Raw genomic sequence first — 141,277 nt, 5'->3', positions numbered from 1 at the left:
ACTGCACTGAGAGAGAGGGGTTCATACAGACACACTGACTGACTGGACACTCCAGTACATTAACACTGCACTGAGAGAGAGGGGTTCATACAGACACACTGACTGACTGGACACTCCAGTACATTGACACTGCACTGAGAGATAGGGGTTCATACAGACACACTGACTGACTGGACACTCCAGTACATTAACACTGCACTGAGAGAGAGGGGTTCATACAGACACACTGACTGACTGGACACTCCAGTCCATTAACACTGCACTGAGAGAGAGGGGTTCATACAGACACACTGACTGGACACTCCAGTACATTAACTGTCCCCCCGCCTGTTGATCTCGGTGTGGTGTATAAGTTGGTACGGATGTTATTGTGTTTTGTGTGCGAGTTTGCATTGTTAGTATTAGTTACAGTTACAGGTGTGTTTTAGCATCTTGTCAGTATGTATTTTGTGTCATTGTGCGTTAGTGTGTATCAGTATGTGGTGTTGTGTGTCAGTGTATGTGTTGTGTTTCAGTGTGTGTTGTTGTGCGTCTGTGTGTGTGTTGTGTTTCAGTGTGTGTGTGTGTGCCCTGAGGCCGCTCTGGCTCTGTCTGGGGCCTCACCAGACTCCTGCGCTCGGCACAGTTCTCTGCCATGCCTCACTGTTGCGAAGCCTGAGTCAGCTCCCGAGCGAGAGAGTGACTCCAGCTGCGGTCAGCCTGCGTGTCTGCTCACACAGGAACAGGGCTCCTGCCGTTCGCCCGCCTCACGTCAGTCAGACTGGGCAGAGTGTGTGTCAGTGTGTCAGAGTGACAGTGTGTCAGTCAGAGAGTCAGCGTGTCAGACAGTGTCAGTCGGACAATGTGTCAGTCACAGTGACAGTGTGTCAGTCAATGTGTCAGGAGGATAGAGCGTCAGTGTGTCATTCAGACACTGTGTCAGTCAGGCAGTGTGTCAGGAGGTCAGTGTGTCATTCAGACACTGTGTCAGTCAGGTAGTGTGTCAGGAGGTCAGTGTGTCAGACACTGCATCAGAAGGTCAGTGTGTCAGTGTGTCATTCAGACACTGTGTCAGTCAGGTAGTGTGTCAGGAGGTCAGTGTGTCAGTGTGTCATTCAGACACTGTGTCAGTCAGGCGGTGTGTCAGGAGGTCAGTGTGGCAGACACTGCATCAGAAGGTCAGTGTGTCAGTGTGTCATTCAGACACTGTGTCAGTCAGGTAGTGTGTCAGGAGGTCAGTGTGTCATTCAGACACTGTGTCAGTCAGGTAGTGTGTCAGGAGGTCAGTGTGTCAGTGTGTCATTCAGACACTGTGTCAGTCAGGCGGTGTGTCAGGAGGTCAGTGTGGCAGACAGTGTGTCAGACAGTGTGTCAGTATAAACTGCACTATCAGCACTAGTTCCTACAACTGTGCTGAGCCAGGCTGGCTAGACCACAATCCCACAACAGGGGGGCTTCCTCTGTTAACAAGCTGGGGGCAATTACTCCTTCTTCACGAGCAGCAGCAGGAAGAGTCCTGCAGAGAACGAGTCATGCTGGAGGAGAGACCGCACTGCAAACACAGGAGAGAGAGGAGGGAGAGGGGAGAGAGGAGGACAGAGAGAGGAGGGAGAGGAGGGAGAGGGGAGAGAGAGAGGAGGGAGAGGGGAGAGGAGGAAGAGAGAGAGGAGGGAGAGGGGAGAGGAGGAAGAGAGAGAGAATAGGGGAGAGGAGGAGAGAGAGGAGGAGAGAGAGAGGAGGGAGAGAGGAGGAGAGAGAGGAGGGAGAGGAGGGGGGAGAGAGAGAGGAGGGAGAGGGGAGAGGAGGAAGAGAGAGAGGAGGGAGAGGGGAGAGGAGGAAGAGAGAGAGAATAGGGGAGAGGAGGAGAGAGAGGAGGGAGAGGAGGAGAGAGAGAGGAGGGAGAGAGGAGGAGAGAGAGGAGGGAGAGGAGGAGAGAGAGAGGAGGGAGAGAGGAGAGAGAGAAGAGAGGGGAGAGAGGAGAGAGAGAGGTTTATGTTTGATGTGAGGTGTGACCATGTCCAATAACATGTTTGTACAGTACATGTCTGTAAATGTTGTTAATTGTGTCAGCTTTGGCAGAACTGAAATCCATCACTCATGCCAATACAGCTCATGGGTTTGAATCTGAGACAGAGGAGGGAGAGAGAGGAGAGAGGGGAGAGGAGAGAGAGAGTGGAGGGGAGAGAGAGAGGATAGAGGAGAGAGAAGAGAGAGAGGAGGGGAGAGGAGAGAGAGGGGAGAGAGGAGAGAGAGGGGAGAGGGGAGAGAGGGGAGAGAGGAGAGAGAGGGGAGAGGGGAGAGAGGAGAGAGAGAGGGGAGAGGGGAGAGAGGGGGGGGAGGAGAGAGAGGAGAGAGAGAGTGGAGGGGAGAGAGAGAGGATAGAGGAGAGAGAAGAGAGAGAGGAGGGGAGAGGAGAGAGAGGGGAGAGAGGAGAGAGAGGGGAGAGGGGAGAGAGGGGAGAGAGGAGAGAGAGGGGAGAGGGGAGAGAGGGGAGAGAGGAGAGAGAGAGGGGAGAGGGGAGAGAGGGGGGGGAGGAGAGAGAGGGGAGAGGAGAGAGAGGAGAGAGAGAGGGGAGAGGGGAGAGAGGGGAGAGGGGAGAGGAGAGAGAGAGAGAGAGGGGAGAGAGGAGAGAGAGAGGGGAGAGGGGAGAGAGGGGAGAGGGGAGAGGGAGGAAACTGCTGATGATGTTTTCAGAAAGCAGAGTCAGCTGACTGAGAGGGTGAGGCGGGAATTGAGCTGAGTGACTTGTTTTCAATACAGATGGAGACAACACTGTGCACAGATACACAACACCATGCACAGATACACAACACCGTGCACAGATACACAACACCGTGCACAGATACACAACACCATGCACAGATACACAACACTGACACAGTATCGACACTCCAGGACACACACAACACCGTGCACAGATACACAACACTGACACAGTATCGACACTCCAGGACACACAACACCATGCACAGATACACAACACTGACACAGTATCGACACTCCAGGACACACAACACCATGCACAGATACACAACACTGACACAGTATCGACACTCCAGGACACACACAACACCGTGCACAGATACACAACACTGACACAGTATCGACACTCCAGGACACACACAACACCATGCACAGATACACAACACTGACACAGTATCGACACTCCAGGACACACACAACACCGTGCACAGATACACAACACTGACACAGTATCGACACTCCAGGACACACAACACCATGCACAGATACACAACACTGACACAGTATCGACACTCCAGGACACACACAACACCTTCATATTCTCTGTAGACACTAAACTTTACAAACAACATGACACACTATAGACACTACACACAACACTGAAAGACTCACTGTAAATACACAGCTACACAACAACACTGACAAACACTGTACACACAACACTGTAGATAGACAGCTACACACAACACAGACGGATTCATGTAGAGACACAAGTACACTCACAGCACTGACACTGTAGAAACAATTACAATACAAGCACAACACACACACGAGGCTGACAATCTCACAGCAGATACACACACACACGCACAGTCTCTGACCCCATGCTGTGATACTGGACGTGCAGATGTTGCAATAATTCCAGATGTTGTTGACAGAGTTCTGCCGAGTGTGCAGACTTCCAGAGGTGACGTCACCCCTCCTCTCCCTGTCTCGTGATGTTCTCCGCGAGCCCAGCCTGAGCTGTGCACCCTTTCCCTGCCGGAAACCAGCAGGGAACCAGGCAGGACCGTAGACCAGGACACGTCTTCGCCTGCAGCTCCACAAAGGACACGGGTTCAGAATTCGGAATGGGGAGTGGAGGGGTCAGTTCCCATCCAATCAGGGCTCAATCTGTCAGTGAGAGACACCCTGCTCCTCCAATCAGGGCTCACTCTGTCAGTGAGACACACTGCTCCTCCAATCAGGGCTCACTCTGTCAGTGAGACACACTGCTCCTCCAATCAGGGCTCACTCTGTCAGTGAGACACACTGCTCCTCCAATCAGGGCTCACTCTGTCAATGAGACACCCTGCTCCTCCAATCAGGGCTCACTCTGTCAGTGAGAGACACCCTGCTCCTCCAATCAGGGCTCACTCTGTCAGTGAGACACACTGCTCCTCCAATCAGGGCTCACTCTGTCAATGAGACACCCTGCTCCTCCAATCAGGGCTCACTCTGTCAGTGAGACACACTGCTCCTCCAATCAGGGCTCATTCACACCAGGAGACAGAGAGAGGAGATCACAGGACAGGAGACACGGTGTGAGAGAGAGAAATAAAACGCCCGACTGTGAGGTCTGTTGCTATTTAAATAAGTGTCAATGGCTACTGCAGTGTCTGCAGCCCAGCTCCTGGAGGGGGCGCTGTGTCTACAGCTCGTCATTCCAGCCGGGGTCAGACCCCCGTCCGCTCACTGACTGAACACTGCCAGATCTGACCCAGGGGCTGGTGGCTCAGAGACCTAGACCACTCTGCAGGTACAGCGCCCCCTGCAGGCTGTACAGCACCCCTGCACCCTGCTGATCGGGTACAGACCCTGCACCCTGCTGGTCGGGTACTGTCTCTGCACCCTGCTGATCGGGTACAGGCCCTGTACCCTGCTGGTCAGGTACAGACGCTGCACCCTGCTGGTCGGGTACAGGCTCTGCAGCTGGATGGTCAGGTACAGGCTCTGCACCCTGCTGGTCAGGTACAGGCTCTGCAGCTGGATGGTCAGGTACTGGCTCTGCACCCTGCTGGTCAGGTACAGGCCCTGTACCCTGCTGGTCAGGTACAGACGCTGCACCCTGCTGGTTGGGTACTGGCTCTGCAGCTGGATGGTCAGGTACAGACGCTGCAGCTGGATGGTCAGGTACTGGCTCTGCACCCTGCTGGTCAGGTACTGTCTCTGCACCCTGCTGATCGGGTACAGGCCCTGTACCCTGCTGGTCGGGTAGCTCTGCACCCTGCTGGTTGGGTACTGGCTCTGCAGCTGGATGGTCAGGTACTGGCTCTGCACCCTGCTGGTCGGGTACAGGCTCTGCACCCTGCTGGTTGGGTACTGGCTCTGCAGCTGGATGGTCAGGTACTGGCTCTGCACCCTGCTGGTCAGGTACTGGCTCTGCACGCTGGTGCTGCTCCCGGATGAGATCGTGACACTCTCAAGAGGAATAAACACACACACAGGCCCGTACTCGCAATCTCGTTCTGAATGATTTTATTATCATCGTTATTATCAATAATATCATTTCCATTGGATTCATTCGCCGACGCAGACAAAACAAGATCATAGCAAGAACAGCAAACCAGCGGATGTTTTTTTTAAAAAAAACATTTATTCGTTTTTAATATATTTGTGAAATTTTTAATATATCTGGAAAATTAAAAAAACAACAAAACAAGCAATACTACATACAGCCCCCTCCCCCCCAAATCCCACCCCCAAGAAAAGATCCCCCCCCCCAAGTAAAAAAACTGGAATGTTGGACAACTAAAAACCAGCGAAGAGTTTGGACTTCGTGTCACACTCTCTACCTGACCAGCAGGTCACGCCGTGACAACTTCACACAAGACAACACGCCAGGAGTAACGACAACAATTAGAATACCATCAAGAACCGGGATCTGAGGAGAGGAGGAGGAGCTCAAATTGAGACACGGAGGACGAAGCTGATGGGCGGCGCGGGTCTGTCCCGCGCGCACCGTGGGGGGGGTGGAGATGGGGATTTCAGGGTGAGGTGGGGTGCGCTGATGGTGGCGCCGGAGCTGCCTGCTGGGCTGTCGTCCAGTACTGGACAGTGCGGACGGGGGGTGCAGTGTCTGCGTTGTACCAGAGAGGGCGCTCTGGTGTTGACCAGCACCCTGCTGCGTGTTGCCGTGACCTCTGACCTGCGCTGTGTGGAGCAGCAGTAGTAGTAGGGCCCTGCACAAGTGCCGCAGAGTGCAGTGGCCTGTAGTCTGCCCCCGGTGATACTGTCACCCCACCTTCTCTGCCTCAGTACAGGACAACACACGTGCGCTGAAGTACTCTGGACCTCTCTACTCTACTGCACTGAATTACTCTGGGCTTCTCTACTCTACTGCGCTGTTACTCTGGATGTGCACACTGTACTGGGCCTCTCTACTCTACTGTGCTGAATTACTCTGGACCTCTCTGCTCTACTGTGCTGAATTACTCTGGATTTCCACACTGTACTGGACCTCTCTACTCTACTTCGCTGTATGACTATATCTGAACACACTGCACTATAGTACTGTATTACTAAATCTGACCACACTGCACTATAGTACTGTATTGCTGTATCTGACCACTGTATAACTGCACGATGTGTTGTAATGCACTGTAAATCAATGTATCTGTATTGTAGTGTACTACACTGCAGTACTACAGCAGACAATACTGCAGCTCTGCAGTACTGAAATACACCACTCCATGTCTGTACTGCACTGTACGTTACTGCACTGAAGCTCTGCAACACTCCACTGTATCTGTACACTACTGTAGCGCACTGCACTGTATGTGTACCCTACTGTTTGCACTGCACTGTACCTGTGTGACACTGCAGTGCACTGTGCCCATACATTTCTACAGTAGCACTGCACTGCATTTCTACTGTATCTGCACACTATTGTAGTGCACTACATTCGATCTGTATTGTACTGTACATGTATTGCACTATACCGGAACACTGATGAACTACGTGTGCCTGTGCACTACTGTAGTGCACTGGTTTGTACAGTGTTACAGTACTGTATTGTCCTGTACCTGTGCACTACTGTAGTGCACTGCTTTGTACAGTGTTACAGTACTTTACTGTCCTGTACCTGTGCACTACTGTAGTGCACTGCTTTGTACAGTGTTACAGTACTTTACTGTCCTGTACCTGTGCACTACTGTAGTGCACCGCACTGTATCTGTCCAGGACTGTGTGGCGATGCGATCGACTCTTCTGTGTCTGTACTGAGCCCCGGGACAGGGCTACGGAATTCCCTTCGGAAGCAAAGGTAAGGCTGGCGACTTCTTTGAAGCCTGAATCTTGGAATTGAATTTGGAATGAATCAAAATTCAAAAAATAACTAGAGAAATAACACACAGACCAAGGACACTGTATGATACAAGGAGAGACCGATAAACAAACAGCAATCCAGCTGGGCGTCGTGTCCGCAGGGGCGGCGGCAGGGGGAGAGAGGAGGGCGTGAGGGAGGGAGACGGGGGTCGGCGTGCCGCGAGGGGGTGCGTCTCCGCGCGAGAGTGATTGAGACGTGAGCCCCGCCCACCCACCACTGCCCCGCCCACCAGAATACACCCCGCCCACCGAGCACAAGCCCCACCCACAAAGCATAAGCCCCGCCCCTCCATCACATCCCACACCCACCCACCGTGTGCCCCGCCCCTCCAGCTCATGCCCCGCCCACCCAGTACACGCCCACGCCCACCCGGCAGCGCCCCGCCCACCGGCCGCCAGCACACTCCCATCCTGCTCTGCCGCCGCCCCCACCTCCCCCCTCCCCAGGCGTACAGTCGGCACCACACCCCCCGCCGGCCCCCCCCCCCCCTCTACACCTTGTCCAGCAGCGACCTCTGGCAGTACAGCAGCCGGCGCGGTGTGCCGTAGCGCCGGAAGAACAGCACGGCCCCCAGCGCCGCGATGACGCACAGCAGCAGCACCACCGGCACCACCACGGCCGCCGCGCTCAGCCCGCCCCCCGCGCCGCCCTCGTCCACTTCGATGATGACGACCTCGGTGTCGTCCGTCCCCCGGCGCGGAGGCTCCTCGGGCTCCCCCACGCCCTCGCAGCCCATCCAGTCCTGCAGCACCGACTTGGGGTACCCGGGCTCCACCTTCAGCTGCTGGTTGTTAAACTTCCAGTAACGGTTCCCCTTGTAGAAATAGGTGAAGGCTGACAGAGAGCGAGAGAGAGAGAGAGAGAGAGAGAGAGAGAGAGAGAGAGAGAGAGAGAGAGGGGTTCATACAGACACACTGACTGGACACTCCAGTACATTAACACTGCACTGAGAGAGAGGGGTTCATACAGACACACTGACTGACTGGACACTCCAGTACATTAACACTGCACTGAGAGAGAGGGGTTCATACAGACACACTGACTGACTGGACACTCCAGTACATTAACACTGCACTGAGAGAGAGGGGTTCATACAGACACACTGACTGACTGGACACTCCAGTACATTAACACTGCACTGAGAGAGAGGGGTTCATACAGACACACTGACTGGACACTCCAGTCCATTAACACTGCACTGAGAGAGAGGGGTTCATACAGACACACTGACTGACTGGACACTCCAGTACATTAACACTGCACTGAGAGAGAGGGGTTCATACAGACACACTGACTGACTGGACACTCCAGTACATTAACACTGCACTGAGAGAGAGGGGTTCATACAGACACACTGACTGGACACTCCAGTACATTAACACAGCACTTAGAGGAAGACAGGTAGTGTGACAGACAGGCAGAGTGTGAATCAGAGATGAAGACAGGTAGTGTGACAGACAGGTAGCGTGTGAATCTGAGAGGAAGACAGGCAGTGAGACAGACAGGTAGCGTGTGAATCTGAGAGGAAGACAGGTAGTGAGACAGACAGGTAACGTGTGAATCTGAGAGGAAGACAGGTAGTGTGACAGACAGGCAGAGTGTGAATCAGAGATGAAGACAGGTAGTGTGACAGACAGGTAGGCTGTCGGGCTCCACTGTACCTCCATCTTTGCCCATGAAGGCGGCGCGAGGAGCGTCGGGGACCCCCTCCCACACGCTGATGGGTTTGGGGTAGTCGGCATCGACCGTCCTCATCTCCTCATTGAAGCGGTAATATCTGGCAGACAAGGACAGGGCGCACACTGTTACTGCCTGTCTGAGTGTGGCTGCCTGCGCAGGGCGTGTCTCATCTGCACTGCGCTGTCTCGGAGACCAGAAGAGACTCACTGACTGAGACAGAGCAGGGGAGACTCACTGACTGAGACACAGCAGGAGAGACACACTGACTGAGACTCACTGACTGAGACACACTGACTGAGACACACTGACTGAGACACACTGACTGAGACACACTGACTGAGACACAGCAGGAGAGACACACTGAGAGACTCACTGAGAGACTCACTGACTGAGACACAGCAGGAGAGACTCACTGAGAGACTCACTGACAGACACAGCAGGAGAGACTCACTGAGAGACTCACTGACTGAGACACAGCAGGAGAGACACACTGAGAGACTCACTGACTGAGACACAGCAGGAGAGACTCACTGAGAGACTCACTGACTGCTGTGCCTGTTTGCTGGGATATGGTTCAGTACTGTAGTGTGTCTGTGTCGCTCCTCTCTCACCCCAGCCTCTACTGCAGACTGTCCCTGCCCCTTTCTCTGTCCCTGAGTCTTTGGGGGACTCGAGACTCGTCTAAACAGCCCCAGGTAATGATTATACTCTGTTATTGTCTCTCTCCCTGTCTCCCTCTCTCGCAGACAGAGAGGCGTCAGTGCCACTATAATTACAGCTCTTGCAGGTCGAAGGAAAGGAGAGAGGAGGAGGAGAGCCTGACAGAGACTCTGGGGCTGTGGGCAATCACACAGAGAGACAGACAGACCCAGGCTCTGGGCTGGACAATCACACAGAGAGACAGACAGACCCAGGCTCTGGGCTGGGCAATCACACAGAGAGACAGACAGACCCAGGCTCTGGGCTGGACAATCACACAGAGAGACAGACAGACAGACAGACCCAGGCTCTGGGCTGGACAATCACACAGAGAGACAGACAGACCCAGGCTCTGGGCTGGACAATCACACAGACAGATAACACTTACTTGCTGCCCCTGAAGAAGTACGTCTTTCCATTGGGCATCCAGTACAGAGCAGCATCGATGCGGTCCTTGGGCAAGCCTGAGCCCAGCTCCTTCAGAGGCTTGGGATACCCAGGCTGAAGACTTGCCTCCCCAAACACCCAGTGCCTGTCTCCTGCACAAAAGGACAGAGGGGTTCATACAGACACACTGACTGACTGGACACTCCAGTACATTAACACTGCACTGAGAGAGAGGGGTTCATACAGACACACTGACTGACTGGACACTCCAGTACATTAACACTGCACCGAGAGAGAGGGGTTAATGCTGAAAAAGATATACATTGAAGTGTGGAATTATAGAGTCTAAAAGAATACTATGTATACTATGTAATACTAATGGAGAGATAGAAAGAATAGGGAGGGACTCACCCTTGAAGAAGACAAATTTCCCATCTTTTCTTTCATAGGCAGAGTTAATGGAACTAGGGAGCCCCCTCCAGAAGTGTCCAATTGGCAAGGGGTATCCCTCCATCACCCGGTTATCACGGACACGCCAGAACCACTTCTCCTGCAGAGAGAGAGGGGTTCACACAGACACACAGTACATTAACACTGCACTGAGAGAGAGGGGTTCATACAGACACACTGACTGACTGGACACTCCAGTACATTAACACTGCACTGAGAGAGAGGGGTTCATACAGACACACTGACTGACTGGACACTCCAGTACATTAACACTGCACTGAGAGAGAGGGGTTCATACAGACACACTGACTGACTGGACACTCCAGTACATTAACACTGCACTGAGAGAGAGGGGTTCATACAGACTCACTGACTGACTGGACACTCCAGTACATTAACACTGCACTGAGAGAGAGGGGTTCATACAGAGACACTGACTGACTGGACACTCCAGTACATTAACACTGCACTGAGAGAGAGGGGTTCATACAGACACACTGACTGACTGGACACTCCAGTACATTAACACTGCACTGAGAGAGAGGGGTTCATACAGACACACTGACTGACTGGACACTCCAGTACATTAACACTGCACTGAGAGAGAGGGGTTCATACAGACACTGTGCCTTGTCCTTGGGGCAGGGTGACTTTTACCATGATCTCACTGTGCTTTCGTCCACATTATCGTAATTTTACTTTTGCCACGAATTAATTGAGCTTTACGGTCTTGTGACTTGAAAGAAATCTTGTAAGGGATTGTGTGCGAGCCGTGCTCAGGACAGTGCTGATCCTATTCGGACTGCAGTGTGAGCGTCGCTGGTGCTGGGTCAGGCTGTACCTTGAAGACGAACATCTCCCCTCGCAGGATGGCAATGGTGTCGAAGTGACCTTCACAGATGTTGGGGCCGTACGGCGGACCTGCTGGGGGCTTTCCAGGACTTCCTGGGGTCTTAGGGGGGCGTGGCGTGACCCTGGGGGGTGGGGGTGTCACTGGAATTCTGGGTGGACCATGGGAACTGCCTGAACCAGAGAGAGAGGGGTTAATACAGACACACTGACTGGACACTCCAGTACATTAACACTGCACTGAGAGAGAGGGGTTCATACAGACACACTGACTGACTGGACACTCCAGTACATTAACACTGCACTGAGAGAGAGGGGTTCATACAGACACACTGACTGACTGGACACTCCAGTACATTAACACTGCACTGAGAGAGAGGGGTTCATACAGACACACTGACTGGACACTCCAGTCCATTAACACTGCACTGAGAGAGAGGGATTCATACAGACACACTGACTGACTGGACACTCCAGTACATTAACACTGCACTGAGAGAGAGGGGTTCATACAGACACACTGACTGACTGGACACTCCAGTACATTAACACTGCACTGAGAGAGAGGGGTTCATACAGACACACTGACTGACTGGACACTCCAGTACATTAACACTGCACTGAGAGAGAGGGGTTCATACAGACACACTGACTGACTGGACACTCCAGTACATTAACACTGCACTGAGAGAGAGGGGTTCATACAGACACACTGACTGACTGGACACTCCAGTACATTAACACTGCACTGAGAGAGAGGGGTTCATACAGACACACTGACTGACTGGACACTCCAGTACATTAACACTGCACTGAGAGAGAGGGGTTCATACAGACACACTGACTGACTGGACACTCCAGTACATTAACACTGCACTGAGAGAGAGGGGTTCATACAGACACACTGACTGACTGGACACTCCAGTACAGAGAGAGGGGTTCATACTATCTTACCGTACAGTTGCTGGATTCCTTCACGGTCGTCGTCTGGCAGGACGAAGTTCTCAGTGTCCATCCACTGGTAGAATGGTGCCATGATGGCGGACGGGTCACTGGAGTGTTCCAGACCCAGGGCGTGACCCAGCTCGTGCACGGCCACCAGGAACACGTCATTACCTGGAGACAGTCAGGTCCGCACAGACAGGTCAGTAAAAACAGACAGGTGAGCACAGACAGACCGACAGGTCAGTACAGACAGACAGGTCAGTACAGACAGACCGACAGGTGAGTACAGACAGACCGACAGGTCAGTACAGACAGACAGGTCAGCACAGACAGACAGACAGGGGAGCAGAGACAGACAGGGGAGCACAGATAGACAGGGGAGTACTGACAGACAGGGGAGTAGATACAGAAAGACAGGTCAGCAGAGACAGACAGGGGAGTACCAACAGACAGGGGAGCACAGACAGACAGGTGAGTAATACAGAAAGACAGGTGAGCAGATACAGACCGACAAGTGAGTACAGACAGACAGGTCAGCACAGACAGACTGACAGGGGAGTACCAACAGACAGGTGAGTACAGACAGACAGGTGAGCAGATACAGACCGACAGGTGAGTACAGACAGACAGGTCAGCCTGTACTCACAGACAGAAAGGGGAGTACCAACAGACAGGTGAGTACAGACAGACAGACAGACAGACAGGTGCAGGGTCTGACCATGCAGGTCTCTGTTCCCGATGGTCCAGGGCTCAGCGGCGTCGAAGTGGGTGTCGCCCCCTATGCCCGGCCCGGGGAAGTACGCGTGGGCCAGGAAGCCGCCCTCGCCGTCGAAGGGCGTGCTGTCGCCGTGGAAGCCGTCGGCGAAGAAGAGCATGATGTCGGCGAACTTCTCCACCTTGTCGCGGACCAGGTGGTAGGGGATCTCCCGGAAGCGCAGGGGCGTCACGCTCTCCCACACCCTGAAGGCCTGGCGGATGGCCTCCTGCGTCTCGTACTCGCCCACCTTCGGGGTGTAGTTCTGGATACTGGGGGACAGCGGCTTCACTCAGGGGCCGCCGGCCGGCAGAGACTCTCTGGCTCATCTGCAGACTCCAGATGGGTACTACCACTGCTGCTGCACCGTTACTCCTCTGCTACTCCACCGCAACTACCGCTCTGCTGCTGGACTGTTACTCCTCTGCTACTCCACCGCAACTACTGCTCTGCTACTGGACTGTTACTCCTCTGCTACTCCACCGCAACTACTGCTCTGCTGCTGCACCGTTACTCCTCTGCTACTCCACCGCAACTACCGCTCTGCTGCTGCACCGTTACTCCTCTGCTACTCCACTGCAACTACCGCTCTGCTGCTGCACTGTTACTCCTCTGCTACTCCACTGCAACTACCGCTCTGCTACTGGACTGTTACTCCTCTGCTACTCCACTGCAACTACCGCTCTGCTCCTGCACCGTTACTCCTCTGCTACTCCACTGCAACTACCGCTCTGCTACTGCACCGTTACTCCTCTATTACTCCACTGCAACTACCGCTCTGCTTCTGCACCGTTACTCCTCTGCTACTCCACTGCAACTACCGCTCTGCTACTGCACCGTTACTCCTCTCCTACTCCACTGCAACTACCGCTCTACAACTGCACAGTTACTCCTCTACTACTCCACAGCAGCTACTCCTCTACTACTGCACAGTTACTCCTGAACTACTCAGCAGTAACTACTCTTCTACTACTCTCTAGATACTCCGTAAATACTTCACAGTAACTATTGTACAACTCCATTGTTACTCCTCGGTTACTCCTCTGCTACTCCCGGGATACTCACCAGTAGGTGATCTCGTTCTTCTCCCACTTCAGCCCCTGAATGGCGAAACGTTTCCTCCTCAGGTTGCTTTTCAGCTCGGAGCCGAATTTGTCAGGAACGCCACAGCGGGGTCGCTCCATCGCCCTGGCGACCACAGACACCCCCTTAATGACGCGGACACTGACGCTGATGCGCTGACACACACGCCGACACTTACACACACTGACAAGCTGACACACAGTGACACACTCCGACAGACACACGGCCACACCCCTCCGGTCCAGACAGACACACAGATGATCACCCAGGGGCTCGGGCCAGGGCGACTGAGGATTCCTGGGGTGCTGACCTCAGTGTCGCCTCGTCCAGGACCCCGGTGACGGGCAGCCCGTAGAACCTCTGCATGGCGGAGATGGCGGCGGACATGGACTTGGGGGAGCGAACCATGTGCGTGCGCAGATCACCAGGGGGCAGATACCCGTACTGCTGAAGCCAGGCCTGGCACAGAGAGAGAGACAGGTCCTCACCAACTGACTGAGAGAAACACACTGTAATACATGCACACTGCACTGAGAGAGAGGGGTTCATACAGACCCACTGACTGACTGGACACTCCAGTACATTAACACTGCACTGAGAGAGAGGGGTTCATACAGACACACTGACTGACTGGACACTCCAGTACATTAACACTGCACTGAGAGAGAGGGGTTCATACAGACACACTGACTGGACACTCCAGTACATTAACACTGCCCTGAGAGAGAGGGGTTCATACAGACACACTGACTGACTGGACACTCCAGTACATTAACACTGCACTGAGAGAGAGGGGTTCATACAGACACACTGACTGACTGGACACTCCAGTACATTAACACTGCACTGAGAGAGAGGGGTTCATACAGACACACTGACTGACTGGACACTCCAGTACATTAACACTGCACTGAGAGAGAGGGGTTCATACAGACACACTGACTGACTGGACACTCCAGTACATTAACACTGCACTGAGAGAGAGGGGTTCATACAGACACACTGACTGACTGGGCACTCCAGTACATTAACACTGCACTGAGAGAGAGGGGTTCATACAGACACACTGACTGACTGGACACTCCAGTACATTAACACTGCACTGAGAGAGAGGGGTTCATACAGACACACTGACTGACTGGACACTCCAGTACATTAACACTGCACTGAGAGAGAGGGGTTCATACAGACACACTGACTGACTGGACACTCCAGTACATTAACACTGCACTGAGAGAGAGGGGTTCATACAGACACACTGACTGACTGGACACTCCAGTACATTAACACTGCACTGAGAGAGAGGGGTTCATACAGACACCCTGACTGACTGGACACTCCAGTACATTAACACTGCACTGAGAGAGAGGGGTTCATACAGACACACTGACTGACTGGACACTCCAGTACATTAACACTGCACTGAGAGAGAGGGGTTCATACAGACACACTGACTGACTGGACACTCCAGTACATCAACACTGCACTGAGAGAGAGGGGTTCATACAGACACACTGACTGACTGGACACTCCAGTACATTAACACTGCACTGAGAGAGAGGGGTTCATACAGACACACTGACTGACTGGACACTCCAGTACATTAACACTGCACTGAGAGAGAGGGGTTCATACAGACACACTGACTGACTGGACACTCCAGTACATTAACACTGCACTGAGAGAGAGGGGTTCATACAGACACACTGACTGACTGGACACTCCAGTACATGAACACTGCACTGAGAGAGAGGGGTTCATACAGACACACTGACTGACTGGACACTCCAGTACATTAACACTGCACTGAGAGAGAGGGGTTAACACAAACAGTATGAGCAGACATGCGCAACATGTCACACTTGACTGGAGAGGTTTCCCAGAGAAACAGGGCTCTACCCATTCAGTGAGTGAAACATTAACAGCCATGCAAGCAGTGTGTGTGGGCGTCTGTTTACACAGACTGGGAAAGTGACTTTGGACCAAAACCAGCATTTACTATTCAGAAGAGTTTCATTCCTAGAATAACAACAGTGCCTCTACCTATCGAAACAGTGCAACATATTCATATTTACAATAAAAGAACAGATACAGGACTAATGTGTCACTTGTGTAACTCTTACTGGACACACTGTATACACACACACCCCTGTACAGACTCTTACTGGACACACTGCATATATACACACACACACCCCTGTACAGACTCTTACTAAAGACACTACAGACCTCCTGACTGGAGGATCTCGCCCAGCTGTGTCTGGAGAGCAGTCAGGGTGTCGGCTTCAACAACATGGCTGGACGAATGTTCCCCACCCCCACCACCCTCTGTGTAAAGCCTCCTGTCCTCAGCGCATTTCCCCCAATAGCTCCAGTTCTGCCCTCTGGGTCCTGTACCCAAGATGTCCTCCTCTGCCCCTGCGCTTATCGCGCCCGGCGAATAGGTCAAGCTGGTCGCCAGAGGTCAACAGAGGGTCAAGCAGCGTCTGCAGGGTGTTGAATCGGTGATCAGCGTGATCTGCAGCGGCAGCAGCGTTCAGTTCACCACGCGCGCCACCCCGGCGAAACAGAGACGGAGCGGGGCGTGAGAGAGCCCCCTCTACATGCGTTCAGGAAATGAAAAAGATAAACCTCTGGACACTCGTCTGGGTGGGACTGACACCCCATCCTGACTACTGACCTGCTGGAGAGGCCAGTGGAATGGGCGACCTTTGACCTGTCCCCTTTGACCTGTACAGACACTGTGTGTTTGGGGGTCTCCAGGTGTACAGACACTGTGTGTTTGGGGGTCTCCAGGTGTACAGACAGTGTGTGTTTGGGGGTCTCCAGGTGTACAGACACTGTGTGTTTGGGGGTCTCCAGGTGTACAGACACTGTGTGTTTGGGGGTCTCCAGGTGTACAGACAGTGTGTGTTTGGGGGTCTCCAGGTGTACAGACAGTGGGTGTTTGGGGGTCTCCAGGTGTACAGACAGTGTGTTTGGGGGTCTCCAGGTGTACAGACAGTGTGTTTGGGGGTCTCCAGGTGTACAGACAGTGGGTGTTTGGGGGTCTCCAGGTGTACAGACAGTGTGTTTGGGGGTCTCCAGGTGTACAGACAGTGTGTTTGGGGGTCTCCAGGTGTACAGACACTGTGTGTTTGGGGGTCTCCAGGTGTACAGACAGTGTGTTTGGGGGTCTCCAGGTGTACAGACAGTGGGTGTTTGGGGGTCTCCAGGTGTCCAGACAGTGTGTTTGTGGGTCTCCAGGTGTACAGACACTGTGTGTTTGGGGGTCTCCAGGTGTACAGACAGTGTGTGTTTGGGGGTCTCCAGGTGTACAGACAGTGTGTGTTTGGGGGTCTCCAGGTGAACAGACACTGTGTGTTTGGGGGTCTCCAGGTGAACAGACACTGTGTGTTTGGGGGTCTCCAGGTGTACAGACAGTGTGTTTGTGGGTCTCCAGGTGTACAGACAGTGTGTTTGGGGGTCTCCAGGTGTACAGACACTGTGTGTTTGGGGGTCTCCAGGTGAACAGACACTGTGTGTTTGGGGGTCTCCAGGTGAACAGACACTGTGTGTTTGGGGGTCTCCAGGTGTACAGACAGTGTGTGTTTGGGGGTCTCCAGGTGTACAGACAGTGTGTTTGGGGGTCTCCAGGTGTACAGACAGTGTGTTTTGGGGGTCTCCAGGTGTACAGACAGTGTGTGTTTGGGGGTCTCCAGGTGTACAGACAGTGTGTTTGGGGGTCTCCAGGTGTACAGACAGTGTGTTTGGGGGTCTCCAGGTGTACAGACAGTGGGTGTTTGGGGGTCTCCAGGTGTACAGACACTGTGTTTGGGGGTCTCCAGGTGTACAGACAGTGTGTGTTTGGGGGTCTCCAGGTGAACAGACAGTGGGTGTGTGTGGGATGAGACTCTTCAAGAGGCAGACAAACTGCGTCGCCACTTTAACCACAGAGACTTGCTGTGAAATTACAGGGAATGTCTTTACAATTCAGTCCAAACCTCAAACTCGCATACTGTCTCCTCTCACTGCTCACTGCTCACAATCCCATCCTGCTACAGGCTCTCAATCCTTCTGTCTGTCCTCTCTCTCAGTGTAGTGTTAATGTACTGGAGTGTCCAGTCAGTGTGTCTGTATGAACCCCTCTCTCTCAGTGCAGTGTTAATGTACTGGAGTGTCCAGTCAGTCAGTGTGTCTGTATGAACCCCTCTCTCTCAGTGCAGTGTTAATGTACTGGAGTGTCCAGTCAGTGTGTCTGTATGAACCCCTCTCTCTCAGTGCAGTGTTAATGTACTGGAGTGTCCAGTCAGTGTGTCTGTATGAACCCCTCTCTCTCAGTGCAGTGTTAATGTACTGGAGTGTCCAGTCAGTCAGTGTGTCTGTATGAACCCCTCTCTCTCAGTGCAGTGTTAATGTACTGGAGTGTCCAGTCAGTGTGTCTGTATGAACCCCTCTCTCTCAGTGCAGTGTTAATGTACTGGAGTGTCCAGTCAGTCAGTGTGTCTGTATGAACCCCTCTCTCTCAGTGCAGTGTTAATGTACTGGAGTGTCCAGTCAGTGTGTCTGTATGAACCCCTCTCTCTCAGTGCAGTGTTAATGTACTGGAGTGTCCAGTCAGTGTGTCTGTATGAACCCCTCTCTCTCAGTGCAGTGTTAATGTACTGGAGTGTCCAGTCAGTCAGTGTGTCTGTATGAACCCCTCTCTCTCAGTGCAGTGTTAATGTACTGGAGTGTCCAGTCAGTGTGTCTGTATGAACCCCTCTCTCTCAGTGCAGTGTTAATGTACTGGAGTGTCCAGTCAGTCAGTGTGTCTGTATGAACCCCTCTCAGTCAGAGGGTCTATTAATTTCTCTTTCCTTCTCTAAATTTAATTTACCTGTGATTCACAGTGTTTGTATGTCGGTGTTTGTCTTAATTATAGTGCATTTTGTGTGTGTTCAAAGATGAGGTAGTGTCTGTGTTTCTTTCCGGGCTCACAGTGATGATGTCAGTTTGTCAGTAAGTTTGCTTTAAGTTAATCCATTAAAAACTTTCAAATCGGTTTTATGAAAAAATTACAGAGAAGCCCTCAGCAATAAACACACAACAGGACAGGAGAAAGGAGATCACAGAGAATCCCTCAGTAATAAACACACACAACAGGACAGGAGACACAGTGAGAGAGAGAGGAGATCACAGAGATGCACTCAGTAATACACACACAACAGGACAGGAGACACAGTGAGAGAGAGGAGATCACACAGAAGCCCTCAGTAATACACACACACAACAGGACAGGAGACACAGTGAGAAAGAGGAGATCACAGAGAAGCCCTCAGTAATACACACACACAACAGGACAGGAGACACAGTGAGAGAGAGAGGAGATCACAGAGAAGCCCTCAGTAATACACAAACACAACAGGACAGGAGACACAGTGAGAGAGAGGAGAGATAATGGGATCATAGCAGATGATTACATAACTATTATCTTCTTTCATTTGGTAATGTCTATTTCTGTTTTTCTGCTTTAATTTCTAATTTGAAACATAAACTTCCCATTTTGTTTCCAGTGCGTCATGCACACTGAGTCTATTCTGGGTTAAAATTATACAGAATATAATAAAGAAGAACTTAATACAAAGAGAGAGAGGGGTTAATACAGACACACTGACTGGACACTCCAGTCCATTAACACTGCACTGAGAGAGAGGGGTTCATACAGACACACTGACTGGACACTCCAGTCCATTAACACTGCACTGAGAGAGAGGGGTTCATACAGACACCCTGATTGACTGGACACTCCAGTACATTAACACTGCACTGAGAGAGAGGGGTTCATACAGACACACTGACTGACTGGACACTCCAGTACATTAACACTGCACTGAGAGAGAGGGGTTCATCAGACACACTGACTGACTGGACACTCCAGTACATTAACACTGCACTGAGAGAGAGGGGTTCATACACACACTGACTGACTGGACACTCCAGTACATTAACACTGCACTGAGAGAGAGGGGTTCATCAGACACACTGACTGACTGGACACTCCAGTACATTAACACTGCACTGAGAGAGGGGTTCATACAGACACACTGACTGACTGGACACTCCAGTACATTAACACTGCACTGAGAGAGAGGGGTTCATACAGACACACTGACTGGACACTCCAGTACATTAACACTGCACTGAGAGAGAGGGGTTCATACAGACACACTGACTGACTGGACACTCCAGTACATTAACACTGCACTGAGAGAGAGGGGTTCATACAGACACACTGACTGACTGGACACTCCAGTACATTAACACTGCACTGAGAGAGAGGGGTTCATACAGACACACTGACTGGACACTCCAGTACATTAACACTGCACTGAGAGAGAGGGGTTCATACAGACACACTGACTGACTGGACACTCCAGTACATTAACACTGCACTGAGAGAGAGGGGTTCATACAGACACACTGACTGACTGGACACTCCAGTACAATAACACTGCACTGAGAGAGAGGGGTTCATACAGACACACTGACTGACTGGACACTCCAGTACATTAACACTGCACTGAGAGAGAGGGGTTCATACAGACACACTGACTGACTGGACACTCCAGTACAATAACACTGCACTGAGAGAGAGGGGTTAATAACCCCAGGACATTGTACTGGTCTGGACTGGACTGGTATCACAATCCAGGTACAACACTGTGCTGCTCTACTTACTGACTGTGAGTTCTGTGATTTTACCACAATCTCACATGGCTTTACTGCACTGTACTGTGATTTCACCCTGATCTCCTTGGTAAAGCCCAAAGTGACCAGGGTAAAATCACAGTACTGCAGCAGTTCCTGGATTAGAAATGGGATCAGATCAGTTGTCTCTGAGTCTCTGTGTTTCTTTGTCATAAACCCCTCCCTCTCTCTCACATTCCTTCTGTGAGACCACAACAAGTCAGGAAGAGAGAGAGAGAGAAATAAATATACAGGAAGAGAGAGGGGGAGAGAGAGGGATTGAAAATACGGAAGAGAGGGATTGAAGATCAGGGAGGGGGAGAGAGAGAAGGATTGAAGATCAGAGAAAGAGGGAGAGAGAGAGGGATTGAAGATCAGGGAGGGGGAGAGAGAGAAGGATTGAAGATCAGAGAAAGAGGAGAGAGAGAGGGATTGAAGATCAGGAAGAGAGGGATTGAAGATCAGGAAGAGAGGGAGAGAGAGAGGGATTGAAGATCAGGGAGGGAGAGAGAGGGGGGATGGAGAAAGAAAGAGAGAGAGGGATTGAAGATCAGGGAGGGAGAGCGAGGGGGGGTGGAGAGAGAGAGAGGGATTGAAGATCAGGGAGAGGGGGATGGAGAGAGAGGGAGAGAGAGAGAGACTGAGTAAGTTCTTCCTCTCGCTGTGCCAACGGAAAAAACACCCCATCATGGTCAACAAGCGCCGGGCTCCAGCCTGTGTACCGCGGCCCGTCATGTGTCCCGGGCCAGAGCCGACCCGTGTCCCGCCACCACCGGACCCCCCACCCGGACCTCTCTGGCATTCCTGGATCCGTGTCTGAACAAGCTCTTGGAATCACTGCCTCTGGGAACACAGTCTCCCCCTCGAGCACACAGAGCTCACTGTGTCTCCTGTCCTGTTGTGTGTGTGTATTACGGAGGGCTTCTCTGTGATCTTCTCTCTCTCACTGTGTCTCCTGTCCTGTTGTGTGTGTATTACTGAGGGCTTCTCTGTGATCTCCTCTCTCTCACTGTGTCTCCTGTCCTGTTGTGTGTGTGTATTACTGAGGGCTTCTCTGTCATCTCCTCTCTCTCACTGTGTCTCCTGGCCTGTTGTGTGTGTGTATTACTGAGGGCTTCTCTGTGATCTCCTCTCTCTCACTGTGTCTCCTGTCCTGTTGTGTGTGTGTATTACTGAGGGCTTCTCTGTGATCTCCTCTCTCTCACTGTGTCTCCTGGCCTGTTGTGTGTGTGTATTACTGAGGGCTTCTCTGTGATCTCCTCTCTCTCACTGTGTCTCCTGTCCTGTTGTGTGTGTGTATTACTGTGATCTCCTCTCTCTCACTGTGTCTCCTGTCCTGTTGTGTGTGTGTATTACTGAGGGCTTCTCTGTGATCTCCTCTCTCTCACTGTGTCTCCTGTCCTGTTGTGTGTGTGTATTACTGTGATCTCCTCTCTCTCACTGTGTCTCCTGTCCTGTTGTGTGTGTGTATTACTGAGGGCTTCTCTGTGATCTCCTCTCTCTCTCACTGTGTCTCCTGGCCTGTTGTGTGTGTGTATTACTGAGGGCTTCTCTGTCATCTCCTGTCTCTCACTGTGTCTCCTGTCCTGTTGTGTGTGTGTATTACTGAGGGATTCCCTGTGATCTCCTCTCTCTCTCACTGTGTCTCCTGTCCTGTTGTGTGTGTTTATTACTGAGGGATTCCCTGTGATCTCCTCTCTCTCTCACTGTGTCTCCTGTCCTGTTGTGTGTGTTTATTACTGAGGGCTTCTCTGTGATCTCCTCTCTCTCACTGTGTCTCCTGTCATGTTGTGTGTGTGTATTACTGAGGGCTTCTCTGTGATCTCCTCTCTCTCACTGTGTCTCCTGTCATGTTGTGTGTGTTTATTACTGAGGGCTTCTCTGTGATCTCCTCTCTCTCACTGTGTCTCCTGTCATGTTGTGTGTGTTTATTACTGAGGGCTTCTCTGTGATCTCCTCTCTCTCACTGTGTCTCCTGTCCTGTTGTGTGTGTTTATTACTGAGGGCTTCTCTGTGATCTCCACTCTCTCACTGTGTCTCCTGTCCTGTTGTGTTTGTGTATTACTGAGGGCTTCTCTGTGATCTCCTCTCTCTCTCACTGTGTCTCCTGTCCTGTTGTGTGTGTGTATTACTGAGGGCTTCTCTGTGATCTCCTCTCTCTCACTGTGTCTCCTGTCCTGTTGTGTGTGTGTATTACTGAGGGCTTCTCTGTGATCTCCTCTCTCTCACTGTGTCTCCTGTCCTGTTGTGTGTGTTTATAACTGAGGGCTTTTCTGTGATCTCCTCTCTCTCACTGTGTCTCCTGTCCTGTTGTGTGTTTATTACTGAGGGCTTCTCTGTGATCTCCTCTCTCTCACTGTGTCTCCTGTCCTGTTGTGTGTGTGTATTACTGAGGGCTTCTCTGTGATCTTCTCTCTCTCACTGTGTCTCCTGTCCTGTTGTGTGTGTGTATTACTGAGGGCTTCTCTGTGATCTCCTCTCTCTCTCACTGTGTCTCCTGTCCTGTTGTGTGTGTGTATTACTGAGGGCTTCTCTGTGATCTCCTCTCTCTCTCACTGTGTCTCCTGTCCTGTTGTGTGTGTGTATTACTGAGGGCTTCTCTGTGATCTCCTCTCTCTCACTGTGTCTCCTGTCCTGTTGTGTGTGTTTATAACTGAGGGCTTTTCTGTGATCTCCTCTCTCTCTCATTGTGTCTCCTGTCCTGTTGTGTGTTTATTACTGAGGGCTTCACTGTGATCTCCTGTCTCTCACTGTGTCTCCTGTCCTGTTGTGCGTGTTTATTACTGAGGGCTTCTCTGTGATCTCCTCTCTCTCTCACTGTGTCTCCTGTCCACTTGTGTGTGTTTATTACTGAGGGATTCTCTTTGATCTCCTCTCTCTCTCACTTTGTCTCCTGTCCTGTCGTGTGTTTATTACTGAGGTCTTCTCTGTGATCTCTCCTCTCTCTCACTGTGTGTACGGAGAGGACTGGACTCTCACACTGCGTGTCTACGGAGAGGACTGGACTCTCACACTGCGTGTCTACGGAGAGGACTGGACTCTCACACTGCATGTGTACGGAGAGGACTGGACTCTCACACTGCATGTGTATGGAGAGGACTGGACTCTCACACTGCATGTGTATGGAGAGGACTGGACTCTCACACTGCATGTGTACGGAGAGGACTGGACTCTCACACTGCATGTGTATGGAGAGGACTGGACTCTCACACTGCATGTGTATGGAGAGGACTGGACTCTCACACTGCATGTGTACGGAGAGGACTGGACTCTCACACTGGGTGTGTACGGAGACGACTGGACTCTCACACTGGGTGTCTACGGAGATGACTGGACTCTCAGACAGCTTGTGTACGGAGAGGACTGGACTCTCACACTGCATGTGTACGGAGAGGACTGGACTCTCACACTGCATGTGTACGGAGAGGACTGGACTCTCACACTGGGTGTGTACGGAGAGGACTGGACTCTCACACTGGGTGTGTACGGAGAGGACTGGACTCTCACACTGGGTGTGTACGGAGAGGACTGGACTCTCACACTGGGTGTGTACGGAGAGGACTGGACTCTCAGAAAGCGTGTGTACGGAGAGGACGGGATTCTCAGACAGCGTGTTTAAGGAGAGGACGGGACTCTCACACTGCATGTGTACGGAGAGGACTGGACTCTCACACTGGGTGTGTACGGAGAGGACTGGACTCTCAGACCACGTATGTATGGAGAGGACTGGACTCTCAGACAGCGTGTGAATGGAAAGGACTGGACTCTCACACTGGGTGTGAACGGAGAGGACTGGACTCTCACACTGGGTGTGTACAGAGAGGACTGGACTCTCACACTGGGTGTCTAAGGAGACGACTGGACTCTCAGACAGCTTGTGTACGGAGAGGACTGGACTCTCACACTGGGTGTGAACGGAGAGGACTGGACTCTCAGACCGCGTGTGAACAGAGAGGACGGGACTCTCACACTGCGTGAGTATGGAGAGGACTGGACTCTCAGACTGCGTGTCTGCGGAGAGGACTGGACTCTCACACTGCGTGTCTGCGGAGAGGAATGGACTCTCACACTGCGTGTCTGTGGAGAGGACTGGACTCTCAGACTGTGTGTCTGTGGAGAGGACTGGACGCTCAGACTGCATGTCTGCGGAGAGGACTGGACTCTCAGACTGCGTGTCTGCGGAGAGGACTGGATTCTCAGACTGTGTGTCTGTAGAGAGGACTGGACGCTCAGACTGTGTGTCTGTGGAGAGGACTGGACTCTCAGACTGCATGTCTGCGGAGAGGACTGGACTCTCAGACTGCGTGTCTGCGGAGAGGACTGGACTCTCAGACTGTGTGTCTGTGGAGAGGACTGGACTCTCAGACTGTGTGTCTGTGGAGAGGACTGGACGCTCAGACTGTGTGTCTGTGGAGAGAACTGGACTCTCAGACTGTGTGTCTGTGGAGAGGACTGGACACTCAGACTGTGTGTCTGTGGAGAGCACTGGACTCTCACACTGCGTGTCTGCGGAGACGACTGGACTCTCACACTGCGTGTCTGCGGAGACGACTGGACTCTCACACTGCGTGTCTGCGGAGACGACTGGACTCTCACACTGCGTGTGTACAGAGAGGACTGGACTCTCACACTGTGTGTCTGCGGAGAGGACTGGACTCTCAGACTGCGTGTCTGCGGAGAGGACTGGACTCTCAGACTGCGTGTCTGCGGAGAGGACTGGACTCTCAGACTGCGTGTCTGCGGAGAGGACTGGACTCTCAGACTGTGTCTGTGGAGAGAACTGGACTCTCAGACTGCGTGTCTGCGGAGAGGAATGGACTCTCACACTGGGTGTGAATGGAGAGGACTGGACTCTCAGACTGCGTGTCTGCAGAGAGGACTGGACTCTCAGACAGCGTGTGTACGGAGAGGACTGGACCAAGATTTGTTGTGAAAAAGCACCTCAGCACATTTCTCACCCCCCACACAAGTGTTTCCAGGTCCACTTTAACTCCATTGAGCATCTCCTGGCTTTGTGATGACCTGCTTTCCGTCTCTCTCTCCTTCTCTTCCTGCTTCCCTCTCTATCCCTCCCTCTCCCTCCTTCTCTCTCTCTTCTTCCTCACTCTGTGTCTCCTGCTGGAGAGACACTAACAGAACCAGTGCAGAGATCCCTCTCTCTCTCTGTGTGTCTCCTGCTGGAGAGACACTAACAGAACCAGTGTGCAGAGATCCCTCTCTCTCTCTGTGTGTCTCCTGCTGGAGAGACACTAACAGTACCAGTGCAGAGATCCCCCTCTGTGTGTGTGTGTCTGTGTGTGTGTGTCTCCTGCTGGAGAGACACTAACAGAACCAGTGCAGAGATCCCCCTCTGTGTGTGTGTGTGTGTCTCCTGCTGGAGAGACACTAACAGTACCAGTGCAGAGATCCCCCTCTGTGTGTGTGTGTCTGTGTGTGTGTGTCTCCTGCTGGAGAGACACTAACAGAACCAGTGCAGAGATCCCCCTCTGTGTGTGTGTGTGTGTCTCCTGCTGGAGAGACACTAACAGAACCAGTGCAGAGATCTCCCTCTCTGTGTGTCTCCTGCTGGAGAGACACTAACAGAACCAGTGCAGAGATCCCCCTCTCTGTGTGTGTGTGTGTGTGTGTGTGTGTGTGTGTGTGTGTGTGTGTGTGTGTGTGTGTCTCCTGCTGGAGAGACACTAACAGAACCAGTGCAGAGATCCCTCTCTCTGTGTGTCTCCTGCTGGAGAGACACTAACAGAACCAGTGCAGAGATCCCTCTCTCTCTGTGTGTGTCTCCTGCTGGAGAGACACTAACAGAACCAGTGCAGAGATACCTCTCTCTGTGTGTGTGTGTGTGTGTGTCTCCTGCTGGAGAGACACTAACAGAACCAGTGCAGAGATACCTCTCTCTCTCTGTGTGTGTGTGTGTCTCCTGCTGGAGAGACACTAACAGAACCAGTGCAGAGATCCCCCTCTGTGTGTGTGTGTGTGTGTGTGTGTGTCTCCTGCTGGAGAGACACTAACAGAACCAGTGCAGAGATCCCTCTCTCTGTGTGTCTCCTGCTGGAGAGACACTAACAGAACCAGTGCAGAGATCCCTCTCTCTCTGTGTGTGTCTCCTGCTGGAGAGACACTAACAGAACCAGTGCAGAGATACCTCTCTCTGTGTGTGTGTGTGTGTGTGTGTCTCCTGCTGGAGAGACACTAACAGAACCAGTGCAGAGATCCCCCTCTGTGTGTGTGTGTCTCCTGCTGGAGAGACACTAACAGAACCAGTGCAGAGATCCCCCTCTGTGTGTGTGTGTGTGTCTCCTGCTGGAGAGACACTAACAGAACCAGTGCAGAGATCCCCCTCTCTGTGTGTGTGTGTGTCTCCTGCTGGAGAGACACTAACAGAACCAGTGCAGAGATCCCCCTCTGTGTGTGTGTGTGTGTGTGTCTCCTGCTGGAGAGACACTAACAGAACCAGTGCAGAGATCCCCCTCTGTGTGTGTGTGTGTCTCCTGCTGGAGAGACACTAACAGAACCAGTGCAGAGATCCCCCTCTCTGTGTGTGTGTGTGTCTCCTGCTGGAGAGACACTAACAGAACCAGTGCAGAGATCCCCCTCTCTGTGTGTGTGTGTGTGTCTCCTGCTGGAGAGACACTAACAGAACCAGTGCAGAGATCCCCCTCTCTGTGTGTGTGTGTGTCTCCTGCTGGAGAGACACTAACAGAACCAGTGCAGAGATCCCTCTCTCTCTCTGTGTGTCTCCTGCTGGAGAGACACTAACAGAACCAGTGCAGAGATCCCTCTCTCTCTCTGTGTGTCTCCTGCTGGAGAGACACTAACAGAACCAGTGCAGAGATCCCCCTCTCTCAGCCCCTCTACCCCTCCCTCTCCTGACCACAACAACACAGTCCTCACATTCCTGTCTCTTCCCCTTCTCCTCTCTCCACAACTTCAACCAGTCCTCCTCCTGCCTCTGCTCACAGCAACACAGCCTCCAGCTAAAACCCTCTCACTGTATCTGTCTACCTCTGTCCCTCTCACTGTCTGTCCCTCTGTCTCTCTCTGTCCCTCTGTCAGTCTGTCTCTCTCTGTTTCTCTATCAGTCTGTCCCCCCCCCCTCTCTCTCTCTGTCCCTCTGTCTCTGTCCCTCTCTATCTGTCTCTGTCAGTCTGTCCCTCTCTGTCTCTGTCCCTCTCTATGTCTTTGTCAGTTTGTTCCTCTGTCTCTGTCCCTCTCTATCTGTCTCTTGTCAGTGTGGCCCTCTGTCTCTGTCCCTCTCTATCTGTCTCTGTCAGTGTGGCCCTCTGTCTCTGTCCCTCTCTATCTGTCTCTTGTCAGTGTGGCCCTCTGTCTCTGTCCCTCTCTATCTGTCTCTGTCAGTGTGGCCCTCTGTCTCTGTCCCTCTCTATCTGTCTCTGTCAGTGTGGCCCTCTGTCTCTGTCCCTCTCTATCTGTCTCTTGTCAGTGTGGCCCTCTGTCTCTGTCCCTCTCTATCTGTCTCTTGTCAGTGTGGCCCTCTGTCTCTGTCCCTCTCTATCTGTCTCTGTCAGTGTGGCCCTCTGTCCCTGTCCCCGTCAGTCTGTCTCTCTCTGTCTGTCCCTCTCTGTCTCTGTCTCTCTCTATCTGTCTCTGTCAGCCTGGCCCTCTCTCTCTGTCTCTGTCAGCCTGGCCCTCTGTCTCTGTCAGTCTGTCCCTCTCTATCTGTCCCTGTCAGTCTGTCCTTCTCTATCTGTCTCTGTCAGCCTGTCAGTCTGGCCCTCTGGCCCTCTATCTGTCTCATGACATCGCTTTCCCAGTCCGCCCGCCCGCTGTGAGACCCCGGTCTCCCGTGTCTGACCGCCCCCGGCGAGAGACAGGAAGCAGCGCGACTGACCTCCGCTTTGAGCCCGTGCCCGCCGGCCGCTCCCTGCGCCCCCGGGAGCGCGCACAGCCCGCCGGCCACCGCGAGCCACAGCAGCCGGGTCAGCGCCGCCTCGAGCCGTGGCATCCTCCTCGCTCGCGCCGGATCCCCGCCTCGCGTGTCCTCGTCCGCCGCGAGTCCCGACTCTCTCTCCTCCTTCCTCTGCCCTCGGTGACGAGGCTGGATCTCGATCGGGCTCTGTTTCTGTCTCCTAAAAGTGGCGACCTAGCAGGGTTTCTCGAACCCGGCTGCGTCAGCTGTCCTCGACTGCCACGGTCACGCAAGCCGGAGACACGCGTGGGCTCGCCTGCAGACCCGAGAGAGAGAGAGAGCGCGCTCTGCGGGCGAGTTCAGGCAAAAGTTGTCAACTTTTCTGTAGCTCCTGAAAGAGAGGGTTTTTTTCCCTTTTGTTTCTGTGTTTTTGAAAAGAAGTTGTTCTACAAGTTTTTTGCGAGTGTTTTCTTTTCTCCGGGAAGACAGTCCGTTAGCTCCGCCGCTGGAATGAGGCCCCGACTGTCTTTCCTCGTCTCTTTCCTTTGTTTGCTCGCTCCTCGCTGGCGTCCTGGGGTTCTGTCTCCCTCTCCCTCCCTCCCTCTCTCTCTCTCTCCTGCAGACGTGGTGTTTCTGTCCCCACTAAGTCTTGATGCCTCTAGGAAAAGTAAAAAAAAAAAACTTCCGTTTGGTTTCGCCCAGCCCCCAGTCCAGATGTGCCTCCCTCCTTCTCCCTCTCTCCCTCCCTCTCCCTCTCCCTCTCCCTCTCTCCCCCCCCGTGCTCCAGCTCCACTCCTGCCAGCGAACATCAGCAGCCTGTCGCTTGGAGACACGCGGAGAGATTGGCGCACCGCGGCGCCACCTGGTGGTCAGCGCTCCGCTCTGCCTTCGCAGGCAGGAGTTTATGAGTTCAAAACCTGTATGAACCCCTCTCTCTCAGTGCAGTGTTGATGTACTGGAGTGTCCAGTCAGTCAGTGTGTCTGTATGAACCCCTCTCTCTCAGTGCAGTGTTAATGTACTGGAGTGTCCAGTCAGTCAGTGTGTCTGTATGAACCCCTCTCTCTCAGTGCAGTGTTAATGTACTGGAGTGTCCAGTCAGTGTGTCTGTATGAACCCCTCTCTCTCAGTGCAGTGTTAATGTACTGGAGTGTCCAGTCAGTCAGTGTGTCTGTATGAACCCCTCTCTCTCAGTGCAGTGTTAATGTACTGGAGTGTCCAGTCAGTCAGTGTGTCTGTATGAACCCCTCTCTCTCAGTGCAGTGTTAATGTACTGGAGTGTCCAGTCAGTCAGTGTGTCTGTATGAACCCCTCTCTCTCAGTGCAGTGTTAATGTACTGGAGTGTCCAGTCAGTGTGTCTGTATGAACCCCTCTCTCTCAGTGCAGTGTTAATGTACTGGAGTGTCCAGTCAGTCAGTGTGTCTGTATGAACCCCTCTCTCTCAGTGCAGTGTTAATGTACTGGAGTGTCCAGTCAGTCAGTGTGTCTGTATGAACCCCTCTCTCTCAGTGCAGTGTTAATGTACTGGAGTGTCCAGTCAGTCAGTGTGTCTGTATGAACCCCTCTCTCTCAGTGCAGTGTTAATGTACTGGAGTGTCCAGTCAGTCAGTGTGTCTGTATGAACCCCTCTCTCTCAGGACAGTGTTAATGTCCTGGAGTGTCCAGTCAGTCAGTGTGTCTGTATTAACCCCTCTCTCTCAGTGCAGTGTTAATGTACTGGAGTGTCCAATCAGTCAGTGTGTCTGTATTAACCCCTCTCTCTCAGTGCATTACTGACAGACAGGCTCACTGTCTGTTCCTCAGGTTGTGACAGGAGATCACACACTGTATTATTATTATTGAGAGACGGGCTCACTGTCTGTTCCTCAGGCTGTGACAGGAGATCACACACTGTATTATTATTATTGAGAGACAGGCTCACTGTCTGTTCCTCAGGCTGGGACAGGAGATCACACACTGTGCTGCCAGTTCAACTGAGTTCCCTCCTCCCGCTCCCAGTAGGATTGGGACCCGTTGTGATTCTGGCAGGTGTGGGAATTCTGGGATTAGATTTGTAAATTTAGGGAGGAATGTTTCTCTGATCCCTAATTTCTCTCTCCACTACTGTGCATTAACCACACTCTACTACACTGTGCTATACTCTGCTATGCTCTGGACTGTGCTGTCCTGCACTCCCCTCTGCAGGAATCTTTCCTGGCTCCTTCCCCGTGAAAGCCCAGTGTCCTGACGGCGGAGTGCAGTCATTACGACTTCACTGGAGTCTCCGAGACGCGGGTGCCGAGCGGGGCCCTCTGGAATAGAGCGCGGGCGCCCCCTGCTGTTACGGCTGGGTATCACACGGAGGTTCAGTCTGGTGGCGCCCGTCTCCGCGGGGAACGTCCCCCAACAGTAGTTATTTGGGGGGTGCGCACGCCTCCTCCCCCCCAGACGTGAAGCCGTGTGTAAGTAGAGCAGGGCTTCACGGCCTCGGTCCGGGACTCTGAGTCTCCGGGTAGTTGAAGCTGTTTCATCTACTGGGGGTAACGTGTCTTACACACAGTCCCATACAACAGCACAACGTCACCCACCGAGCGGACCGTACACCAGGTCTTTCTGTTTTCTATTTTGGCGGCGCTTTTTGTGAACTTTTGCTCCGGCTGTCGAAAAGGTGGGGTCGCCGGCTGAGAGCTGTCCGGTCTCGAGCCAGGGAGCGGGCTCTGAATTAGCAGACAGGAAGACGCAATTCAATTTTCAATTCAGTTCGAGGTGCTTTATTAGCATGACCGATGGATACAATCAGTGTTGCCAAAGCAAATAAAATTAATAAAATTCACATGAAACAAAACAAAAAATAAAATAAAATCTACAGACATATTACAGACATTTACAACAAAGACATATCATAAAATATTTAAGTATACTGTAAACATATTGAGCATTATTGGGAGACAGACTCACTGTTCCTCAGGCTGTGACAGGAGATCACATACTGGGCTGCCAGTTCAACTGAGTTCCCTCCTCCCTCTCCCAGTAGGATTGGGACCCGTTGTGATTCTGGCAGGTGTGGGAACTCTGGGAATGTTTCTCTAATCCCAGAGTATCTGTCACAGTGCAGTAGGAAGTGCACCTCTGTCTCTATTTCTCCCCGCTGGCAGTGGGAGCACAGCCTGTCCTCTCTGGACAGCCAGGTCTGTCTGTGTCCAGTTTCTATGGCCAGGCTGTGGTCACTGAGCCTGTCCTCTCTTGACAGCCAGGTCTGTCTGTGTCCAGTTTCTATGGCCAGGCTGTGGTCACTGAGCCTGTACTTCGTCAGGGTCTGTTTCTGTTTGTTGTTTCTTATCTTGGTCAAATATTCAGCGAGTGTGTATTGTCTGTTTAGGGTTCTGTAGAATCCCTCTGTGTGTGAGATAACGTACTTCACCTGGGACTGCTTCACCTGCACTCAAAGACTGAGGGCAGAAAGGAGTCTGGACAATGACCACAGCCTGGACACAGGCAGACCTGGCTTGCCAGAGAGGACAGGCTCAGTGACCACAGCCTGGACACAGACACTGGACACAGGCAGACCTGGCTTACCAGAGAGGACAGGCTCAGTGACCATTGCCTGGACACAGGAAGACCTGGCTGTCCAGAGTGGACAGGCTCAGTGACCACAGCCTGGACACAGACAGACCTGACTGTCCAGAGAGGACAGGCTCAGTGACCACAGCCGGGACACAGTTAGACCTGTCCAGGGACAGTTACGCACCGAGAGGGAGGGAGTGCCGGAGAAGTGGGGCAGGTCTCTCTCTCTCTCCCTCCTCCGTCACTCCTGCGCTCACAGCTGAACACGGAAGTCCTAACTCCCAGCCCTGCGTCAACACGGCCGCCCAGCGGGACGAGGCGAGGAGACAGAGCCGGGGACGCGGCCGGGTGGACAAGCGCCTCGGGGTCGCTGGAGGTCGGTTGGAAGCGGGGCTCACGCCTGCGGGGGTCTCTGGGCCGTGTCGGGGCGCGTCGTGCGCGTTTCTAGCCCGGGGACGAGAGAAGTGTCGAAAACGAAAGTTGAGAGAGAGAGGGAGGGGGAGGGAGGCTGGTTACATCTATTTTCTGACGAGGGGTGGAAAAACACGCAACAGGAGCGAAGAAGAGAGTTGGGAGGCAAATCCTCTTGGAAAAGTCTGGGCTTGTTTCACACAGCGGCGCGGTTTGTGTACGCCGTGCGATTCAGACGTCTCTGCGCCCAGAATCGTACTGGGGGAAAAAAATAAGAATGGACTTTTATTTCTGTTGAGGACGACCCCCGGGGTGGGGAAGTGGTGTCCCGGGGGGTGTGGAGCTCGCAGCCGCGCTCCCCGACTGGCTCTGCGCTGTTGCTGTTGTTGTCGTCTCCAAGTTTTGTTTCCGAGAAAAGTTTCGAGAGGCGGCTGTGACGTCAGAGCTCGGCGCAGAGGCAGGAAGCGGTGTCGGAATGAGTCTGGAGGAGCTCCGTGGGCAGACTGGCTACAACGATAACAACAGAATCATCATCCTCACCATAGAAGCACCGAGAAATAGACCAGCTAGAATCATAACAATCATAATAATAATAGTAGAAGAACCGAGAAATGGCCCAGTGGAGTAGTGTGAAGGGGTTGTGTAACAGTGGAGTAACAGTGTGGAGTAGTGTGAAGGGGTTGTGTAACAGTGTGGAGTAGTGAGATGGGGTTGTGTAACAGTGGAGTAGCAGTGTGAGCAGTGAGAAGGGGTTGTGTAACAGTGGAGTAGCGGTGTGGATTAGTGTGAAGGGGTTGTGTAGCAGTGTGGAGTAGTGAGAAGGGGTTGTATAACAGTGTGGAGTAGTGAGATGGGGTTGTGTAACAGTGGAGTAGCAGTGTGAGCAGTGAGATGGGGTTGTGTAACAGTGGAGTAGCGGTGTGGAGTAGTGTGAAGGGGTTGTGTAACAGTGGAGTAACAGTGTGGAGTAGTGTGAAGGGGTTGTGTAACAGTGTGGAGAACTGAGAAGGGGTTGTGTAACAGTGGAGTAGCAGTGTGGAGTAGTGAGAAGGGGTTGTGTAACAGTGGAGTAGTGAGAAGGGGTTGTGTAACAGTGGAGTAGTATTATTATTATTAATATCCGCACTGCTGTTCTGTTGTTTCAGGTCTGTGGAGAGGAGACAATGAAGACACCAGCATCAGGCCTCCGATATTCATTGTTTATTTTTGCGTTTTTTATTTTTAAATGAGTTTTTAAACTGTTTTTTCTTCTCAAATCGGCTTTTTTTTTTTGCTGGTTTTTACCCTTCGCCTTCCGCCCTCCCCCCCCATGAAGGCCGCGTGTTGGGCGATTGTGCTGCTGAGCGCCCTCTGCTGGGGGGGTAAGTCCAGACGGCTGATTATAGAGTAGAGCTTCTGTGTGCTGAGCTCAGGACAGACTGACACACACAGGACTGTCCTGGGTCACACGTGTCTGTACTGATAGAAGAGCTGGGAGGGCCCAGCAGTGTGTCTGTCCTGCAGGACAGTCCCAGCGCTGTGTCCCTGTGTGTGCTGAGCTCAGGACAGACTGACACACACAGGACTGTCCTGGGTCACACGTGTCTGTACTGACAGAAGAGCTGGGAGAGCCCAGCAGTGTGTCTGTCCTGCAGGACAGTCCCAGCGCTGTGTCCCTGTGTGTGCTGAGCTCAGGACAGACTGACACACACAGGACTGTCCTGGGTCACACGTGTCTGTACTGATAGAAGAGCTGGGAGAGCTCAGCAGTGTGTCTGTCCTGCCGGACAGTCCCAGCGCTGTGTCCCTGTGTGTGCTGAGCTCAGGACAGACTGACACACACAGGACTGTCCTGGGTCACACGTGTCTGTACTGACAGAAGAGCTGGGAGAGCCCAGCAGTGTGTCTGTCCTGCAGGACAGTCCCAGCGCTGTGTCCCTGTGTGTGCTGAGCTCAGGACAGACCGAAACCAGTCAAAGCCAGTTTGTATGGGTCAATATTATTGCATATATATTAATAGATAGATATTATTATAGTAGGCAGTACTGTACACAAATGAATTATTGCAATGTCATGCAATGTTATCTCAAAACGTTTCCCGTTGAAACGCAAACAGAAGGTTTTCTCTGTGTGGTGCTAATCAGCTTCTGTAGTCCTGCCCGTGTTGAGGAAGTCCCCAGCAGGGCAGCAGGAAGGAGGAAGGGGACTGTAGAGAAAGGGCAGCTGACTCCAGCCTCACTCCCTCTGCCTCTCTCTCTTGCAGCTCACAGCTGGGGGGGCTCAGAGCTGACCTCGGACCTGGGTAAGAGGAGGAGCAGAGCAGAGCAGAGTGTGCTTGTCTTATCATGCTGCGTGCTGCCTGTCTCTCTGTCTGTCTGCGTCCTGCCTGTCTCTCTCTCTGTCTGCGTGCTGCCTGTCTCTCTGTCTCTCTGTGTGCTGCCTGTCTCTCTGTCTCTCTGTGTGCTGCCTCTCTCTCTGTCTCTCTGCGTGCTGCCTGTCTCTCTGTATCTCTGCGTGCTGCCTGTCTCTCTGTCTCTCTGCGTGCTGCCTGTCTCTCTGTCTCTCTGCGTGCTGCCTGTCTCTCTCTCTCTGTCTGTGTGCTGCCTGTCTCTCTGTCTGCGTGCTGCCTGTCTCTCTGCATGTTGCCTGTTTCTCTGTCTCTCTGCGTGCCACCTGTCTCTCTCTGTCAGCGTGCTACCTGTCTCTCTGTCAGCATGCTACCTGTCTCTCTGTCAGCATGCTACCTGTCTCCCTGTCTCCCTGTCTCCCTGTCTCTGTCTCTGTCTCTGTCTCTGTCTCTGTCTGTGCTCTCTCTGTCTGTGTGCTGCCTGTTTCTCTGTCTGCATGCTACCTGTCTCTCTGTCTCTGTCTCTGTCTCTGTCTCTGTCTCTGTCTCTGTCTCTGTCTCTGTCTCTGTCTCTGTCTCTGTCTCTGTCTCTGTCTCTGTCTCTGTGCATGCTGCCTGTCTCTCTCTGTCAGGCTAGGTGTTAGGAGTGGGACTCCAGGTGTGTTGATGTCTGGGTGCGCCCGTCTGTCCGCAGGGCTGTGCGCCAGGTACTCCAGCGTGCTCTCGGACAGGCAGGGACACATCTCCAGTCCCCTCTGGCTGCCCTGGGAGCTCAACTGCAGCTGGGTCATCCCTGCGTCTGTCGGAGAGCCTGTCACTATCAGGTGAGTGACCGTCCCCATGGACTGGCCACAGTCACTCAGTACTGCAGTGTTCATGTACTGGAGTGTCCAGTCAGTCAGTGTGTCTGTATGAACCCCTCTCTCTCAGTGCAGTGTTAATGTACTGGAGTGTTCAGTCAGTCAGTGTGTCTGTATGAACCCCTCTCTCTCAGTGCAGTGTTAATGTACTGGAGTGTCCAGTCAGTGTGTCTGTATGAACCCCTCTCTCTCAGTGCAGTGTTAATGTACTGGAGTGTCCAGTCAGTCAGTGTGTCTGTATGAACCCCTCTCTCTCAGTGCAGTGTTAATGTACTGGAGTGTCCAGTCAGTATTCATGTTCATGTATTGACCTCTGTCTCTCAGTTTCTCTCAGTTCTCGGTGCAGTGTGAGAAGGAGTGGGTGTCTGTGAGCTCGGAGACAGAGTCTTCCCCCCTTCTATGTGGAAACAAATTGCCACGGCCTCTTCACCTGCGTGGGGGAAATATTAACGTGACGTACCACTTTGTCCCCCATCGGAACCCACCCTCCGGATTTCGCCTCTCCTACATCAAAGGTACCACATACATTTCTAACTCAGTAGTTTGTGTTTAAATGGAATGGGTAACAATGAAATATTCATAAAACTTAATCATGAAGTTCTTGGGGCTCCTTGCAGTGTCTCGGAGCTTCTGTGTTTAATTTCTTGCGTTTAGCCGAACATCTGCGATTCTGCTACACACACTTTTCTGAATCCTGTTGTTCGTACAGCCACCTGAATCCGAGGAACGTTAATTCCTGCTTATGAATGCAGTGTCCCATGAGCCTCTCAGTCTCTGTGTCCCCACTGTGTTGTTCTCCGCCTGTGTCTCCGCACAGCTCCTGTCCACCGGGGGTGGTATCCAGCAGGTTTTGTAGGTCTCTCTCAATCCTGAGCTTTTCATGAACAAGGAATGGCTTCCTGCTGTCCAGTTAAGCAATGAATGAGTTCTATTAGGTAATTAAGGGCTCAAATGGAGTCAGGTCAATTCAGCTTCGCTCATCTCCGCTCCCCTCAACTGGTCTCCAGTCAGCTCCCGTCCCATCAGCTCCCGTCAGCTCAGTTCAGCTCTCCTTAGCTCCGCTTGCATGTTATCTCTGTGGTCTATTGTGCGATCTGTGTAGGCTTGCGAGAGATCTGTAGTCTCTCGTGCGGTCTGTGGTCTCTCGTGCGATCTGTGGTCTCTCGTGCGATCTGTGGTCTCTCGTGCGAGCTGTGGTCTCTCGTGCGAGCTGTGGTCTCTCGTGCGATCTGTGGTCTCTCGTGCGATCTGTGGTCTCTCGTGCGGTCTGTGGTCTCTCATGTGGTTTGTGGTCTCTTGTGCGATCTGTGGTCTCTCGTGCGGTCTGTGTCGGCTTGCGAGAGATCTGTGGTCTCTCGTGCGCTCTGTGGTCTCTCGTGCGCTCTGTGGTCTCTCGTGCGATCTGTGGTCTCTCGTACGATCTGTGGTCTCTCGTAGGGTCTGTGGTCTCTCGTGCGATCTGTGTCGGCTTGCGAGAGATCTGTGGTCTCTCGTGCGGTCTGTGGTCTCTCGTGCGCTCTGTGTCGGCTTGCGAGAGATCTGTGGTCTCTCGTGCGGTCTGTGGTCTCTCGTGTGATCTGTGTCGGCTTGCGAGAGATCTGTGGTCTCTCGTGCGATCTGTGTCGGCTTGCGAGAGATCTGTGGTCTCTCGTGCAATCTGTGGTCTCTTGTGCGATCTGCGGTCTCTCGTGCGGTCTGTGGTCTCTCCTGCGGTCTGTGGTCTCTCGTGCGGTCTGCGGTCTCTCGTGCGGTCTGCGTCTCTCGTGCGATCTGTGGTCTCTCGTGCGGTCTGCGTCTCTCGTGCGATCTGTGGTCTCTCGTGCGGTCTGCGTCTCTCGTGCGGTCTGTGGTCTCTCGTGCGGTCTGTGGTCTCTCGTGCGATCTGTGGTCTCTCGTGCGGTCTGCGGTCTCTCGTGCGATCTGTGGTCTCTCGTGCGGTCTGTGTCGGCTTGCGAGAGATCTGCGGTCTCTCGTGCGGTCTGTGGTCTCTCGTGCGATCTGTGGTCTCTCGTGCGGTCTGTGGTCTCTCCTGCGGTCTGTGGTCTCTCGTGCGGTCTGTGGTCTCTCGTGCGGTCTGTGGTCTCTCCTGCGGTCTGTGGTCTCTCGTGCGGTCTGTGGTCTCTCGTGCGGTCTGTGGTCTCTCGTGCGGTCTGTGGTCTCTCGTGCGGTCTGTGGTCTCTCCTGCGGTCTGCGGTCTCTCGTGCGGTCTGCGGTCTCTCGTGCGGTCTGTGGTCTCTGGTGCGATCTGTGGTCTCTCCTGCGGTCTGTGGTCTCTCGTGCGATCTGTGGTCTCTTGTGCGATCTGTGGTCTCTCCTGCGGTCTGTGGTCTCTCGTGCGGTCTGCGGTCTCTCGTGCGGTCTGCGGTCTCTCCTGCGGTCTGTGGTCTCTCGTGCGGTCTGCGGTCTCTCGTGCGGTCTGCGGTCTCTCGTGCGATCTGTGGTCTCTCGTGCGATCTGTGGTCTCTCCTGCGGTCTGTGGTCTCTCCTGCGGTCTGCGGTCTCTCCTGCGGTCTGTGGTCTCTCGTGCGGTCTGCGGTCTCTCGTGCGATCTGCTTCGGCTGCGTCTGCGTCGGCTCGCGGGAGATCGGCGAGTGAGCTGTCCCCTCTCTCTGTCTCAGGTCCGCCCCCCTGCGCCCCGGGGGAGTTTGAGTGCCCCGGCGGGAGCTGCCTGCCCTCCGCCTGGCACTGCAACGGCCAGGGCGAGTGTCCGGGACAGGGGGACGCCTCGGACGAGGCAGGCTGCCTCGACAGCGGGGGCGAGCCGGAGCCGGAGCCGGAGGGGGCAGGAGGAGGAGGAGGCCACGCGGACCAGGAGACCCTCGCCAGCTGGACGGACAGAGCGCGGCAGTCGGGCCGTGGGGACAACAGGGCGCCGGCCCGGGACAGGGGGTCCGGGCTGCGCTGGGGTGCCTGCGGGGGCGTCCTGCAGGGCTTCTACGGCTGGTTCTCCTCCCCGCAGCGCGCCCCCTCCTCCGGCGTCTGTGTCTGGACGGTGGACCCCGGGGACCCCCGGCCCGTCCTGGTGGAGCTGAGACTGCTGGAGCTGGGCCCCGGAGACACCATCGTGATCACGGACCAGGCGGGTGGACACGGCAGCCTGCTGAGGACGGTAAGTCAGGGCAGGTTATTGATCGGGTGTCTGATTGAGAAGAAGCTTGTGGTCTTCATCACTGACCGTAAGATCATGTTCATCACTGACCCTGAGATCATGATTATGGTCTTCATCACTGACCCTGAGATCATATTCTTCACTGACCCTGAGATCATGATCATCACTGACCCTGAGGTCATGTTCATGATGTTCATCACTGACCCTGAGATCATATTCTTCACTGACCCTGAGATCATGATCATCACTGACCCTGAGGTCATGTTCATGATGTTCATCACTGACCCTGAGATCATATTCTTCACTGACCCTGAGATCATGATCATCACTGACCCTGAGATCATGATCATCACTGACCCTGAGGTCATGTTCATGATGTTCATCACTGACCCTGAGATCATGTTCATCACTGACCCTGAGATCATGTTCATCACTGACCCTGAGATCATGTTCATCACTGACCCTGAGATCATGTTCATCACTGACCCTGAGATCATGTTCATCACTGACCCTGAGATCATGTTCTTCACTGACCCTGAGATCATATTCTTCACTGACCCTGAGATCATGTTCATCACTGACCCTGAGATCATGTTCTTCACTGACCCTGAGATCATGTTCATCACTGACCCTGAGATCATGTTCATCACTGACCCTGAGATCATGTTCATCACTGACCCTGAGATCATGTTCATCACTGACCCTGAGATCATGATCATGGTCTTCATCACTGACCCTGAGATCATGTACATCACTGACCCTGAGATCATGTTCATCACTGACCCTGAGATCATGTTCATCACTGACCCTGAGATCATGTTCATCACTGACCCTGAGATCATGTTCTTCACTGACCCTGAGATCATATTCTTCACTGACCCTGAGATCATGTTCATCACTGACCCTGAGATCATGTTCTTCACTGACCCTGAGATCATGTTCATCACTGACCCTGAGATCATGTTCATCACTGACCCTGAGATCATGTTCATCACTGACCCTGAGATCATGTTCATCACTGACCCTGAGATCATGATCATCACTGACCCTGAGATCATGATCATCACTGACCCTGAGGTCATGTTCATGATGTTCTTCACTGACCCTGAGATCATGTTCTTCACTGACCCTGAGATCATGTTCATCACTGACCCTGAGATCATGTTCATCACTGACCCTGAGATCATGTTCATCACTGACCCTGAGATCATGTTCATCACTGACCCTGAGATCATGATCATGGTCTTCATCACTGACCCTGAGATCATGTTCTTCACTGACCCTGAGATCATGTTCTTCACTGACCCTGAGATCATGATCATCACTGACCCTGAGATCATGTTCTTCACTGACCCTGAGATCATGTTCTTCACTGACCCTGAGATCATGTTCATGATGTTCATCACTGACCCTGAGATCATGTCCATCACTGACCCTGAGATCATGATCATCACTGACCCTGAGATCATGTTCTTCACTGACCCTGAGGTCATGTCCATCACTGACCCTGAGATCATGTTCATCACTGACCCTGAGATCATGATCATCACTGACCCTGAGGTCATGTTCATGATGTTCATCACTGACCCTGAGATCATGTTCATCACTGACCCTGAGATCATGATCATCACTGACCCTGAGATCATGTTCTTCACTGACCCTGAGGTCATGTCCATCACTGACCCTGAGGTCATGTCCATCACTGACCCTGAGATCATGTTCATCACTGACCCTGAGATCATGTTCATCACTGACCCTGAGATCATGTTCATCACTGACCCTGAGATCATGATCATCACTGACCCTGAGATCATGTTCTTCACTGACCCTGAGATCATATTCTTCACTGACCCTGAGATCATGTTCTTCACTGACCCTGAGATCATGTCCATCACTGACCCTGAGGTCATGTCCATCACTGACCCTGAGATCATGTTCTTCACTGACCCTGAGATCATGTTCTTCACTGACCCTGAGATCATGTTCATCACTGACCCTGAGGTCATGTCCATCACTGACCCTGAGGTCATGTCCATGATGTTCATCTCCCCTCTCTCCCCTCTCCTCCTCTCTCTGTGACAGGTCAGCTCAGAGGCCAATCACAAGCTGGTTTCCGTGGAGTCCCGGACTGGCCTCCTCTCGCTGACCTATCAGGTGGCCCGGGACTCGGAGGGGGCGGGCTTTAACGCCACCTACCGCATCTCCGGCTACTGCCTGCCGTGGGAGGGGGTGTGCGGGGGCGCGAGGGGCGGCTGCTTCACCCCCGAGCAGCGCTGCGACGGGCGGTGGGACTGCCCCGACACCGGCCGCGACGAGGAGGGCTGCTGGGGCTGCCCCCCGGGGCAGTTCGCCTGCGGGACGGGGGGAGGAGGGGGCGGCCCAGTGTCCCGGACGCTGCACAGGGTGTGTTTCTCGGCGGCGGAGAGGTGCAACTACCAGCTGTACTGCCCCGACGGCGCGGACGAGAGGGACTGCGCGGCGTGCCAGCCGGGCACCTTCCACTGCGACTCCGACAGGTGACCCCCTGGAGACAGCGCACCCCCACCAGTCTCAATACGCTGACCCCCTGGAGACAGCGCACCCCCACCAGTCTCAATACGCTGACCCCCTGGAGACAGCGCACCCCCACCAGTCTCAATACGCTGACCCCCTGGAGACAGCGCACCCCCACCAGTCTCAATACGCTGACCCCCTGGAGACAGCGCACCCCCGCCAGTCTCAATACGCTGACCCCCTGGAGACAGCGCACCCCCACCAGTCTCAATACGCTGACCCCCTGTAGACAGCGCACCCCCGCCAGTCTCAATACGCTGACCCCCTGGAGACAGCGCACCCCCACCTGTCTCAATACGCTGACCCCCTGTAGACAGCGCACCCACACCAGTCTCAATACGCTGACCCCCTGGAGACAGCGCACCCCCACCAGTCTCAATACGCTGACCCCCTGGGGACAGCGCACCCCCACCAGTCTCAATACGCTGACCCCCTGGAGACAGCGCACCCCCACCAGTCTCAATACGCTGACCCCCTGGAGACAGCGCACCCCCGCCAGTCTCAATACGCTGACCCCCTGGAGACAGCGCACCCCCACCAGTCTCAATACGCTGACCCCCTGGAGACAGCGCACCCCCACCAGTCTCAATACGCTGACCCCCTGGAGACAGCGCACCCCCACCAGTCTCAATACGCTGACCCCCTGGAGACAGCGCACCCCCACCAGTCTCAATACGCTGACCCCCTGGAGACAGCGCACCCCCGCCAGTCTCAATACGCTGACCCCCTGGAGACAGCGCACCCCCACCAGTCTCAATACGCTGACCCCCTGTAGACAGCGCACCCCCGCCAGTCTCAATACGCTGACCCCCTGGAGACAGCGCACCCCCACCTGTCTCAATACGCTGACCCCCTGTAGACAGCGCACCCACACCAGTCTCAATACGCTGACCCCCTGGAGACAGCGCACCCCCACCAGTCTCAATACGCTGACCCCCTGGGGACAGCGCACCCCCACCAGTCTCAATACGCTGACCCCCTGGAGACAGCGCGCCCCCACCAGTCTCAATACGCTGAACCCCTGGAGACAGCGCACCCCCGCCAGTCTCAATACGCTGACCCCCTATGGCCAGTATCCCTGTTCTCACCCTGTGTGATCTGTGCTCAGGTGTGTGTTCGAGACCTGGCTGTGTGACGGGCAGGTGGACTGCAAAGATGGGACAGACGAGATGAACTGCACGTTCAACCCCCCCCGCAAGGTCATCACCGCGGCCGCCGTGGGCAGCCTGGTCTGCGGCCTCCTGCTGGTCATCGCCATGGGCTGCACCTGCAAGCTGTACTCGCTGCGCTCCCGGGAGTACAGGTGCGCCCCTGCTGGCTCTTCACCGCTTCAAGGGAATACACTGACCCCCTAGAGACAATACACCCACACCAGACTCAATACACTGACCCCCTGTAGACAATACACCCACACCAGTCTCAATATGCTGACCCCCTGTAGATGATACACCCACACCGGTCTCAATATCCTGATCCCCTGTAGACAATACACCCACACCAGTCTCAATACGCTGACCCCCTGTAGACAATACACCCACACCAGTCTCAATATGCTGACCCCCTGTAGACAGTGCACCCACACTGGTCTCAATATCCTGACCCCCTGTAGACAATACACCCACACCAGTCTCAATACGCTGACCCCCTGTAGACAATACACCCACACCAGTCTCAATATGCTGACCCCCTGTAGACAGTGCACCCACACCGGTCTCAATATCCTGACCCCCTGTAGATGATACACCCACACCGGTCTCAATATCCTGACCCCCTGTAGATGATACACCCACACCGGTCTCAATATCCTGACCCCCTGTAGATGATACACCCACACCGGTCTCAATATCCTGACCCCCTGTAGACAATACACCCATACCGGCTTCAATACACTGACCCCCTATACACAAAACACCCGCACCAGTCTCAATATGCTGACCCCCTGTAGACAGTGCACCCACACTGGTCTCAATATCCTGACCCCCTGTAGACAATACACCCACACCAGTCTCAATACACTGACCCCTTGTAGACAATACACCCACACCAGTCTCAATATGCTGACCCCCTGTAGACAGTGCACCCACACCGGTCTCAATATCCTGACCCCCTGTAGATGATACACCCACACCGGTCTCAATATCCTGACCCCCTGTAGATGATACACCCACACCGGTCTCAATATCCTGACCCCCTGTAGACAATACACCCATACCGGCTTCAATACACTGACCCCCTATACACAAAACACCCGCACCTGACACATCCAGCTCTTAGTAGCTAATTGATCCAAACATCTCATCAAGCTGTGTCTTGGGATAATCCAGGGCATCGGTTTTGCCAACAGGACTGGGCAGCTTGTTCTACACCCCCACCACTGTCTGTGTAAAGATGAGCCTCTTGTTCCCAGTTCTCAGGGAATACAGAGAACTCATTTTGTATCTGTTGGCCTCTCCTCCAGTCTGTTTGCACCAATTACACGGCAGGAGGCGGAGCTCATCCAGCAGCAGGCTCCGCCCTCATATGGTCAGCTGATTGCACAGGGAGTCATCCCACCTGTGGAGGACTTCCCCACAGAGAACCCTAACGAGGTGAGTCCAGCTAACTTAATTACCCTAATAACATCCTTCTTCATCTATGTGCAGTGTTAATGTACTGGAGTGTCCAGTCAGTCAGTGTGTCTGTATGAACCTCTCTCTCTCAGTGCAGTGTTAATGTACTGGAGTGTCCAGTCAGTCAGTGTGTCTGTATGAACCCCTCTCTCTCAGTGCAGTGTTAATGTACTGGAGTGTCCAGTCAGTCAGTGTGTCTGTATGAACCCCTCTCTCTCAGTGCAGTGTTCATGTACTGGAGTGTCCAGTCAGTGTGTCTGTATGAACCCCTCTCTCTCAGTGCAGTGTTAATGTACTGGAGTGTCCAGTCAGTGTGTCTGTATGAACCCCTCTCTCTCAGTGCAGTGTTAATGTACTGGAGTGTCCAGTCAGTCAGTGTGTCTGTATGAACCCCTCTCTCTCAGTGCAGTGTTAATGGACTGGAGTGTCCAGTCAGTCAGTGTGTCTGTATTGACCCCTCTCTCTCTCTCTCTCTCTCCCAGTCCTCTGCTCTCACGCTCCGGGGGCTCCTGCAGCTTCTCAGACAAGACCCTGGTTCTGGCCCTTCAGGACGTCACCGGCGACATCGCCGCCCTCGATTTATCAGAAGGAGCATTCGCCGCCTCAGGAGGTGGGGTCTGCTCCCCAGACCCGCCCCCAGGGCGGGGCAGAACTCCGGCGCCTCCCAGCAACCGGCAGAGTCCTCCCCCGTCGCCATAGAGCACAGCCAGTCGGGCGCCGGTCACCTCGGCGACGGAGGCGGGCTGTCGGTCAGCCCCGACTCCCTATTGGCCGGGGAAGGTGGAAGTCTGTCCTCGTCCGACGCCTTGCCCCTGAAGCTGGGGCTGCGGTCGCAGGCGGTGGCCCCGCCCCCCGCCCCGCCCCCTCCCGCCCCTCCGCTGGCCTCCTCCGCTGCCCCGGACCCCGACCCGCCGCGCGCCGGCAGCAGCCTGTCCGCCCTGCTGCGCTCCCTGGGGCTCTCCGTCTCCCTGTTCCGCCCCCTCCCTCATTCCTCCTCCCCGCACCACCCCCTCCCCAGCCCCGCGCCCGCCCCCAGCCCCGAGGACGAGGTGCTGCTGCTGCCCCTCTCCGACGAGCCCGCGAGATCGCGGTCGGCGCCCGACTCCCCCCGGGACGACGTCCCTCTGCTGACTTGAGCCGAGCACAGCGGGGTTCCTGGGGCTCCAGTGTCTTCTGTAGCTCGCTTCGGACAGCGGGGGCTCATTTTCTTTCTCGGGGCGCGTGTGTGTTTCCGTGAGTGTGTACAGGTGCGAGTGTGTGTGCGTGTGTTCGACTGTGAGTGTGTGTGCGTATTTGTGCATGTGTTTGACTGTGTGTGTGTGTGTGTTTGACTGTGTGTATGTGCATATTTGTGCATGTGTTTGACTGTGAGTGTTTGTGCATGTGTGTGTGTGTGTTTGACTGTGTGTATGTGCGTATTTGTGCATGTGTTTGACTGTGAGTGTTTGTGCATGTGTGTGTGTGCGTGTGTTTGACTGAGTGTGTGTGTGTTTGACTGTGTTTGTGCATGTGTGTGCGTGTTTGTGTGTGCGTGTGTGTGTGCATGTGTTTGAATGTGTATGCGTGTGTTTGTGAGTGTGAATGTGTGTATGTGGATGAGAGCTTGCACACTATGTATGTGAGCATGTGTGCAGATATGAGCTTGTTTATGTGTGGGTTTCTGCACACGTGTATATGTGTATGCGTGGGCCTATTTGTGCCTGTGTGGGGGTGGAGGTCCAGGGCTCTGGGCTGTGAACTGGAGGGTCGCGGGTTCGAGCTCTGCCTTGCAAAATCGGCAAGAATTTTCAAATTAAAAAAGAACGAGAACAGTGGGGGTCCGCCACGTTACCTTGGAAACCTGACTGCCAGCGGCACCGCTGGGTTGGCTGTCTGCAGGGTCACAGGACCACAACCCCCCCACGGGATCCGCTCAGTGGAACAGTCCAGTTTCCTTCTGGGTCCGGGGCCAGTACCAACTCCTCTTCAGCGGGGGTGGGTGGGGGTGGGAGGAGAGTGGTGTCCTGAAGCCTGAGCCTCTTCCTCCTCCTCCTCCTCCTCTTCCAGGCAGGCGTGCCTCTGTGCTTCTGATGTCTCAGACAACCTGTCTTTCTTCTCGTACTGAATGTATTGTAGGAACCAGCGGGGGGCGGATCCCGTAGCCTTTAGATCAGATATTTTTTAAAGATTTTTCAATCGATGAACTGAAGTGAATCGTTTCATTGCTACTGTATATATTAAAGTTGTAAGGTGTGTGTAAGGCATTAACTGATTAAAGAATTTGCACTTTCAGCACCGAGGTGTGGGCTGCAGTCTCTCTCTGTCCCGGGGGGTGTCTCCGACCCAGTTCTGGGAGGGCCCGGACTCTCCTGGTTTCTGTTCCAACCCGGGATGTGTGTAGATCTGCGCATCACTCTGCGTAGATCTGTGCATCACTGTAGATCTGCGCATCACTGCATGTAGATCTGCGCATCAGCACGTGTAGATCTGCGTATCACTGTGTGGATCTGCAAATCACTGTAGATCTGCACATAACTATGTGTAGATCTGCACATCACTGTAGATCTGTGCATCACTGCATGTAGCTCTACACATCACTGTGTGTAGATCTGCACATCACTGTGTGTAGATCTGCACATCACTGTAGATCTGAGTATCACTACGTGTAGATCTGCACATCACTGAAGATCTCATCACTGCTCGAGATATGCACATCACTGTAGATCTGCACATCACTACGTGTAGATCTGCGCATCACTGTAGATCTAAGCATCACTGTGTAGATCTGCACATCACTGTAGATCTGAGTATCACTACGTGTAGATCTGCACATCACTGAAGATCTCATCACTGTGTGTAGATCTGCACATCACTGTAGATCTGAGTATCACTACATGTAGATCTACGCATCACTGTAGATCTGAGCATCAATGCGTGTAGATCTGCGCATCTGCATATCACTGTGTGTGGATCTGCACATCAGCACATGTAGATCTGCATATCACTGTGTGTGGATCTGCACATCACTGTAGATCTGCGCAATAACTAGATCTGCTCACGTCAGTGTGTAGATCTGCTCACGTCAGTGTGTAGATCTGCGCTTCACTGTAGATCTGCTGACGTCAGTGTGTAGATCAGCTCACATCACTGTGTGTACTTCTGTGCATCACTGGGCGTTGATCTGCTGGTATTTTCTGAGTCCCTCTGGACTCTGGGAAAACTGACCGTGCGGATCAGTGAGAGGGAGGGTGACTGCAGCTGCCTGGGAGACGAGAAGGGATCGGAGATCATTCCCAGGAAGCAGAGAGCTGTGACGGTCTCCAGGGTGACGGGGCGCTTTGGGGAGACTCGGCTGTGCTTCTCCGGTCGAGGGAGAGGAACAGTTTCGGATCTTGACTTCTCACACTCAGAAGTACTGGACCTGGTCAGTACTAAATACTGGTCAGTAGTGGACGGGGACAGTACCGGGCCTGGTGAGTGCCGGACCAGCTCAGTACTGGTCCACTGGTCAGTAGTCTAGTCAGGAGTGGATGGGGTCAGTACTGGGTCTGGTCAGGAGTGGACAGGGTCAGTACTGGGTCTGGTCAGTAGTGGAGGGGGTCAGTACTGAGTCTAGTCAGGAGTGGATGGGGTCAGTACTGGTCCACTGGTCAGTAGTGGACAGGGTCAGTACTGGGCCTGGTCAATAGTGGACGGGGTCAGTACTGAGCCTGTTGAGTGCTGGACCTGCTCGGTACTGGTTGCCTGGTCAGGAGTGGTGGCGTGACAAGAAAGCTCACGCAGGCTGCGGTCTCACTGCCTCGTCACCCTTCACATCGTGGAGGAGCGGCGTGCGTCGGGCTCTCTCACGAGGACGGACCCCCGAGGAAGGCCCGCCTCCAGGCACAGCAGCCGCCTCGGTGTCTCGTACCCACAACCCCACACCCGAGCCCAAGCGGGAGGAGAGAAGCTCTGGGCCCCATGTGCGTGGGAACTGAGAGCCAGCGTCATCACGCTCTTAAGGCAGTCACCATCGTTCACGTCCACAGTCGAGCAGAAGCCTCGCTAGGGAACCTGGGACCGTGGGACAGCCCTACCGGCCGGTCACGCGACGACCCGCCTGAAGGCGTGTCGGGTTTTTTCGAACAAACGAAAGACAGCAGCAGCTCCCGGCCCCTCCCGTCCCAGAGCTCCTGGGTCTGGCTCAGCTGGGGCCGAACATCCTCGTGCACACCCGTGCGAGGAGCCCTCGCACGTTTGAGCCTCGTGAACCTCCCCTGCGGCAGCGCTTTCGGACGGAGTTTCTCACCCGAGGTCTCCACGAATCTCCCGGCTGCCCGTGCCTTCGGGGTGTCCGGATCTTTTCGGACAAAGCGGCGAGATTTTCGATGCCTTTCCCCCCCCGCGACAACGTGTCCTTGCGAAGCTGGGTTTCCCACGCCGGTGGCACCACAGACGGGATGCGGGAGTCAGCTGAATGCCGAGCCGGACGCCCGGCGCTGAGGGTCTGTCCCGCGGCCCCAGCCCTCTCGCCGAGCGAGCCAGGCACGCGGGGCGCAGGTTTACCGCCGTGCCAGCCGCGGGCGACTGCGCGTCCGTGCGTCCACTGGGAAATCCACCTCCTGAATATGATGGAACGGGCGGGGAGTTGACGTCTGCTTGTGTTTTACAGGGCGGAGCGCTGGCCCTGGGGCTCGGGACCCGCGCCTGTGGCTGGGAGGTTGCCGGTTCAAATCCAGGCGGCCGGCAGAGGAATCCAGAGGAATCTGATCTGATCTCTCCCCAGAGAGAGAGACACACTGAGGGAGTTTGAGAGTTAAATACCCCAGAGAGAGAGACACACTGAGGGAGTTTGAGAGTTAAATACCCCAGAGAGAGAGAGAGAGAGACACTGAGGGAGTTTGAGAGTTAAATACCCCAGAGAGAGACACACACTGAGGGAGTTTGAGAGTTAAATACCCCAGAGAGAGAGACACACTGAGGGAGTTTGAGAGTTAAATACCCCAGAGAGAGAGAGAGAGAGACACTGAGGGAGTTTGAGAGTTAAATACCCCAGAGAGAGAGAGAGAGACACACTGAGGGAGTTTGAGAGTTAAATACCCCAGAGAGAGAGACACACACTGAGGGAGTTTGAGAGTTAAATACCCCAGAGAGAGACACACACTGAGGGAGTTTGAGAGTTAAATACCCCAGAGAGAGAGACACACTGAGGGAGTTTGAGAGTTAAATACCCCAGAGAGAGAGAGAGAGAGAGACACTGAGGGAGTTTGAGAGTTAAATACCCCAGAGAGAGAGAGAGAGACACACTGAGGGAGTTTGAGAGTTAAATACCCCAGAGAGAGAGACACACACTGAGGGAGTTTGAGAGTTAAATACCCCAGAGACACACACTGAGGGAGTTTGAGAGTTAAATACCCCAGAGAGAGAGAGAGAGAGACACTGAGGGAGTTTGAGAGTTAAATATGCAGAGAAAAACACCTAACAACCGGTGCAGGGCCGAATTAGGCCAGTACCCACTATTGATAAACATACAGAAAAGAATATTAAAGTATTGGCTACACCTAAAAAACAGTGACCAAAATTCCTACCACCACAAAGCCCTGCTGAGCCAAGAGCTGAGCCCAAAACAGAGCCCCCTGAGCCAGCTGGTCCTGAGGCTCACCGACCTGAGCCACACCAACACTAACCAGCCTCAGGACAGCACTGCTAGAGCACCACAACCCAGACTCAACCACATCACAGCACAGATCAAACAGCAATATCTCACACACTGGGACACACACACACAAACACAACACAAACTGGAATGCTACAGAACCCTAAACAGACAATACACTCTAGCCCAATATTTGACCAAGATAAGAAACAACAAACAGAAACAGACCCTGACGAAGTACAGGCTCAGTGACCACAGCCTGGGCATAGAAACTGGACACAGGCAGACCTGGCTGTCCAGAGAGGACAGGCTCAGTGACCACAGCCTGGGCATAGAAACTGGACACAGACAGACCTGGCTGTCCAGAGAGGACAGGCTCAGTGACCACAGCCTGGACACAGAAACTGGACACAGACAACCTGGCTGCCCAGAGAGGGCAGGCTTAGTGACCACAGCCTGGACATAGAAACTGGGCGACACAGGCAGACCTGGCTGTCCAGAGAGGACAGGCTGTGCTCCCACTGCCAGCAGGGAGAAATAGAGACAGAGGTGCACTTCCTACTGCACTGTGACAGATACTCTGGGATTAGAGAAACATTCTTCCCCAAACTCAGAAATCTAGTCCCAGAGTTCCCACACCTGCCAGAGTCACAACGGGTCCCAATCCTACTGGGAGAGGGAGGAGGGAACTCAGTTGAACTGGCATCCCAGTATGTGATCTCCTGTCACAGCCTGAGGAACAGTGAGTCTGTCTCCCTATAATGCTCCTTCTGTCTACAGTAGATGTCAATATTTTATTATATGTATTTGCTGTAAATGTCTGTAATATGTCTGTAGATTTGATTTTACTTTATTTTGTGTTTTGTTCCATGTTAATTTTATTTTATCTGCTTTGACAACACTGATTGTACCCATCAGTCATGCTAATAAAGCACCTTGAATTGAACTGAACTGAGAGACATTGAGGGAGTTTGAGAGTTAAATACCCCACAGAGAGAGAGAGACACTGAGGGAGTTTGAGAGTTAAATACCCCAGAGAGAGAGAGAGAGAGACACTGAGGGAGTTTGAGAGTTAAATACCCCAGAGAGAGACACACACTGAGGGAGTTTGAGAGTTAAATACCCCAGAGAGAGAGACACACTGAGGGAGTTTGAGAGTTAAATACCCCAGAGAGAGACACACACTGAGGGAGTTTGAGAGTTAAATACCCCAGAGAGAGAGACACACTGAGGGAGTTTGAGAGTTAAATACCCCACAGAGAGAGAGAGAGACACTGAGGGAGTTTGAGAGTTAAATACCCCAGAGAGAGAGACACACTGAGGGAGTTTGAGAGTTAAATACCCCAGAGAGAGACACACACTGAGGGAGTTTGAGAGTTAAATACCCCAGAGAGAGACACACTGAGGGAGTTTGAGAGTTAAATAACCCACAGAGAGAGAGAGAGACACTGAGGGAGTTTGAGAGTTAAATACCCCAGAGAGAGACACACACTGAGGGAGTTTGAGAGTTAAATACCCCAGAGAGAGAGAGAGAGAGACACTGAGGGAGTTTGAGAGTTAAATACCCCAGAGAGAGACGGGTGCAGATACAGTAGTTAATCCGGCACCAGGTGAGGGGCTGGACACTCGCCCTGCAGACACGCCCCCCTCTCGCGGGCGTGACGGAACGCGCTGCCCGCCGCGGGGAGCGAGTCTCGAGCCGAGGAGCTGTGGATCCTCGCGAGCCGCGTCTTCCGCTTCCTGCCGGCGGCCCGAGCGAGGAGGGGCGGCCAGACGGGCAACATCGAGGGCGGGGGTCCGAGCCGGCGCCTGGGAGTGAGAGGACGGTTCTTTCCGTAACCGAACCCGAACCGAAAAAAAGGACAAACTGGAAACCGAAAGGTGAGTCCGGCTCGCCCACAGCTCCCGTTCCCCTCCACACACACACGCACACGCACACGAACACGCACCGTCTGAGGTTCGCGCAGTGTCCGGTCACGGTCAGACACCCGCGTCGGGCCGAGGGGCTGGGCTGTTGCTTGTGGGGTGAACAGTGCCCCCCTACCCCCACGCACACGCGTGGCCCGTGTCTCTCGGCACCGGTAAGGAGACTGGGGTGATGCCCAGCTCCACACGTGGCTGTGTGTTCCCCGTGGGTCAGCTGTGGTGAGCAGGAGATCCCAGCCTGACCTCAGTGCTGGCTGGACTGGTCACCCCAGGGTCCTCTGGTGTTCCTGTGGTCTGTGGCTGGACCTCTGACCCCTGACCTCACATAGCGGTCATGAAGAGGGGGGTGCCTGTGCTGTTCCTGTGCGCTATGGTCTGACCTCTGACCTCTGACCCCGGACCCCCGACCTCACACGACAGGTTCTTGTGCACGATGGGGGGTAGACACTGTTGTTAATATTGCTGTCCCCCGAGCAGCTTTGAGGTGCTCTCACTGCAGGTGAATCAGAAGATCAGAGCTCTTTCCTGTCCCTATACAATCAGGATCAGATCTCTTGCCTGGCCCTATTCGATCAAGATCAGATCTCTTTCCTGTCCCTGTACGATCAAGATCAGATCTCTTTCCTGTCCCTGTACAATCAAGATCAGATCTCTTTCCTGTCCCTGTACGATCAAGATCAGATCTCTTTACTGTCCCTGTACAATCAAGATCAGATCTCTTTACTGTCCCTGTTCAATCAAGATCAGATCTCTTTCCTGTCCCTGTACAGTCTCTTCCATCAGGAATGTGTCTCTTCACAGACCCCAGCTTGCTCTCCAGGAGACACACAGACAGGGAGAGAAGCTGGGGGTCAGAGCACAGGGTCAGACATTTATACAGCACCCCTGGAGCAGATGGGGTTCAGGGCCTCGCACGGGGGCCCAGCGGAGTAGGATTCCTCTGCCGGCCGCGGGAATCGAACCGGCAACCTCCCAGCCACAGGCGCAGATCCCGAGCCACAGAGCCAGGGTGATTGAGAGCCACAGAGCCAGCGCACCAGTGCCACCCCACAGAGAGGGAAGGTCTCTGCGCCACGCCTAGGTTTTGGCATTATTCCACAGTCCCCAGACTTGAGTCTTCTGGAATATCTGTGCTCGCGTGAGGACCTCAGAATATTTCTGAGCTGGAAGAGTCCTGCAAGGACGCCTCAAGCAAGAACAGAAAGACTCTGATCTGGCGGAGTAATTATAATAATAATAATAATAATTGCTTACACTTATATAGTGCTTTTGGACGATGTCTGTTTACAGTCTAGTGTCCCCGTCACTGTACTGGGGCATTAGGACCCACACAGACCACAGGCTGAGCGCCCCCTACTGGTCCACTCACACCTCTTCCAGCAGCAGCCTCAGCTTTCCCAGGAGTCTCCCATCCAGGTACTGGCCAGGCTCACTCCTGCTGAGCTCCAGTGGGCTGCCAGCTGGGAGCTGCAGGGTGATATACTGGAGCTGCTGGAGTACTGACTGACAGGGTCCCTCTGCACGTGCCACACTCACCGTTTCAGTTTTTCACACTCTTAAATTAAGCAAATAAATAGTAATCGTGCATTCAAATGTGCAGTCGTGTGCCGTGTTTAAGCTTGTACCCTGCAGAGGCTGTGTTCATCCCTTTTCACTTAGCAATTCGGTCAAACTTGCAGTACCCCAGAGGTACAGAGGTACTGACGTCCCCCTACGTCACCTGTATTTGTGTTTTTTACAGATGAGGAATCGATCAGCTGAGCAGGTCAGTTCTTGAGTTCAGGGAGCCCCAGTCTGCAGGCGATCCAGGTCTTCAGATGACCTCTGGTCCCGCCCTGGGCGCGCCTGCCTCCTTGCGGTTGCCGTGGCTGTTGCTATGGCCGCTGTTCCTATGGGTCCCCGCCAGCCGGGCCAGGTGCCTCTTTGACGAAGTCCAGGCGACGGTCAGGGTGGTGGCTCCGCCCCTCTCCCGCAAAGCTCCGCCTTCCCAGGGCCACCCAGGTACAGCTGGAGGGAACCGGACAGCACAGGCCACGCCTCCTGGTGCCATGGACACGCCCCGTTGTGGCCAGTCCCCGCCCACCCATGCCAAGGCATGGCCTGCCCAAAGCCACCTGCGGGAGGCCCCTCCCACTTCAGACTCAGCCCCGCCCCGCAGGAGGAGCTCCAGGAGCTCGGTCCTCCCCCTCCAGCCTCGGGGCCCGCCCCCTCAGGCCTCACCCCTGGGGCACTCGGACGCGCCCCCTGCCCTGCCCATCAGGATCCGGACCTGGCGCCCCCGGGAGAGCCCCGCCCTGTCCGCGCTGGAGGGACAGAGGCTGGAGCCGGCTGTGGCCGAGGCCATCAGGACCGTCTCTGGGGCGCTCTCGGGTGAGGGAGTGCTGGAGCCTGCCTGCCTGTCCTCCTGCCTGCCTGTCTGTCTGCCTCTCTGTTCGCTTGTCTGCCCGCCTGCCTCTCTGTCTGCCTGTCAAATTGTCTGACTGCCTGTCTGTCTGTCCTCCTGCCAGTCCTCCTGTCCTCATTCCAGTCCTCCTGCCTGTCTGTCCTCCTGCCTGCCTGTCCTCTTGTCCTCCGGTCGTGTACATTAACTTTATGTTCATCTGTCAGGTGAAGGAGGTGTCGGTCAGTCAGTGGGTCTCTGTCCATCGGTGTGTCTGAGGGAGGTGTTGGTCAGTCACTCTGTGTCTGATGACCTGTCTGTCTGTCTTCAGTGAACAGAGTTCCAGACCGACTGCTTCTTGTTAGAGACGTCAACAAGTACTGCAAGTTCATCTGGAGGAACTCCAGCACTGCCAACTACAACAGGTCAGCCTGTCTGATATACAATGAAAAATACTCCTGTCAGTCAGTGTGTCTGTATGAACCCCTCTCTCTCAGTGCAGTGTTAATGTACTGGAGTGTCCAGTCAGTGTGTCTGTATGAACCCCTCTCTCTCAGTGCAGTGTTAATGTACTGGAGTGTCCAGTCAGTCAGTGTGTCTGTATGAACCCCTCTCTCTCAGTGCAGTGTTAATGTACTGGAGTGTCCAGTCAGTGTGTCTGTATGAACCCCTCTCTCTCAGTGCAGTGTTAATGTACTGGAGTGTCCAGTCAGTCAGTGTGTCTGTATGAACCCCTCTCTCTCAGTGCAGTGTTAATGTACTGGAGTGTCCAGTCAGTCAGTGTGTCTGTATGAACCCCTCTCTCTCAGTGCAGTGTTAATGTACTGGAGTGTCCAGTCAGTGTGTCTGTATGAACCCCTCTCTCTCAGTGCAGTGTTAATGTACTGGAGTGTCCAGTCAGTCAGTGTGTCTGTATGAACCCCTCTCTCTCAGTGCAGTGTTAATGTACTGGAGTGTCCAGTCAGTGTGTCTGTATGAACCCCTCTCTCTCAGTGCAGTGTTAATGTACTGGAGTGTCCAGTCAGTGTGTCTGTATGAACCCCTCTCTCTCAGTGCAGTGTTAATGTACTGGAGTGTCCAGTCAGTCAGTGTGTCTGTATGAACCCCTCTCTCTCAGTGCAGTGTTAATGTACTGGAGTGTCCAGTCAGTCAGTGTGTCTGTATGAGCCCCTCTCTCTCAGTGCAGTGTTAATGTACTGGAGTGTCCAGTCAGTGTGTCTGTATGAACCCCTCTCTCAGTGCAGTGTTAATGTACTGGAGTGTCCAGTCAGTCAGTGTGTCTGTATGAACCCCTCTCTCTCAGTGCAGTGTTAATGTACTGGAGTGTCCAGTCAGTCAGTGTGTCTGTATGAACCCCTCTGTCTCTCTTTGTTTTAGGTGTGGTAAAGCAAATGAGAACTACAGTTTGGAGACCTGTCTCGACATCACTGTGAGTTTTATTTACAGTTACTCTGTCAGATCTCTCCTGCTCACCTGCCTGACGTGTGTTGAGTTCTCCTCCTCTCCCTGCTGCTCCGAGCGGTGATGAAGTATTGATCGCTGATGATTGGCAGATCCCTGACGCTCACCTGGCGGGCTGTGTGGTCTACCCCGACCCAGACTCCCCAGATCGCATACAGCTGCGGCCGGAAGGGGCGGGACTTCCTGACACAGACTTCCTGCTGTACCTGCACACTCACAACACAGACAAGTGCAGGGCCGAGGTCAGAGCCAGTCCTGTCATCACTGTGTCTCCCTTGTTTGGTGTAAGATCTGTGACCCTTTTTACTGAGTTTGTGAGTAGGAAAACAGTCAGTGTGTCTGTATGAACCCCTCTCTCTCAGTGCAGTGTTAATGTACTGGAGTGTCCAGTCAGTCAGTGTGTCTGTATGAACCCCTCTCTCTCAGTGCAGTGTTAATGTACTGGAGTGTCCAGTCAGTCAGTGTGTCTGTATGAACCCCTCTCTCTCAGTGCAGTGTTAATGTACTGGAGTGTCCAGTCAGTCAGTGTGTCTGTATGAACCCCTCTCTCTCAGTGCAGTGTTAATGTACTGGAGTGTCCAGTCAGTCAGTGTGTCTGTATGAACCCCTCTCTCTCAGTGCAGTGTTAATGGACTGGAGTGTATGAACCCCTCTCTCTCAGTGCAGTGTTAATGGACTGGAGTGTATGAACCCCTCTCTCTCAGTGCAGTGTTAATGGACTGGAGTGTATGAACCCCTCTCTCTCAGTGCAGTGTTAATGGACTGGAGTGTATTAACCCCTCTCTCTCAGTCCAGTGTGCTGGCCTATGCCGTTCATTGCCAGACTGATTCCTGGGGCAGGCCTGTGGCAGGTGTGGTGGTGATCTGTCGGGATCGACTGACGGCGCCCGATTTCAGTCACCGCAGGACTGTACAGGTATAGAGACAGGGGTCAGTGTCCTGAGGGAGGGAGGGGTCAGTGTCCTGAGGGAGGGAGGGGTCTGTGTCCTGTGGGAGGGGTCAGTGTCCTGAGGGAGGGAGGGGTCAGTGTCCTGAGGGAGGGGTCAGTCTCCTGAGGGAGAGAGGGGTCAGTGTCCTGTGGGAGGGGTCAGTGTCCTGAGGGAGGGGTCAGTGTCCTGTGGGAGGGAGGGGTCAGTGTCCTGAGGGAGGGAGGGGTCTGTGTCCTGTGGGAGGGGTCAGTGTCCTGAGGGAGAGAGGGGTCAGTGTCCTGAGGGAGGGGTCAGTCTCCTGAGGGAGAGAGGGGTCAGTGTCCTGTGGGTGGGGTCAGTGTCCTGAGGGAGGGATCAGTGTCCTGTGGGAGGGGTCAGTGTCCTGAGGGAGGGAGGGGTCAGTGTCCTGAGGGAGAGAGGGGTCAGTGTCCTGAGGGAGAGAGGGGTCAGTGTCCTGTGGGAGAGAGGGGTCAGTGTCCTGAGGGAGAGAGGGGTCAGTGTCCTGAGGGAGGGTGGGGTCAGTGTCCTGAGGGAGGGTGGGGTCAGTGTCCTGAGGGAGAGAGGGGTCAGTGTCCTGAGGGAGGGTGGGGTCAGTGTCCTGAAGGAGGGGTCAGTGTCCTGAGGGAGAGAGGGGTCAGTGTCCTGAGGGAGGGTGGGGTCAGTGTCCTGAGGGAGAGAGGGGTCAGTGTCCTGAGGGAGGGTGGGGTCAGTGTCCTGAGGGAGAGAGGGGTCAGTGTCCTGAGGGAGAGAGGGGTCAGTGTCCTGTGGGTGGGGTCAGTGTCCTGAGGGAGAGAGGGGTCAGTGTCCTGAGGGAGGGGTCAGTGTCCTGAGGGAGGGTGGGGTCAGTGTCCTGAGGGAGGGGTCAGTCTCCTGAGGGAGAGAGGGGTCAGTGTCCTGTGGGTGGGGTCAGTGTCCTGTGGGTGGGGTCAGTGTCCTGAGGGAGAGAGGGGTCAGTGTCCTGTGGGTGGGGTCAGTGTCCTGAGGGAGGGATCAGTGTCCTGAGGGAGGGAGGGGTCAGTGTCCTGAGGGAGGGGTCAGTGTCCTGAGGGAGAGAGGGGTCAGTGTCCTGATGGAGGGTGGGGTCAGTGTCCTGAAGGAGGGGTCAGTGTCCTGAGGGAGGGGTCAGTGTCCTGATGGAGGTGCTGATCTCTTGCAGACTGTGATTCATGAGCTGCTCCACACCCTGGGCTTCTCCAAGGAGCTGTTCCACACCTGGAGAGACTGCTCCCACTCCCACTCCTCACACAGTGAGTCCACAGTCACAGACTGCTCCCACTCCCACTCCTCACACAGTGAGTCCACAGTCACAGACTGCTCCCACTCCCACTCCTCACAGAGTGAGTCCACAGTCACAGACTGCTCCCACTCCCACTCCTCACACAGTGAGTCCACAGTCACAGACTGCTCCCACTCCCACTCCTCACACAGTGAGTCCACAGTCACAGACTGCTCCCACTCCCACTCCTCACAGAGTGAGTCCACAGTCACAGACTGCTCCCACTCCCACTCCTCACAGAGTGAGTCCACAGTCACAGACTGCTCCCACTCCCACTCCTCACAGAGTGAGTCCACAGTCACAGACTGCTCCCACTCCCACTCCTCACACAGTGAGTCCACAGTCACAGACTGCTCCCACTCCCACTCCTCACAGAGTGAGTCCACAGTCACAGACTGCTCCCACTCCCACTCCTCACACAGAGAGTCCACAGTCACAGACTGCTCCCACTCCCACTCCTCACACAGTGAGTCCACAGTCACAGACTGCTCCCACTCCCACTCCTCACAGAGTGAGTCCACAGTCACAGACTGCTCCCACTCCCACTCCTCACAGAGTGAGTCCACAGTCACAGACTGCTCCCACTCCCACTCCTCACAGAGTGAGTCCACAGTCACAGACTGCTCCCACTCCCACTCCTCACACAGTGAGTCCACAGTCACAGACTGCTCCCACTCCCACTCCTCACACAGTGAGTCCACAGTCACAGACTGCTCCCACTCCCACTCCTCACACAGTGAGTCCACAGTCACAGACTGCTCCCACTCCCACTCCTCACACAGAGAGTCCACAGTCACAGACTGCTCCCACTCCCACTCCTCACAGAGTGAGTCCACAGTCACAGACTGCTCCCACTCCCACTCCTCACAGAGTGAGTCCACAGTCACAGACTGCTCCCACTCCCACTCCTCACACAGAGAGTCCACAGTCACAGACTGCTCCCACTCCCACTCCTCACACAGAGAGTCCACAGTCACAGACTGCTCCCACTCCCACTCCTCACACAGTGAGTCCACAGTCACAGACTGCTCCCACTCCCACTCCTCACAGAGTGAGTCCACAGTCACAGACTGCTCCCACTCCTCACACAGTGAGTCCACAGTCACAGACTGCTCCCACTCCCACTCCTCACAGAGTGAGTCCACAGTCACAGACTGCTCCCACTCCCACTCCTCACAGAGTGAGTCCACAGTCACAGACTGCTCCCACTCCCACTCCTCACAGAGTGGGTCCACAGTCACAGACTGCTCCCACTCCCACTCCTCACAGAGTGAGTCCACAGTCACAGACTGCTCCCACTCCCACTCCTCACACAGAGAGTCCACAGTCACAGACTGCTCCCACTCCCACTCCTCACACAGAGAGTCCACAGTCACAGACTGCTCCCACTCCCACTCCTCACAGAGTGAGTCCACAGTCACAGACTGCTCCCACTCCCACTCCTCACAGAGTGAGTCCACAGTCACAGACTGCTCCCACTCCCACTCCTCACAGAGTGGGTCCACAGTCACAGACTGCTCCCACTCCCACTCCTCACAGAGTGAGTCCACAGTCACAGACTGCTCCCACTCCCACTCCTCACAGAGTGGGTCCACAGTCACAGACTGCTCCCACTCCCACTCCTCACACAGAGAGTCCACAGTCACAGACTGCTCCCACTCCCACTCCTCACACAGTGAGTCCACAGTCACAGACTGCTCCCACTCCCACTCCTCACAGAGTGAGTCCACAGTCACATGTTGTGTGCAGATTGTGCATGCTGTGTAGGGATTGTGTGTTGAGGTGTGGTGTGATACTCTGCAGTGAGTGTAGAATTGTGTAGCTGGTTATTGATGTGCTGTGCTGTGCTGTGTTGTGTTGTGTAGTGGGTGGTGAGTGCTCTGTGCGGGGTCAGGTGACGAACACTGATGAGACAGGACAGGTGAGGATCTACACCCCAACTGTGATCGCCGCCCTGCAGGCTCACCTGCACTCCGACAGCCCTGAGCTGGGAGCGCCTCTGGAGAACCAGGTACTGAGCCCTGAACACACCCTGAGCACTGAACACACACTGCACACACACTGTGATCACTGCCCTGCAGGCTCACCTGCACTCCGACAGCCCTGAGCTGGGAGCGCCTCTGGAGAACCAGGTACTGAGCCCTGAACACACCCTGAGCACTGAACACACACTGCACACACACTGTGATCACTGCCCTGCAGGCTCACCTGCACTCCGACAGCCCTGAGCTGGGAGCGCCTCTGGAGAACCAGGTACTGAGCCCTGAACACACCCTGAGCACTGAACACACACTGAACCCACTCTGAACACTGTACACACTGTGGTTGTAGCCCTCTCTCTCAGGTGTGTGTGTGTGTGTGTGTGTGTGTGTGTGTGTGTGGTGACTGCTCCCTCTCTCTCAGGGGTGTGTGTGTGTGTGTGTGTGTGTGTGTGTGTGTGTGGTGACTGCTCCCTCTGTCTCAGGGGTGTGTGTGTGTGTGTGTGTGTGGTGACTGCTCCCTCTCTCTCAGGGGTGTGTGTGTGTGTGTGTGTGTGTGTGTGTGTGTGTGTGTGTGTGTGTGTGTGTGTGTGGTGACCACTCCCTCTCTCTCAGGGGTGTGTGTGTGTGTGTGTGTGTGTGTGTGTGTGTGTGTGTGTGTGTCTGTGTGGTGACCACTCCCTCTCTCTCAGGGGTGTGTGTGTGTGTGGGGGTGGGGGTGTGTGCGTGGTGACCGCTCCCTCTCTCTCTCAGGGGTGTGTGTGTGGTGACCGCTCCCTCTCTCTCTCAGGTTCCGCCCGGTTCTGTCTCGTCTCACTGGGAGGCCCGGGTTCTGCAGGGGTCGGTGATGACCGCAGCGCTGGGGGAGGAGCTGGCTGTGCGTCTCGACCCGGTCACTCTGTCCGCACTGCAGGACACCGGCTGGTACCGGGTGAACTACAGCTCCGCTCGCAGCCTGGACTGGGGACAGGGTAAGGGTCACTCACTGACCACTGACCATTGACCAGTCAGGACTGGGGTCACTCACTGACCACTGACCACTGACCACTGACCAGTCAGGACTGGGGACAGGGTAAGGGTCACTCACTGACCACTGACCACTGACCAGTCAGGACTGGGGTCACTCACTGACCACTGACCACTGACCAGTCAGGACTGGGGACAGGGTAAGGGTCACTCACTGACCACTGACCACTGACCGGTCAGGACTGGGGTCACTCACTGACCACTGACCACTGACCGGTCAGGACTGGGGACAGGGTAAGGGTCAGTCACTGACCACTGACCACTGACCGGTCAGGGCTGGGGACAGGGTAAGGGTCACTCACTGACCACTGACCGGTCAGGTCTGGGGTCACTCACTGACCACTGACCGGTCAGGACTGGGGACAGGGTAAGGGTCACTCACTGACCACTGACCGGTCAGGACTGGGGACAGGGTAAGGGTCACTCACTGACCACTGACCACTGACCAGTCAGGACTGGGGACAGGGTAAGGGTCACTCACTGACCAATGACCGGTCAGGACTGGGGACACACACTGACCACTGACCACTGACCGGTCAGGACTGGGGACACACACTGACCACTGACCGGTCAGGACTGGGGACACACACTGACCACTGACCACTGACCGGTCAGGACTGGGGACAGGGTAAGGGTCAGTCACTGACTGGGGTCACTGGGGATAGGGTGAATTACTGACCACTGACCGGTCAGGACTGGGGATGGGGCGAAGGGCGAATCGCTGACCACATGCACACTCTCACCCCAGACACACACACTGACCCCAGACACACACACACACTCTCACCCCAGACACACACGCACACACTGACCCCAGACACGCACACACACACTCTCACCCCAGACACACACGCACACACTGACCCCAGACACACACACACACACTCTCACCCCAGACACACACGCACACACTGACCCCAGACACACACGCACACACTCTCACCCCAGACACACACACTGACCCCAGACACACACGCACACACTCTCACCCCAGACACACACACTGACCCCAGACACACACGCACACACTCTCACCCCAGACACACACACTGACCCCAGACACACACGCACACACTCTCACCCCAGACACACACACTGACCCCAGACACACACGCACACACACTGACCCCAGACACACACGCACACACTCTCACCCCAGACACACACGCACACACTCTCACCCCAGACACACACACGCACACACTCTCACCCCAGACACACACGCACGCACGCACACACGCACTCTCACCCCAGACACACACACACACACTCTCACCCCAGACACACACGCACGCACACACGCACTCTCACCCAAGACACACACGCCGGACACACACACACTCTATCTATTCAATTCAGTTCAAGGTGCTTTATTAGCATGACCGATGGGTACAATCAGTGTTGCCAAAGCAAATAAAAATAATAAAATTAACATTAAATACAAAATAAAAGTATAATAAAATCTACAGACATATTACAGACATTTACAACAGAGACATGTCATACAATATTTACATATAATGTATCTCTCATATCTGTCTCTCTGTGTCTCTCTGTCTCTCTCTCTGTGCACTCACTGTGTCTCTCTCTGTGTCAGTTCAATTCAATTCAGTTCAAGGTGCTTTATTAGCATGACCGATGGGTACAATCAGTGTTGCCAAAGCAAATAAAATAATGAAATTCACATGAAAAAGTCTCTCTCTGTGTGTCTCTCGCTCACTGTCTCTCTCTGTCCCTCACTGTGGGCTGTGTGTTGCAGGTGAGGGCGCATCGTTCGGGCTGGTGTCTTCGTGCCACGACGGCTCGTCCCCCTTCTTCTGCTCGGGCAGGTAGCTGCGCCGATCCGTCCACATGCCGATCTCCTCCGGCTGGTGTGTCTCAGGCTCCCCTGGGCTTGCCGGCGCCCCTGCTGACAGTCTCTCCCTCTCTCTCCTCCAGCGGCTCGGGGTGTCATTATCTCCACCTCCACAAGGGGGAGTGCCAGACGGATCAGTACCTAGATGGCTGCCGCATGTACAAACCCCTGGCCAGCGCTGTGAGGCTCTCTCTCTCCCCAGATACCCCTTGTCTGTCTGTCTCTCTCTACCGCCCTCAGAGGTAGTGCCTGTCTCTCTCTCTCTCCCTCAGAGGTAGTGCCTGTCTCTCTGTTTCCCTCAGAGGTAGTGCCTGTCTCTCTCTCCCTCAGAGTGAGTGCCTGTCTCTCTCGCTCTCTCCCTCAGCAACAGTGCCTGTCTCTCTCTCTCCCTCAGTGCCAGTGCCTGTCTCTCTCTCTCCCTCAGTGCCAGTGCCTGTCTCTCTCTCCCCCTCAGAGCGAGTGCCTGTCTCTCTCTCTCCCCCTCAGAGCGAGTGCCTGTCTCTCTCTCCCTCAGTGCCAGTGCCTGTCTCTCTCTCTCTCCCCCTCAGAGCGAGTGCCTGTCTCTCTCTCTCCCCCTCAGAGCCAGTGCCTGTCTCTCTCTCTCCCCCTCAGAGCGAGTGCCTGTCTCTCTCTCTCCCCCTCAGAGCCAGTGCCTGTCTCTCTCTCTCCCCCTCAGAGCCAGTGCCTGTCTCTCTCTCTCCCCCTCAGAGCCAGTGCCTGTCTATCTCTCTCTCCCTCAGTGCCAGTGCCTGTCTCTCTCTCTCTCCCCCTCAGAGCGAGTGCCTGTCTCTCTCTCTCCCCCTCAGAGCGAGTGCCTGTCTCTCTCTCTCCCCCTCAGAGCGAGTGCCTGTCTCTCTCTCTCTCCCTCAGTGCCAGTGCCTGTCTCTCTCTCTCCCTCAGTGCCAGTGCCTGTCTCTCTCTCTCTCCCTCAGTGCCAGTGCCTGTCTCTCTCTCTCCCTCAGTGCCAGTGCCTGTCTCTCTCTCTCTCCCTCAGTGCCAGTGCCTGTCTCTCTCTCTCCCTCAGTGCCAGTGCCTGTCTCTCTCTCTCTCCCTCAGAGCGAGTGCCTGTCTCTCTCTCTCCCTCAGAGCCAGTGCCTGTCTCTCTCTCTCCCCCTCAGAGCGAGTGCCTGTCTCTCTCTCTCTCCCTCAGTGCCAGTGCCTGTCTCTCTCTCTCTCCCTCAGAGCGAGTGCTGGAAAGAAGAGAACGAGAGAGTGGGCGGGGCAGACGCGGGGGGTGGGGAGATCTTTCGGGCCGACAGTCGCTGCTTCTTCTCCAGCCTGACGAGGGAGGTGTGTGCCTCTGTGTGCGCCGTCCTGGCTGGGACCCGGCTCTGAGCGCCCGCGGCCTCACTCTCCTGCTCTCTCCTGCTCTCCCTCAGAACCTCCCCCTGTCTCACAGCCCCGTCGTGGCTCGGTGCTACAGACACAGGTGTACCGGACTGAACCAGTACCAGATCAGGGTGTCCGGGTCGGGCTGGGTCGAGTGTCCGGCTGGCGGAACCGTGCAGGTAATGACAACAGTGGGCTGAGACTGGAATGCCCCGAGCAGCTGTGCCCATCTTGCTGAGCTTGACAGGAATTGAGCTTTACTGGGCTCAGGTTCAATGCTGTCAGTGACAGAGACACCCTGCTCCTCCAATCAGGGCTCACAATTCAATTCAATTCAATTCAAGGTGCTTTATTAGCATGACCGATGGGTACAATCAGTGTTGCCAAAGCAAATAAAAATAATAAAAATAATAAAACTCTGTCAGTGAGACACCCTGCTCCTCCAATCAGGGCTCACTCTGTCACTGATAGACACCCTGCTCCTCCAATCAGGGCTCACTCTGTCAGTGAGACACCCTGCTCCTCCAATCAGGGCTCACTCTGTCACTGATAGACACCCTGCTTCTCCAATCAGGGCTCACTCTATCAGTGAGACACCCTGCTCCTCCAATCAGGGCTCACTCTGTCACTGATAGACACCCTGCTCCTCCAATCAGGGCTCACTCTGTCAATGAGACACAATGCTCCTCCAATCAGGGCTCACTCTGTCAGTGAGACACACTGCTCCTCCAATCAGGGCTCACTCTGTCAGTGAGACACCCTGCTCCTCCAATCAGGGCTCACTCTGTCACTGATAGACACCCTGCTCCTCCAATCAGGGCTCACTCTGTCAGTGAGAGACACACTGCTCCTCAATCAGGGCTCACTGTGTCAGTGAGACACCCTGCTCCTCCAATCAGGGCTCACTCTGTCAGTGAGAGACACCCTGCTCCTCCAATCAGGGCTCACTCTGTCAGTGAGACTGGGTTATCGTCTCTTTCTCAGGTGCCTGGTTATCGTGGTCTTGTGTTTTGCCCTGATAAGAGGTTTTGCCATGCTGCAGCCCCGTCCCCAGGTGACCAGCCTCCTCCCAGCCTCAACATGACGTCAGAATGGTCTGTTCCTGTCCACGCCCCCAGTGGGAGGCAAGTTACATGTTGTGTTTAAAGCACACTGTTCAGCAGTATCCTGGCTGTCCACTGTGTCTCTATTGAGGTGTAAAATCCAATTTATGTTATAGTTTCCACTTTGCAGTGTATCTATCTAACCCCTCTCTCTCAGTGCAGTGTTAATGTACTGGAGTGTCCAGTCAGTGTGTCTGTATGAACCCCTCTCTCTCAGTGCAGTGTTAATGTACTGGAGTGTCCAGTCAGTGTGTCTGTATGAACCCCTCTCTCTCAGTGCAGTGTTAATGTACTGGAGTGTCCAGTCAGTCAGTGTGTCTGTATGAACCCCTCTCTCTCAGTGCAGTGTTAATGTACTGGAGTGTCCAGTCAGTCAGTGTGTCTGTATGAACCCCTCTCTCTCAGTGCAGTGTTAATGTACTGGAGTGTCCAGTCAGTCAGTGTGTCTGTATGAACCCCTCTCTCTCAGTGCAGTGTTCATGTACTGGAGTGTCCAGTCAGTGTGTCTGTATGAACCCCTCTCTCTCAGTGCAGTGTTAATGTACTGGAGTGTCCAGTCAGTGTGTCTGTATGAACCCCTCTCTCTCAGTGCAGTGTTAATGTACTGGAGTGTCCAGTCAGTCAGTGTGTCTGTATGAACCCCTCTCTCTCAGTGCAGTGTTAATGTACTGGAGTGTCCAGTCAGTCAGTGTGTCTGTATGAACCCCTCTCTCTCAGTGCAGTGTTACTGTACTGGAGTGTCCAGTCAGTGTGTCTGTATGAACCCCTCTCTCTCAGTGCAGTGTTAATGTACTGGAGTGTCCAGTCAGTGTGTCTGTATGAACCCCTCTCTCTCAGTGCAGTGTTAATGTACTGGAGTGTCCAGTCAGTCAGTGTGTCTGTATGAACCCCTCTCTCTCAGTGCAGTGTTAATGTACTGGAGTGTCCAGTCAGTGTGTCTGTATGAACCCCTCTCTCTCAGTGCAGTGTTAATGTACTGGAGTGTCCAGTCAGTCAGTGTGTCTGTATGAACCCCTCTCTCTCAGTGCAGTGTTAATGTACTGGAGTGTCCAGTCAGTGTGTCTGTATGAACCCCTCTCTCTCAGTGCAGTGTTAATGTACTGGAGTGTCCAGTCAGTCAGTGTGTCTGTATGAACCCCTCTCTCTCAGTGCAGTGTTAATGTACTGGAGTGTAGTGTCCAGTTATCGTGTCTGTGTTAACCCCTTTCTCTCTTGCACAGTGGCCCATCCTCAGGAGTCCTGCCCATGACCTCTGACCCCACAATGCTCCGAGACCCCAGTTTCTCTGTTCCCTTGTCCATCAGCAGTTCCCAGACCACACTTGCTGTTGTACTGGGCAGTTTGGCCGCCCTCTCTGTCCTTGCCCTCGTTGTCTGTACCCTTGTCATCGTCTACAGGAGACACCGTGCCTCCAGGCTCAGGGTGCACGCTGTTGGGGAGGCCCCCAACTCCCCGGCTTCTCCTGACCAGCAGCTCCAGCCACCCCTTGTCCACAGGGAGCACCCCACTGACTATGACCTGAAATATTTGTGAAAGAAACTGATACCATTATAGATGGGCTGGGGCTTGGTCTGAATTGGACGAGACAAGTAGTATAGAGAACTACTGACGGAGTTGATCCTGGGAAGTGATGTCGCCCCTCATGACGGAGTTGATCCTGGGAAGTGATGTCGCCCCTCCTGACGGAGTTGAACCTGGGAAGTGATGTCGCCCTTCATGACGGAGTTGATCCTGGGAAGTGATGTCGCCCTTCATGACGGAGTTGATCCTGGGAAGTGATGTCGCCCCTCGTGACGGAGTTGACAGGGGAGAGGGACGAGCTCAGTCCTCTTCCCGTTCATCCTGAGGCAATTGTGTGCCGGTGACTCCAGTGTGCCTGTCCCGGGACAGTGTCAGTGACTGCACCCTCCCGCGGGTGAGGACGTTATGTTTTCCAGGTTGCTGTGTCAGAACGTTTGGGGACCTGCCAGTAGGAAGGACGTTGGTCTTGACGGCTACTGCTGTCGGATGGCTGTCCTCACTGGGCTGGCCTGATCTGCGGGTGTTGCTGTTGTCTGGAGTCCTCCCAGCTCCCCCAGTCGGGGACTGACGTCTCTCACCCACAGCTCTGCGCCGCCAACCGCAGTTTTCACCTGTAGTCATATGACAAGGGTTTTGCGTTCAGTCTGGGGCTGGGGTCACCTTCTGGGTGGAGTCTGCATGTTCTCTCCACCCACCTCAAAGGTATTGGGTGATTTCTGGGCTGGGGTCACCTTTTGGATGTTGTCTGCCTGTTCTCTTCACCCCCTTCACATGTCCTGGGTTCAGCTATGGTAAACTTCTGGGTGGAGTCTGCATGTTTTCTTGACACCCTCACGTGTCCTGGGTTCAGTTCTGAGCTAGGGGCACCTTCTGGGTTGAATCTCCATGTTCTCTTGACCCCCCCAAGTGTCCTGGGCTGAGCTCTGGGCCAGGGGCACCTTCCGGGTGGAGTCTGCATGTTCTCTATACCCACTTATAGGTCCTGGGTTCAGTTCTGGGCCAGGGGCGCCTTCTGGGTGGAGTCTGCATGTTCTCCCGACCCACTCATGGGTCCTGGGTTCAGTTCTGGGCCAGGGGCGCCTTCTGGGTGGAGTCTGCATGTTCTCCCGACCCACTCATGGGTCCTGGGTTCAGCTCTGGGCTGGGGGCACCTTCTGGGTGGAGTCTGCAGGTTTTCTCCACCCTCTCATGGGTCCTGGGTTCAGCTCTGGGCCGGGGGCACCTTCTGGGTGGAGTCTGCAGGTTTTCTCCACCCTCTCATGGGTCCTGGGTTCAGTTCTGGGCCGGGGGCACCTTCTGGGTGGAGTCTGCATGTTCTCCCGACCCACTCATGGGTCCTGGGTTCAGTTCTGGGCCAGGGGCGCCTTCTGGGTGGAGTCTGCATGTTCTCCCGACCCACTCATGGGTCCTGGGTTCAGCTCTGGGCTGGGGGCACCTTCTGGGTGGAGTCTGCAGGTTTTCTCCACCCTCTCATGGGTCCTGGGTTCAGGTCTGGGCTGGGGGCACCTTCTGGGTGGAGTCTGCAGGTTTTCTCCACCCTCTCATGGGTCCTGGGTTCAGCTCTGGGCCAGGGGCACCTTCTGGGTGGAGTCTGCATGTTCTCTCCACCCTCTCATGGGTCCTGGGTTCAGCTCTGGGCTGGGGGCACCTTCTGGGCGGTGTCAGGCGGGGTGACCATGCCGTTGTTTTCTGATGGGTGTCTGTAAATTGTCTGGGCGTCGGGATGCGCTCCGTGTCGCGGGCTGGTGTCCCCTCCAGCCCTGCCCGGGAGAAACCAAGGACCTCTAATAAAACATTTTTGTGGTTTTTATTCTGGAATCAAAGGACTGACTGTGAATAAAGGGGGAGGGTCGGGCGTTATCTTTCACGCAAATCATCGACCTTTCCTCTGAAAGCCCGTCTGATACCCAGTCACGTGTGATATATGGGAATCTAAACGCTGTCCTCGTCAGACATGCGCGTGGATATCAAGGTTCTGCTGAGGGATTCGCGGGCCTGTCGCTCCGACACTCTGCGGCGTGTGGGCCGAGGTCCCTCGGCCGAGCGGCTCGTACAGCAGGGCTGCCCACTGCTGGTCCTGCAGGGGGCGCTGTGTCCTCAAAGCAGCAGCACCTGAGGAGCTGGCAGGAGCTGGGAAGAGCTGTCGGGAGCTGGGGGAGCTGGGAGAAGCTGGCAGGAGCTGGGAATGAGCTGTCGGGAGCTGGGGGAGCTGGGAGAAGCTAGCAGGAGCTGGGAATGAGCTGGCGGGAGCTGGGAGAAGCTAGCAGGAGCTGGGAATGAGCTGTCGGGAGCTGGGAGAAGCTGGGAATGAGCTGGCGGGAGCTGGGAGAAGCTGGCAGGAGCTGGGGTGAGCTGGGATGAGCTGGCAGGAGCTGGGAAGAGCTGTCAGGAGCTGGCAGGAGCTGGGAGAAGCTAGCAGGAGCTGGGAATGAGCTGTCGGGAGCTGGGAGAAGCTGGCAGGAGCTGGGAATGAGCTGTCGGGAGCTGGGAGAAGCTGGCAGGAGCTGGGAATGAGCTGTCGGGAGCTGGGAGAAGCTGGCAGGAGCTGGGAATGAGCTGTCGGGAGCTGGGAGAAGCTGGCAGGAGCTGGGAATGAGCTGTCAGAAGCTGAGAAAGCTGGGGGGAGCTGGGAGAAGCTTGGAGGAGCTGGGAGAAGCTAGCGGGAGCTGGGATGAGCTGGGCCAGTCGAACTGATTGAGTGCGGTAAGAGATGAGTTTGACAAATATTGTTACTTTGTTAAAAAAACAAGATTCAATTAATCAAAGTTTATTTACGCACAACAATACAGCGTGCGGCAGTAGTTGCTGGCAGTGAAATGTCTTTTCTATGAGCTCCTCTGGGGGGTAAATATCACAAAATTTAAGTGACAAAATAAGGTGACATAATAATACATAATAGTGCAATATAAATGGAGTGAAATAAACTCGGACAGAGCTCAATATGAATAGAGCTGCTCTGTGTCCAGGGTGTGTGCACTAGTGTGTCCCAGTAGTGCAGTTGTGCTGAATACAGTGAAAACTGTGTCCATGTAGCCAGTACGGGTGACTTGCTGAAGGAGCTGCAGGCTGGCTATATTGTATGGACCTGAAACAGTTGGAAGAAATAGAAGCGATTCCAACTGTTTGTTTTTTTTTGCCTCTGGTAAAAATAAAAATACTCCATGCTGAAAAGAAACAATGTTTGACACCTGAAGATTTCACAGCCATAATTTCACAGCCTCCTCCCCACTGAGAGCTGGTGTGTGGGGAGCGCTCTGGCGCACTATGGCTGCCGTCGCATCATCCAGGTGGGGCTGCACACTGGTGGTGGTGGAGGGGATCCCCATTACCTGTAAAGCGCTGTGAGTGGAGTGTCCAGAAAAGCAGCTCCCTGCTTGAGCCCCTGTAATAATAAGGATCTTAAGTAACGGGTTTATTCCTGCTGAAAAGAGGAGAGAGAAAACACAACGTTTCGGCTGTGGAGCCATCTTCAGGTGTGAAACGTGTTTCTTTTCAGCATGGAATATATATATAGTAATACTACATCAATTCAAGCTTTCTTGTCCCCTGGGGGACACTTGTTTAATGGGAGAAGTGTGACTTCGCAGTGAAGGGGGTGAGACACACACTCCCTGATGCTTTCGGCTTTCTGAGTCACCCTCTGTGTGTAAAGGAGGCTCAAGCTGATTTGATTATTCACGATTATTGTGCCACTTATATTCACTAACTTACCCAGCCTGTTACAGTTGCCGGGACTTCTGTTGCCAGACCAGAGAGAGGCAGTATGTGAAGACACTTCCAATGAATGATTTGTAGAAAAGTGTAAGAATAGTCTGATCTACCGTAAGGTAAGTCCTGGTTTACTCCCTGCTGAACAGATTAGGAAGGAAACGACCTTTCGGGCGTCAGTGCAGAGTGCGACAACCGCTGCCAGCTGCAGACAGTTAACACACTCTTTCACGTTTTACTCAGATTCTTTACAAATGTCTTTAAAAATCCCCCCCGGAGAACTGGTGTACAGAAATGCCTTAGAGACAAGCTTCTTATTCAACGCGACTTCGCGATGTAACCTCCACATTGTCGATACGGTCCTAACTGACTTGTTGTCCTGCTTCGCTGACGTGATGTTGTCTTTGTATAGCCACAGTACGCGCCCTCGAGTGTTTGTGTTTGGTGTTGTGGCGGGATGAAGTGTTTCAAATGATCGCGCTCGGAGGCGGCGAACGGAACACGCAGGCGCGGCCCCCCCCCCCGCGTCATTTCCGGCAGGTGGGCAGGGTGTGAGGGCGGGCGCGCGCGCGCCGCTGCCCCGTGTGCCTCGCGGGCGCGTCGGTTGGCGGCTGTGGCGCAGTTTCAATTCTGCGCGTCCGGTCGGCGAGTCGCGACGCTGATCCAGCCCGTTAAATCACTCAAGCTTCGCCCCGGACAGGAGGAGCCCTGCTCTCCGGCGTGTCTGAAACCCGAAAATACTCCGGCGGTACGACTAGCTTGTTTGTCGCCTATTAGACGTGGTGTACGTTACTTCCAAAAAAAATTTAATAATTCAGCAACAGTAAAATCTTTCATTGGAGAAGACTGCTCCGGTGAAAGTGCAAAAGTATCATCTCTTGAGGGTACGCAAGTATTGGAAAGTAAGAAAGTAGCCGTCCCTTTCTGCTGATACAGTAGCTTTTGTATTTACTGATTTTCACAATCTGTTACAATTAACAAAGCAGATGCTGCCAAGACACTCAACTTGAACGTAAACAAATGGCAAATTTCCAGTAAAATCGTTGCTCTGTATTATATTAAGGTGCTGTACAGTATATATTGTTACTGTGTTTAATAACTTGACATACTCTAAACACAGAGCTCCCTAACCACGTTCACAGAAATGTCAGGGAACAGACTGCATTGTTAGATGAGCGAACAAAATACGAATTTGACTCAGTGTGGGATTTTCCTGTTCATCCTAGGTGGAGTATTTAATTCAACTTCATGTAGTACTGTCGTAGAATCATATAATAGTTTACAATGTACGAAAATATTCAAGTATCTTAATGCTGCTTTCACCTTCGCATGCACTTCATTAAGTCATGAACATCTTAAGTTAGATGTTTAAATGAACGCAGTATTCGAAAACGGTGTTCATCGCTCAAAACGCACACAGTTGTTGATTGTCAAAGTCGGACTATTCCTACAATGTTTCCCATCAGATTACACTGGAGCGCTCAAATGAACTGGTCCTTACCGCGTTCTGTTCAGACGAGAGTGTGAAACTGTGTTGTCACGTCCTGGTCCGCATGACCGTTGAAACGCTTTGGATTCCTCTGGAGAAGTGCGTCACACAGCAGCCTCAGAGAAATATCTACGCCTTCCTGCTCCCCAGTAATCATTACGCATGAAGGACGCTGGACGTGGATGCCTGTACTGTGTTCCTTTCCAGCAGTACTGGTGTGTTGATGGAGTGGTCTGCGGTTGGGCTTCAGAACAGTACGTGACAGAAGCACGCTGACTTTTCCCTTGTGCTTGTGCCTCTTTTGTTCCCAGTCACAGTCCTAGCCCCTGTAAGCATCACCATCACCATGGGAAGGGCAGTGGAGGAAAAGGACTGTTTTTCTAAACCACTGTACTTGAGTAAAAGCCACAGTATCCCGAAAATAAAAGTTAAGTACACACAGTCAATATCTGGTCAGTCCAGACCCCAGGACACTGTCAGTAAGTGTAAGGGAGTCCTGACTGCTGGTCAGTACAGATCCCAGGACACTGTCAGTAAGAGTAGGGGTGTCCTGACTGGTCAGTACAGATCCCAGGACACTGTCAGTAAGAGTAGGGGTGTCCTGACTGCTGGTCAGTACAGATCCCAGGACACTGTCAGTAAGAGTAGGGGTGTCCTGACTGGTCAGTCCAGACCCCAGGACACTGTCAGTAAGAGTAGGGGTGTCCTGACTGCTGGTCAGTACAGATCCCAGGACACTGTCAGTAAGAGTAGGGGTGTCCTGACTGGTCAGTACAGATCCCAGGACACTGTCAGTAAGAGTAGGGGTGTCCTGACTGTTGGTCAGTACAGATCCCAGGACACTGTCAGTAAGTGTAGGGGAGTCCTGACTGCTGGTCAGTCCAGATCCCAGGACACTGTCAGTAAGAGTAGGGATGTCCTGACTGGTCAGTCCAGATCCCAGGACACTGTCAGTAAGAGTAGGGGTGTCCTGACTGGTCAGTACAGATCCCAGGACACTGTCAGTAAGAGTAGGGGTGTCCTGACTGCTGGTCAGTCCAGATCCCAGGACACTGTCAGTAAGAGTAGGGATGTCCTGACTAGTCAGTCCAGATCCCAGGACACTGTCAGTAAGAGTAGGGGTGTCCTGACTGGTCAGTCCAGATCCCAGGACACTGTCAGTAAGAGTAGGGGTGTCTGACTGCTGGTCAGTCCAGATCCCGGGACACTGTCAGTAAGAGTAGGGGTGTCCTGACTGCTGGTCAGTCCAGATCCCTGAACACTGTCAGTATTGCACAGGTGATTCAGAGCTGTAGGAAACTGCACACAAGTACGTTGGGATCTCTGTACAGGTTATTCTGTGTGAGCAGGATGTTTGAGGACATACAGTAGCTATCTGTGCCGATTTGAAGTCCATAGTAGTTATACTTATGATTTCCAGTGCACTTAGAGCACCTCACTGTGATTAACATAATTTATCATTAAACATTATAGGAACAAGTAAAAGGTTTACTCCATGCTTGAAAGCCGTGGAGCCTTCTTCAGGTGTGAGCAATGTGAACAAGGCTCACACCTCACACCTGAAGAAGGCACCACAGTCGAAACATTGTGTTTTCTTTCTTCTCTTTTCAGCAGGAATAAACCTTTTACTTGTTCCTTTGCAGCCTATGCATGCTGATGCAGCTCCCCTCCAGAACTATAAAACTTTACATGTTACAGCCTTAGAAATCGTCAAAGTAGAGTATGAAGACTCATTCCTGGTCTTAGGGCCTGTTATACTGTATATGGACAGTGTAAGGGAGCTGAATCTCTGCAGTGAAGAACAGAAGGATTGACAGGAGATGTGATCCGAGTATATCAAAACTTGGAGAGGATAGGTTGGGTCTGGTCTTTACCAGTCATGGCCTCCTAATCACCCCCCTCTCTGAACTGGCCTCATCACTCTGCTCTCCTCCCCACGGAGAGCTGGAGTGTGTGAGCGGACTGGAGCATCATCACACTGGGGGGGTGGAGGGGATCCTCAGTACTGGACAGTGCTGGGAGTGGAGTGTCCAGGAATGAGCTGTAGAAGTGTGAGGATATAATTATTCATCATTAAAAGGATGGAAAATAGGAAACGTGTATTTACACAAGGAGGTGTGGGTGTCTGGAGCAAGGGCTAAGGTGTGAAAGCCTGTACTCTGGGTTCTCTTAAGGAAGGTGTCATACAGTTTCATATTGATGTAGGGACCAACCGAGCCAGTTTAAACGTTAGTCTGCAATCTGCGTCGATCTGGACCCTGTAGCTCGAACAGCAAGATGTGGAGAGAAAATCACAAAATTCCCTCACAAAACAGCAGCAGTTTGCTAATCCTGGAGCAACAGCTGCCAGACAGCATATTGAAGCCTGACTCAGCAGAGAAGTGAATCAGCTGAAAGTGCTTCATTGTACAACCGAGCACTTTCATTTCCTCTATCCTGCTGTAACCTTTCACTTGCACAGCACTCAAGAGAGGCAGCTCTTCAGGGAGAAGTTCACGCTGCTGTGAAGAAAAACACTTGCCTCTGTGAAAAAAGTGCATGTGGTCTCGTCTCTCAATCGCACGTTCTGTGGTCAGTTGTGATAAAAAAAACCCGGTTGTGAGATTCAGCCTGCACTGGCCAACAGGAGGCACTGTGCTGGCAGGGAGACACCAGACTCCCAGACTCCTCCAGGTGGCAAGTCCAAGCTGGCCGAGCCCAGACTCAATTTGCCTGCACTTTAAATGGAGACTCCAGTGGAAGAGCCCCGTGGATCCTCCACGCAGTCTAATTTCGGTTGTTAACATTGCGCTTGTGTTCAATGGGAAAGCACTGCATAGACAGAATATCTGCCAAATCTGTCCTAAATGCATCATTAAACCTTCTGGTTTAAAGACATCATGCAGCACACTGGAGGAGGTATCGATCCCTTGTGAGAAAAGCTGCTGCGTGCTGAAGTTCAGTCACATATTCGGTCTTGACATACACAGGCCACTGCTGTCATTCCCAAACAGCTGTTTGTTCTCTGATGCTCATCAGGATGCTTTTCCATTTTTGGCAAACCGTCTACTTTTGCACATATTTGATTGTTTTACAGTGACTATGAGCATATTTTGCACACACCTAACTCTATATTTTATTTTGTATTGCTGTACTTATTTTATTTTGTTTTTCAGTCTATTCTGATGTCTGTTTTTGCAGCTGGGCTGCTGTAACACCTCAGTTTCCCTGCGGGATCAACAAAGTCTTATCTATCCATCTGCAGCCAAGGGCGCAGAGCTCCCGATGGGACACCAGCCCACAGCGTCAAGGCCTGCAGGCCAGGCAGGGAGAGCACGCGGCTGCGCTCGGGGGCTGCTGACGAGCAGCAGGGTGTGCCAGCGGTGGAGGAAACCTGAGGCCTGGTGGGGCTCTTGGCCTTCACAGCTGCAACAGAGTAACACAGAGTAACACGGAAGGTGGGGGACAGCGAAAGGGGCTATTTCAGAGCACCAGCGTTTCAGAAGAGGAAGCGCTGTCAGCCTCTCCCACTCTCGCTTTGACGGCGATGTGGACAAAACCACTCGTCAGCCGGTTGGCCCCCGGTATAAAAGTGGGGCCAGCAGGCGGCCCGCTCACCCTCGGGCTCGTTCTGATTTAGCACCTCGTGCGTCTAGAGGCGGAACTGCAGCGCTGAAGCCCGGGCTCTGTGATGAGGCTGCTTTCCATTTTGTGGACTTTCACCCTGTGGACTCTCGCCCGTAAGTACTTCTTGGGAATTTCCCCGATACCGCACAGCCGCTGTTTTCTGTAGTCCGCTGAAAGGGAGAGTAAAGGCCTCCGACCGATCCAGCTGCGCATGTACTTTAAAACTGGGCGTCTTCGCTGATCCCACACTGCCTTGCTGTGCGAAACGGGGAGATCTCGTTAAGACTTTGTCTGCCAAGGCGTCCACTTAACAAACCTCCACCCAGAAGGTTTGGGATCCAACTTGAATCACCAGGGAAGTCTCCTTCGTGTCAAGGGCGACTGGTGACCCCTCCCTGGTCCTGACTGACCGGCGCAGGGCTGTCCCCCGAGCTGGGTCTGTGACTGTGCTTCTGTGAAGAGGAAGGCACGCTGTTAGGGTGTGCTGCTCAGATTGTCATTTCCTTGCAATTGCTCTTTAACCAGGAGCTGCGTGAAAAGTGTGTTAAAAAACTTTCCCTCAAAATGCAATCCCTTTTGACGTAATTCTCTTAGGAACTATCTTTCCTGTCTTCATCCACAGGCAGCCGGAGAGTCCGACTCGTCGATGGACACAACAACTGCTCTGGGAGAGTGGAGGTGTACCACCACGGTCAGTGGGGGACAGTGTGTGATGATGACTGGGACCGGTCTGATGCTCAGGTTGTCTGCAGAGAGGTGGGCTGTGGGGAGGCTGGAGCTTCTGTAGCTCTACGAGGTGCCAGGTTTGGAGCAGGAAGTGGCCCCATTCTTCTGGATGATGTCCACTGTAGAGGGAATGAGTCCACACTGCTGAACTGTACATCAAAGGGTCTGGGAAACCATGACTGTCGTCATATTGAAGACGCAGGAGTCGACTGTTCAGGTGGAGTGTTTTCAGACTTCTCTTCCAAGTGTGTGTTTACATTGTTTCCATACTGGAAATGTACAAAATAGTTCACTTCCATGTTAAGAAATGCGATAACTCATTTTTTTCCATTCCATTTATTCCCATTCATACTCCATTCAGCTGGACATAAGTACAAGTCTATCCACAGCGAAGGCCTCAATATGAGTCTGATTCACTCACAGTCTCCATCAGCCCTCAGTCTTGTGTTCCAGTGTGACATGAAGTCACTGAATCTGGTGTAGAAAGAAATTCCTGTCAAGACTGGGCAGCAGCTTGCCCATCAGTTGTGAGTTGTCTGCTGGTGTCAGAATGTAGTTCATGGTTCACACATCATAGTTCATAGATCCTACTAGAGGACACCTGTGGCTCTGTGCTGCTCATTATTTCTAAAGAAACTCCAGACGTGTCTTCAGCGCTCTGGAGAATTTCAAACACACCGAGGTCTACAACAGGGCTGCTGATCCTGTGACCCATTGGTGATCTCTTTCATGTGTGAGAAGATCCTCTCTGTCCTTCTGTACAGACAGCAGTAGAGCCTGACTGGTCAGTATCAGTGATCAGATCACCTTCATGTACTGTACCTGAAAACACACAATTCACCAGGACAGCGAGCCAACAGATTAGTCTTGTATTGGCATTTCCTGAGATCTACTGTGTTCAGCTCCAGAGTCATCTGTCAGACTGTTTCTTGTTGAGACACAGCAGCCAGGCAGTTTCTTGAATAAGGTTTCAGTGTCGCTCAGTGTCCATTGTTGACACAGGAGAGGCTTGGAAAGACCAGCTGGAGAAACCAGCTGGAGAAACAGGAGTGTGTGCTGAAGCTGCGAACAAACGGAATCTAATTCAACTGGAAGTACTCCACTTCAACTTCCCTTGTCTGGTGATCTCTTTCATGTGTGAGAAGATTCTCTCTGTCCTTCTGTACAGAGCAGCAGTAGAGCCTGACTGGTCAATATCTTGTTGAGACACAGCAGACCAGCAGTTTACCTGAACTGGCCTGTCCACTGGGATTCACAGTGTTATTGTATTGCAGGTGCAGTTGAGTTCTGGGGAACTACAAGTAAGATTTTCACTCCCTTCTCTATATGAAAAGACATTTTCTATATCTGCTTGTCATTACATTTTTCTACCTTGTTTCAAGTCAGTTTGAGAATCGGCAATATTCATGTTAGAAAGTAAAGAATAACGACTCACAGCACAGCAGCTTGAGCAGTTTGAGACTGGAGCACCTGTAGTCTGTCACAGAAGCAACAGCAGGTGCTTGTTCTCTCATCTGAAGCCCTTGTGCAGGAGCAGTCATGTACAGTTCAGATAGATCTGTCCACCTTTCTCAACATTATTGTCCTTCATCAACAGCAACAGTATTCATGTTCTACACACAGAGACTGTCTCTGTTACACATATTGTATCCATGGTGTTTATTATCCTGTTATTATTAAATCAATCCTTTTCCCTTTCAGAAATCCCAGATCTCTGGGAGACTGCAGGTACGTATCTTCTGACCAAACATCAAATCGTCCCAGTGGAATCAGTCTGGGCAGCACAGCCATGGGTCAGTTAGGAGTGCTGCCTCACTGGTCTTGGGTCCTGGGTTCAATTCCAGACACAGACGCCCAGTGTGTGGAGTCTGCATGGCCTCCATTGTTTCCTCAGTTCATGAGTGTGTATAGACTGCGTGTGAACACACTGTGATGGGCTGGAGTCCTATAGAGTGTGTATAGACTGTGTGTGAGTGCCTGCGATGGGCTGGAGTCCTATAGAGTGTGTATAGACTGTGTGTGAGTGCCTGCGATGGGCTGGAGTCCTATAGAGTGTGTATAGACTGTGTGTGAGTGCCCTGTGATGGGCTGGAGTCCTATAGAGTGTGTACAGGCTGTTGTCCTGCTTGCGTCCTCTCAGTGCTGCATAATGGATGATTGTCAGTGTTGTGACCTTGAGGGCCCCAGTGTTTGTCCTTCATGCTGCTTGTGTCCCTGTGTTTGTGTGGCTCTGCCTCAGTGTCAGTGCAATGTGTGGGACCTGAAATGTGCCGTCATGTCATCTTCTGACTCACCGCTGTGCAGATCACAGGTGCAGCTTGATGGCTCAGAAATGAGCAACTCCACAGCAGCCTTAAATAGCTGAAGTGTTGTGACATGACTATGATGTGATTGAAATCATACAACCCACTGCCTGTGTGAGCCTGTATCTCACTGACTGTGACTGATTTCCACAGCACCAGACACGGTCCAGACAACAGAATTCACTGCTCCCTCTTCAGACACTCCCTCTGCTGAAGGTGAGTTTCACCTGGTTCTTTTCTAGATTGTGTTTAATATCCCTAAAATGCTCACCACTAACTTTTCTACCAGAAGCACATGAGAACTGATTTACGTCCACTTCTGAATAAATGTGCCATTCCCACAGTGAACTGGGGATGTGGCAGCAGAGCTTCACTACAGAGTCAATACCAACAGTGGGAGTCAGTTTAGAAGCCTGGTGTAGATGGAGCCTCTTAACAATTATATACACTTATATAGCAATTATGGAACTCTACTTAGCAATTATAGACACTTGGCAGAGCAGCCTATGAAGGGGCTGGTATTACAGTGGAACTTCTAGCAGAGGCTGTTAAAGCACCTATTCTAGGTGTAAAGAGACACACAGGGTGCTGAACTTTTAATTATGTAGAATCTGCGTGGAAGTTGTTAGGGCACTTTGTTAATTTGGGGTTTTGATTGGTATTTAAAGGGCTTGGTCAGTCATAGTGGTGTTTGTAATTTATCTGAATGCTCTTTTCTTTGTTGTAGCATTTATGCATTCTGTAGTTTTCTGCACTAGCTTGAGCTGTCAACATGGAGCTTTTGCCGAGTGTGCAGATTTAGAGGAATACCTCATCTAAGGTAGAATCTTTCACAGATGTCTGTCTCACGGTGTAAGAATTTTCCTCCTGTCTTATTCCAAAGGCAACAAGAGAGTCCGACTGGTCAATGGAACCAACAGCTGCTCTGGGAGAGTGGAGGTGTACCACCACGGTCAGTGGGGGACAGTGTGTGGTGATGACTGGGACCGGTCTGATGCTCAGGTTGTCTGCAGGGAGGTGGGCTGTGGGGAGGCTGGAGCTCCTGTAGCTCTAGGAAGTGCCAGGTTTGGAGCAGGAAGTGGCCCCATTCTTCTGGATGATGTCTACTGTAGAGGGAATGAGCCCACACTGCTGAGCTGTACATCAAGGGGTCTGGGAAATCACAACTGTGGTCATTCTGAAGACGCAGGAGTCGACTGTTCAGGTGGAGTGTTTCTAGATTCACGCTCACGTGTGTTTGTTTACAGGGTAATCAAAAACATCAAGTACAACTTTTGATAAAAGTTTATATATGAAGTTATATTAACTTTTCAAAATTGTTTATCTGATAAAACTGAATTTTATCAGCTCAAAGAAATGCAATTTCTTACCTTTTGTTAAATTTGAGTGCCTGGCAAATATGTGGCTCAGTAGGATCCTAGAACCAACGCACCACACATCTTCTGAGCGACAGGAGCGTGCCTTTCAGTTCACGAACATGCCACACCTGAACATTGTCAGATCCTACTGGTGTCTGATCTGTCGGGCTGGTGCAGGACGTTTCTTCTCTCTTGGACGTCCTCTTGTGTTAGCAGCCCCTGTGTCAGTGCACGTGCGTGTGACCTGTCCACGTGCACTGAGCCTAGGCTCCTGTGTGTGAGGAAGTGCCTCTTGCAGCCCTGGATTCTTTCCAGGGCTTGAGAGATACAGCAGCCAAGCTCTTACGCAGAGCGAGGGAGCGTTTGTTTCTGACGAAAGGCTTCTGCAGAGACTTGTGGGAACTAGAATAAGGCGCATCAATAGCTGCAGTGACCTAGGGGCTGCTGTGTCTCTCTTGCCGTTCTTCTGAGTCTCCTTCAGGAACAGGATCCACCTTCTGAGGGGGCAGCTGTTTTCTGCTTCAGCAATCCTGTCCCTGACCATCTTTACTCAGGGTTTCCATTTTAGGAGTTCTTTCCAAATCCTGAATAGTCATGAAGATCATTCAGGCCCATATCCCTGTATCGGAGTACCTGCTTAGAGGCACAGGCTGTATCGACTCACTGAGGCACGCACTCAGCAGCTGGGTCTGTAACTGATTGAAAGCAGCACCACACACACGGTGATCGCAGTCACAAGCCCTGCAGAGCTGAGCAGAGCCCCGGCTGGTGTCACTCGGACTGCAGGCTGCACCCTCCTGCAAGTCACTCCCTGTCCCCCCTCTCCCTTCCCCTCCTGTCTGCATGCAGCTGAGTCACCTCCTGTTCCGGCTCAGCACTGCAGTCCCAGTGGCGCCGCTGGACTGGACCTGGTGCCTCATGGGCACGTGGGAAGAAGACACCACTGGTGTCGCAGTGGACAGTGGGAGTACAGGGGTGCCTAGTAGTGACGTCAACCTAGAGAAATACAGATGCTGTCTGCTTGGATCAGTACTCCTGAGCAAGGACATTGTGTCTATTTAACCAACCCTTGAACTTTTCAATATGTTGTTGTTGCTGAAGGCGACATGTTGGCACAGTGGCCAACATTGCTGTCTCGCACTGCTGGGGCCCTGGGTTCAATCCCAGACCTGGAGTGCTGTTTGTGTGGAGTTTGTATGTTCTCCCTGTGATCGCATGGGTTTCCTGCAGTTGCTTCCGATTCCTCCTACCGTCCAAAGACATGCTGGGAGTTGAATTATCTTCCGGGAAAACTGGCCCTGTTGTGAGTGTGTGTCTGTGTCTGGTGTGAGTGTCTCTGTCTCTACCCTCCGATGGGCTACTGTCTTGTCCACAATATACTCTGCCTTGTACCTGTTGCTTGCTGGGATAGGCTCTGGCTTCCCATTGACCCTGAACTGGAAGAAGGAGTTAGAATATGGATATTGTCTTTAAATGCCTCATGCTCATGTACCAATTAATGATGTTACTCTCCTGGTTCTAAGAATTTTCCTCCTGTCTTCATCCACAGGCATCAGGAGAGTCCGACTGGTCAATGGAACCAATAGCTGCTCGGGGAGAGTGGAGGTGTACCACCGCGGGCAGTGGGGGACAGTGTGTGATGATGACTGGGACCGGTCTGATGCTCAGGTTGTCTGCAGAGAGGTGGGCTGTGGGGAGGCTGGAGCTTCTGTAGCTCTAGGAAGTGCCAGGTTTGGAGCAGGAAGAGGCCCCATTCTTCTGGATAATGTCCACTGTAGAGGGAATGAGCCCACACTGCTGAGCTGTACATCAAAGGGTCTGGGAAATCACAACTGTGGTCATTCTGAAGACGCAGGAGTAGACTGCACAGGTAGAAACTCTCCAGATTTATATTGTGTGTATTTATGTTTTTCACATTAAGGAAATGTACAACAAATTCTGTATTAATATAGAGATATAAATTGCTCTAATTATACTCTATTGATCAGGACATAACTACAAGTCTATCGACAGCGAAGGCCTCGTACGAGTCTGATTCACTCACAGTCTTGTGTCCCAGTGTGACATGAAGTCACTGAATCTGGTGCAGAAAGAAATTCATGTCAAGACTGAGCAGCAGCTTGCTCATCAGTTGTTAGTTGTCTGCTGGTGTCAGAATGTAGTTCATGGTTCACACATCATAGTTCATAGATCCTACTAGAGGACACCTGTGGCTCTGTGCTGCTCATTACTTCTTAAGAAACTCCAGACGTGTCTTCAGCCCTCTGGAGAATTTCAAACACACCGTGGTCTACAACAGGGCTGCTGATCCTGTGACCCGTTGGTGATCTCTTTCATGTGTGAAAAGATCCTCTGTGCTTCTGTACAGACAGCAGCAGAGCCAGACTGGTCAGTATCAGTGATCAGATCAGCTTCATGTACCTGAAAACACACAATTCACCAGGACAGCAAGCCAACAGATTAGTTTTGTATTGGCATTTCCTGAGATCTCCTATGTTCAGCTCCAGAGTCATCTGTCAGACTGTTTCTTGTTGAGACAAAGCAGACAAGCAGTTTCTTGAATAAGGTTTCAGTGTCGCTCACTGTCCAGAGTTGACACAGGAGAGGCTTGGAAAGACCAGCTGGAGAAACAGGAGTGTGTGCTGAAGCTGCAGAACAAAGGGAATCTAATTCAACTGGAAGTACTCCACTTCAACTTCCCTTGTCTTGTCAATCTCCTACAGCGCACTCTGGTCTCTATATGTTTGTCCTTGTCTGTCATGGTGTATGAACATCCTTCCTATAATTATTCACAGGAATAAGAGTCCGATTGGTCAATGGACACAACAACTGCTCTGGGAGAGTGGAGGTCTACCACCGCGGTCAGTGGGGGACAGTGTGTGATGATGACTGGGACCAGTCTGATGCTCAGGTTGTCTGCAGAGAGGTGGGCTGTGGGGAGGCTGGAACTCCTGTAGCTCTAGGAAGTGCCAGGTTTGGAGCAGGAAATGGCCCCATTCTTCTGGATGATGTCCGCTGTAGAGGGAATGAGTCCACACTGCTGAACTGTACATCAAAGGGTCTGGGAAAAAACAACTGTGCTCATTCTGAAGACGCAGGAGTTGACTGTTCAGGTAGAATCATGTCAAAATTGCTTTATATATGGAACCATCTGATGTTCAGCTCCAGAGTCATCTGTCAGACTGATTCTTGTTGAGACACAGCAGACCAGCAGTTTATCTGAACTGGCCTGTCCACTGGGATTCACAGTGTTATTGTATTGCAGGTGCAGCAGGCACAGTTCGGGGGAAGGACTTTGTTCTCTCCCTTCTCTATATGAAAAGACATTTTCTATATCTGCTTGTCATTACATTTTTCTACCTTGTTTCAAGTCAGTTTGAGAATCAGCAATATTCAAGTTAGAAAGTAGAGAATAACGACTCTCACAGCACAGCAGCTTGAGCAGTTTGAGACTGGAGCAGCTGTAGTCTGTCACAGAAGCAACAGCAGGTGCTTGTTCTCTCATCTGAAGCCCTTGTGCAGGAGCAGTCATGTACAGTTCAGATCTGTCCACCTTTCTCTCCCCGAGCCCACAAGATGTGGATCAGAGAGCTCAGCCAGCACTCGGCTGGGTGAGACACCTGAGAGCCCAGAGCACTGTCCTTGTAGGAGAGAGAGCTCTCTCAGAGCCCACTGGAAGCTCTGCTGATGGTGATGGCAGAGAGCTACAGGAGGGTCGACTCGGAGCTGAGTCTGACAGCAGGAGCACCTTTCATACTGCCTTCTGCCTAGATGACTGTGTGGGAGTCTGGAGCCACTGCAGTCAGCAGAAAGAGCCTCCAGCACATGTTCAGTCTTTTAAACATTATTGTCCTTCATTGGCAGCAACAGTATTCATGTTCTACACACAGAGACTGTATTACACTTATTGTTTTTTCAGTTTCTATTTTAATTATGCAATAATGCCTTTCAACTGTCAGCATACCCAGTTGTCCGGCAGACTGCAGGAACTTCTTCAGTGTTTTCAGCAATCTACCACAGTATAAATATCTGGACAGAACAACTGTGAGGCAGTTAGGAGAGCTCCTTCACCTGTCTTGGGTCATGGGTTCAAGTCCAGGGGCACACACTGTACGATGTCACCACTGTTTTTTTACCATAAGAAGTGTGGTTAATTCAGCTCCTGAGTAAAAGTTTAATTCTCACAACCCACTGGAGGTGCGGCAACAGAGCTCCATAACAGACCCTCCACTAAGACTAGTTTTGAGCCAGTAAAATCAGCAGGATGCAGTTTATCACACTAGTGTGGATTGAGCCTCTGTCTTCTCTCAGTGTGCAATCTTTGTACTTGTGTGTTTGAGGCATGGAGTAGCCGTGTGCTCTGACTATAGAAAATGTAGAACAAGCTGAGACTGATTATGACTATGGGTGAATCTTTCAGATCTGGTTCCATTCTGTCTTAAGTCTGCTGAACAAATGAAACAGACACGACAGTGTGGTCTGTACAATTAAAGACACTACAGGAGGGCAGAATAAGAAGGTGCTGCACTTACAGCAGAAGTGCCAGCAGAGGCCGCCAAAGCACCTCTTCTTGTTGTAAAGAGACACACTGGGAGATAATCTTTTACTTAACTAGAGTATTCATTGACGTTTTTAGTGCAGTGTGCCATATGTTTTTATTCAGGGTTTTGATGTGTATATGAAGGGCTTGCTCAGGCGTAGAGGTGTTTGGGATTCAATAGAGTGCTCTTTTTCTTTGATCGAACACACAAAGGCTGCTGCAAAGCCTTCTGCAGTTGCTTCAGCTGTCACCATGGAGGTTTCATGTGTGCAGATTCAAGGAGCTACCTAACCTAGGGAAGAGCCTGTCACAGGCTTCTCTCTCATGGTCTAAGAATATAAATCTTGTCCTAATCCACAGATAGCAGGGGAAGAGTCCGACTGGTCGATGGACCCAATAACTGCTCTGGGAGAGTGGAAGTCTATCACCATGGGCAGTGGGGGACAGTGTGTGATCATGACTGGGACCAGTCTGATGCTCAGGTTGTCTGCAGGGAGGTGGGCTGTGGGGAGGCTGGAGCTCCTGTAGCTTTAAGAAGTACGAGGTTTGGAGCAGGAAGTGGCCCCATTCTTCTGGATGATGTCCGCTGTAGAGGGAATGAGCCCACACTGCTGAACTGTACATCAAGGGGTCTAGGAAACCACGACTGTCTTCATATTGAAGCTGCAGGAGTCGACTGTTCAGGTAGAGTAATTTTAGACTGCTCCTTCAAGTGTATATATTTTTTACAGTCAGGAACTGTACACAAATCCTAACCTCAATGTTAAACGATGAGATGATAGGAGCTCCCTTAATACTATATTAATCAGGACATTGTTTTCAGACTGCTCTCTCAGTCAGTCAAGTGTGTTTATATTGTTTCCATACTGGAAATGTAAACAGAAGTTCAATTCCCTGTTAACAAATGCGATAACTCATTTTTTTCCATTCCGTTTATTCCCATTCATACTCCATTCAGCTGGACATAAGTACAAGTCTATCTACAGCGAAGGCCTCGTACGAGTCTGATTCACTCACAGTCTTGTGTCCCAGTGTGACATGAAGTCACTGAATATGGTGTAGAAAGAAATTCATGTCAAGACTGAGCAGCAGCTTGCCCATCAGTTGTGAGTTGTCTGCTGGTGTCAGAATGTAGTTCATGGTTCACACATCATAGTTCATAGATCCTACTAGAGGACACCTGTGGCTCTGTGCTGCTCATTATTTCTAAAGAAACTCCAGACGTGTCTTCAGCCCTCTGGAGAGTTTCAAACACACCGTGGTCTACAACAGGGCTGCTGATCCTGTGACCCGTTGGTGATCTCTTTCATGTGTGAGAAGATTCTCTCTGTCCTTCTGTACAGACAGCAGTAGAGCCTGACTGGTCAGTATCAGTGATCAGATCAGCTTCATGTACCTGAAAACACACAATTCACCAATCAGGGAGCCAACAGATTAGTCTTGTATTGGAATTTCCTGAGATCTCCTGTGTTCATCTCCAGAGTCATCTGTCAGACTATTTCTTGTTGAGACACAGCAGACCAGCAGTTTACCTGAACTCACCTGTCCTCTGGGATTAACAGTGTTATTGTATTGCAGGTGCAGCAGGCACAGTTCTGGGGAAGGACTTTGTTCTCTCCCTTCTGTATATGAAAAGACATTTTCTATATCTGCTTGTCATTACATTTTTCTACCTTGTTTCAAGTCAGTTTGAGAATCAGCAAGATCCATGTTAGAAAGTAGAGAATAACGACTCTCACAGCACAGCAGCTTGAGCAGTTTGAGACTGGAGCAGCTGTAGTCTGTCACAGAAGCAACAGCAGGTGCTTGTTCTCTCATCTGAAGCCTTTGTGCAGGAGCAGTCATATACAGTTCAGATCTGTCCACCTTTCTCTCCCCGAGCCCACAAGATGTGGATCAGAGAGCTCAGCCAGCACTCGGCTGGGTGAGACACCTGAGAGCCCAGAGCACTGTCCTTGTAGGAGAGAGAGCTCTCTCAGAGCCCACTGGAAGCTCTGCTGATGGTGATGGCAGAGATCTACAGGAGGGTCGACTCGGAGCTGAGTCTGACAGCAGGAGCACCTTTCATACTGCCTTCTGCCTAGATGACTGTGTGGGAGTCTGGAGCCACTGCAGTCAGCAGAAAGAGCCTCCAGGACATGTTCAGTCTTTTAAACATTATTGTCCTTCATCAACAGCAACAGTATTCATCTCCTACACATAGAGACTGTCTCTATTACACTTAATTTATCATTGGTGTGTATTAAATAGTAATTATCCCTTCATACTTTTTCAACTGTCTGGATACCCAGTTGTCTGGCAGACTGCAAGTAAGTTTCTTCAGTGCTTCCTGCAATCTGTGTCTGCTCTTGGCTTTGGGTCCTGGGTTCAGTTGCAGACTGGGACACACTCTTTATGAAGTCACCACCACCTTTTCTGCCATAATCACATGACACATATGGTTAATTCTGCTCCTGAGTAAAAGTTTCATTGTGACAGAGCACTGGTATTGTGGCAGCAGAGCTCTCTAACAGAACCTCTGCACTAAGCTTAGTATAGGGCCGTTATAATTGGCAGGATGCTTTTATCACACTAGTGTGGATTGAGCCTCTGTCTTCTCTCAGTGTGCAATCTTTGTACTGGTATGTTTGAGGCATGGAGAAGCCATGTGCTCTGACAATAGAACATGTAGAACAAGCTGAGACTATGACTGTGAGTGAATCTTTCAGATCGGGTTCCCTTCTGTCTTAAGTCTGCTGAAAAACTTAGACCCAGTGTAGTCTGTACATGAGTGTAACTCTTGTGTGCAATTAAACACACTACAGGTGGGCAGACTAAGAAGGTGCTGCAATTACAGCAGAAGTGCCAGCAGAGGCCGCCAAAGCACCCCTTCTTGTTGTAAAGAGACACACTGGGAGATAATCTTTTCCTAAACTAGAGTATTCATTGACGTTTTTAGTGCAGTGTGCCATATGTTTTTATTCAGGGTTTTGATTTGTATATGAAGGGCTTGCTCAGGTGTAGAGGTGTTTAGGATTCAATAGAGTGCTCTTTTTCTTTGATTGAACACACACAAAGGCTGCTGCAAAGCCATCTGCAGTTGCTTCAACTATTATCATGGAGGTTTCAGGTGTGCAGATTGAAGGGATACCTAACCTAGGGTAGAGCCTGTCACAGATGTCTCTCTCATGATGTGCAAGCTATCTCTCCTGTCTTATTCCACAGGCAGCAGGAGAGTCCGACTGGTCGACGGACCCAATAACTGCTCTGGGAGAGTGGAGGTGTACCACCGCGGTCAGTGGGGGACAGTGTGTGATGATGACTGGGACCAGTCTGATGCTCAGGTTGTCTGCAGAGAGGTGGGCTGTGGGGAGGCTGGAGCTCCTGTAGCTCTAGGAAGTGCCAGGTTTGGAGCAGGAAGTGGCCCCATTCTTCTGGATGATGTCTACTGTAGAGGGAATGAGTCCACACTGCTGAACTGTACATCAAGGCGTCTGGGAAATCACAACTGTGATCATTCTGAAGACGCAGGAGTCGACTGTTCAGGTAGAGTGTTTTCAGACTTCTCTTCCAAGTGTGTGTTTACCTTGTTTCCATACTGGAAATGTACAAAATAGTTCATTTCCATGTTAAGAAATGCGATAACTCATTTATTTTCCATTCCATTTATTTCCGTTCATACTCCATTCAGCTGGACATAAGTACAAGTCTATCCACAGCGAAGGCCTCAATATGAGTCTCATTCACTCACAGTCTCCATCAGCCCTCAGTCTTGTGTCCCAGTGTGACATGAAGTCACTGAATCTGGTGTAGAAAGAAATTCATATCAAGACTGGGCAGCAGCTTGCCCATCAGTTGTGAGTTGTCTGCTGGTGTCAGAATGTAGTTCATGGTTCACAGATCATAGTTCATAGATCCTACTAGAGGACACCTGTGGCTCTGTGCTGCTCATTATTTCTAATGAAACTCCAGACGTGTCTTCAGCCTTCTGGAGAATTTCAAACACACTGTGGTTTGTAAAGAGCTGCTTATCCTGAGACTCGTCTGTGATCTCTTTTGTGTGTGAGAAGATCCTCTCTGTCTTTCTGTACAGACAGCAGTAGAACCTGACTGGTCAGTATTAGTGATCAGATCCGCTTCATGTACCTGAAAACACACAATTCACCAATCAGGGAGCCTACAGATTGGTCTTGTATTGGCATTTCCTGAGATCTCCTGTGTTCAGCTCCGGAGTCATCTGTCAGACTGTTTCTTGTTGAGACACAGCAGACAAGCAGTTTCTTGAACAAGGTATCAGTGTCTCTCACTGCCCAGTGTTGACACAGGGGAGGCTTGGAAAGCAGCTGGAGAAACAGGAGTGTGTGTTGAAGCTACAGAACAAAGGGAATCTCATTCAACTGGAAGTACTCCACATCAACTTCCCTTGTCTTGTTAATCTCCTAAAGCACACGCTGGTCTCTATATGTTTGGCCTTGTCTGTCATGGTGTAAGAAAATCCTTGCTATCATTATCCACAGGAAGAAGAGTCCGATTGGTTGATGGGCCCAATAACTGCTCTGGGAGAGTGGAGGTGTACCACCGCGGTCAGTGGGGGACAGTGTGTGATGATGACTGGGACCAGTCTGATGCTCAGGTTGTCTGCAGAGAGGTGGGCTGTGTGGAGGCTGGAGCTCCTGTAGCTCTAGGAAGTGCCATGTTTGGAGAAGGAAGTGGCCCCATTCTTCTGGATAATGTCCACTGTAGAGGGAATGAGTCCACACTGCTGAGCTGTACATCAAGGGGTCTGGGAAATCTCAACTGTGGTCATTCTGAAGACGCAGGAGTTGACTGTTCAGGTAGATTCATGTCAAAATTGATTTATATATGGAACCATCTGATGTTCAGCTCCAGAATCATCTGTCAGACAGTTTCTTTTTGAAACACAGCAGACCAGCAGTTTACCTGAACTCGCCTGTCCTCTGGGATTCACAGTGTTATTGTATTGCAGGTGCAGCAGGCACAGTTCTGGGGAAGGACTTTGTTCTCTCCCTTCTCTATATGAAAAGACATTTTCTATATCTGCTTGTTATTACATTTTTCTACCTTGTTGAAGTCAGTTTGAGAATCAGTAATTTTCCTGTTAGAAAGTAAAGAGACACACTGGGAGATAATCTTTTACTTAACTAGAGTATTAACTGAAGTTGTTAGTGCAGTTTGCCATATGTATTTATTCAGGGTTTTGATTTGTATATGAAGGGCTTGCTCAGGCGTAGAGGTGTTTGGGATTCAATAGAGTGCTATTTTTCTTTGATCGAACACACACAAAGGCTGCTGCAAAGCCATCTGCAGTTGATTCAACTGTCATCATGGAGGTTTCATGTGTGCAGATTCAAGGAGCTACTTCACCTAGGGAAGAGCCTGTCACAGGCTTTTCTCTCATGGTCTAAGAATATAAATCTTGTCCTAATCCACAGGTAGCAGCGGAAGAGTCCGACTGGTTGACGGACCCAATAACTGCTCTGGGAGAGTGGAGGTGTACCACCGCGGTCAGTGGGGGACAGTGTGTGATCATGACTGGGACCAGTCTGATGCTCAGGTTGTCTGCAGGGAGGTGGGCTGTGGGGAGGCTGGAGCTCCTGTAGCTTTAAGAAGTACGAGGTTTGGAGCAGGGAGTGGCCCCATTCTTCTGGATGATGTCCGCTGTAGAGGGAATGAGCCCACACTGCTGAACTGTACATCAAGGCTTCTGGGAAACCACGACTGTCTTCATATTGAAGCTGCAGGAGTTGACTGTTCAGGTAGAGTAATTTTAGACTGCTCCTTCAAGTGTATATATTTTTTTAAAAGTCAGGAAATGTACACAAATTCTAACTTCCATGTTAAAAGATGAGATGACAAGAGTTCCCTTAATACTATATTAATCAGGACAGGTTTTCAGACTGCTCTCTCAAGTGTGTTTATATTGTTTCCATAATAGACATGTAAACAGAAGTTCACTTCCCTGTTAACAAATGCGATAACTCATTTTTTTCCATTCAATTTATTCCCATTCATACTCCATTCAGCTGGACATAAGTACAAGTCTATCCACAGCGAAGGCCTCTATATGAGTCTGATTCACTCACAGTCTCCATCATCCCTCAGTCTTGTGTCCCAGTGTGACATGAAGTCACTGAATCTGGTGCAGAAAGAAATTCATGTCAAGACTGAGCAGCAGCTTGCCCATCAGTTGTGAGTTGTCTGCTGGTGTCAGAATGTAGTTCATGGTTCACACATCATAGTTCATAGATCCTACTAGAGGACACCTGTGGCTCTGTGCTGCTCATTATTTCTAAAGAAACTCCAGATGTGTCTTCGTCCCTCTGGAGAATTTCAAACACACCGTGGTCTACAACAGGGCTGCTGATCCTGTGACCCGTTGGTGATCTCTTTAATGTGTGAAAAGATTCTCTCTGTCCTTCTGTACAGACAGCAGTAGAGCCTGAGTGATCAGATCAGCTTTATCTACCTGAAAACACACAATCCACCAGGACAGCGAGCCAACAGATTAGTCTTGTATTGGCATTTCCTGAGATCTCCTGTTTTCATCTCCAGAGTCATCTGTCAGACTGTTTCTTGTTGAGACACAGCAGACCAGCAGTTTACCTGAACTCGCCTGTCCACTGCGATTCACAGTGTTATTGTATTGCAGGTGCAGTTGATTTCTGGGGAACTACAGGTAAGATTTTCACTCCCTTCTCTGTATGAAAAGACATTTTCTATATCTGCTTGTCATTATATTTTTCTACCTTGTTTCAAGTCATTTTAGAATCATCGATATCCATGTTAGAAAGTAAAGAGTAACGACTCTCACAGCACAGCAGCTTGAGCAGTTTCAGACTGGAGCAGCTGTAGTCTGTCACAGAAGCAACAGCAGGTGCTTGTTCTCTCATCTGAAGCCTTTGTGCAGGAGCAGTCATGTACAGTTCAGATCTGTCCACCTTTCTCTCCCCGAGCCCACAAGATGTGGATCAGAGAGCTCAGCCAGCACTCGGCTGGGTGAGACACCTGAGAGCCCAGAGCACTGTCCTTGTAGGAGAGAGAGCTCTCTCAGAGCCCACTGGAAGCTCTGCTGATGGTGATTGCAGAGAGCTACAGGAGGGTCGACTCGGAGCTGAGTCTGACAGCAGGAGCACCTTTCAAATTGCCTTCTGCCTAGATGACTGTGTGGGAGTCTGGAGCCACTGCAGTCAGCAGAAAGAGCCTCCAGGACATGTTCAGTCTTTTAAACATTATTGTCCTTCATTGGCAGCACCAGAATTCATGTTCTACACACAGAAACTGTCGCTATTACACTTAATATATCATTGGTGTGTATTAAATAGTAATTATCCCTTCATAGTTTTTCAACTGTCTGGATACCCTGTTGTCTGTTTCTTCAGTGCTTCCAGCAATCTGTGTCTGCTCTTGGCCTTGGGTCCTGTGTTCAATTGCAGACTGGGACACACTCTTTATGAAGTCACCACCACCTTTTCTGCCATAATCACGTATGGTTAATTCTGCTCCTGAGTAAAAGTTTCATTGTCACAGAGCACTGGGATTGTGGCAGCAGAGCTCTCTAACAGAACCTCTGCACTAAGCTTAGTATAGAGCGGTTATAATCAGCAGGATGCAGTTTATCACACTAGTGTGGATTGAGCCTCTGTCTTCTCTCAGTGTGCAATCTTTGTACTGGTGTGTTTGGGGCATGGAGTAACTGTGTGCTCGGACTATAGAACATGTAGAACAAGCTGAGACTATGACTGTGAATGAATCTTTCAGATCGGGTTCCCTTCTGTCTTAAGTCTGCTGAACAAATTAAACCCAGTGTGGTCTGTACAAGAGTGTAACTTTTGTTTGCAATTGAACACACTACAGGAGGGCAGATTAAGAAGGTGCTGCACTTACGACAGAAGTGCCAGCAGAGGCCGCCAAAGCACCCCTTCTTGTTGTAAAGAGACACACTGGGAGATAATCTTTTACTTAACTAGAGTATTCATTGACGTTTTTAGTGCAGTGTGCCATATCTTTTTATTCAGGGTTTTGATGTGTATATGAAGGGCTTGCTCAGACGTAGAGGTGTTTAGGATTCAATAGAGTGCTCTTTTTCTTTGATTGAACACACACAAAGGCTGCTGCAAAGTCTTCTGCAGTCGCTTCAACTGTCATCATGGAGGTTTCATGTGTGCAGATTCAAGGGATACCTAACCTAGGGTAGAGCCTGTCACAGATGTCTCTCTCATGATGTGCAAGCTATCTCTCCTGTCTTTGTCCACAGGCATCAGGAGAGTCCGACTGGTCGACGGACCCAATAACTGCTCTGGGAGAGTGGAGGTGTACCACCGCGGTCAGTGGGGGACAGTGTGTGATGATGACTGGGACCAGTCTGATGCTCAGGTTGTCTGCAGAGAGGTGGGCTGTGGGGAGGCTGGAGCTCCTGTAGCTTTAAGACGAGCCTTGTTTGGAGCAGGAAGTGGCCCCATTCTTCTGGATGATGTCCAATGTACAGGGAATGAGTCCACACTGCTGAGCTGTACAACAAGGGGTCTAGAAAATCATAACTGTGGTCATTTTGATGACGCAGGAGTTGACTGTTCAGGTAGTGTGTTTTCAGACTACCCTTTTGAGTGTGTATTTATATTTTTTCATTCAGGAAATGTACAAAATGTGAACTTCCATGTTATTAAATGAGATAGCAATAGCTCCCATAATACTCTATTGATCAGGACATAACTACAAGTCTGTCCACAGCGAAGGTCTCTATATGAATCTGATTCACTCACAGTCTCCATCAGCCCTCAGGCTTGAGTCCCAGTGTGGCATGAAGTCACTGAATCTGGTGCAGAAATAAATTCATGTCAAGACTGAGCAGCAGCTTGCCCATCAGTTGTGAGTTGTCTGCTGGTGTCAGAATGTAGTTCATGGTTCACACATCATAGTTCATAGATCCTACTAGAGGACACCTGTGGCTCTGTGCTGCTCATTATTTCTAAAGAAACTCCAGACGTGTCTTCGTCCCTCTGGAGAATTTTAAACACACCGTGGTCTACAACAGGGCTGCTGATCCTGTGACCCGTTGGTGATCTCTTTCATGTGTGAGAAGATTCCCATTGTACTTCTGCACAAACTGCAGCAGAGCCTGACTGGTAAATATCAGTGATCAGATCACCTTCATGTACCTGTACTCAATTCACCAGCCAGGGAGCCAACAGATTAGTCTTGTATTGGCATTTCCTGAGATCTCCTGTGTTCAGCTCCAGAGTCATCTGTCAGACTGTTTCTTGTTGAGACACTACAGACCAGCAGTTTACCTGAACAGGCCTGTCCACTGCGATTCACAGTGTTATTGTATTACAGGTGCAGCTGAGTTCTGGGGAACTACAAGTAAGATTTTCACTCCCTTCTCTATATGAAAAGACATTTTCTATATCTGCTTGTCATTACATTTTTCTACCTTGTTTCAAGTCAGTTTGAGAATCAGCAATATTCATGTTAGAAAGTAAAGAATAACGACTCTCACAGCACTCTAATTTCTCCGCCTGTGTTCTCAAAGACAGTTTTCCGAACTCATACATCAGAAAGACTACAGAAACCAAAATTATCCTGCAGCTAGGATCACAGCTTTCCCCTTCTATTAACAACAGATTACCTTTCTTCTAAATTTTCTTTCTCTATTCATTGGAAGTTTCATTTCACACCTCTCTTCAGCTATCCTGACTTCACACCTCTTGATTGGCCTCTCTTTCTGTCCCCTGCTCCCGCCTCTCGCTCCTCCTCTCTCTCTGCTTTTGTTCTCCCGCTACATTACTTTTGCTTACTGTCCTGTTTTTCTCAAAGCTGAAGAAGGCTCCACGGCTGAAACGTTGCGTTTTCTTGGAATAAACCCATTACGTGTTCCTTATATTACACATATTGTTGTTTCACTGAGAAAGACAAACACACTCACACCACACACAGACGCTAACTCACACTGGATAACCAAACTCACACCAGAAACAGACACACGCAATCACACCAGACATAATCGCACACACTGACACCAATTTTCCAGGAACCCAGTTAACCTGTTCAGCGTTTTATAGTTTTATAGTTGTAATAATGCTAACATTGGTGTCCTTCATTTGCAGCAACAGTATTCACACTCCACACCTCGAGACCATCTGTGTTACTCATATTCTTGTTGTAAAGAGACACACTGGGAGAAATCTTTTTTCCTAAACTAGAGTATTCATTGAAATTGTTAGTGCAGTGTCCCATATGTTTTTATTCAGGGTTTTGATGTGTATATGAAGGGCTTGCTCAGGCGTAGAGGTGTTTGGGATTCAATAGAGTGCTCATTTTCTTTGATTGAACACACACAAAGGCTGCTGCAAACCCATCTGCAGTCGCTTCAACTGTCATCATGGAGGTTTCATGTGTGCAGATTCAAGGGATACCTAACCTAGGGAAGAGCCTGTCACAGATGTCTCTCTCTTGATGTGCAAGCTATCTCTCCTGTCTTTGTTCACAGACAGCAGGAGAGTCCGATTGGTTGATGGGCCCAATAACTGCTCTGGGAGAGTGGAGGTGTACCACCGCGGTCAGTGGGGGACAGTGTGTGATGATTACTGGGACCAGTCTGATGCTCAGGTTGTCTGCAGAGAGGTGGGCTGTGGGGAGGCTGGAGCTCCTGTAGCTTTAAGACAAGCCTTGTTTGGAGCAGGAAGTGGCCCCATTCTTCTGGATGATGTCCGCTGTAGAGGGAATGAGCCTACACTGCTGAGCTGTACATCAAAGGGTCTGGGAAACCATGACTGTGATCATTCTGAAGACGCAGGAGTAGACTGTACAGGTAGAGTGTTTTCAGATTTCTCTTTCAAGTGTGTGTTTACCTTGTTTCCGTACTGGAAATGTACAAAATAGTTCACTTCCATGTTAACAAATGTGATAACTAATTGTTTTCCATTCCATTTATTCCCATTCATACTCCATTCAGCTGGACATTATTACAAGTCCGCCAGGTGGTACGCCGAATGACTCTGGAACTGTGTTGTGTGCGCTGAAAAAATCGGGACGGGTTTTCATATTTTGTATTTTAATAGGTGTCGAATACGCCGCCTACGCACTACGATACAGTGCGCGCTAATACTTCAGTGGACACAAGAGATACTCTGTAATTCTATACCACTCTATAGGAATGCGTGCTACGGACACAAGTGACCAATTGTATTAAAATTTTTTTACTGTATCTCCAGCAAATAGGGTGAAAGGAGAATGTGCGTGATTTTGGAACAATGCCAACGTTGCAAACACAGGAATGTATAGAAATGCGTGCTACGAACGCTGGTAATCTTGTGAGCACAGGAAAGCGTGAAAAATAACAGAAAAATATTTAAGAACTGTTCCAAGTTAATTTGAGAAAAATACACCGAGCGTCTCTGTGTTTCTCTCCCATGCGCATGAAATAAATACTTAAAATAAACACTGAAATAAAAACGGAAACGTGGAAAAATGCAAGCTTGCGGATTGCTAAAGCAGGTAAGCCCCACACTATTATGTGTGGAGAAAAAGCTGCTGAACAGCTCGACTTGCTGCCCCCCCTGAAAGACACAGTCATTCATAGAATTATTGAAATGAAGGATTATATCAAAAGTACGCTGACAGAGCGCGTTAAGATGAGCAGATGTTTTTCACTGCAATTAGATGAGTCTGTAGTCAATTTGGCCAATTCGCTCGTTTACGTTAGATACGAGTTTGAGGGTACGTCCCTTGAGGACTTTCTGTTCTGTAAACCACTACCAACAGGAACTACAGGAGAGCACGTATTTCAGCTTCTGAATGAATTTATCGAAGAGAATGGCATCGACTGGATAAAATGTGTCGGAGTTTGTACAGACGGTGCTAGAGCAATGACAAGCCAACACAGCTGTGTAGTTGAACGAATTAGAGAGGTTGCTCCAGAAATGAATGGTTTCATTGCAACATCCACCGCGAGACCTTTGCCGTCAAGAAAATGCCGACGATTTAAAATCTGTTAAGACTGTTGTGAATTGTATCAAGGCTCGAAAAATTAATTCACATCTGCTTTGCTCGACTAAACAGGCTCACCCCTCTCACTGAAATGGTGTTTTTTTAGTTTTATTTGTTGTTGTTTTTTTTCTGTAAAACACTTTGAGAAGCCACATTTTAATATATCAAACAAAGTTTATTATTATAATATTTATTATATGTATGTGAGAGTGTGTGTGCACATGCGCTCATGTTGGTCATTGAGAATTTCTGGGGTTCCTATGGGATGATGACTTGTAGGTGGTACTTGGATGCTTTGGTTGGATTAGGGGTGGTACCTGGTCCAAAAAGTTTGAGAACCACTGCTATAGAGTGTGTACAGACTGTGTGTGAGTGCCCTGCGATGGGCTGGAGTCCTATAGAGTGTGTATAGACTGTGTGTGAGTGCCTGCGATGGGCTGGAGTCCTATAGAGTGTGTACAGGCTGTTGTCCTGCTTGCGTCCTCTCAGTGCTGCATAATGGATGATTGTCAGTGTTGTGACCTTGAGGGCCCCAGTGTTTGTCCTTCATGCTGCTTGTGTCCCTGTGTTTGTGTGGCTCTGCCTCAGTGTCAGTGCAATGTGTGGGACCTGAAAGGTGCCGTCATGTCATCTTCTGACTCACCGTTGTGCAGATCACAGGTGCAGCTTGATGGCTGAGAAATGAGCAACTCCACAGCAGCCTTAAATAGCTGAAGTGTTGTGACATGACTATGATGTGATTGAAATCATACAACCCACTGCCTGTGTGAGCCTGTATCTTACTGACTGTGACTGATTTCCACAGCACCAGACACAGTCCAGAAGTCCACTCCCTCTGCTGAAGGTGAGTTTCACCTGGTTCTTTTCTAGATTGTGTTTAATATCCCTAAAATGCTCACCACTGACTTTTCTATCAGAAGCACATGAGAACTGATTTACGTCCACTTCTGAATAAACGTGCCATTCCCACAGTGAACTTGGGATGTGGCAGCAGAGCTTCACTACAGAGTCAATACCAACAGTGGGAGTCAGTTTAGAAGCCTGGTGTAGATGGAGCCTCTGTTGTTTCTCAGTGTGCAGTTTTTGTAGTGCTGTATTGGAGACCTAGGGAAACTGCTGTGAGTGTGGAACATGTAGAATAAGCTGAGGCTAGTTCTGATAGAGTGGCTGAGTCTTATGGAACCGGTTCCTTTGTGTCTTCAATCTACTGTAGGAATTAAACCCAGTGTGGTCTTCACAAGGGTGCAGTTCTTCTTAGCAATTATAGACACTGTGTCAGAGCAGCCTATGAAGGGGCTGGTATTACAGTGCAACTTCTAGCAGAGGCTACCAAAGTACCTCTTCTTGGTGTAAAGAGACACACAGGGTGCTGAACTTTTAATTATGTAGAATCTGCGTGGAAGTTGTTAGGGCACTTTGTTAATTTGGGATTTTGATTGGTTTTTAAAGGGCTTGGTCAGTCATAGTGGTGTATGGAATTTATCTGAATGTTCATTTCTTTGTTCTAGCAATTACATATTATTTAGTAAAGCCTTCTGCACTAGCTTGAACTGTCAACGTGGAGTTTTTCCTGAGTGTGCAGATTTAAAGGACTACCTAAGTTCATGTGAAGTTTATTTGTCAGTCCCGCCATATAGAAGTACACAGGAGTGAGATATCGTTCTCTAGGTCTACGGTGCGAATACAGACAAGACACTGACAAGACAATGCTATCGACAATGTAGACATACACTGTAGACATTCCTGACAGGGTACAGGGTGCAAGGTAAATAAAGTGTGATGTGCACAGTGCAATTTACCTTACAGGACTGTGCAAAGATTTGCGCAAAGAATACATCAGACAGTTTGCCTGAAGTTAGGCAAAAATTAACTAAGTTTCCAGATTTGGAGGAAGTGCAGTAGGTACCAGGGTGTTGAGGGGCCTGACAGCTGTTCCAGAGTCTGGTGGAGCTGGCCCGTATACTAGGATGCCCTTTACCAGATGGTAGGAGGGCAAAGAGGTTGCAGGAGGGGTGGGAGGGATCGTCCACAATACTGGAGGCTTTGTGTGTGCAGTGTGTGTGGTAGATGTCCTGAATGGACAGGAGGGAGGCTCCAGTGATGTTTCCTGCTGGATTGACAATTCGTTACAGGGACTTGCGGTCTGAGACCTTACAATTCCCAAACCCAACAATGATAGAGCTGGTCAAGATGCTCTCGATGGTACTGTGCCTCTATAGGATGTGGACAGCACGGGGGGAGGGGGAAGGTTTGCCCTTCTCAGTCTCTGCAGGAAGTGGAGAAGTTGTTGTGCTTTTTTAGCTAGGGAGGTGGTGTTCATGGTCCAAGTGAGGTCATCTGTGATATGCCCACCAAGAAACAGTACTTCTGGCTGTCTCCACAGAGAGCCGTTCATGTGCAGTGAGGAGTGCGGGCCCTCCTGAATTCAATTATCATCTCTTTTGTCTTATCGACATTCAGAGATAGATTGTTGTTTAAGCACCAGTCCACTAGTTGCTCCACCTCCTCTTTGTATGGTGCCTCATCGTTGTTACTAATGAGGCCCACCACTGTCGTGTCATCAGCAAACTTGATGATGTCATTTGCAATGTGCTTAGCAGTGCAGTCATGAGTCATCAGCGTGAACAGGAGTGGGCTGAGTACACAGCCCTAGGGGGGTTCCCGTGTTGACTATCGTGGTACTAGAGATGTGGTTTCCAATCTGGACTGTCTGAGGTCTCTCAGTCAGAAAGTCTAGAATCTTTCACAGATGTCTGTCCCACGGTGTAGGAATTTTCCTCCTGTCTTATTCTATAGGCAGCAGGAGAGTCCGACTCGTCGATGGACACAACAACTGCTCTGGGAGAGTGGAGGTCTACCACCGCGGTCAGTGGGGGACAGTGTGTGATGATGACTGGGACCAGTCTGATGCTCAGGTTGTCTGCAGAGAGGTGGGCTGTGGGGAGGCTGGAGCTTCTGTAGCTCTACGAGGTGCCAGGTTTGGAGCAGGAAGTGGCCCCATTCTTCTGGATGATGTCCACTGTAGAGGGAATGAGCCCACACTGCTGAACTGTACATCAAGGCTTCTGGGAAACCACGACTGTCTTCATATTGAAGCTGCAGGAGTTGACTGTTCAGGTAGAGTAATTTTAGACTGCTCCTTCAAGTGTATATATTTTTTTAAAAGTCAGGAAATGTACACAAATTCTAACTTCCATGTTAAAAGATGAGATGATAAGAGCTCCCATAATACTATATTAATCAGGACAGGTTTTCAGACTGCTCTCTCAAGTGTGTTTATATTGTTTCCATACTAGACATGTAAACAGAAGTTCACTTCCCTGTTAACAAATGCGATAACTCATTTTTTTCCATTCAATTTATTCCCATTCATACTCCATTCAGCTGGACATAAGTACAAGTCTATCTACAGCGAAGGCCTCAATATGAGTCTGATTCACTCACAGTCTCCATCAGCCCTCAGTCTTGTGTCCCAGTGTGACATGAAGTCACTGAATCTGGTGTAGAAAGAAATTCATGTCAAGACTGAGCAGCAACTTGCCCATCAGTTGTGAGTTGTCTGCTGGTGTCAGAATGTAGTTCATGGTTCACACATCATAGTTCATAGATCCTACTAGAGGACACCTGTGGCTCTGTGCTGCTCATTATTTCTAAAGAAACTCCAGACGTGTCTTCGTCCCTCTGGAGAATTTCAAACACACCGTGGTCTACAACAGGGCTGCTGATCCTGTGACCCATTGGTGATCTCTTTCATGTGTGAGAAGATCCTCTGTCCTTCTGTACAGACAGCAGCAGAGCCAGACTAGTCAGTATCAGTGATCAGATCAGCTTCATGTACCTGAAAACACACAATTCACCAATCAGGTAGCCAACAGATTAGTCTTGTATTGGCATTTCCTGAGATCTCCTGTGTTCAGCTCCAGAGTCATCTGTCAGACTGTTTCTTCTTGAGACTGAGCAGACCAGCAGTTTGCCTGAGCTCGCCTGTCCTCTGGGATTCACAGTGTTATTGTATTGCAGGTGCAGCTGAGTTTTGGGGAACTACAGGTAAGATTTTCACTCCCTTCTTCATTTTCTATATCTGCTTGTCATGATAGTTTTCTACCTTGTTTCAAGTCATTTTGAGAATCAGCAAGATCCATGTTAGAAAGTAGAGAATAACGACTCTCACAGCACAGCAGCTTGAGCAGGTTGAGACTGGAGCAGCTGTAGTCTGTCACAGAAGCAACAGCAGGTGCTTGTTCTCTCATCTGAAGCCCTTGTGCAGGAGCAGTCATGTACAGTTCAGATCTGTCCACCTTTCTCTCCCCGAGCCCACAAGATGTGGATCAGAGAGCTCAGCCAGCGCTCGGCTGGGTGAGACACGTGAGAGCCCAGAGCACTGTCCTTGTAGGAGAGAGAGCTCTCTCAGAGCCCACTGGAAGCTCTGCTGATGGTGATGGCAGAGAGCTACAGGAGGTTCGACTCGGAGCTGAGTCTGACAGCAGGAGCACCTTTCATACTGCCTTCTGCCTAGATGACTGTGTGGGAGTCTGGAGCCACTGCAGTCAGCAAAAAGAGCCTCCAGGACATGTTCAGTCTTTTAAACATTATTGTCCTTCATCAACCGTATTCGTGTTCTACACACAGAGACTGTCACTATTTCTGTCACGGACGTCCAAAGGGACTGACCGTGGGGAGCAGGAGAGCGGAAAAAGACCCATATGCATAGCGGCGGAATGGGAAAAAGGCCCGGGCTTGTTAGTGTAAAGAGTTCAGGAGTGCCGTATAGAAGCCTATGCCCTCAGGTAGCGGACGTGGGGCGACCTGGTGCTAGGCGGGTCTCAGGACATCCGAACGTCAATGCTGAGCGAGGGCAGAGTGCAAGACACAGAGATATATAGCCCAAGGGAAAGAGAGGGACCGGAAGGGCAGCAGGTAGGGAACTAGGGACAGGACAGAGTAGGAGCGGCCTCTGGCTGAAGAGGGCGTGACAATTACACTTAATTTATCATTGGTGTGTACTAAATTTTAATTATGCCTTCATACTTTTTCAACTGTCTGGATACCCAGTTGTCTGGCAGACTGCAAGTAAGTTTCTTCAGTGCTTCCTGCAATCTGTGACAGCTCTTGGCCTTGGTCCTGGGTTCAGTTGCAGACTGGGACACACTCTTTATGAAGTCACCACCACCTTTTCTGCCATAATCACATGACACATATGGTTAATTCTGCTCCTGAGTAAAAGTTTCATTGTCACAGAGCACTGGGATTGCGGCAGCAGAGCTCTCTAACAGAACCTCTGCACTAAGCTTAGTATAGGGCCGTTAAAATCAGCAGGATGCATTTTATCACACTAGTGTGGATTGAGCCTCTGTCTTCTCTCAGTGTGCAATCTTTGTACTGGTGTGTTTGGGGCATGGAGTAACTGTGTGCTCGGACTATAGAACATGTAGAACAAGCTGAGACTATGACTGTGAATGAATCTTTCAGATCGGGTTCCCTTCTGTCTTAAGTCTGCTGAACAAATTAAACCCAGTGTGGTCTGTACAAGAGTGTAACTTTTGTGTGCAATTAAACACACTACAGGAGGGCAGATTAAGAAGGTGCTGCAATTACAGCAGAAGTGCCAGCAGAGGCCGCCAAAGCACCCCTTCTTGTTGTAAAGAGACACACTGGGAGATAATCTTTTACTTAACTAGAGTATTCATTGAAATTGTTAGTGCAGTGTGCCATATGTTTTTATTCAGGGTTTTGATTTGTATATGAAGGGCTTGCTCAGGCGTAGAGGTGTTTGGGATTCAATAGAGTGGTCTTTTTCTTTGATTGAACACACACAAAGGCTGCTGCAAAGTCTTCTGCAGTCGCTTCAACTGTCATCATGGAGGTTTCATGTGTGCAGATTCAAGGGATACCTAACCTAGGGTAGAGCCTGTCACAGATGTCTCTCTCATGATGTGCAAGCTATCTCTCCTGTCTTTGTTCACAGACAGCAGGAGAGTCCGACTGGTCGACGGACATAACAACTGCTCTGGGAGAGTGGAGGTGTACCACCGCGGTCAGTGGGGGACAGTGTGTGATGATTACTGGGACCAGTCTGATGCTCAGGTTGTCTGCAGAGAGGTGGGCTGTGGGGAGGCTGGAGCTCCTGTAGCTTTTGTAAGTTCCAGGTTTGGAGCAGGAAGTGGCCCCATTCTTCTGGATGATGTCCGCTGTAGAGGGAATGAGCCTACACTGCTGAACTGTACATCAAACGGTCTGGGAAATCACAACTGTGATCATTCTGAAGACGCAGGAGTAGACTGTACAGGTAGAGTGTTTTCAGATTTCTCTTTCAAGTGTGTGTTTACCTTGTTTCCGTACTGGAAATGTACAAAATAGTTCACTTCCATGTTAAAAAATGCGATAACTAATTGTTTTCCATTCCATTTATTCCAATTCTTACTGCATTCAGCTGGACATTACTACAAGTCTATCGACAGCGAAGGCCTCGATATGAGTCTCATTCATTCACAGTCTCCATCAACCCTCAGTCTTGTGTCCCAGTGTGACATGAAGTCACTGAATCTGGTGTAGAAAGAAATTCATGTCAAGACTGAGCAGCAGCTTGCCCATCAGTTGTGAGATGTCTGTTGGTGTCAGAATGTAGTTCATTGTTCACACATCATAGTTCATAGATCCTACTAGAGGACACCTGTGGCTCTGTGCTGCTCATTATTTCTAAAGAAACTCCAGACGTGTCTTCAGCCCTCTGGAGAATTTCAAACACACCGTGGTCTACAACAGGGCTGCTGATCCTGTGACCCGTTGGTGATCTCTTTCATGTGTGAAAAGATTCTCTCTGTCCTTCTGTACAGACAGCAGCAGAGCCTGACTGGTCAGTATCAGTGATCAGATCAGCTTTATCTACCTGAAAACAAACAGTCCACCAGGACAGCGAGCCTACAGATTAGTCTTATATTGACATTTCCTGAGATTTCCTGTGTTCAGCACCAGAGTCGTCTGTCAGACTGTTTCTTGTAGAGATACAGCAGACCAGCAGTTTACCTGAACTGGCCTGTCCACTGGGATTCACAGTGTTATTGTATTGCAGGTGCAGCTGAGTTTTGGGGAACTACAGGTAAGATTTTCACTCCCTTCTCTGTATGAAAAGACATTTTCTATATCTGCTTGTCATTACATTTTTCTACCTTGTTTCAAGTCAGTTTGAGAATCGTCAATATCCATGTTAGAAAGTAAAGAATAACAAATCTTACAGCACAGCAGCTTGAGCAGTTCAGACTGGAGCACCTGTAGTCTGTCACAGAAGCAACAGCAGGTGCTTGTTCTCTCATCTGAAGCCCTTGTGCAGGAGCAGTCATGTACAGTTCAGATCTGTCCACCTTTCTCTCCCCGAGCCCACAAGATGTGGATCAGAGAGCTCAGCCAGCACTCGGCTGGGTGAGACACCTGAGAGCCCAGAGCACTGTCCTTGTAGGAGAGAGAGCTCTCTCGGAGCCCACTGGAAGCTATGCTGATGGTGATGCCAGAGAGCTACAGGAGGGTCGACTCGGAGCTGAGTCTGACAGCAGGAGCACCTTTCATACTGCCTTCTGTGTAGATGACTGTGTGGGAGTCTGGAGCCACTGCAGTCAGCAGAAAGAGCCTCCAGGACATGTTCAGTCTTTTAAACATTATTGTCCTTCATCAACAGCAACAGTATTCATCTCCTACACATAGAGACAGTCTCTATTACACAGATTGTATCCATGGTGTTTATTTTCCTGTAATTATTAAATCAATCCTTTTCCCTTTCAGAAATCCCAGATCTCTGGGAGACTGCAGGTACGTATCTTCTGACCAAACATCAAATCGTCCCAGTGGAATCAGTCTGGGCAGCACAGCCGTGGGTCAGTTAGGAGTGCTGCTTCACTGGTCTTGGGTCCTGGGTTCAATTCCAGACACAGACGCCCAGTGTGTGGAGTCTGCATGGCCTCCATTGTTTCCTCAGTTCATGAGTGTGTATAGACTGTGTGTGAACACACTGCGATGGGCTGGAGTCCTATAGAGTGTGTATAGACTGTGTGTGAGTGCCCTGCGATGGGCTGGAGTCCTATAGAGTGTGTATAGACTGTGTGTGAGCGCCCTGTGATGGGCTGGAGTCCTATAGAGTGTGTATAGACTGTGTGTGAGTGCCCTGCGATGGGCTGGAGTCCTATAGAGTGTGTATAGACTGTGTGTGAACACACTGCGATGGGCTGGAGTCCTATAGAGTGTGTATAGACTGTGTGTGAGCGCCCTGTGATGGGCTGGAGTCCTATAGAGTGTGTATAGACTGTGTGTGAGTGCCTGCGATGGGCTGGAGTCCTATAGAGTGTGTATAGACTGTGTGTGAACACACTGCGATGGGCTGGAGTCCTATAGAGTGTGTATAGACTGTGTGTGAGTGCCTGCGATGGGCTGGAGTCCTATAGAGTGTGTATAGACTGTGTGTCAGTGCCCTGCGATGGGCTGGAGTCCTATAGAGTGTGTATAGACTGTGTGTGAGTGCCTGTGATGGGCTGGAGTCCTATAGAGTGTGTACAGGCTGTTGTCCTGCTTGCGTCCTCTCAGTGCTGCATAATGGATGATTGTCAGTGTTGTGACCTTGAGGGCCCCAGTATTTGTCCTTCATGCTGCTTGTGTCCCTGTGTTTGTGTGGCTCTGCCTCAGTGTCAGTGCAATGTGTGGGACCTGAAAGGTGCCGTCATGTCATCTTCTGACTCACCGCTGTGCAGATCACAGGTGCAGCTTGATGGCTGAGAAATGAGCAACTCCACAGCAGCCTTAAATAGCTGAAGTGTTGTGACATGACTATGATGTGATTGAAATCATACAACCCACTGCCTGTGTGAGCCTGTATCTTACTGACTGTGACTGATTTCCACAGCACCAGACACAGTCCAGAAGTCCACTCCCTCTGCTGAAGGTGAGTTTCACCTGGTTCTTTTCTAGATTGTGTTTAATATCCCTAAAATGCTCACCACTGACTTTTCTATCAGAAGCACATGAGAACTGATTCACGTCCCCTTCTGAATAAACGTGCCATTCCCACAGTGAACTTGGGATGTGGCAGCAGAGCTTCACTACAGAGTCAATACCAACAGTGGGAGTCAGTTTAGAAGCCTGGTGTAGATGGAGCCTCTGTTGTTTCTCAGTGTGCAGTTTTTGTAGTGCTGTATTGGAGACCTAGGGAAACTGCTGTGAGTGTGGAACATGTAGAATAAGCTGAGGCTAGTTCTGATAGAGTGGCTGAGTCTTATGGAACCGGTTCCTTTGTGTCTTCAATCTACTGTAGGAATTAAACCCAGTGTGGTCTTCACAAGGGTGCAGTTCTTCTTAGCAATTATAGACACTGTGTCAGAGCAGCCTATGAAGGGGCTGGTATTACAGCGCAACTTCTAGCAGAGGCTACCAAAGTACCTCTTCTTGGTGTAAAGAGACACACAGGGTGCTGAACTTTTAATTATGTAGAATCTGCGTGGAAGTTGTTAGGGCACTTTGTTAATTTGGGATTTTGATTGGTTTTTAAAGGGCTTGGTCAGTCATAGTGGTGTATGGAATTTATCTGAATGTTCATTTCTTTGTTCTAGCAATTACATATTATTTAGTAAAGCCTTCTGCACTAGCTTGAACTGTCAACGTGGAGTTTTTCCTGAGTGTGCAGATTTAAAGGACTACCTAAGTTCATGTGAAGTTTATTTGTCAGTCCCGCCATATAGAAGTACACAGGAGTGAGATATCGTTCTCTAGGTCTACGGTGCGAATACAGACAAGACACTGACAAGACAATGCTATCGACAATGTAGACATACACTGTAGACATTCCTGACAGGGTACAGGGTGCAAGGTAAATAAAGTGTGATGTGCACAGTGCAATTTACCTTACAGGACTGTGCAAAGATTTGCGCAAAGAATACATCAGACAGTTTGCCTGAAATTCATAGGCAAAAATTAACTAAGTTTCCAGATTTGGAGGAAGTGCAGTAGGTACCAGGGTGTTGAGGGGCCTGACAGCTGTTCCAGAGTCTGGTGGAGCTGGACTGTACACTGGGATACCCTTTACCAGATGGTAGGAGGGCAAAGAGGTTGCAGGAGGGGTGGGAGGGATCGTCCACAATACTGGAGGCTTTGTGTGTGCAGTGTGTGTGGTAGATGTCCTGAATGGACAGGAGGGAGGCTCCAGTGATGTTTCCTGCTGGATTGACAATTCGTTACAGGGACTTGCGGTCTGAGACCTTACAATTCCCAAACCCAACAGTGATAGAGCTGGTCAAGAGGCTCTCGATGGTACTGTGCCTCTATAGGATGTGGACAGCACGGGGGGAGGGGGAAGGTTTGCCCTTCTCAGTCTCTGCAGGAAGTGGAGAAGTTGTTGTGCTTTTTTAGCTAGGGAGGTGGTGTTCATGGTCCAAGTGAGGTCATCTGTGATATGCCCACCAAGAAACAGTACTTCTGGCTGTCTCCACAGAGAGCCGTTCATGTGCAGTGAGGAGTGCGGGCCCTCCTGAATTCAATTATCATCTCTTTTGTCTTATCGACATTCAGAGATAGATTGTTGTTTAAGCACCAGTCCACTAGTTGCTCCACCTCCTCTTTGTATGGTGCCTCATCGTTGTTACTAATGAGGCCCACCACTGTCGTGTCATCAGCAAACTTGATGATGTCATTTGCAATGTGCTTAGCAGTGCAGTCATGAGTCATCAGCGTGAACAGGAGTGGGCTGAGTACACAGCCCTAGGGGGGTTCCCGTGTTGACTATCGTGGTACTAGAGATGTGGTTTCCAATCTGGACTGTCTGAGGTCTCTTGGTTAGAAAGTCTAGAATCTTTCACAGATGTCTGTCTCACGGTGTAGGAATTTTCCTCCTGTCTTATTCTATAGGCAGCAGGAGAGTCCGACTCGTCGATGGACACAACAACTGCTCTGGGAGAGTGGAGGTGTACCACCGCGGTCAGTGGGGGACAGTGTGTGATGATGACTGGGACCAGTCTGATGCTCAGGTTGTCTGCAGAGAGGTGGGCTGTGGGGAGGCTGGAGCTCCTGTAGCTCTAGGAAGTGCCAGGTTTGGAGAAGGAAGTGGCCCCATTCTTCTGGATGATGTCTACTGTAGAGGGAATGAGTCCACACTGCTGAACTGTACATCAAGGGGTCTGGGAAATCACAACTGTGGTCATTCTGAAGACGCAGGAGTCGACTGTTCAGGTGGAGTATTTCTAGATTCTTGCTCAAGTGTGTTTATTTACAGGGTAATCAAAAACATCAAGTACAACTTTTGATAAAAGTTTATATATGAAGTTATATTAACTTTTCAAAATTGTTTATCTGATAAAACTGAATTTTATCAGCTCAAAGAAATGCAATTTCTTACCTTTTGTTAAATTTGAGTGCCTGGCAAATATGTGGCTCAGTAGGATCCTAGAACCAACACACCACACATCTTCTGAGCGACAGGAGCGTGCCTTTCAGTTCACGAACATGCCACACCTGAACATTGTCAGATCCTACTGGTGTCTGATCTGTCGGGCTGGTGCAGGACGTTTCTTCTCTCTTGACACGTCCTCTGGTGTTAGCAGAGTGTGACCTGTCCATGTGCACTGAGCCTAGGCTCCTGTGTGTGAGGAAGTGCCTCTTGAAGAGAGATACAGCAGCCAAGCTCTTGCGCAGAGCGAGGGAGCGTTTGTTTCTGACGAATGTCACGCCCTCTACTCACCGCATCCCCACACGGAAACGCACCCACACTAATTGCACTCCAGCCCTGAGCACTTCTGCTAAACGACACCGCCCCCTGAATTCGGCCAACCACGACACTTCTTCAATCAACACCCCTTCTTCCTCACACAGTACTTGGTATTGGTTGCTCTTTAGTACACCTGCCTCGCCTTTGAATCTCTTTGCCTTTTGACTCAACGTTGCCTACCACGGAACTTCACCTCGACTTCGCCTACTGTCTCGCCCTTCTCTGGTTTGGATACCTTCGCTCTTGCCTTTTTCCTCACGGGCCTTGGAACTTGACTCGGACTTCGCCTCTCGTATTACTCCCAAGGTACCGCATAGGGTCCACCCTCCCGTTTGCTTAGTGGGTCATTCCTGACAACGAAAGGCTTCTGCAGAGACCTGTGGGAACTAGAATAAGGCTCATCAACGGCTGCAGTGACCTAGGGGCTGCTGTGTCTCTCTTGCCGTTCTTCTGAGTCTCCTTCAGGAACAGGATCCACCTTCTGAGGGGGCAGCTGGTGTCTGCTTCAGCAATCCTGTCCCTGACCATCTTTACTCAGGTTTTCCATTTTAGGAGTTCTTTCCAAATCCTGAATAGTCATGAAGATCATTCAGGCCCATATCCCTGTATCGGAGTACCTGCTTAGAGGCACAGGCTTTATCGACTCACTGAGGCACGCACTCAGCAGCTGGGTCTGTAACTGATTGAAAGCAGCACCACACACACGGTGATCGCAGTCACAAGCCCTGCAGAGCGGAGCAGAGCCCCGGCTGGTGTCACTCGGACTGCAGGCTGCACCCTCCTGCAAGTCACTCCCTGTCCCCCCTCTCCCTTCCCCTCCTGTCTGCATGCAGCTGAGTCACCTCCTGTTCCGGCTCAGCACTGCAGTCCCAGTGGCGCCGCTGGACTGGACCTGGTGCCTCATGGGCACGTGGGAAGAAGACACCACTGGTGTCGCAGTGGACAGTGGGAGTACAGGGGTGCCCGGGAGTGACGTCAACCTAGAGAAATACAGATGCTGTCTGCTTGGATCAGTACTCCTGAGCAAGGACATTGTGTCTATTTAACCAACCCTTGAACTTTTCAATATGTTGTTGTTGCTGAAGGCGACATGTTGGCACAGTGGCCAACATTGCTGTCTCGCACTGCTGGGGCCCTGGGTTCAATCCCAGACCTGGAGTGCTGTTTGTGTGGAGTTTGTATGTTCTCCCTGTGATCGCATGGGTTTCCTCCAGTTGCTTCCGATTCCTCCTACCGTCCAAAGACATGCTGGGAGTTGAATTATCTTCTGGGAAAACTGGCCCTGTTGTGAGTGTGTGTCTGTGTCTGGTGTGAGTGTCTCTGTCTCTACCCTCCGATGGGCTACTGTCTTGTCCACAATATACTCTGCCTTGTACCTGTTGCTTGCTGGGATAGGCTCTGGCTCCCCATTGACCCTGAACTAGAAGAAGGAGTTAGAATATGGATATTGTCTTTAAATGCCTCATGCTCATGTACCAATTAATGATGTTACTCTCCTGGTTCTAAGATTTTTCCTCCTGTCTTCATCCACAGGCATCAGGAGAGTCCGACTGGTCAATGGAACCAATAGCTGCTCTGGGAGAGTGGAGGTGTACCACCACGGTCAGTGGGGGACAGTGTGTGGTGATGACTGGGACCAGTCTGATGCTCAGGTTGTCTGCAGGGAGGTGGGCTGTGGGGAGGCTGGAGCTCCTGTAGCTCTAGGAAGTGCCAGGTTTGGAGCAGGAAGTGGCCCCATTCTTCTGGATGATGTCTACTGTAGAGGGAATGAGCCCACACTGCGGAGCTGTACATCAAGGGGTCTGGGAAATCACAACTGTGCTCATTCTGAAGTCGCAGGAGTAGACTGCACAGGTAGAAACTCTCCAGATTTATATTGTGTGTATTTATGTTTTTCACATTTAGGAAATCTGAAAATAAAAATAGCTCTAATTATACTCTATTGATAAGGACATAACTGCAAGTCTATCGACAGCGAAGGCCTCGTACGAGTCTGATTCACTCACAGTCTTGTGTCCCAGTGTGACATGAAGTCACTGAATCTGGTGCAGAAAGAAATTCCTGTCAAGACTGAGCAGCAGCTTGCCCATCAGTTGTGAGTTGTCTGCTGGTGTCAGAATGTAGCTTAAGGTTCACAGATCATAGTTCATAGATTCTACTAGAGGACACCTGTGGCTCTGTGCTGCTTATTGTTTCTAATGAATCTCCAGACGTTTCTTCAGCCCTCTGGAGAATTTCAAACACACCGTGGTCTACAACAGGGCTGCTGATCCTGTGACCCATTGGTGATCTCTTTCATGTGTGAGAAGATCCTCTGTCCTTCTGTACAGACAGCAGCAGAGCCAGACTAGTCAGTATCAGTGATCAGATCAGCTTCATGTACCTGAAAACACACAATTCACCAATCAGGTAGCCAACAGATTAGTCTTGTATTGGCATTTCCTGAGATCTCCTGTGTTCAGCTCCAGAGTCATCTGTCAGACTGTTTCTTGTTGAGACAAAGCAGACAAGCAGTTTCTTGAATAAGGTTTCAGTGGCGCTCACTGTCCAGAGTTGACACAGGAGAGGCTTGGAAAGACCAGCTGGAGAAACAGGAGTGTGTGCTGAAGCTGCAGAACAAAAGGAATCTCATTCAACTGGAAGTACTCCACATCAACTTCCCTTGTCTTGTCAATCTCCTACAGCGCACTCTGGTCTCTATATGTTTGTCCTTGTCTGTCATGGTGTAAGAACATCCTTGCTATCATTATCCACAGGAAGAAGAGTCCGATTGGTTGATGGGCCCAATAACTGCTCTGGGAGAGTGGAGGTGTACCACCGCGGTCAGTGGGGGACAGTTTGTGATGATAACTGGGACCAGTCTGATACTCAGGTTGTCTGCAGAGAGGTGGGCTGTGGGGAGGCTGGAGCTTCTGTAGCTCTAGGAGGTGCCAGGTTTGGAGCAGGAAGAGGCCCCATTCTTCTGGATGATGTCCGCTGTAGAGGGAATGAGTCCACACTGCTGAACTGTACATCAAGGGGTCTGGGAAATCACAACTGTGATCATTCTGAAGACGCAGGAGTCGAGTGTTCAGGTAGATTCATATCACAATTGCTTTATATATGGAACCATCTGATGTTCAGCTCCAGAATCATCTGTCAGACTGTTTCTTGTTGAGACACAGCAGACCAGCAGATTACCTGAACTCGCCTGTTCACTGGGATTCACAGTGTTATTGTATTGCAGGTGCAGCAGGCACAGTTCGGGGGAAGGACTTTGTTCTCTCCCTTCTCTCTATGAAAATACATTTTCTATATCCGCTTGTCATTACATTTTTCTACCTTGTTTCAAGTCAGTTTGAGAATCAGCTAGATCCATGTTAGAAAGTAAAGAATGTCGACTCTCACAGCACAGCAGCTTGAGCAGTTTCAGACTGGAGCAGCTGTAGTTTATCACAGAAGCAACAGCAGGTGCTTGTTCTCTCATCTGAAGCCCTTGTGCAGGAGCAGTCATGTACAGTTCAGATCTATCCACCTTTCTCTCCCCGAGCCCACAAGATGTGGATCAGAGAGCTCAGCCAGCACTCGGCTGGGTGAGACACCTGAGAGCCCAGAGCACTGTCCTTGTAGGAGAGAGAGCTCTCTCAGAGCCCACTGGAAGCTCTGCTGATGGTGATGGCAGAGAGCTACAGGAGGGTCGACTCGGAGCTGAGTCTGACAGCAGGAGCACCTTTCATACTGCCTTCTGCCTAGATGACTGTGTGGGAGTCTGGAGCCACTGCAGTCAGCAGAAAGAGCCTCCAGCACATGTTCAGTCTTTTAAACATTATTGTCCTTCATTGGCAGCAACAGTATTCATGTTCTACACACAGAGACTGTATTACACTTATTGTTTTTTCAGTTTCTATTTTAATTATGCAATAATGCCTTTCAACTGTCAGCATACCCAGTTGTCCGGCAGACTGCAGGAACTTCTTCAGTGTTTTTAGCAATCTGCCACAGTATAAATATCTGGACAGAACAACTGTGAGGCAGTTAGGAGAGCTCCTTCACCTGTCTTGGGTCATGGGTTCAAGTCCAGGGGCACACACTGTACGATGTCACCACTTTTTTTTTACCATAAGAAGTGTAGTTAATTCAGCTCCTGAGTAAAAGTATCATTCTCACAACCCACTGGAGGTGCGGCAACAGAGCTCCATAACAGACCCTCCACTAAGATTAGTTTTGAGCCAGTAAAATCAGCAGGATGCAGTTTATCACACTAGTGTGGATTGAGCCTCTGTCTTCTCTCAGTGTGCAATCTTTGTACTGGTGTGTTTGAGGCATGGAGTAACTGTGTGCTCTGACTATAGAACATGTAGAACAAGCTGAGACTGATTATGACTATGGGTGAATCTTTCAGATCTGGTTCCATTCTGTCTTAAGTCTGCTGAACAAATTAAACAGACACAACAGTGTGGTCTGTACAATTAAAGACACTACAGGAGGGCAGAATAAGAAGGTGCTGCACTTACAGCAGAAGTGCCAGCAGAGGCCGCCAAAGCACCCCTTCTTGTTGTAAAGAGACACACTGGGAGATAATCTTTTACTTAACTAGAGTATTCATTGAAGTTGTTAGTGCAGTGTGCCATATGTTTTTATTCAGGGTTTTGATTTGTATATGAAGGGCTTGCTCAGGCGTAGAGGTGTTTGGGATTCAATAGAGTGCTCTTTTTCTTTGATCAAACACACACAAAGGCTGCTGCAAAGCAATCTGCAGTTGCTTCAACTGTCATCATGGAGGTTTCATGTGTGCAGATTCAAGGAGCTACCTAACCTAGGGAAGAGCCTGTCACAGGCTTCTCTCTCATGGTCTAAGAATATAAATTTTGTCCTTATCCACAGATAACAGCGGAAGAGTCCGACTAGTCAGAGGACACAATAACTGCTCTGGGAGAGTGGAGGTCTATCACCATGGGCAGTGGGGGTCAGTGTGTGATCATGACTGGGACCAGTCTGATGCTCAGGTTGTCTGCAGAGAGGTGGGCTGTGGGGAGGCTGGGGCTCCTGTAGCTTTAAGAAGTACGAGGTTTGGAGCAGGAAGTGGCCCCATTCTTCTGGATGATGTCCACTGTAGAGGGAATGAGCCCACACTGATGAGCTGTACATCAAGGGGTCTGGGAAATCACAACTGTCTTCATATTGAAGCTGCAGGAGTCGACTGTTCAGGTAGAGTAAATTTAGACTGCTCCTTCAAGTGTATATATTTTTTACAGTCAGGAACTGTGCACAAATGCTAACCTCAATGTTAAACGATGAGATGATAGGAGCTCCCTTAATACTACATTAATCAGGACAGTGTTTTCAGACTGCTCTCTCAAGTGTGTTTATATTGTTTCCATACTGGAAATGTAAACAAAAGTTCACTTCCCTGTTAACAAATGCGATAACTCATTTTTTTTCCATTCCATTTATTCCTGTTCATACTCCATTCAGCTGGACATAAGTACAAGTCTATCCACAGCGAAGGCCTCAATATGAGTCTGATTCACTCACAGTCTCCATCAGCCCTCAGTCTTGTGTCCCAGTGTGGCATGAAGTCCCTGAATATGGTGCAGAAAGAAATTCATGTCAAGACTGGGCAGCAGCTTGCCCATCAGTTGTGAGTTGTCTGCTGGTGTCAGAATGTAGTTCATGGTTCACACATCATAGTTCATAGATCTACTAGAGGACACCTGTGGCTCTGTGCTGCTCATTATTTCTAATGAATCTCAAGACGTGTCTTCAGCCCTCTGGAAAATTTCAAACACACCGTTGTCTACAACAAGGCTGCTGATCCTGTGACCCGTTGGTGATCTCTTTCATGTGTGAGAAGATCCTCTCTGTCCTTCTGTACAGACAGCAGCAGAGCCTGACTGGTCAGTATCAGTGATCAGATCAGCTTTATCTACCTGAAAACACACAATTCACCAATGAGGGAGCCAACAGTTTAGTTTTGTTTTGGCATTTCCTGAGATCTCCTGTGTTCAGCTCTAGAGTCATCTGTCAGACTGTTTCTTGTTGAGACACAGCAGACCAGTAGTTTACCTGAACTCACCTGTCCTCTGGGATTAACAGTGTTATTGTATTGCAGGTGCAGTTGATTTCTGGGGAACTACAGGTAAGATTTTCACTCCCTTCTCAATATGTAAAGATATATTCTATATCTGCTTGTTATTATATTTTTCTGCCTTGTTTCAAGTCAGTTTGAGAATCAGCAATATTCATGTTAGAAAGTAAAGAATGTCAACTCTCATAGCACAGCAGCTTGAGCAGTTTCAGACTGGAGCAGCTGTAGTCTGTCACAGAAGCAACAGCAGGTGCTTGTTCTCTCATCTGAAGCCTTTGTGCAGGAGCAGTCATGTACAGTTCAGATCTGTCCACCTTTCTCTCCCCGAGCCCACAAGATGTGGATCAGAGAGCTCAGCCAGCACTCGGCTGGGTGAGACACCTGAGAGCCCAGAGCACTCTCCTTGTAGGAGAGAGAGCTCTCTCAGAGCCCACTGGAAGCTCTGCTGATGGTGATGGCAGAGAGCTACAGGAGGGTCGACTCGGAGCTGAGTCTGACAGCAGGAGCACCTTTCATACTGCCTTCTGCCTAGATGACTGTGTGGGAGTCTGGAGCCACTGCAGTCAGCAGAAAGAGCCTCCAGCACATGTTCAGTCTTTTAAACGTTATTGTCCTTCATCAACAGCAACAGTATTCATCTCCTACACATAGAGACTGTCTCTATTACACTTAATTTATCATTGGTGTGTATTAAATTGTAGCTATCCCTTCATACTTTTTCAACTGTCTGGATACCCAGTTGTCTGGCAGACTGTAAGTAAGTTTCTGCAGTGCTTCCAGCAGTCTGTGACAGCTCCTGGACTTGGGTCCTGGGTTCAATTGCAGACTGGGACACTCTCTTTATGAAGTCACCACTACCTTTTCTGCCATAATCACATGACGCATATGGTTAATTCTGCTCTTGAGTAAAAGTTTCATTGTCATTGTGGCAGCAGAGCTCTCTAACAGAACCTCTGTACTAAGCTTAGTATAGAGCGGTTATAATCAGCAGGATGCAGTTTATCACACTAGTGTGGATTGAGCCTCTGTCTTCTCTCAGTGTGCAATCTTTGTACTGGTGTGTTTGGGGCATGGAGTAACTGTGTGCTCTGACTATAGAACATGTAGAACAAGCTGAGACTATGACTGTGAATGAATCTTTCAGATCGGGTTCCCTTCTGTCTTAAGTCTGCTGAACAACCTAAACCCAGTGTGGTCTGTACATGAGTGTAACTCTTGTTTGCAATTAAAGACACTACAGGAGGGCAGACTAAGAAGGTGCTGCAATTACAGCAGAAGTGCCAGCAGAGGCCGCCAAAGGACCCCTTCTTGTTGTAAAGAGACACACTGGGAGATAATCTTTTACTAAACTAGAGTATTCATTGAAGTTGTTAGTGCAGTGTGCCATATGTTTTTATTCAGGGTTTTGATTTGTATATGAAGGGCTTGCTCAGGCGTAGAGGTGTTTAGGATTCAATAGAGTGCTCTTTTTCTTTGATCAAACACACACAAAGGCTGCTGCAAAGCCTTCTGCAGTCGCTTCTGCTGTCATCATGGAGGTTTCATGTGTGCAGATTCAAGGGATACCTAACCTAGGGTAGAGCCTGTCACAGATGTCTCTCTCATGATGTGCATGCTATCTCTCCTGTCTTATTCCACAGGCATCAGGAGAGTCCGACTGGTCGACGGACCCAATAACTGCTCTGGGAGAGTGGAGGTGTACCACCGCGGTCAGTGGGGGACAGTGTGTGATGATGACTGGGACCAGTCTGATGCTCAGGTTGTCTGCAGAGAGGTGGGCTGTGGGGAGGCTGGAGCTCCTGTAGCTTTAAGACAAGCCTTGTTTGGAGCAGGAAGTGGCCCCATTCTTCTGGATGATGTCCACTGTACAGGGAATGAGTCCACACTGCTTAGCTGTACAACAAGGGGTCTAGAAAATCATAACTGTGGTCATTCTGAAGACGCAGGAGTTGACTGTTCAGGTAGAGTGTTTTCAGACTTCCCTTTTGAGTGTGTATTTATATTTTTTCATTCAGGAAATGTACAAAATGTGGATTTCCATGTTAATAAATGAGAAATCAATAGCTCCCATAATACTTTATTGATCAGGACATAACTACAAGTCTATCCACAGCGACGGCCTCGATATGAATCTGATTCACTCACAGTCTCCATCAGTCCTCAGGCTTGTGTCCCAGTCGCGCCTCTTGATTGGCCTCTCTTTCTGTCCCCTGCTCCCGCCTCTCGCTCCTCCTCTCTCCCAGCTCTTGTCCTCCCGCTACATTACTTTTGCTTACTGCCCTGTCTTCCTCACACCTGAAGAAGTTTCCACGGCCGAAACGTTGCGTTTTCTTTCTTCTTTTTTTCAGCATGGAATAAACCCATTACTTGTTCCTTATATTACATATATTGTTGTTTCACTGAGACGGGCAAACAGACTCACACCATACACCGACAGTAACACTCACACCACACACAGACGCTAACTCACACTGGATAACCAAACTCACACCAGAAACAGACACACGCAATCACACCAGACATAATCGCACACACTGACACCAATTTTCCAGGAACCCAGTTAACCTGTTCAGCGTTTTATAGTTTTAATAATGTTAACATTTGTGTCCTTCATTTGCAGCAACAGTATTCACACTCCACACCTCGAGACCATCTGTATTACTCATATTGTATCATTAGTGTGTATTCAATTGTAATTATCCCTTCATGCCTTTTCCCCTTTCAGGAATCACAGATGTCTGGCAGACTGCAGGTACGTATCTTCAGGCCTCAGAGCAAATTGTCCCAGTGGAAACAGTTTAGAAGCCTGGTATAGGCTGTTGTTTCTCAGTGTGCAGTTTATGTAATGCTGTGTTTGAGACACAGAGAAACTGCTGTGAGTGTGGAACATGTAGAATAAGCCGAGCTGATTCTGACAGTGTGGCTGAGTCTTATTTAACCGGTTTCTTTGTGTCTTTAATCTACTGAAGGAACCCAGTGTGGTCTTCACAAGGGTATAGTTCTTCTTAGCAATTTTATACACTGTGGCAGAGCAGTCTATGAAGGGGCGGGTATTACAGCGCAATTTCCAGCAGAAGCTACTAAAGCACCTCTTCTTGGTGTAAAGAGACACACAGGGTGATGAACTTCTAATTATGCAGAATCTGCGTGGAAGTTCTTAGGGCACTTTGTTAATTTGGGATTTTGATTGGTATTTAAAGGCCTTGGTCAGTCATAGTGGTGTATGGAATTTATCTAAATGCTCATTTCTTTGTTGAAACAACTAAAAATTGTGAAGTAAAGCCTTCTGCACTAGCTTGAGCTGTCAACATGGAGTTTTTGCTGAGTGTGCAGATTTAGAGGAATACCCCATCTAAGGTAGAATCTTTCACAGATGTCTGTCTCACGGTGTAAGAATTTTCCTCCCGTCTTATTCCACAGGCAACAGGAGAGTCCGACTGGTCGACGGACCCAATAACTGCTCTGGGAGAGTGGAGGTGTACCACCGCGGTCAGTGGGGGACAGTGTGTGATGATGACTGGGACCGGTCTGATGCTGAGGTTGTCTGCAGGGAGGTGGGCTGTGAGGAGGCTGGAGCTCCTGTAGCTCTAGGAAGTACCAGGTTTGGAGCAGGAAGTGGCCCCATTCTTCTGGATGATGTCCGCTGTAGAGGGAATGAGCCCACACTGCTGAACTGTACATCAAGGGGTCTGGGAAATCATGACTGTGGTCATTCTGAAGACGCAGGAGTTGACTGTTCAGGTAGAGTCATGTCAGTTGGCTCTTTAAAGTCTGTGTTTATATTTTCTCCATACTGGAAATGTACAAAAAAGCTCACTTCCATGTTAACACATGTGACTCATTTATTTCCATTCCAATTATTCCAATACATACTTCATTCATCAAGACATTCTATAACTACTGGACAAAACTACAAGTCTATCCACAGCGAAGGCCTCTATATGAATCTGATTCACTCACAATCTCCATCAGCCCTCAGGCTTGAGTCCCAGTGTGACATGAAGTCACTGAATCTGGTGTAGAAAGAAATTCCTGTCAAGACTGAGCAGCAGCTTGCCCATCAGTTGTGAGTTGTCTGCTGGTGTCAGAATGTAGTTCATGGTTCACACATCATAGTTCATAGATCCTACTAGAGGACACCTGTGGCTCTGTGCTGCTCATTATTTCTAATGAATCTCAAGACGTGTCTTCAGCCCTCTGGAAAATTTCAAACACACCGTGGTCTACAACAGGGCTGCTGATCCTGTGACCCGTTGGTGATCTCTTTCATGTGTGAGAAGATCCTCTCTGTCCTTCTGTACAGACAGCAGCAGAGCCTGACTGGTCAGTATCAGTGATCAGATCAGCTTTATCTACCTGAAAACACACAATTCACCAATGAGTGAGCCAACAGTTTAGTTTTGTTTTGGCATTTCCTGAGATCTCCTGTGTTCAGCTCCAGAGTCATCTGTCGGACTGCTTCTTGTTGAGACACTGCAGACCAGCAGTTTATCTGAACTCGCCTGTTCACTGCAATTCACAGTGTTATTGTATTGCAGGTGCAGTTGATTTCTGGGAAACTACAGGTAAGATTTTCACTCCTTTCTGTATATGAAAAGACATTTTCTATATCTGCTTGTCATGACATTTTTCTACCTTGTTTCAAGTCAGTTTGAGAATCAGCAAGATCCATGTTAGAAAGTAGAGAATAATGACTCTCACAGCACAGCAGCTTGAGCAGTTTGAGACTGGAGCAGCTGTAGTCTGTCACAGAAGCAACAGCAGGTGCTTGTTCTCTCATCTGAAGCCCTTGTGCAGGAGCAGTCATGTACAGTTCAGATCTGTCCACCTTTCTCTCCCCGAGCCCACAAGATGTGGATCAGAGAGCTCAGCCAGCACTCGGCTGGGTGAGACACCTGAGAGCCCAGAGCACTGTCCTTGTAGGAGAGAGAGCTCTCTCAGAGCCCACTGGAAGCTCTGCTGATGGTGATGGTAGAGATCTACAGGAGGGTCGACTCGGAGCTGAGTCTGACAGCAGGAGCACCTTTCATACTGCCTTCTGCCTAGATGACTGTGTGGGAGTCTGGAGCCACTGCAGTCAGCAGAAAGAGCCTCCAGGACATTTCAGTCTTTTAAACATTATTGTCCTTCATCAACAGCAACAGTATTCATGTTCTACTAGACTGTCTCTATTACACAGATTGTATCCATGGTGTTTATTATCCTGTTATTATTAAATCAATCCTTTTCCCTTTCAGAAATCTCAGATCTCTGGCAGACTGCAGGTACGTATCTTCTGACCAAACATCAAATCGTCCCAGTGGAATCAGTCTGGGCAGCACAGCCATGGGTCAGTTAGGAGTGCTGCTTCACTGGTTTTGGGTCCTGGGTTCAATTCCAGACACAGACGCCCAGTGTGTGGAGTCTGCATGGCCTCCATTGTTTCCTCAGTTCATGAGTGTGTATAGACTGTGTGTGAACACACTGCGATGGGCTGGAGTCCTATAGAGTGTGTATAGACTGTGTGTGAACACACTGCGATGGGCTGGAGTCCTATAGAGTGTGTATAGACTGTGTGTGAACACACTGCGATGGGCTGGAGTCCTATAGAGTGTGTATAGATTGTGTGAGCGCCCTGCGATGGGCTGGAGTCCTATAGAGTGTGTATAGACTGTGTGAGTGTCCTGCGATGGGCTGGAGTCCTATAGAGTGTGTATAGACTGTGTGTGAGCGCCCTGTGATGGGCTGGAGTCCTATAGAGTGTGTATAGACTGTGTGTGAGCGCCCTGTGATGGGCTGGAGTCCTATAGAGTGTGTACAGGCTGGTGTCCTGCTTGCGTCCTCTCAGTGCTGCATAATGGATGATTGTCAGTGTTGTGACCTTGAGGGCCCCAGTGTTTGTCCTTCATGCTGCTTGTGTCCCTGTGTTTGTGTGGCTCTGCCTCAGTGTCACTCCACAGCAGCCTTAAATAGCTGAAGTGTTGTGACATGACTGATGTGATTTAAATCGTACAACCCGCAGTCTGCATGATCCTGTATCTTACTGACTGTGACTGATTTCCATAGCACCAGACATGGTCCAGACAACAGAATTCACGGCTCCCTCTTCAGACACTCCCTCTGCTGAAGGTGAGTTTCACCCTGCTCTTTTCTAGATTGTGTTTAATGTCCCTCACAATGTCACCTTTTCTACCACAAACACATGAGAACTGTTGTTACGTCCACTGCTGAACTGGGGATGTAGCAGCAGAGCTCTCTGTCAGATCATCTTCATTACAGAGACAGTAACATCAGTGGGAGTCAGTTTAGAAGCCTGGTGTAGATGAGGCCTCTGTTGTTTCTCAGTGTGCAGATTTTGTGGTGCTGTATTTGAGACACAAAGGATCTGCTGTGAGTGTGGAACATGTAGAACAAGCTGAGGCTGATTCTGACAGTGTGGCTGAGTCTTATGGAACCGGTTCCTTTGTGTCTTTAATCTACTGTAGGAATTAAACCCAGTGTGGTCTTCACAAGGGTGTAGCTCTTCTTAGCAATTACAGGTATATACACTGTGGCAGAGCAGCCTATGATGGGACTGGTATTACAGCAGAACTTCTAGCAGAGGCTGCCAAAGCACCTCTTCTTGGTGTAAAGAGACACACAGGGTGATGAACTTTCAATTATGTAGAATCTGCAAGGAAGCTGTCTCAACAGAGAAGCCGTTCATGTGCAGTAGAGAGTGATCAGCGCGGGCCCTCCTGAAGTCAATTATCATCTCTTTTGTCTTATCGACATTCAGAGACAGATTGTTGTTTAAGCACCAGTCCACTAGTTGCTCCACCTCCTCTCTGTATGGTGCCTCATCGTTGTTACTAATGAGGCCCACCACTGTCGTGTCATCAGCAAACTTGATGATGTCATTTGCAATGTGCTTAGCAGTGCAGTCATGACTCATCAGCGTGAACAGGAGTGGGCTGAGAACACAACCCTAGGGGGGTTCCCGTGTTGACTATCGTGGTACTAGAGATGTGGTTTCCAATCTGGACTGTCTGAGGTCTCTTGGTCAGAAAGTCTAGAATCTTTCACAGATGTCTGTCCCACGGTGTAGGAATTTTCCTCCTGTCTTATTCCACAGGCAACAGGAGAGTCCGACTCATTGATGGACACAACAACTGCTCTGGGAGAGTGGAGGTCTACCACCGCGGTCGGTGGGGGACAGTGTGTGATGATGACTGGGACCAGTCTGATGCTCAGGTTGTCTGCAGAGAGGTGGGCTGTGGGGAGGCTGGAGCTCCTGTAGCTCTAAGAAGTTCCATATTTGGAGAAGGAAGTGGCCCCATTCTTCTGGATGATGTCCACTGTAGAGGGAATGAGTCCACACTGCTGAACTGTACATCAAGGGGTCTGGGAAACCATGACTGTCATCATATTGAAGACGCAGGAGTCGACTGTTCAGGTAGCGTGATGTCAGTTGGCTCTTTAAAGTCTATGTTTATATTTTCTCCATACTGGAAATGTACAAAAAACCTCACTTCCATGTTAACAAATGTGATAACTCATTTATTTCCATTCCAATTATTCCAATACATACTCCATTCATCAAGACATTCTATAACTACTGGACAAAACTAAAAGTCTATCCACAGCGAAGGCCTCTGTATGAGTCTGATTCACTCACAGTCTCCATCAGCCCTCAGTCTTGTGTCCCAGTGTGACATGAAGTCACTGAATCTGGTGCAGAAAGTAATTCATGTCAAGACTGGGCAGCAGCTTGCCCATCAGTTGTGACTTGTCTGCTGGTGTCAGAATGTAGTTCATGGTTCACAGATCATAGTTCATAGATCCTACTAGAGGACACCTGTGGCTCTGTCCTGCTCATTATTTCTAATGAATCTCAAGACATGTCTTCAGCCCTCTGGAGAATTTCAAACACACCGTGGTCTACAACAGGGCTGCTGATCCTGTGACCCGTTGGTGATCTCTTTCATGTGTGAGAAGATCCTCTCTGTCCTTCTGTACAGACAGCAGCAGAGCCAGACTGGTCAGTATCAGTGATCAGATCAGCTTCATGTACCTGAAAACACACAATTCACCAATCAGGTAGCCAACAGGTTAGTCTTGTATTGGCATTTCCTGAGATCTCCTGTATTCAGCTCCAGAGTCATCTGTCAGACTGTTTCTTGTTGAGACACTACAGACCAGCAGTTTGCCTGAACTGACCTGTCCACTGCGATTCACAGTGTTATTGTATTGCAGGTGCAGCTGAGTTCTGGGGTACTACAGGTAAGATTTTCACTCCCTTCTCTATATGAAAAGACATTTTCTATATCTGCTTGTCATGACATTTTTCTACCTTGTTTCAAGTCAGTTTGAGAATCACCAATATTCATGTTAGAAAGCAAAGAGTAACGACTCTCACAGCACAGCAGCTTGAGCAGTTTGAGACTGGAGCAGCTGTAGTCTGTCACAGAAGCGACAGCAGGTGCTTGTTCTCTCATCTGAAGCCCTTGTGCAGGAGCAGTCATGTACAGTTCAGATCTGTCCACCTTTCTCTCCCCGAGCCCACAAGATGTGGATCAGAGAGCTCAGCCAGCACTCGGCTGGGTGAGACACCTGAGAGCCCAGAGCACTGTCCTTGTAGGAGAGAGAGCTCTCTCAGAGCCCACTGGAAGCTCTGCTGATGGTGATGCCAGAGAGCTACAGGAGGGTCGACTCGGAGCTGAGTCTGACAGCAGGAGCACCTTTCATACTGCCTTCTGCCTAGATGACTGTGTGGGAGTCTGGAGCCACTGCAGTCAGCAGAAAGAGGCTCCAGGACATGTTCAGTCTTTTAAACATTATTGTCCTTCATCAACAGAAACAGTATTCATGTTCTACACGCAGAGACTGTCTCTATTACACATATTGTATCCATGGTGTTTATTATCCTGTTATTATTAAATCAATCCTTTTCCCTTTCCGAAATCCCAGATCTCTGGCAGACTGCAGGTACGTATCTTCTGACCAAACATCAAATCGTCCCAGTGGAATCAGTCTGGGCAGCACAGCCATGGGTCAGTTAGGAGTGCTGCTTCACTGGTCTTGGGTCCTGGGTTCAATTCCAGACACAGACGCCCAGCGTGTGGAATCTGCATGGCCTCCATTGTTTCCTCAGTTCATGAGTGTGTATAGACTGTGTGTGAGCGCCCTGCGATGGGCTGGAGTCCTATAGAGTGTGTATAGACTGTGTGTGAACACACTGCGATGGGCTGGAGTCCTATAGAGTGTGTATAGACTGTGTGTGAACACACTGCGATGGGCTGGTGTCCTATAGAGTGTGTATAGACTGTGTGAGTGTCCTGTGATGGGCTGGAGTCCTATAGAGTGTGTATAGACTGTGTGTGAATGCCCTGCGATGGGCTGGAGTCCTATAGAGTGTGTATAGACTGTGTGTGAGTGCCTGTGATGGGCTGGAGTCCTATAGAGTGTGTATAGACTGTGTGTGAACACACTGCGATGGGCTGGAGTCCTATAGAGTGTGTATAGACTGTGTGTGAGCGCCCTGTGATGGGCTGGAGTCCTATAGAGTGTGTATAGACTGTGTGTGAGTGTCCTGCGATGGGCTGGAGTCCTATAGAGTGTGTATAGACTGTGTGTGAGTGCCCTGCGATGGGCTGGAGTCCTATAGAGTGTGTATAGACTGTGTGTGAGCGCCCTGCGATGGGCTGGAGTCCTATAGAGTGTGTATTGATTGTGTGAGTGCCTGTGATGGGCTGGAGTCCTATAGAGTGTGTATAGACTGTGTGTGAGTGCCCTGTGATGGGCTGGAGTCCTATAGAGTGTGTATAGACTGTGTGAGCGCCCTGTGATGGGCTGGAGTCGTATAGAGTGTGTATAGACTGTGTGTGAGTGCCTGTGATGGGCTGGAGTCCTATAGAGTGTGTACAGGCTGTTGTCCTGCTTGCGTCCTCTCAGTGCTGCATAATGGATGATTGTTAGTGTTGTGACCTTGAGGGCCCCAGTGTTTGTCCTTCATGCTGCTTGTGTCCCTGTGTTTGTGTGGCTCTGCCTCAGTGTCACTCCACAGCAGCCTTTAAAAGCTGAAGTGTTGTGACATGACTGATGTGATTAAAATCATACAACCCGCTGCCTGCATGATCCTGTATCTTACTGACTGTGACTGATTTCCACAGCACCAGACACGGTCCAGACAACAGAATTCACTGCTCCCTCTTCAGACATTCCCTCTGCTGAAGGTGAGTTTCACCTGGTTCTTTTCTAGATTGTGTTTAATATCCCTAAAATGGTCACCACTAACTTTTCTACCAGAAGCACATGAAAAACTGTGGTTAATTCTGCTGCCGAGTAAAAGTTTTAGTGTCACAGAGCACTGGAGTTATGGCATTAGAGCTCTCTAACAGATCATCTCCTCTTAGATCAGTACAGAGCCATCAGCTTCTGTGGGAATCAGTTAGACAGCCTGGTGTAGTTGTAGCCTCTGTTGTCTGACAGTGTACAGTTTTTATACTGACATGTTTGAGAGACAGAGCAGCTGTTTGCTCTGAATGGAGAATAAGCTGAGGCTGTTTTATAGTGTAGCTGAGTCTTTCAGATTTGGTTCTCTTTGTCTGTATTCAATTCAACATCCTTTACTCATCCCTGGGTGGGAAATTTAGGTCTCTGAAAGATGTTAAACACAGTATAGTCTTTACAAGGGTGTAGGTCTTGTTGGTAATTAAAGACACTGTGGCAAAACATCTTAAAAAGGGGCTTCAATTTCAGTAGTAATACAAGCAGAAGTCACCAAAGCACATTGTGTTACTGTAAAGAGCCACACTGGGTGACGATGACTTAATTGAATAGATTATATACGGAAGTTGGTAGTTAATGTTGTCACACAGGATAGTTAGGGTTTGGATTAGAATGTGAAGGGCTTGCTCAGACACAGTGGTGATTTGGTTGTATTTGAGTGCTCTTTTACTTTGTTCTGACAATTAAAAAGCCTTTAATGAGGCCTTCCACACCTGCTTTCATGGTCCTCATAGAGAGTTTGTGTGTGCAGATTCAAGGGACTACCTAAACTAGGGTAGAGTCTGTCACAGATGTCTTTCTCACAGTGTAAGAACATCCCTCCTGTTTTGATCCACAGGCATCAGGAGAGTCCGACTGGTCAATGGACACAACAGCTGCTCTGGGAGAGTGGAGGTCTACCACAGCGGTCAGTGGGGGACAGTGTGTGATGATAACTGGGACCAGTCTGATGCTCAGGTTGTCTGCAGAGAGGTGGGCTGTGGGGAGGCTGGAGCTCCTGTAGCTCTACTAGGTGCCAGGTTTGGAGCAGGAAGTGGCCCCATTCTTCTGGATGATGTCCACTGTAGAGGGAATGAGCCCACACTGCTGAACTGTACATCAAAGGGTCTGGGAAACCATGACTGTCGTCATATTGAAGACGCAGGAGTCGACTGTTCAGGTAGAGTGATGTCAGTTGGCTCTTTAAAGTCTGTGTTTATATTTTCTCCATACTGGAAATGTACAAAAAAACTCACTTCCATGTTAACAAATGTGATAACTCATTTATTTCCATTCCAATTATTCCAATACATACTCCATTCATCAAGACATTCTATAACTACTGGACAAAACTACAAGTCTATCCACAGCAAAGTTTTGATATGATTCTGATTCACTCACAGTCTCCATCAGCCCTCAGGCTTGTGTCCCAGTGTGACATGAAGTCACTGAATCAGGTGTAGAAAGAAATTCCTGTCTAGACTGAGCAGCAGCTTGCCCATCAGTTGTGAGTTGTCTGCTGGTGTCAGAATGTAGCTTAAGGTTCACAGATCATAGTTCATAGATCCTACTAGAGGACACCTGTGGCTCTGTGCTGCTCATTATATCTAATGAATCTCCAGACTTGTCTTCAGCCCTCTGGAGAATTTCAAACACACCGAGGTCTACAACAGGGCTGCTGATCCTGTGACCCGTTGGTGATCTCTTTCATGTGTGAGAACATTCTCTCTGTCCTTCTGTACAGACAGCAGTAGAGCCTGACTGTTCAGTATCAGTGATCAGATCAGCTTCATGTACCTGAAAACACAATCTACCAATGAGAGAGCCAACAGATTAGTCTTGTATTGGCATTTCCTGAGATCTCCTGTGTTCAGCTCCACAGTCATCTGTCAGACTTTTTCTTGTTGAGACACTACAGACCAGCAGTTTGCCTGAACAGGCCTGTCCACTGCGATTCACAGTGTTATTGTATTGCAGGCGCAGCTGAGTTCTGGGGAACTACAAGTAAGATTTTCACTCCCTTCTCTATATGAAAAGACATTTGCTATATCTGCTTGTCATTACATTTTTCTACCTTGTTTCAAGTCAGTTTGAGAATCAGCAATATTCAAGTTAGAAAGTAAAGAATAACAAATCTCACCGCACAGCAGCTTGAGCAGTTTGAGACTGGAGCAGCTGTAGTCTGTCACAGAAGCAACAGCAGGTGCTTGTTCTCTCATCTGAAGCCCTTGTGCAGGAGCAGTCATGTACAGTTCAGATCTGTCCACCTTTCTCTCCCCGAGCCCACAAGATGTGGATCAGAGAGCTCAGCCAGCACTCGGCTGGGTGAGACACCTGAGAGCCCAGAGCACTGTCCTTATAGGAGAGAGAGCTCTCTCAGAGCCCACTGGAAGCTCTGCTGATGGTGATGCCAGAGAGCTACAGGAGGTTCGACTCGGAGCTGAGTCTGACAGCAGGAGCACCTTTCATACTGCCTTCTGCCTAGATGACTGTGTGGGAGTCTGGAGCCACTGCAGTCAGCAGAAAGAGCCTCCAGGACATGTTCAGTCTTTTAAACATTATTGTCCTTCATCAACAGCAACAGTATTCATCTCCTACACATAGAGACAGTCTCTATTACACAGATTGTATCCATGGTGTTTATTTTCCTGTAATTATTAAATCAATCCTTTTCCCTTTCAGAAATCCCAGATCTCTGGCAGACTGCAGGTACGTATCTTCTGACCAAACATCAAATCGTCCCAGTGGAATCAGTCTGGGCAGCACAGCCATGGGTCAGTTAGGAGTGCTGCTTCACTGGTCTTGGGTCCTGGGTTCAATTCCAGACACAGACGCCCAGTGTGTGGAGTCTGCATGGCCTCCATTGTTTCCTCAGTTCATGAGTGTGTATAGACTGTGTGTGAGCGCCCTGCGATGGGCTGGAGTCCTATAGAGTGTGTATAGACTGTGTGTGAACACACTGCGATGGGCTGGAGTCCTATAGAGTGTGTATAGACTGTGTGTGAACACACTGCGATGGGCTGGTGTCCTATAGAGTGTGTATAGACTGTGTGAGTGTCCTGTGATGGGCTGGAGTCCTATAGAGTGTGTATAGACTGTGTGTGAATGCCCTGCGATGGGCTGGAGTCCTATAGAGTGTGTATAGACTGTGTGTGAGTGCCTGTGATGGGCTGGAGTCCTATAGAGTGTGTATAGACTGTGTGTGAACACACTGCGATGGGCTGGAGTCCTTTAGAGTGTGTATAGATTGTGTGTCAGTGCCCTTAGATGGGCTGGAGTCCTGTAGAGTGTGTATAGACTGTGTGTGAGCGCCCTGCGATGGGCTGGAGTCCTATAGAGTGTGTATAGACTGTGTGTGAGTGCCTGTGATGGGCTGGAGTCCTATAGAGTGTGTATAGACTGTGTGTGAACACACTGCGATGGGCTGGAGTCCTATAGAGTGTGTATAGACTGTGTGTGAGCGCCCTGTGATGGGCTGGAGTCCTATAGAGTGTGTATAGACTGTGTGTGAGTGTCCTGCGATGGGCTGGAGTCCTATAGAGTGTGTATAGACTGTGTGTGAGTGCCCTGCGATGGGCTGGAGTCCTATAGAGTGTGTATAGACTGTGTGTGAGCGCCCTGCGATGGGCTGGAGTCCTATAGAGTGTGTATAGATTGTGTGAGTGCCTGTGATGGGCTGGAGTCCTATAGAGTGTGTATAGACTGTGTGTGAGTGCCCTGTGATGGGCTGGAGTCCTATAGAGTGTGTATAGACTGTGTGAGCGCCCTGTGATGGGCTGGAGTCGTATAGAGTGTGTATAGACTGTGTGTGAGTGCCCTGCGATGGGCTGGAGTCCTATAGAGTGTGTATAGACTGTGTGTGAGCGCCCTGCGATGGGCTGGAGTCCTATAGAGTGTGTATAGACTGTGTGTGAGTGCCTGTGATGGGCTGGAGTCCTATAGAGTGTGTACAGGCTGTTGTCCTGCTTGCGTCCTCTCAGTGCTGCATAATGGATGATTGTCAGTGTTGTGACCTTGAGGGCCCCAGTGTTTGTCCTTCATGCTGCTTGTGTCCCTGTGTTTGTGTGGCTCTGCCTCAGTGTCACTCCACAGCAGCCTTTAAAAGCTGAAGTGTTGTGACATGACTGATGTGATTAAAATCATATAACCCGCTGCCTGCATGATCCTGTATCTTACTGACTGTGACTGATTTCCACAGCACCAGACACGGTCCAGACAACAGAATTCACTGCTCCCTCTTCAGACATTCCCTCTGCTGAAGGTGAGTTTCACCTGGTTCTTTTCTAGATTGTGTTTAATATTCCTAAAATGGTCACCACTAACTTTTCTACCAGAAGCACATGAAAAACTGTGGTTAATTCTGCTGCCGAGTAAAAGTTTTAGTGTCACAGAGCACTGGAGTTATGGCATTAGAGCTCTCTAACAGATCATCTCCTCTTAGATCAGTACAGAGCCATCAGCTTCTGTGGGAATCAGTTAGACAGCCTGGTGTAGTTGTAGCCTCTGTTGTCTGACAGTGTACAGTTTTTATACTGACATGTTTGAGAGACAGAGCAGCTGTTTGCTCTGAATGGAGAATAAGCTGAGGCTGTTTTATAGTGTAGCTGAGTCTTTCAGATTTGGTTCTCTTTGTCTGTATTCAATTCAACATACTTTACTCATCCCTGGGTGGGAAATTTAGGTCTCTGAAAGATGTTAAACACAGTATAGTCTTTACAAGGGTGTAGGTCTTGTTGGTAATTAAAGACACTGTGGCAAAACATCTTAAAAAGGGGCTTCAATTTCAGTAGTAATACAAGCAGAAGTCACCAAAGCACATTGTGTTACTGTAAAGAGCCACACTGGGTGACGATGACTTAATTGAATAGATTATTCATGGAAGTTGGTAGTTAATGTTGTCACACAGGATAGTTAGGGTTTGGATTAGAATGTGAAGGGCTTGCTCAGACACAGTGGTGATTTGGTTGTATTTGAGTGCTCTTTTACTTTGTTCTGACAATTAAAAAGCCTTTAATGAGGCCTTCCACACCTGCTTTCATGGTCCTCATAGAGAGTTTGTGTGTGCAGATTCAAGGGACTACCTAAACTAGGGTAGAGTCTGTCACAGATGTCTTTCTCACAGTGTAAGAACATCCCTCCTGTTTTGATCCACAGGCATCAGGAGAGTCCGACTGGTCGATGGACACAACAGCTGCTCTGGGAGAGTGGAGGTGTACCACCGCGGTCAGTGGGGGACAGTGTGTGATGATAACTGGGACCAGTCTGATGCTCAGGTTGTCTGCAGAGAGGTGGGCTGTGAGGAGGCTGGAGCTTCTGTAGCTCTAGGAAGTGCCAGGTTTGGAGCAGGAAATGGCCCCATTCTTCTGGATGATGTCCACTGTAGAGGGAATGAGCCCACACTGCTGAGCTGTACATCAAAGGGTCTGGGAAACCATGACTGTCGTCATATTGAAGACGCAGGAGTCGACTGTTCAGGTAGAGTGATGTCAGTTGGCTCTTTAAAGTCTGTGTTTATATTTTCTCCATACTGGAAATGTACAAAAAACCTCACTTCCATGTTAACAAATGTGATAACTCATTTATTTCCATTCCAATTATTCCAATACATACTCCATTCATCAAGACATTCTATAACTACTGGACAAAACTACAAGTCTATCCACAGCGAAGTCCTCGATATGAATCTGATTCACTCACAGTCTCCATCAGCCCTCAGGCTTGTGTCCCAGTGTGACATGAAGTCACTGAATCTGGTGTAGAAAGAAATTCCTGTCAAGACTGAGCAGCAGCTTGCCCATCAGTTGTGAGTTGTCTGCTGGTGTCAGAATGTAGCTTAAGGTTCACAGATCATAGTTCATAGATCCTACTAGAGGACACCTGTGGCTCTGTGGTGCTCATTATATCTAATGAATCTCCAGACGTGTCTTCAGCCTTTTGGAGAATTTCAAACACACTGTGGTCTACAACAGGGCTGCTGATCCTGTGACCCGTTGGTGATCTCTTTCATGTGTGAGAACATTCTCTCTGTCCTTCTGTACAGACAGCAGTAGAGCCTGACTGGTCAGTATCAGTGATCAGATCAGCTTCATGTACCTGAAAACACACAATTCACCAATCAGGGAGCCAACAGGTTAGTCTTGTATTGGCATTTCCTGAGATCTCCTGTGTTCATCTCCAGAGTCATCTGTCAGACTATTTCTTGTTGAGACACAGCAGACCAGCAGTTTACCTGACCTCGCCTGTCCACTGCGATTCACAGTGTTATTGTATTGCAGGCGCAGCTGAGTCCTGGGGAGCTACAAGTAAGATTTTCACTCCCTTCTCTATATGAAAAGACATTTTCTATATCTGCTTGTCATTACATTTTTCTACCTTGTTTCAAGTCAGTTTGAGAATCAGCAATATTCAAGTTAGAAAGTAAAGAATAACAAATCTCACCGCACAGCAGCTTGAGCAGTTTGAGACTGGAGCAGCTGTAGTCTGTCACAGAAGCAACAGCAGGTGCTTGTTCTCTCATCTGAAGCCTTTGTGCAGGAGCAGTCATGTACAGTTCAGATCTGTCCACCTTTCTCTCCCCGAGCCCACAAAATGTGGATCAGAGAGCTCAGCCAGCACTCGGCTGGGTGAGACACCTGAGAGCCCAGAGCACTGTCCTTGTAGGAGAGAGAGCTCTCTCAGAGCCCACTGGAAGCTCTGCTGATGGTGATGGCAGAGAGCTACAGGAGGGTCGACTCGGAGCTGAGTCTGACAGCAGGAGCACCTTTCATACTGCCTTCTGCCTAGATGACTGTGTGGGAGTCTGGAGCGACTGCAGTCAGCAGAAAGAGCCTCCAGGACATGTTCAGTCTTTTAAACATTATTGTCCTTCATCAACAGCAACAGTATTCATCTCCTACACATAGAGACAGTCTCTATTACACAAATTGTATCCATGGTGTTTATTTTCCTGTAATTATTAAATCAATCCTTTTCCCTTTCAGAAATCCCAGATCTCTGGGAGACTGCAGGTACGTATCTTCTGACCAAACATCAAATCGTCCCAGTGGAATCAGTCTGGGCAGCACAGCCATGGGTCAGTTAGGAGTGCTGCTTCACCGGTCTTGGGTCCTGGGTTCAATTCCAGACACAGACGCCCAGTGTGTGGAGTCTGCATGGCCTCCATTGTTTCCTCAGTTCATGAGTGTGTATAGACTGTGTGTGAACCCACTGCGATGGGCTGGAGTCCTATAGAGTGTGTATAGACTGTGTGTGAACACACTGCGATGGGCTGGAGTCCTATAGAGTGCGTATAGACTGTGTGTGAACACACTGCGATGGGCTGGAGTCCTATAGAGTGTGTATAGACTGTGTGTGATCACCCTGTGATGGGCTGGAGTCCTATAGAGTGTGTATAGACTGTGTGTGAACACACTGCGATGGGCTGGAGTCCTATAGAGTGTGTATAGACTGTGTGTGAGTGCCCTGTGATGGGCTGGAGTCCTATAGAGTGTGTACAGGCTGTTGTCCTGCTTGCGTCCTCTCAGTGCTGCATAATGGATGATTGTCAGTGTTGTGACCTTGAGGGCCCCAGTGTTTGTCCTTCATGCTGCTTGTGTCCCTGTGTTTGTGTGGCTCTTCCTCAGTGTCAGTGCAATGTGTGGGACCTGAAATGTGCCGTCGTGCAGCTTGATGGCTCAGAAATGAGCAACTCCACAGCAGCCTTAAATAGCTGAAGTGTTGTGACATGACTATGGTGTGATTGAAATCATACAACCCACTGCCTGTGTGAGCCTGTATCTTACTGATTGTGTCTGATTTCCACAGCACCAGACACAGTCCAGACAACAGAATTCACTGCTCCCTCTTCAGACACTCCCTCTGCTGAAGGTGAGTTTCACCTGGTTCTTTTCTAGATTGTGTTTAATATCCCTAAAATGGTCACCTCTAACTTTTCTACCAGAAGCACATGAGAACTGTGGTTAATTATGCTGCTGAGTAAAAGATTTATTGTCACAGAGCACTGGAGCACTTAAAGATGTTAAACACAGTATAGTCTTTACAAGGGTGTAGGTCTTGTTGGTGAAGACACTGGCAAAAAATCTTTAAAAGGGGCTGCAATTTCAGTAGTAATACAAGGTCACCAAAGCACATTGTGTTACTGTAAAGAGCCACACTGGGTGACGATGACTTAATTGAATAGATTATTCATGGAAGTTGGTAGTTAATGTTGTCACACAGGATAGTTAGGGTTTGGATTAGAATGTGAAGGGCTTGCTCAGACACAGTGGTGATTTGGTTGTATTTGAGTGCTCTTTTACTTTGTTCTGACAATTAAAAAGCCTTTAATAAGGCCTTCCACACCTGCTTTCATGGTCCTCATAGAGAGTTTGTGTGTGCAGATTCAAGGGACTACCTAAACTAGGGTAGAGTCTGTCACAGACGTCTTTCTCACAGTGTAAGAACATCCCTCCTGTTTTGATCCACAGGCATCAGGAGAGTCCGACTCGTTGATGGACACAACAGCTGCTCTGGGAGAGTGGAGGTCTACCACCGCGGTCAGTGGGGGACAGTGTGTGATGATGACTGGGACCAGTCTGATGCTCAGGTTGTCTGCAGAGAAGTGGGCTGTGGGGAAACTGGTTTTGCTGTCGCTGTTAAGAAAGCCTACTTCGGAGCAGGAAGTGGCCCCATTCTTCTGGATGATGTCCGCTGTAGAGGGAATGAGCCCACACTGCTGAGATGCAGATCACTAGGGCTGGAAAATCACAACTGTGCTCATTCTGAAGATGCTGGAGTCGACTGTTCAGGTAGCGTCATGTCAGAATTGTTAGGGTGTATATTTAAGCTCTGTGCTGTCATATCCCCCTCTATAAGAAACTGTGCTGTCATGATCTGCGTTATCATAAATTCTCTGGGCTCTTGCAAGCCTCTGTGTGAAACTCTGGAAGCTCTGTGCTGTCACGAACCCCACTCTCGGAAACTGTCAGGGTCCTGTGCTGTCCTTCTCCTCTCTGTCAGAAACTGTTGGGGCTCTTTGTTGTTCCGAACCCCTCTGTCAGAGCCTCTGGGTGCTCACACTCACACCAGACACAATCACACACACTCACACCAGACAGACACCAGACAGACACCAGACAGACACCAGACAGACACCAGACAGACACCAGATAGACACCAGACAGTCAAACACACACCAGACACAATCATACTCACATCATACCAGACACCAACACTCACACCAGACACATACAGATAATCAAACACACACCAGACAGAATCATACACACATCATACCAGACAGAATCACACCAGACACAATCACACACACTCACTCCAGATACAATTACACACACTCACACCAGACACCAGACAGACACAGACAGTCAAACACACACCAGACACAATCATACACACATCATACCAGACAGAATCACACCAGACACAATCACACACACTCACTCCAGATACAATTACACACATTCACACCAGACAGACACAGACAGTCAAACACACACCAGACACAATCATACACACATCATACCAGACACAATCACACCAGACACAATCACACACACTCACACACACAGCATACATAGATATGCTCACTGACACTATTACCAATTTTCCAGGAACCCAGTTAACCTGTTCAGTGTTTTATAGTTGTAATAATGTTAACATTTGTGTCCTTCATTTGCAGCAACAGTATTCACACTCCACACCTCGAGACCATCTGTGTTACTCATATTGTATCATTGGTGTGTATTCAATTGTAATTATCCCTTCATGCCTTTTTCCCTTTCAGGAATCCCAGATGTCTGGCAGACTGCAGGTACGTATCTTGAGAGCCCCAGTGTTTGTCTTTCATGGTGTGTGTGTCCCTGTGTTTGTGTGGCTCTGCCTCAGTGTCAGTGCAATGTGTGGACCTGAAATGTGTCGTCATGTCATCTTCTGACTCACCGCTGTGCAGATCACAGGTGCAGCTTGATGGCTCAGAAATGAGCAACTCCTCAGCAGCCTTAAATAGCTGAAGTGTTGTGACATGACTATGATATGATTGAAATCATACAACCCACTGCCTGTGTGAGCCTGTATCTTACTGATTGTGTCTGATTTCCACAGCACCAGACACAGTCCAGATAATAGAATTCGCTGCTCCCTCTTCAGACACTCCCTCTGCTGAAGGTGAGTTTCACCTGGTTCTTTTCTAGATTGTGTTTAATATCCCTAAAATGGTCACCACTAAGTTTTCTACCAGAAGCACATGAGAACTGTGGTTAATTTTGCTGCCGAGTAAAAGTTTCATTGTCACAGAGCACTGGAGTTATGGCATTAGAGCTCTCTAACAGATCATCTCCTCTTAGATCAGTACAGAGCCATCAGCTTCTGTGGGAATCAGTTAGACAGCCTGGTGTAGTTGTAGCCTCTGTTGTCTGACAGTGTACAGTTTTTATACTGACATGTTTGAGAGACAGAGCAGCTGTTTGCTCTGAATGGAGAATAAGCTGAGGCTGTTTTATAGTGTAGCTGAGTCTTTCAGATTTGGTTCTCTTTGTCTGTATTCAATTCAACATACTTTACTCATCCCTGGGTGGGAAATTTAGGTCTCTGAAAGATGTTAAACACAGTATAGTCTTTACAAGGGTGTAGGTCTTGTTGGTGAAGACACTGTGGCAAAACATCTTAAAAAGGGGCTTCAATATCAGTAGTAATACAAGCAGAAGTCACCAAAGCACATTGTGTTACTGTAAAGAGCCACACTGGGTGACGATGATTTAATTGAATAGATTATTCATGGAAGTTGGTAGTTAATGTTGTCACACAGGATAGTTAGGGTTTGGATTAGAATGTGAAGGGCTTGCTCAGACATTGTGGTGATTTGGTTGTATTTGAGTGCTCTTTTACTTTGTTCTGACAATTAAAAAGCCTTTAATGAGGCCTTCCACACCTGCTTTCATGGTCCTCATAGAGAGTTTGTGTGTGCAGATTCAAGGGACTACCTAAACTAGGGTAGAGTCTGTCACAGATGTCTTTCTCACAGTGTAAGAACATCCCTCCTGTTTTGATCCACAGGCATCAGGAGAGTCCGACTGGTCGATGGACACAACAGCTGCTCTGGGAGAGTGGAGGTCTACCACCGCGGTCAGTGGGGGACAGTGTGTGATGATGACTGGGACCGGTCTGATGCTCAGGTTGTCTGCAGGGAGGTGGGCTGTGGGGAAACTGGTTTTGCTGTCGCTCTTAAGAAAGCCTACTTCGGAGCAGGAAGTGGCCCCATTCTTCTGGATAATGTCCACTGTAGAGGGAATGAGTCCACACTGCTGAGGTGTACATCAGGGGGTCTGGGAAATCACAACTGTGCTCATTCTGAAGACGCAGGCGTCAACTGTTCAGGTAGAGTCCTTTCAGACTGCACTTTCAGCTGTCAGAAACTCTCTGTGCTCTGTGCTGTCATGTACCCCTCCTGTCAGAAACTCTAAGGGCTCTGTGCTGTCATGTACCCCTGCTGTCAGAAACTCTCTGTGCTCTGTGCTGTCATGTACCTCTGCTGTCAGAAACTCTCTGTGCTCTGTGCTGTCATGTACCCCGCTGTCAGAAACTCTCTGTGCTCTGTGCTGTCATGTACCTCTGCTGTCAGAAACTCTCAGGGCTCTGTGCTGTCATGTACCTCTGCTGTCAGAAACTCTCTGTGCTCTGTGCTGTCATGTACCCCTGCTGTCAGAAACTCTCAGGGCTCTGTGCTGTCATGTACCCCTGCTGTTAGAAACTCTCTGTGCTCTGTGCTGTCATGTACCCCTGCTGTCAGAAACTCTCAGGGCTCTGTGCTGTCATGTACCTCTGCTGTTAGAAACTCTCTGTGCTCTGTGCTGTCATGTACCCCTGCTGTCAGAAACTCTCTGTGCTCTGTGCTGTCATGTACCTCTGCTGTCAGAAACTCTCTGTGCTCTGTGCTGTCCTGTACCCCTCCTGTCAGAAACTCTAAGGGCTCTGTGCTGTCATGTACCCCTGCTGTCAGAAACTCTCTGTGCTCTGTGCTGTTATGTATCTCTGCTGTCAGAAACTCTCTGTGCTCTGTGCTGTCATGTACCTCTGCTGTCAGAAAATCTCTGTGCTGTCATGTACCCCTGCTGTCAGAAACTCTCTGTGCTCTGTGCTGTCATGTACCCCTGCTGTCAGAAACTCTCAGGGCTCTGTGCTGTCATGTACCCCTGCTGTCAGAAACTCTCTGTGCTCTGTGCTGTCATGTACCTCTGCTGTCAGAAAATCTCTGTGCTCTGTGCTGTCATGTACCCCTGCTGTCAGAAACTCTCTGTGCTCTGTGCTGTCATGTACCCCTGCTGTCAGAAACTCTCTGTGCTCTGTGCTGTTATGTACCTCTGCTGTCAGAAACTCTCTGTGCTCTGTGCTGTCATGTACCCCTGCTGTCAGAAACTCTCTGTGCTCTGTGCTGTCATGTACCCCTGCTGTCAGAAACTCTCAGGGCTCTGTGCTGTCATGTACCCCTGCTGTCAGAAACTCTCTGTGCTCTGTGCTGTCATGTACCCCTGCTGTCAGAAACTCTCTGTGCTCTGTGCTGTCATGTACCCCTGCTGTCAGAAACTCTCTGTGCTCTGTGCTGTTATGTACCTCTGCTGTCAGAAACTCTCTGTGCTCTGTGCTGTCATGTACCCCTGCTGTCAGAAACTCTCTGTGCTCTGTGCTGTCATGTACCCCTGCTGTCAGAAACTCTCAGGGCTCTGTGCTGTCATGTACCCCTGCTGTCAGAAACTCTCTGTGCTCTGTGCTGTCATGTACCCCTCCTGTCAGAAACTCTCTGTGCTCTGTGCTGTCATGTACCCCTGCTGTCAGAAACTCTCTGTGCTCTGTGCTGTCATGTACCCCTGCTGTCAGAAACTCTCTGTGCTCTGTGCTGTCATGTACCCCTGCTGTCAGAAACTCTCTGTGCTCTGTGCTGTCATGTACCCCTGCTGTCAGAAACTCTCAGGGCTCTGTGCTGTCATGTACCCCTGCTGTCAGAAACTCTCTGTGCTCTGTGCTGTCATGTACCCCTCCTGTCAGAAACTCTCTGTGCTCTGTGCTGTCATGTACCCCTGCTGTCAGAAACTCTCAGGGCTCTGTGCTGTCATGTACCTCTGCTGTCAGAAACTCTCTGTGCTCTGTGCTGTCATGTACCCCTGCTGTCAGAAACTCTCTGTGCTCTGTGCTGTCATGTACCCCTGCTGTCAGAAACTCTCAGGGCTCTGTGCTGTCATGTACCCCTGCTGTTAGAAACTCTCTGTGCTCTGTGCTGTCATGTACCCCTGCTGTCAGAAACTCTCTGTGCTCTGTGCTGTCATGTACCCCTCCTGTCAGAAACTCTCTGTGCTCTGTGCTGTCATGTACCCCTGCTGTCAGAAACTCTCTGTGCTCTGTGCTGTCATGTACCCCTGCTGTCAGAAACTCTCAGGGCTCTGTGCTGTCTTGTACCCCTCCTGTCAGAAACTCTCTGCGCTCTGTGCTGTCATGTAAAAGATTAACTCAGTGGCTTGAGTGGTGCAGAGCAGAGAGAGGAGAAACCACAGCGTTCAGGGGTGTGAGGAAGTGGTTTTCCATTTTATCTTCTTCTCAGTGTGGTAGTTCCATATCATCTGGAACATCTGTATCACTTATTCTTGCACATTACACATCCATCCTGCCGTCTTCTAAACACTTCATCCAATTCAGGGTTGTGGGGGAGGCAGACTCTCTCTCTCCTGCACCAGGCACCAGGCAGGGTACACCCTGGATGGGACATCAGTCCATCACAGGACACACACTGGCACAGACACACACACTCACACCTGACAGTCACACACCAGACACACACACACACACTCACACCTGACAGTCACACACCAGACACACACACACACACTCACACCTGACAGTCACACACCAGACACACACATACACACACTCACACCTGACAGTCACACACCAGACACACACATACACACACTCACACCTGACAGTCACACACCAGACACACACATACACACACTCACACCTGACAGTCACACACCAGACACACACATACACACACTCACACCTGACAGTCACACACCAGACACACACATACACACACTCACACCTGACAGTCACACACCAGACACACACATACACACACTCACACCTGACAGTCACACACCAGACACACACACACACACTCACACCTGACAGTCACACACCAGACACACACATACACACACTCACACCTGACAGTCACACACCAGACACACACATACACACACTCACACCTGACACAGTCACAGACACACCCTCACACCAGACACACAGTCACAGACACACCCTCACACCAGACACACAGACACACTGTCACCAGTCACGCCAGTCTCACACACTCATGCCTGACAGGCAGTCGGAGGAGACTGGAGCCCCTGTGTGAAAGTGCTGGGCTTTGTGCCGGGACGTCTAGAAATCGCCACAGGGCCTCTCTCATCAGCCCGAGAGGCCGGCGCGCTGTGGGCTCACAGCTGTCCCTCTGTCTCCCAGATGAGGGGCTCTTCCGGAGGCCGAGGAGGGCCGCAGGGGGCCGCTGAGCCGCAGACGGAGCTCCGTGTCCGGTCCAGAGCCCTCGAGCGCTGGTCGTCGCCCTGAAGCCCTGGCCACGCGGCCTTGTTCGACAGCGCTGCGGCGCACTGCTTCTGCTCTCTGTCACGCTATTAAAAATTATATTGTGGGATTCAAACGAGTTCGGTGACGGTGATGGTTGCTCTGCTGGGCGTCGGTCACACGGCTACACGGTCTCTCAGCCACTGTCACTCGCTCACACAGTCACACAGTGAACACGGTCTCTCAGCCACTCGCTCACACAGTCACACAGTGAACACGGTCTCTCAGCCACTGTCACTCGCTCACACAGTCACACAGTGAACACAGTCACACAGTCACTCGCTCACACAGTCACACAGTGAACACGGTCTCTCAGCCACTGTCACTCGCTCACACAGTCACACAGTGAACACGGTCTCTCAGCCACAGTCACTCGCTCACACAGTCACACAGTGAACACGGTCTCTCAGCCACAGTCACTCGCTCACACAGTCACACAGTGAACACAGTCACATAGTCACTGTCACTCGCTCACACAGTCACACAGTGAACACGGTCTCTCAGCCACTCGCTCACACAGTCACACAGTGAACACAGTCACACAGTCACTGTCACTCGCTCACACAGTCACACAGTCACTCGCTCACACAGTCACACAGTGAACACAGTCACACAGTCACTGTCACTCGCTCACACAGTCACACAGTCACTGTCACTCGCTCACACAGTCACACAGTGAACACGGTCTCTCAGCCACTGTCACTCGCTCACACAGTCACACAGTGAACACAGTCACACGGTCACTCGCTCACACAGTCACACAGTCTCTCAGCCACACAGTCACTCGCTCACACAGTCACACAGTGAACACGGTCTCTCAGCCACTGTCACTCGCTCACACAGTCACACAGTGAACACGGTCTCTCAGCCACGGTCACTCGCTCACACAGTCACACAGTGAACACAGTCACACAGTCACTCGCTCACACAGTCACAGTCTCTCGCTCACACAGTCACACAGTGAACACGGTCTCTCAGCCACGGTCACTCGCTCACACAGTCACACAGTGAACACAGTCACACAGTCACTCGCTCACACAGTCTCTCAGCCACACAGTCACTCGCTCACACAGTGGTCTCTCAGCCACACGGTCACTCGCTCACACAGTCTCTCAGCCACACAGTCACTCGCTCACACAGTGGTCTCTCAGCCACACAGTCACTCGCTCACACAGTCTCTCAGCCACACAGTCACTTGCTCACACAGTCCCTCAGCCACACGGTCCCTCAGCCACACAGTGGTCTCTCAGCCACACGGTCACACAGTCTCTCAGTCACAGGGTCACACAGTCTCTCAGTCACAGGGTCTCTCAGCCACACTTTCACTCTCTCACATGGTCACTCACTCATATGGTCTCCAGGTCACTGGGCTGCTACCAGCAGCCCCTCTCCTCAGCAGTGGGACAGTGTCCAGTATCCAGTGGGAGAGTTTGTGATTTGCTCCTGTTCCTCTTCTATCATTTTAACGTGGCCTGCGCGACACTTCCCCTGTCCACCACTGCATCCACCCACCTCCTGAGGGCCAGGACACTGACCGGAGCAGTGGAGAAACAGCATGACCCCTCGGTCCTCAAGCCCGCGGTCTTCTACAGCGAGCAGACGAGGGAGGTGGGGTTCGCTTCTGTTGTCTTCATGAAGCCACACCTCTGAGCCAGCAGCTGTATCCCCCTGCAGCTCACCAACAGCCCCCTGGAGCACAGGGTGAGCCTGGCCTGTACCTGGGAGAGGTGTGAGTGGGGCCAGTAGGGGGCGCTCACCCTGCGGTCTGTGTGGGTCCTAATGCCTCAGGACAGTGACAGGGACACTAGATACTTTATTGATCCCGTGAGGGAAATTGCAGCGCAACAACAGCTTAACAGACAACACAGCAACAGTGAAACAAATTATACAATACACGACTGTAAACAAGGCGCCGTCCTTCAGATGAGACGTGAAACTGAGGTCCTGCCTCTCTGTGGTCAGTCAAGACCCCAGGGTGTCTCTCAGAAAGAGTAGGGGTGTGACCCCAGTGTCCTGGACAGACTCCCCCTGGTCTTTACCAGTCATGGCCTCCTGATCACCCCCCTCTCTGAACTGGCCTCATCACTCTGCTCTCCTCCCCACTGAGAGCTGGAGTGTGTGAGCGGACTGGAGCATCACCACACTGGGGGGGTGGAGGGGATCCCCAGTTCTGGACAGCGCTGGGAGAGGAGGGTCCAGAAAGGCGCTATAGAGGTGGAAGGGTATTTATACACTTACAGCCCACATGCAGGCCCCTTGCCTCAGCGGACACCTGGCATCTGCGGTACAGGCCAAGCCCAGAGAGAGCCGCCACAGCGAAGGAAGGGGTTCAGAGAGCCAGCCCTCAGCTCAGAGCTTCTGTCCGACCCGCCCTCAAGGAGGCCTGCGAAGGCTGCTGTCCACCCACCTGAATCGCGACTGGTGGGAACAGGGTCTCGGGTCCAGGTGTCTGCGCCACCCTGTGTGATCCAGGCTCCCCCGACACGCCACTGTGCTGCTCAGAACACCACCCACCACGCCCAAGGGCCCAGCCGATACAGAACTGCCAGGAGCGGTCAGTGAGGGTCTGGGGGGACCAGGTAGGTCTCCGAGTCACCTCAGCAGGGGGTCGCAGGCGGGTTCTAAAT

At 50.7% G+C, this 141,277-nt stretch overlaps 4 protein-coding genes across 25 annotated transcripts; 3 read left to right on the top strand and 1 right to left on the bottom strand.

Moving 5' to 3' along the window:
- Positions 1-5,182: 5,182 nt before the first annotated feature.
- On the bottom strand, positions 5,183-29,122 carry mmp14a (matrix metallopeptidase 14a (membrane-inserted)). Its single transcript, XM_088634278.1, has 10 exons — positions 28,453-29,122; positions 14,206-14,354; positions 13,878-14,000; positions 12,777-13,084; positions 12,068-12,229; positions 11,106-11,287; positions 10,226-10,364; positions 9,816-9,966; positions 8,710-8,825; positions 5,183-7,882 (listed from the first exon to the last, which is right to left on the bottom strand). The coding sequence occupies exons 1-10, from the start codon at positions 28,564-28,566 to the stop codon at positions 7,539-7,541; spliced, it is 1,788 nt and encodes a 595-aa protein (XP_088490404.1). The 5' UTR covers positions 28,567-29,122; the 3' UTR covers positions 5,183-7,538.
- A 3,113-nt stretch (positions 29,123-32,235) lies between these two features.
- lrp10 (low density lipoprotein receptor-related protein 10) lies at positions 32,236-46,158 on the top strand. Its single transcript, XM_088634275.1, has 10 exons — positions 32,236-32,388; positions 33,569-33,784; positions 34,666-34,704; positions 35,444-35,573; positions 35,934-36,124; positions 38,228-38,718; positions 40,801-41,234; positions 42,380-42,574; positions 43,730-43,859; positions 44,363-46,158. Exons 2-10 carry the CDS (start codon positions 33,733-33,735, stop codon positions 45,014-45,016), a joined length of 2,316 nt encoding a protein of 771 aa, XP_088490401.1. The 5' UTR covers positions 32,236-32,388; positions 33,569-33,732; the 3' UTR covers positions 45,017-46,158.
- A 4,898-nt stretch (positions 46,159-51,056) lies between these two features.
- cirop (ciliated left-right organizer metallopeptidase) lies at positions 51,057-68,089 on the top strand. 2 transcript variants are annotated; one of them, XM_088634276.1, is made up of 15 exons: positions 51,058-51,375; positions 53,162-53,790; positions 54,132-54,225; positions 55,178-55,229; positions 55,354-55,503; positions 56,052-56,177; positions 57,347-57,437; positions 59,332-59,477; positions 60,236-60,416; positions 62,231-62,300; positions 62,410-62,506; positions 63,509-63,616; positions 63,706-63,834; positions 64,640-64,779; positions 65,979-68,089. In XM_088634276.1, exons 2-15 carry the CDS (start codon positions 53,238-53,240, stop codon positions 66,289-66,291), a joined length of 2,250 nt encoding a protein of 749 aa, XP_088490402.1. In that variant the 5' UTR covers positions 51,058-51,375; positions 53,162-53,237; the 3' UTR covers positions 66,292-68,089. The 2 variants fall into 2 exon arrangements, with proteins under 2 accessions (XP_088490403.1, XP_088490402.1); XM_088634277.1 differs by lacking the exon at positions 56,052-56,177 and having other exon boundaries at positions 51,057-51,375.
- A 2,464-nt stretch (positions 68,090-70,553) lies between these two features.
- Positions 70,554-138,726, top strand: LOC148660362 (scavenger receptor cysteine-rich domain-containing protein DMBT1-like). Of its 21 annotated transcripts, none has more exons than XM_088634246.1 (52): positions 70,565-70,735; positions 74,657-75,195; positions 75,705-76,025; positions 77,083-77,109; positions 77,510-77,536; positions 78,265-78,327; positions 78,995-79,315; positions 81,019-81,339; positions 82,265-82,582; positions 84,370-84,693; positions 87,214-87,534; positions 88,506-88,823; positions 89,442-89,765; positions 90,659-90,685; positions 92,264-92,584; positions 93,343-93,369; positions 94,496-94,816; positions 96,800-96,838; positions 98,791-99,111; positions 100,015-100,041; positions 101,960-102,280; positions 103,064-103,090; positions 103,768-103,794; positions 104,879-104,917; positions 106,873-107,193; positions 109,262-109,582; positions 110,485-110,802; positions 112,592-112,915; positions 113,820-113,846; positions 115,436-115,756; positions 116,521-116,547; positions 117,216-117,536; positions 118,334-118,360; positions 119,033-119,059; positions 119,841-119,903; positions 120,889-121,209; positions 122,010-122,036; positions 122,724-122,741; positions 123,926-123,988; positions 124,882-125,202; positions 126,000-126,026; positions 126,705-126,731; positions 128,221-128,283; positions 129,177-129,497; positions 130,298-130,324; positions 131,003-131,029; positions 131,826-131,888; positions 132,488-132,808; positions 133,804-133,830; positions 134,121-134,183; positions 135,072-135,392; positions 138,531-138,726. In XM_088634246.1, exons 2-52 carry the CDS (start codon positions 75,147-75,149, stop codon positions 138,575-138,577), a joined length of 8,412 nt encoding a protein of 2,803 aa, XP_088490372.1. In that variant the 5' UTR covers positions 70,565-70,735; positions 74,657-75,146; the 3' UTR covers positions 138,578-138,726. The 21 variants fall into 21 exon arrangements, with proteins under 21 accessions (XP_088490393.1, XP_088490387.1, XP_088490391.1 ...); XM_088634252.1 differs by having other exon boundaries at positions 70,566-70,735; positions 84,370-84,428; positions 87,270-87,534; XM_088634251.1 differs by lacking the exon at positions 133,804-133,830 and having other exon boundaries at positions 70,561-70,735.
- Positions 138,727-141,277: the final 2,551 nt, after the last annotated feature.

The sequence above is a fragment of the Lepisosteus platostomus genome, chromosome 6 (assembly GCF_059453375.1).
Source record: "Lepisosteus platostomus isolate fLepPlt1 chromosome 6, fLepPlt1.hap1, whole genome shotgun sequence".
Lineage (NCBI taxonomy): Eukaryota > Metazoa > Chordata > Actinopteri > Semionotiformes > Lepisosteidae > Lepisosteus > Lepisosteus platostomus.
This window is presented reverse-complemented; position numbering and strand designations above follow the sequence as displayed.

Coding starts and splice junctions, on each gene's coding strand:
- lrp10 (XM_088634275.1), top strand. CDS start 33,733: ATGAAGGCCGCGTGTTGGGCGATTGTGCTGCTGAGCGCCCTCTGCTGG. Junction 33,785..34,665: donor GAGCGCCCTCTGCTGGGGGG/GTAAGTCCAGAC, acceptor TCTCTCTTGCAG/CTCACAGCTGGGGGGGCTCA. Junction 35,574..35,933: donor GGAGAGCCTGTCACTATCAG/GTGAGTGACCGT, acceptor TCTGTCTCTCAG/TTTCTCTCAGTTCTCGGTGC.
- cirop (XM_088634276.1), top strand. CDS start 53,238: ATGACCTCTGGTCCCGCCCTGGGCGCGCCTGCCTCCTTGCGGTTGCCG. Junction 59,478..60,235: donor GAGCGCCTCTGGAGAACCAG/GTACTGAGCCCT, acceptor TCTCTCTCTCAG/GTTCCGCCCGGTTCTGTCTC. Junction 63,617..63,705: donor TCTCCAGCCTGACGAGGGAG/GTGTGTGCCTCT, acceptor GCTCTCCCTCAG/AACCTCCCCCTGTCTCACAG.
- LOC148660362 (XM_088634246.1), top strand. CDS start 75,147: ATGAGGCTGCTTTCCATTTTGTGGACTTTCACCCTGTGGACTCTCGCC. Junction 82,583..84,369: donor CGCAGGAGTTGACTGTTCAG/GTAGAATCATGT, acceptor CCTAATCCACAG/ATAGCAGGGGAAGAGTCCGA. Junction 110,803..112,591: donor CGCAGGAGTCGAGTGTTCAG/GTAGATTCATAT, acceptor CCTTATCCACAG/ATAACAGCGGAAGAGTCCGA.
- mmp14a (XM_088634278.1), bottom strand. CDS start 28,566: ATGCCACGGCTCGAGGCGGCGCTGACCCGGCTGCTGTGGCTCGCGGTG. Junction 14,001..14,205: donor CTGGACGAGGCGACACTGAG/GTCAGCACCCCA, acceptor TGTGGTCGCCAG/GGCGATGGAGCGACCCCGCT. Junction 10,365..11,105: donor GGGAGATGTTCGTCTTCAAG/GTACAGCCTGAC, acceptor CTCTCTCTGCAG/GAGAAGTGGTTCTGGCGTGT.